The following is a 144179-nucleotide window of genomic DNA, read 5'->3' on the forward strand; positions in this document are numbered from 1 at the left end:
CATGAGTTGTGGCTGAGATGGGCCACCAGACAGAACATCAGCTTCAGAGAAGCCAGGCAGCCCCAAGAAGGTTCTGAGGGAATCCACTGCTCACCTCCTTCCTGGAAGATGGGAAGTGGGGCTGTCAGACCCCAGGGCAATGAGGACAGATTGATCCTATCCTGAAACCAACACCTGCCCACCCGGGTACTTCCTGCTTCAGGCAGCAAGGCTGATTGTGTGGAGGAATTGGAATGCATTATGTGGAGAGTCGGACAGGACTGAGGGACTTCCCTTTCACTTTTCACTTTCATGCATTAGAGAAGGAAATGGCAACCCACTCCAGTGTTCTTGCCTGGAGAATCCCAGGGATGGGGGAGCCTGGTGGGCTGCCGTCGATGGGGTTGCACAGAGTTGGATACAACTGAAGTGACTTAACAGCAGCATGGAAGATGGATGGGACCTTTCCATCTGAGCCTTGGAGAAGGTCTTATCTAAGCTGCTCTTAGACTGGCATATAGACCTGTTTGGGGAGGTCACATGGGCAACACTGGAACCTGATCCTCTGATGATCACAACGCCCTTGTGTCTGCCTTGAGGTCTGAAAATAACTTGAAACAGATCATGAAGACTGCCCACCCAGAATGTGCTGGACCTAATGGGGGCTTGCTGAGCCTCAGAAAAACAGCTTCCATCTAGGGGGTCAACCAACACATCTATGCCCCTGGTGCTAGTTCTGCCGGATGTATGCCATGTCATGATGCAGCAAGACCTGAGAGCAGTGGGCTGATTTCTATCAGCCACCGAGTTCCTCCACTATCTGACATACCGAAGTCAATTGATCTTTCATTGACAGCGCTTTTCTGTGGCGTAACTCAGTGTGAAAGCAATGTTTTCTAGACGGCCTGGGGGATTTTTTTATTTTCTGTAGATCTGCAGCATGATTGGAAACAAAGATTGTTTGATGCCAGCATCCAGGGCCAGCCCTAGGGGCAGCCGGAAAGAAATGTGCTGCCCAGCAGGCTGGCAGTTGAATCAAAGCCTTATGGGGACTTTCTCTGGGCAAAGAACCAGGCCCCTGCTAGGGGACACAAGTAGGAGAAGGTTCCAGCCCCCCCCCCCCCCCCCGGACCAATCCAGTCCCTGCTGAAAGGAAGTATATCCCATTTTGGAATTGTTAGGAGTTTCTTTGTTTTAATGTATGACTTTCTGTTTCCCCAAATACTTTTTTGACCAAGACTAACTTTTTGCCTGGGAGCTAGATTTTTAAATGTTGATTTAATCTCAAGTGCACAAGAAAGTGATCATTGCAGTAACAGGGTTTCAAAACTTCGCTTTGAGCCAGAGATGAGGATGCAAAGTGGCTGCACACAGAGCACTTTTGTCCCAGATCTCACACGCCCCTGTTGTGACTTTTGTTTGGCTTCCCCCAAACAAAAGGGAGGGCAGGCAGGTGGCAGTGTCAGGAGGAGGGGACATCGCGCAATCATGGGTCCCGGTGAAGAAGCGATGGGAAATCTGCTTTGTCTCACTCCGAAGTCAAAATGAGAGACGATGGGGGGAAAGGATAGTTAGGGAATTTGGGACAGACATGTGCACACTGCTATATTTTAAATGGATAACTGGGGCTTTCCTGGAGGTCCAGTGGTAAAGAATCCACCTGTCTATGCAAGAGACATGGGTTTGACCCCTGATTTGGGAAGATAGCCCGTGCCGTGGAGCAACTAAGTTCATGTGCCACAACCACTGTGCTGGTGCTCCCAGAGTCCGGGAGCTGCAGCCGCGGAAGCCCGCACGCCCAGGAGCCTGCGCTCTGCAAGAGAAGCCGCCGCAGAGAGGCCCACACACTGCAACACTCACCGTGACTAGAGAACAGCCCTCCCAGCAGTGAAGACCCAGAGCAGCCAACAGTAAATGAATACAATGGAAAACCAACAAGGATCTACTGTATAGCACAGGGAACTCTGCTTCTCGTTACATGGCCGCCTGGATGGGAGGGGAGTTTGGGGGAGAACAGATACATGTACATGTTTGGCTGAGTCCCTTTGCTGTCCGCCTGAAACTACCACAACATTGTTAATCAGCTACACTCCTATAAAAAAAAAATTGAAAACAAAACAAAGTGAGATCACATATGAGGACAGAGCATGTCCTTCACTTATGATCAGTGCTGGGCTAAGTTCTAAGCACTTCACCTTCAGACATCTGTTTCATCAGAAACTGCAGAGATGGAAGTGATAAAGGCGAGCTTATCTGGGTGTCCAGAGCACTAAAGCTGATTTCATGAGATCCTGTTAATTCTGGTGACTGTACAAGTGAAGTGAACTGGAAATACAAACAGCAAGGAATCAGCTGGAGGGCAGAATATACTCATTACAGCCCTCTGTCCACGCAGAGGTGCCCTGAGTTGTCTTGGTAATCGTATTATCCTTGGAATAACTCTGAAAATCAGAAGAGCTGGGCAATTGCTCTACAAATGCTATCATTCTTATGTCCTTTAATAAACTCATGCTAAATTTCCTCTCTATGAAGCTTAGAGTACTTCAGGTCTCTTTTTCCTACATGGATGTAGAACTCCAGGAATAGGAATCGTTTTGCATTTCATCGGAACATGTCTCCTTAGTGGTCCAACTAAGCTCCAGCTGACTTGGTTCTTCTGAGCCTAACATTCTTGCAAGGCATCCAAGGAATGAAAAGGAAGAAGAACAATCTCAGGAACAAGATAGCAGTGCACCCAAGGGGTGGGGCTGATTTCTAGGTCAACGTAGCTTCTCATGAAAGCACGTGGGTGGACTCCGGGGACCACGAACCCACAGGCAGTAAGAATAAAGGAGAGGTTATAGAATGACAAGGGCTGGTGTCAACTTTGGGCCTCAGCAGAGCCTCCCCACTCTCTGCCTGGGTATTTCTTCTGCTTGGAAATTCAGGTCTTGCCAAAGCTTTGCTTCCAAAATATGAGAAGGCTGGGTGGGGCCTCAAGGGCCCAGGCAACGCCCTGGATCTCTCACAACTTCCCTGTGTGGACTTATCTGTGAGTCCTCTCCAGAGCCCATGAGCAAGAAAGCCCCAATTGTTTCTATCTTAATTAAACTACACAGGAAAGAGAGAGTGCAAACAGGGTAATTAATTCAGATTTTGTTTCTGAAACCCCAAGTTCCTTTTGTCCCCTGGCCAGCAGACAAGAATGAACCGAAAAATTTTAGCAAATAACCTTCCTCATTCTCCTCTGTGGCCCTCCCCTGGCCCCAGCCAGCTCTCCAGAAACAGCTGCTGCTCCTAGAGATATTCTGAGCGCACGCACACACCTACGCTTAGCTAGCACCCTTCCTTGGAAAACAACAACAACGAAATACATAATGTGTACATAATTTTACATCTTGGTTTTTGACAGAATTATTTCCCAGCAGTGACAGAAGGAAGAATTTAAATAAGAGCAATCATATTTAACAAGTGTCTTGCATTTGTCTTAGACAAAACTTTCCCCAGCTGTTTCTGCCCGGTGGAGGGAGACTTCAACCTGCCCCACCCCAGTGCCCTTCCCGATGCTTTTCTTTCATTTGGAAATAGAGGGGTGGAGCCAGAGGGCTGGGACCAGAGGGCCTCTCTTCACTCCCAGCTTTTCTATCTTTTAAATTCCCTGAATATTCATTGAAGGGACTATTGCTGATACTTCAATACTTTGGCCGCCTGATGCAAAGAGCTGACTCATGGGAAAAACCTGATGTTGGGAAAGACTGAAGCAAAAGGAAAAGGGGGCAACAGAGGATGAAATTGTTAGATAGCATTACCCACTCAATGGACATGAATTTGAGACAATCTGGGAGAGAGAGGAGGACAGGGAAGCCTGGAGTGCTGCAGTCCATGCATGGGTGGGAAAGAGTCTGACGTGACTTCACGACTCTATGTAACAACAATAACAACAAAGATTCATTGAACAGGAAAGGAAATTGAACAGGCCACGTTTACGGAGCTGCCAAAGGTCTGAATTGAATTGTTCACAGGGCAAGATGGGAACCAAGGCTGCTGACTTCTAACATAAGATTCTTGCCTTCAGACCACATGGCTGTCTTGAGGGCCTGGGGAATCCCAGAGCAGAAGTGAGACAGCACTTTACACACCCATTAGCTCTGGGCTGTGCTGAATGGACAGGGCTAGACTGGACCCATCAATCAAGTTCTTTTCTACAGTTACAAAGAGGCTGGATCTTGTCTCCAGCTGAGGTCATGAGATGCCACTCATGAGAACAGGCTCTGGGGTAAAGGACACAGAAAGGAGGGACTCTAGACATGGAGACAAATATCAAGGTGATGTTAAAGGGGAAGAATTGCTGGTGTTTGATGCAGAAATAAGGTCATGAGCTTCTCATTGATGTTAGCAATGACAAAGTACGTTGCTATGTGCCCTCTGTTCCCCAGAGCCGTGGGATGTAGTGGAGCAGACAGTCCTATTCCAAGGAATGAACTTCATGGTATTCAAACTCCTTTTGATGCAAACGGTATTGTAGTTTTGACCTTGAACAAATTTCTAGTCCCCAGTTCTGACGCAGGGGATGCTTTTCCCCACAAGACCCCCTAATTCTCAGGCACCAGCTAGTAGTCCTACAATTCAACACGATTCTGACACTATTTTCCTAGAGATAGCATCAGGTCCCAAGGTAAGGAGCTCAGTCCTATAAGACTGCCTCCTACCCCAACTCCAGATGCTAATCACCTGTCTGGGTTGTCATCTGGGTTCCTGGGATTCCCACAACCCCCTCCTGGGGTTTGATTTATTTGCTAGAGTGGCTTACAGAACTCAGAGAATCATTTTCCTTACTAGATCACCTGTTTATTACAAGGCATACTGAAGAAATTACCAGCCAGAGGAAGCAATCCTTAGGGTGAGGTCCCAAACAAAGGGACTTTGTGGAGGTCCTTCTGTCCTTGGGACATGAAGTTTGGGACATGGCACGGTGGCAAGGGGAAGGGTCTGGCTAGAAACTTGGAAGCTCTCTGAGCCCCTCCTTTGAGTTTTTTTTCTTTTTTTGTTGCACTATGCAGCATGTGGGGTCTTAGCTCTCTGCATGCGTGCTAAGTCACTTCAGTCATATCTGACTCTTTTGCAACCATACTGACTGTAGCCAGCCAGGCTCCTCTGTCCATGGGATTCTCCAGGCAAGAATACTGGAGTGGGTTGTCTTTTCCTACTGCGCTTAGTTCTCTGACCAGGCATCAAATTCAAGCCCTCTGCATTGGAAGTGTAGAGTCTTAACACTGGACTGCCAGGGAGGCTCTTCTGTGTTTTAGTGGAGGTCTTGTTTCACAGATGTATTCATTGAGTCATTGACCGTTGATGACTGACTCAACCTCCGGCCCTTCTCCTCTGCTAAGAGGCCAAGGGGTGGTATAATTCCAGGGCAGTGAGAGTGAGGGAAGAGGGAGTAAGACAGAAAATGATGAGAAGCAAATCAATGTATTACTGAACTGGCTACAATTTCAGGAAAAGACACAGGTGTCCTGTCTTGCTGGTCAAGGTTTGCCTGTGAGTGCTGGCCTTTCTGCAGCGCTGGGTTGTGTCTCCAGGTAACTTTAGGCAGTTTCTGATTAATCAAGTTCCATCTACCTCTGTTTAGCACTTCACTCAAATCCATAAGTGAGGGTTGGGACTGAGAAAACCCACCACTTGACCATCTCTTCTTATGCTGACATGTGCAACCCAGGATATTACCTTTGAAAGAATAGACCAAGGATGTGATACTGAAAACTAGGCCTCTATGCACTGGTGCTGAATTAAAGCTTAGAGACAGAGTTCAGGTGAAGTAGAATAGCATTATTGCTTTGCAAAGCAAAGGGGGACACGGTGGGCTTGAGCCCTCCAAAAACTGTGTGTGTCAACCCAGGAGGATTTGGCAGAGGATTTATAGCAGCCATTCAAGGGTGGGTTTGCTGATAAGATCAGTGCGTGTGCAGGGCCTACATTCCTTTAATCTGGCCTCAAGTGGTCTCTTGACAAGCTTCTCTGGTTCTTAGGGCTATCAAACCATGATCTTCTCTCTGGAATGAAGAATGCTATTATCTTCCATTTGGTGGCAGCTTTATTGCTCTAGAAGAAATCAAAGATGCTATTATGTATATCCCTTCAGGTGGAACCAGGACCTGCCCCAAATCTGCACTATTGTTTTTTGACAGCTCCTCTCTGTCTCCACATCCTCTCCCTTCTTTGATTAGCAACTGTTGAATACACCCTCTGGGTCTTCCCTGATAGTTCAGTTGGTAAAGAATCCACCTGCTATGCAGGAGACCCTGGTTCGATTCCTCGGTCAGGAAGATTCCCTGGATAGGCTACCCACTCCAGTATTATGGCCTGGAGAATTCCATGGGATTACAAAGAGTTGGACACAACTGAGCGCCTTTCACTTTTACTTTGGGATTCAGGGAAGGTCATGGAGGCTGATGTCTATTCCCTATAAACAAGAAATGGGGGACAGAAAGGCTTCTGTTCCCAGAAGCCCCACAGTGTCTTGCTCAGTTTCCAATGGGATAGTGGGAGCTATCCTCCAGCATGCAGGGGATGGCGGGGCATTGTCTATAGAGAACTCACAAACCATGAAGAAATCAATACAAGCAGCTGTGCTTTGAGTACTACTATACCCTGGTCCATGATAAAATGATCCTTCCTAAAAAAATCTTTTGTTGGTCTAAATTCTAAACAATTGCTGTGGTGATTGCTGACTTCCTATAATATATGTAAGCTGAAAGTTATCATATTTGAATTACTTATCTTTTTTTTTTAATTGTTTTTAAAACTTGTGGTAAAATATACTACATAAAATATGCAATTTCCCATTTTCACCGTTTTGAAGTATACAGTTTAGTGTCATTACACCCATTCATGTTGTTGTACAGCCATCACTACCATCCGTGCACAGAACCCTTTTTCGTCTTGCAAAATTGAAACTCCATCCCCATTAAACACTAACTTCCTGTTCCCCTCCCCCCAGCCCCTGAAGACAACCCTTCTACTTTCTGTCTCTGTGAATTGACTGCTCTCCATACCCCACAGTAGGACAGTCATTACTTATCTGATAAACATATGGTGCTAACTTACGGAGCTAATTGCAAAGTTATCCCCACAGAGAACTCAGTTACCTATGTTAGTTTCAAGAGTACGTTTCCAGCATGACATAATTGTTGACCATTACTCACTCACAGTTGGTGTCTGCAGCCTCTGTGGTCTTAGGCATATCCACGTTTAAACCAATTCAAAATCAACAATGACTTTTAGAGAATAGTTTTAGAGAAGAAGAAATAGGTCTGAGTCACTTCAATTCTATCACTCTATGTGACCACTTGGAGTTCCTATTCGTGTTTAAAATTTGAAATAGTAAAATAGAATGAGAACTAGGAGGTAAAATATTTTTGTCTGGTAGGTGTAAAACTTGGTTCACACATGAAATATTTTAAATTTGAAAAAAATCTTTTAAAATTATTTTTTCTTTTTAAAATACTGATTGTTATAATTAAAAGTTACTTTTTCTCTTTTAATTACTGTTTGTTGTAAAACAAAAAATGGACCAAGAAATTGGTGAGCCACATTCCATGGGGTTGCAAAGAGTTGGACACGACTGAGCATTTTTCACTTTCACTTTTCACTTCTGTTTAAGGGAAATGAAAAAATAGAATAAAACAGGCAGTTCATAAAATATTATGATTTCATAAATGTCTACTAAGTACCAAAATTACAGAGAACATAGGTGGTTTATTAAAACTATTTTCTTCTGATTTTATTGAGATGTAATTGACCTATTATGTCAAGGCTGTATATTGTCACCCTGTTTATTTATCTTATATGCAGAGTATATCATGAGAAATGCTGGACTGGATGAAGCACAAGCTGAAATCAAGATTGGTGGGAGAAATATCAATAACCTCAGATATGCAGATGACACCATCCTTATGGCAAAAAGCAAAGAAGAACGAAAGAGCCTGTTGATGAAAGTGAAAGAGGAGAGTGAAAAAGTTGGCTTAAAACTCAACATTCAGAAAACGAAGATCATGGCATCTGGTCCCATCACTTCATGGGAAATAAATGGGGAAACAGGGAAAACAATGTCAGACTTTATTTTCTGGGGCTCCAAAATCACTGCAGATGGTGACTGCAGCCATGAAATTAAAAGATGCTTGTTCCTTGGAAGAAAAGTTTTGACCAACCTAGACAGCATATTAAAAAGCAGAGACATTCCTTTGCCAACCAAGGTCTGTCTAGTCAAAACTATGGTTTTTCCAGTAGTCATTTATGGATGTGAGAGTTGGACTATAAAGAAAGCTGAGCACCCAAGAATTGATGCTTTTGAACTGTGGTGTTGGAAAAGACTCTTGAGAAGACTCCAAGGAGACCCAACCAGTCCATCCTAAAGGAAATCAGTCCTGAATATTCATTGGAAGGACTGATGCTGAAGCTGAAACCTCAGCTTTGGCCATCTGATGCAAAGAACTGACTCATTTGAAAAGATCCTGATGCTGGGAAAGATCGAAGGCAGGAGGAGAAGGGGACAACAGAGGATGAGATGGTTGGATGGCATCACCGACTCAAAGGACATAAGTTTGAGTAAACTCTAGGAGTTGGTGATGGACAGGGAGGCCTGGAGTGCTGCAGTCCATGGGGTCACAAAGAGTCAGACATGACTGAATGAACTGAACTGAACTGAATTGACATATACCATTATATAAGTTTAAGCTGCCATTCTGGGGCCCAGATTGCTGCTGGATGCATCAAAGAGAGCTTGGAATAATTGGATATGGATGGACTGAGCATAAACCTCTGCCATGGTCAAGGTAATGTCCCCACTATCGCTCTGATCAGTGTACACAGTGGTGTCCAGCACAGTTCTAAGGAATCCTTTTCGCAACTTTGCAGAGTTTACTCTTTTGGTTGTGTTTCTTCAGGTGGGATATTTTTGGAATTATGGAAAATTTTATGAATTCTTAGAAGTCTCACCCCATCAATGAAAAGTGGTGCAGACTGTAGGTATCAAATAAAAAGCCTTTCCCAAAGAAGATAGGGTCAGTATGAAGCTGTCCATGCCACGGGTTATTTTGAAAAATTAATACTGATTTTGAAGTTAGGAAGATCTGCTTAGATTTCATGAAAATGGCCTTTAACTCTGCAACAACAGAAGATGAACAAGTAATGTTGACATAGAAAAGAGAATTAAATATTGAAGAAGAATATATAGCAATGACAAAAGATGGGGCCTACATTGCCATAAGAAACCCAACGTGTAATGTGTGAATATCCCAGGCATTTTCCCCAAGAACTCAACATTTATTCTAAAGGAACAGAACAGGTAATGTCAAGGTTTACTCTCTGATTTTTGGAGAGGTAGAAAAACTTTGAAAGATTTTAGCAAATATTGAGGCAATGTATAGTAAATCTTCTGGAGAAGATATTTGGAAGACAATGGAAATTTTTCTTAGTAGGAAGACTTTTGAAAGCCACTGGGATCAATTCCCAAGAACAAAAATATTGGCAGTGTTGCTATTTCTGGAGTTAATTGTGAAATGGGATTCATGGATATGTCTGCTAAACTGTATTCTTTTCCTAACTGTTCGTATATCTGTTGTCTCATGTGGAAGGAGCTTTCTGCAATTAAAATTAATAAACATTGTTCTCAAATCAGCTATAAGAAAGAAAAATGGAAAATCTGACCATAGCATAGAATGTATTGCACATATCCATGAAGAAGATCAATCAAAGCTAAGTCTGTTATTGACAGATTTGCAGGAGTTATGACTGGAAGGCAGAAACTATAACTTATTATTGTCTACTGCAACAGAGAAAAGTAGAGATTCTATCTCTTTAAAAAAATAAATTAATGCATTTTAAAATATTAATCATTCCCTTTTTAAAAAATAAATTTTTATTTTAAATTGGAGGATTATTTCTTTATAATGTGTTGATTTCCTTGGTTCAACAATGTAAATCAGCTATAAATATACATATATTGCCTCCCTCCCACCTTCCATCCACTCCCAGGGAGCTCAGCCTGGTGCTCTGTGATGACCTAGAGGGCTGACATTTTTTTTGAACTGTAATACCTATTTCATTCTTAATTTTTTTACTGGCATGGCTATTATACAGCCATGTATATATTATACAGCCATGTCTATATTATGAAATTTAATGAAAGAACATTTTCATTGTGCTTCTATTCTGGTCATAACTATACATGATTTCATTTCATAATTATGACTGAAAATAATTTTGTCATATAGAGGAAGGGAGTGTTAAAACATGATTTGCTCTAGGCATTATGTTAGGAGTGCGGTTGTGATAGAGTCGTCTTTGCACACTGCACAAAGAAGTCTTTTTTAATTGAGGTATTCAGAATATTGTATCTTCTTAACTCTTGATCAAAGTTTGAGGTTGGAGCTGGGACCTGGGTCATACTTGACATCATCCAGGTCCTGAGACAGTAGAGTGTATCACAAACTTCACTCATGATGGGTTCTTCAATAAACAATTTTTTTTAAAAAAAGTAAATGAATGAATAAGTGAATGAAAGATTCTTCTCTCTGGCAATCTCCTTCCTGCACAAAGAAGCTTGTGGAATTTTAATAGGACTTAGAAGAAGAGATTTAAAAATACAGAGACAAACAAATGCACCAAGGATGAAATTGTTTATTAGTGTAAGGTTTGTGAGCTCTGTAAACTTTGGTGTGGTTTTTAATACCGCGGTTGTACACAGCTTAATTAGCAAGAAAGTATGAACCGTGAAAATGGTGTTCCTTTAATGAATAAAATTTAATTTGAGAGGAAGTTAAGTTGTTAGGAAAGATGACACAATAACAAGAACTGCAATCAGCAGAAAACAACATGAAAAAGCAGGGACACACGTTATCTGAATAGTTGTAGAAACCCTTATGCGTGTTATGACACTGGTGTGAAACTTAACAGAACTTTTGGTTCAAAGCTTCAGTTGTGGATCCATCACATTGAATCTAAAATAGCCCAGCAACTCAAGAAGGGTGGTAGTTGCTTCCTTCCTCTTCTGCACTCACTGATGGTAATTAAGAAGTAAGCTGGGAAAGCTAAAAAAAGGTACAGTGAAACAGAGGAAGTGTGTGAAAATGGCTGATGTGAGATTTCAGTCCATTTTCAGTCTGTGTGTGTGTGCTGTCCATACACTGCTGTGGTCTCTCACACTAGGACTCCCAGCTCCTTTCAGAAACACAGGAGACCTGTCTGCTCTTCCGACTCTTTGCGACCCCATGGCCCATCAGGTTCCTTTGTCCGTTGAATTTTCTAGGCAAGAATACTGGAGTGGGTTATCATTTCCTTCTCCAGGGGATCTTCCCAACCCAGGAATCGAACCCTTGTCTCTTCTGTCTCTGGCACTGGCAGGTGGATTCTTTACCAACTGTGCCAGCTGGGAAGGCCCTTGTGTGCATGCTAAGTCACTTCAGTCATGTCTGACTCTTTGCCACCCTATGGAATGTAGCCCTCCAGGCTCCTCTGTCCATGGGATTCTGCAGGCAAGGATACTGGAATGGGTTGCTGGGCCCTCCTCTAGGGGATCATCCTGACCCAGGGATTAAGCCTGCATCTCTTACCTCTCTTGCACTGGCAGGCAGGTTCTTTGCCACTAGCGCCACCTGGGAAGCCTGGCTGCCCCGTAGTTCCTACCAAGTATGTAGGCTAGTTAAGGGCTTGGATTGGAAGCATGAAATGTGAGTAGAGTTGGAACAAAGAGCACATAGGGTGAATTACGTAGAAGAGGCTGTTGAGTTAGCATCTGCAAAGGGTTTCTGTTAATGCAGAGGAGAGACCAGGAGAAATGTGTTGACTGCAACATTATTTATAACTGTGAAATATCAGGAACAGCAGGGAAAGGATTAAATAAGTGATGGTACCTCCACTTGTGAATCTCCATTATCAAGAAAAGGTGTATCATGAAGAGTTAATAATTAGACAGAAGAGTTGATCCCTGCTTCACTACTGTAATTACAGCTGTCTTATGGGAAAATCTAATTAGACTCAAAAGGAAGTGTCTGGCTCTCTTGAGATAAAATACACATTCAATAACCTGGCTCATACCATCTGTTATTGCCTCTCTAGAATCAGCACTTACACTTCTCTTGTGCCCTTCTCCTCCTTGCTGCATGCATGTTATTCCCTGTACCCAGAAGAATCTTCCCAGGTAACCCCTGCTAATTCTTTCTGTCTTAGCTGGGATCTCATTTCACGAGGTGAGAGGTGGGGAGAAGACCTTCCCTGACCACCCCTTCCAAGACAAGGTTTTGTGTTATCTCTACAGTATCATAACTTTGACATTAGACCTCTCACATTAAACCACACTGTCAAGGAGGATGGGCAGCATCGTATCCCCAGGGTCTGAAACAATCCTTCACATACAAAACACTCAATGAATATCTGGAAAATCTTAATATTAAGTGAAAATGGGAGGATATATAATTGTATATATAATATAATTACAACTATTCCTTTAAAAAAAACTATCTTTCAAACAACATAAATGATACATTGTACAACAAAAAGTTGTTTCAATTGCCAATTTTCTATTGCTGCCATGTATTATTGTCACACCCCCCAAAGGATACTCTTGTTATTTTAAAAACACAAGAGAAAAGAGGAAACTCTGAATTCAATGGTGCTGTTGAGAATGGTGTTTCAAGCATAGTACCTATATCTATGATTTGACTTTAAAAAAAGGCTGTGGTAATCTCTGGGTGGAGGGAAGTTACATTTATATAAACGACTCATATGTAGGCCACAGTGGAGATGGGCCCAGAGTGAGAGGGGAAATGAAACACAGGGCTGGTGGCATCTGCTGGGAGGCAGGCAGGAGACTGCTCCTTGGAAGACAGAGGACAAAGCTTGCAAGACAATTTTGCACAGGAACAGGGGTGGATCAGTGGATGCTGAGGAAATTTAAGGGATGCTGAAGAAGCAGCTGGGGGAAAGCATGAGAAGAAGAAAGGACAAGAAGGAGCAGATAATCTCCAGGCGGGCAAGGACGAGCTTTCATGGTTTAGATCCATGGAGGGAAAGAGGGAGAGAGAAGCCCAGAGGGAAAATCAGTCAAGTGGAGATGATGGAGGTGGTCATGGTTGGGGGTGTGTGGGTCTGTGGATCTAGGGCACATGGGCAAACAAGGTCCTCAGAAAAGATCCCATGAGAAAGTCAAAGAAGGAGACACTCAACTTGATCAAAGTCATCATCATAATTTATCTGAAAAGAAGTTCAAGGTGCACAAAAGAATGGTGTCAAAGGTGAAGGAAACTTGGGAGTTCAACTCAGATGAATCAATCTCCCATGTGATGAAACTCAGCTGAAAGTCAGCAGGCATGTGACTAGACCAGCGGGGGACCCAGAGGGAGGAACTGGGGAGAGGGACGCGGGGGCGGAGATGAGAAGCTGTTTGTTGTACTAGAACCACTGGGTGGAGATGAGCATCCCTAACAATTTCTGACTTGTTGGGTGGCAGCTGGGGCAGTTATGTAATGACCACTCCCAAGACCTTCCTAAAATAACATAACCTCAGCAGCAGCTGATAATCGCAAAGAAAACAATAGCACATAAAGAAACCAGGGCAAGTTTTACTGACAGTGTTGCACCTTCGGCAAGAGAAAGCATGTCCCCCAGGGCTCGGGAGAAGAAACATGGAAGATGGTGGATGGGCCCTGCAGGGTCCAGGAGACTCGGGTGGAGGACTCTGAGGAGCTGCCCGCCAGCCACTCCGGTCTCCTGGAAACAGCCCCTGCTCTTCTCGCTCCGGCTCTGGCCGGATCCTCTTTAGGGCTGGAGAGTCAGATCCAAGCTGGTTCCTGCCTGGGTTTTGGGACTGGAGACCCAAAGCCACGCGGTTAATCATCTCAGTGTCAAAAGCACTGAGGTGTGTGAGATGCTCACCAAGCCTATCAGTTAAGTAAAATGAACACTTCCTCTCCCAGGCCTCAACAAAAGCTGGCAGAAGAACCTGAGAATGCACCAGAAACCACCTGTGTACGTACACTACCACTGAACCTGTGCTCTGTCTCAGGAACCAAGCTGTCGCGAGATCTCGCCCCTGCATCTGAGCAGTGATGTCATCACTACTCCAGGCAGGAGACCCGCTGTGCCCACTCCCTCTCCCTGGCCAAGCGTGACCTCCGGGGCTCCTAGCGGTCAAGTCCCAAGTTCACACCTAGGAACTGATGGAAATATGGCTTTGGCTGCACTCACATACACACACACACCTCTAAAGTGTAAAACCTAGGAGCACAGAAATCACATTTCCTGGCACGGGGTGATGCTGGTCGTCAAGCAGAGAGACTCAAACTGATGACCTAAGTAGGACAAGAGATGCAGACAGTCTGGGGGCCACTCAGACCTTTTGTTCCAGTTTATTCTCAGGCTCAGCTGAATCTCATCATCAAAATTTCTCTTAGATTCTTGAGTCTATGAATTCCCCTTTGGAACTAAACTAGCTTGAGCTGGGGTTCTGTCTCTTACCAGCCCAACAATACACAGAGGCTAGTGAAATCAGCTCGGGCACTCACCAAAAAGCATCTAGCTGCCGAGGAAGAGGAGCACAAACCTCACAGTGGAAACAGGCTAGTAAGGGTCTGGTGGGAGTTGAGGACCCAGAGGTTCTTGCCTTTTTAAAAATGATTTTTCTTTTATTTTTAATTGTAGGATAATTGCTTTATAATGTCGTGTTAGTTTCTGCTGTACAACTTGAATCAGCTATATGTATACAAAAATCCCTTCCCTCTTGACCCTCTCTCCTACCCCTCTACCCTACCCCTCTAGGTCATCACAGAGCACCAAGCTGAGCTCCCTGTGGCATACAACAACTTCCCACTAGCTCTCCATTTCACACGTGCTAGTATATAGGTTTCAATGCCACTCTCTCAGTTCGTCCCACCCTCTCCTTCCCCAGCTGTGTCCACAAGTCTGCTCTCTACATCTGAGTCTCTCTTCCTGCCCTGCAAGAAGTTCTTGACTTTGGGATTATCCCAGTGAATGCTGCTATAAGTGATTAGATCAAGCTAGAAAGCTGGGACAGGGTGAATAAAGGAGGTACCTAAAAGAGCTGGGAAGCTGGTGGGGGTACAGGCAAGGATGCAGATGCTGCTGTTACCCGTGACCATGACTATGAACAGGATAGACTATGACCACCAAACTAGGGAGCTCATCATTCGGAGGAGGAATTTGGCTGATGTAGGGGATGGTCAGACACATGCAATATGTGTAACTCAAGCACTATATTCCAGGTGTAGTGCTTCCAATCTGCAAGATTAGGACACAAACGCAACTCATAAAAGAAAATTATGTAAAATGTCAGCCACAGAGCAAATCATATGTCTGCACACAATGGGGTGACCACAGAACCCCACCAGCAACGTGGAAAGGAGGGTTGGATTTCAGGGTCCTAACATGAAAGGGCAATGGCAACTTTTGCCCTGAAAGCTACAGGGAAGCCACAGAGAGCAGTGAGAGGATGAGAAGAAGGAAAGTGGCCATTTGGGGAAGAAAGAGAAAAGAGCAAAACTACTGGCCAGTGTTGGTAGGAAAAAAGAGGAAGATAAAAGAAACAAATCAAATGATTTGGAAATAAAAAAATCAGCATCCAAAAGAAAACTGCCTAGGACATAATGGGTGGAGCTGCCGGTAAGGTCTGGTGAGCTGTAAACACAGGACACGTGACCCCAGGCACGGTGGGATGACTTTGGGGAACACTCAAGTGTCACAGATGGAGATGAGTGAATCACAGAGGTAGAACCAGACCGGGCAGAATCTGGGGCTGGGTGAGCTTGCCGCAGGCACTCAGGTCAGCGTGTATCACTGCCAGGGACCAGAGCTGAGCAGCGATGATGAATAATGAGTTCAGGACTAAGGTCTGGTCAAGGGGAGAAAGCACCAGACAGCCCTCTGAGGGGTCTGTTGTCCTGAGGTTGTGCTTTTTGCCCTGAGAAATTCAAGGTTTCTGGTCAACCCTGACTCTGGGATAGACACTGAATCCTAAAGATATGAACACCTTAGACCGACTCCTTAACTCAACAGGACAAGGAAGATGAGATCCAAGGAGGTTAAGCGGCTTGTGGTGTCCCCGCACAGCCAGACAGTGATTCTAACCTGCAGTTAGAATCATGGTGGCCTGATTTTCATGCTGGTGCATGTGTGGATCATAAAGAACACACTGGTCCTTGAGATTTTTCCAAGAAACCCTTCCATTAGGAAATCAACCTTGAGTCCTAAAACAGTAAAGGGCCTCAGAAACCTTGATATAAAAATCAGTTAAACTCAGGACCTTCTGAACTTATATGATTATTCTGTCTTCCCCGCCCCGTGGAACATGGAGTTTCATTTTGAGAGGCATATCACAGAACACACGTTGGAAATGCAATCCGTGTGGTCCTAGGCGCCTTAGAACACACCCAGTTTTCCTGGGCTGGAGGTGCTGCCTTGTCTCCTAGGATCCTTTGTGATTCAGGTCTGAACATACAGTCATGCTTTTCTTGTCACCACCACCACCATCTCAACCCTCTGGACTTTCTTAGTTTCCACCTCTTATGAAACTATAAGCTGGATCTAGCCAAAAGGTACGAGATCCCCTGATACCCATGGATGTCATTTCCCCCCTAAGATCGATGTTTATGAACTTTACTTGCTATTTCCCATCATTCCAGACATGAAACCTACACTTCTGAGGAATGCAACCCCATGCAGAAAAATTAATACACTAGAGATACTGCAACTCTAGGAAAGGAAGGAAGGAAACATTTATTTATTGAACATCTATTAAGTGATATGTGCCATGTGAGATGTTTTACATTGTTTTGCTCACTTGGTGTCTTTCCTTTGCCACAGTGTTTTCCAATCTAGACTGTCTTGGAAAGATGGTTTAATAATTCACGAAAACATACCCACAGGCTCAGAATTTTCCTTGCATTGGGGGTGAAGTGCATGTTAAAAGGATGGGGTTGGACCCAGCAAATCTTTGATGTAGGAAAAGGTTTTGTGCAGTTGAGATACCATCTCCCCCTCCTACCTGGTCTCCATCCTCCCCGGCTTGTCCTGCTTTTTGGTTCCACTTAGTAGACTTATGCATAGGAAAGTACCAGGGAGTGAGTGTGGCACATTTATAATTTGAATAAAAACTAGAGGGAGGGACTTCCCTGATGGTCCAGGGGCTAAGACTCTGCACTCCAAATGCAGGGGGTCCGGATTGCATCCCTGGTCAGGGAACTTGATCCCACGTGCTGCAACTAAGAGTTTGCATGCCACCATTAAGATCGGTACACAAACAAACACACAAACAAACAAAGCTAGAAAGAGGGCAGTGCTTGAGTAAAAGGAGTGAGTGATGGATGGTGACACTTCAGGCCTTGCAGGGAAGGCTGTTCTGCAGCAAGGACACAGGAACGGTGGTCCCTCCCAAGCCCCTCGGAGCACCCTGTGCAGGCCACTGTGTGCTCAGTCACCTGTCCGGTGGAAGCAGGGTGAGGATGCTGGTGTGGTGCTTTTGCATCTCGCACCTTTACTGGCTCTAGTACAGGCCGGTTTAAAGCAGCTTTCAGGGGCGTGCAGGACCTCTGCACACCCAGACGCCCTTGCTGGAGACTGGTCCCTGGATGGCTCGTGCCACTGTCCATGGTTTCCTTTTTCTTCACCTGCCTCACTGGTCTATATTCTCAGATTTTCCCAAAGTATAGAATGTAAACCTTGGGTGTAGCTGGAGAATAGTTTTTCTTGATTTTGCTCTGCTCTTCTCAGTTGCTGCAGCCATGTCTGACTCTTTGCGACCCCATGGACTGTAGCCCCCCAGGCTCCTCTGTCCATGGATTTCTCCAGGCAAGAACGCTGAGTGGGTTACCATGTCCTTCCCTAGGGGAATCTTCCCGACCCAGGGACTGAACCTGCATCTCCTGCATTTTCTGCACTGCAGGCAGACTCTTTATGCACTGGGCTACCAGGGAAGCCTGGGGATTAGAGAAGGTGTATGGAAAGGCCCCTGGAACAGTTAAACTGTGAGCAGCCCTGCTGGGTCAGGGAATGCAAGCAGATGGATGCACTGTTGCTCTGGAAATCTGATTTGCCTGCATTAAGAAAAAAAAAAAATCTTGAAAGTTTGTATATGGATGAGATTTGGGATTTGCACCAAGGTTTGTTCACAGTTTTCCTGCTTGAAAACCTGGATTCCTGCTTGGAAAGTTGAAATTTCATTTCAAAAGGAGAGAGAGAGAAAGGGGGAGAGAGATTGAATCTTCCTGGCTATGTGATGCAAACAATCTGGTCAGTCAAGGTCAGGACTGGTCCCAGTGGAGGCCCCCAGGGCATTTTTGGAAGGGGTACTGGGGAATCACTCTAGCGTGCAGCTCTGTTCACAGGGCCTGAGAGAGAAATTTCCCCAGACCGGTGCTGACCGCTGTTTACTTCTCAGAGGGACTCTGGGCACCTTGCCCTCACCACTTCCTTCCCACGCTCTCCCTTGCTTTCTCTGCCAATCTATAAACACTACAGTATTAACACCTAAGTCTTTGGAGAAATGAATTCTCCTCATCTAAAAAAGTGTTATTCTAAACCACTGCCTATAGAACTGGCTGTGCATGAGCGCTAAGTCATTCAGTCGTGTCCAACTCTTTGCAACCCCATGGACCATACATAGCCCGCCAGTCTCTCCTGTCCATGGAATTCTCTAGGCAAGAATACTGGAGTGGGTTGCCATGCTATCCTCCAGGGGATCTTCCTGACCCAGGGATCAAACCCACATCTCTTAGGTCTCCTGCATTGGCAGGTGGGTTCTTTACCACCAGCAACGCCTGGGAAGCCCATAGGACTGGCTGGTTAGAACTTATCAGTTCAGTTCAGATGCTTAGCTGTGTTCAACTCTGCGACCCCATTGACGGCAGAAAGCCAGGCTTCCCTGTCCATCACCAGCTCCCGGAGCCTGCTCAAACTCATGTCCATCGAGTTTGTGATGGCATCCAACCATCTCATCCTCTGCCTTCCCCTTCTCCTCCTGCCCTCAATATTTCCCAGCATCACGGTCTTTTCCAATGAGTCAGTTCTTCGCATCAGGTGGCCAAAATATTGGAGTTTCAGCTTCAGCATCAGTCCTCCCAATGAATATGCAGGCCTAATTTCCTTTAGGACTGACTGGTTTGATCTCCTTAGAGTCCAATAGCTGTTCAGAACTAAATGGAAGAGTTTAGCATCATCTTATGTATTTTTTTTTTTTTAGTTTAATGGCCACAAATGCCTGAACCACGAATTGAAAATATGCTATAAGGTGAAAGGATCGATTGAGTATCACAGCAGAGAGAGGTCTGGGGAAGATTTAGCAGGATTCTGTTAATTCAGAGCTGGAGAGGTGATCTTCCAAGAAAGTAAGATGATGGTCCAAAAACCCCACAGCTGCCAAGGGCCAAAAACCAGAAAAGCCTAGGCGTTTCTGACAGCTGGCTCCATCCTGTTTCTAGAACAACATGGTTCAAAAGACTCTGAAGGAAAGTCTGTTATATCATAGTTTAGAATGGGAGGCTGAGGATGCATGCATTCAAATTATAGATATTTCTGAAAGAAAGGTATAAAAAGTTTAATGTGATAGTAATAGGGAACCTATGAAGATTTCAGCCTGGTGGATTTATCTTCAGAATTCAACAGAGTGCTCCAATGGAAGCCCATTTCTCCAGGGATTACACATTCTCAGGGGCAGACCCTGCCAATCAGGGGGACTTGTGTGCAGAGCAGGCCCTCAAAGTGAAGCCACCATAGCACTTGCTTGTCTGGGATACTCCAATGTCCAAATAAAAAAGTAAAGAAATGGGGACTTCCCTGGTGGTCCAGCGGCTGCGACTGTACTCCCAATGCAAAGGGCCCCGGTTTGATCCCTGGTTAGGGAACTGGATTCTTCCTGCAGCAACTAAGATTTTGCATGCTGCAATGAAGATCATAGATCTTGTGAAGCTAAATAAACAACAAAAAATGCAAAATGATAAAAAAGAGAGGTAAAAAATTGGCATAAGAAAAACAAACTACTATGGATAAAATACACCAGCTGTAAAATTATGCAGTACACCCTGGGAATAGAGCCAGTATTTTATAATAACTTTAAATGGAATATAATCTAGAAAAACATTGCATCACTTCGCTATACACCTGAAACTAATGTAATATTTTAAATCAACTATACTTCAGTAAAAAATTTTCTAAAAGGAATAGATGAAAAGAGAAATATATATGTTATTCTTTTAAGGTACTTTTTTCTAAAGTAGTCTTTGATAAGCTTTGTTTCAGGACAGGAAATAAAAGAAGTTTGCATTTCCTTTCTCTACAGCAGTGACCATACCAACCACAGTTTCTGTGGTCAAAACCACCGTTCTCTGATTTTTTTGATGCCCTATTTTCACTGCTATGAGTTAGCATCTATTAGCACTAACTATCGGAGAAGGCAATGGCACCCCACTCCAGTACTCTTGCCTGGAAAATCCCACGGATGGAGGAGCCTGGTAGGCTGCAGTCCATGGGGTCACTAAGAGTCGGACACAACTGAGCTACTTCACTTTCACTTTTCACTTTCCTGCATTAGAGAAGGAAATGGCAACCCACTCCAGTGTTCTCGCCTGGAAAATCCCAGGGATGGCAGAGCCTGGTGGGCTGCTGTCTATGGGGTCACACAGAGTTGGGCAGGACTGAAGCAACTTAGCAGCAGCAGCAGCAGCATTAACTATTTTTCTCCTAAGGCGTTTACTATTTATTTAACACCCACAGCAATAAAGACAAAACTCAAAATACATGCAGACAATACCCAGAGTATACTGGGACACAAAGACCAGAATCTTCATTTATTTATTTTTTGCTGAAGTAAAAGAATGATAACCCCTTCCCATCAGGTTTTTGATGTTCCTTTATGAAGACAACATGCCAAGCAAACGTAGCAACTGATAAGACCATTTCAACAAAGGGGTGATTATCTTCAGGCTTTTAAAGTAAATGTTCCAGTTTGGCATAATTTTATTCAGGTACCCTTTCAAGAGAGCCTGTGTTTATATTTTGTATTTTACCTGAGTAGAAAAACATCTCCTTTCTCGTACTTAGGAAGTGGTTTTAGCACTTGGAAAGACCTCAGTCACAGGGTGTGATAAGCAGGCCTGGCGCAGCTGGAGGTTCTGACAATACCTGCCTGGGGCAACCCACTGTGAGGAGAAACCATCCAGAAATCACACACGTCAGTGGCTAGGGTTAAGCCGTTTGGGGATTTGCATCAGTCTGCCCAAATGAATGACGAAAAACCAAAGAAATCACTCAATCTAGTGTTTATACATCAAACGGTTTCTTATAAACCTTTGGTTGCAACTGTTTTTCACCTATTAAGACAAGTCTCAAAACTCCTGGAAGTTTAGCTAATTTCCAGTTTGTCACAATAGCATTTTTTTAAGGTTTTTTTTTTTGTTTGTTTGTTTGATGTGGCCCATTCTTTAAAGTTTTTTTAAATTAAAATTTTTTTTTATTTCTGACTGTGCTGGGTCTGTTGCTGCACACGGGCTTTTGCTAGCTGCAGAGAGTGGGGGCTACTCTTGTTGCAGAACACGGACATCGCACTGTGGTGGCTGCTCTTGCTGCAGAGCTCGCGCTCTGGGCCTGTGGGCTCCATTAGTTGTGGTGGACAGGCTCAGTTGCTTCGTGGCATGTGGAATCTTCCTGGACCAGGGATCGAACCCCCTGTCCCTTGCATTGGCAGGTGGATTCTTGACCCCTGGACCACCAGGGAAGTCTCATCTTTTAAAGTCTTTATTGAATTTGTTGCAATGCTGCTTCTGTTGTTTATGTTCTGATTTTTTGGCCCTGAGGCGTGTGGGATCCTAGCTCCCTAACCAAGGATTGAACCTACTCCCCCTGCATTAAAAGGTGAAGTCCCAAACTCTAGACCACCATGGAAGTCCCATGATAGCATTTTTTTTCCTGTTCTCTTTTACTATTCTGCTTCCTTTGAGCCGTTTTCTGCATCTCAGCCTTTGGCAGCAGCATCAGGCTTCTTTGGCACAAAGCTGCTGGGGACTTTGCATCCTCTTTTCCTTCTGCCTCTACTAAATCCCATGGATGGAAGAGCCTGGTGGGCTACAGTCCATGGGGTCGCAAAGAGTCAGACATGACTGAGCACAGCACAGCAGCACTACCTTTAGTAGCTCTGGGGTCAGCCTGCAGCCCCTCTATGTGGCCAAATTTCAGTCATCATGAGATAGTTCCATTTGAATATCTGAATGATGTATCAAAGTGAATTTTCCAGTGAGAGACTGTTACACACACACACACACACACACACACACACACACACTACTCTCTTGACTGTTCCCTCCCTTGTTTCCTTGGCTGCTCCATACTCAGCGCTTGTGGGGTTCCATAGGGCTCTGCCCAAGGTTGGTTCTCTCTTCCCGACACACCTCATTTATTCCCAAGGATTTGAATTACCACGTGTCTATGTGTTAATGACTCAGATTTGCCAGATTTTTTAAATTAAGTCTGTGAATCTAACTGCTTCCTTGACATCTTGACCCAGAAAACTTTCAGACAACATAACCATCATCACAAAAAAGGAACACATTCACATCTTTTGTTTAGGTATGTGCTTTATCCAAGATGCACAGCCATCCTCCAAGATGCTGGCCAACATCCAGGACACCTGTTTTCTTCTCCCTCCTTTTCCCTGTCTCCCTCCAAGTTCTCAGCATCCTAGACATGAATCGTAGGCATTCATCTGAGACATCTTTGCAAAGGGAACAATTCAGTCTTCCTGTGGCTCCTAAGAAAATGCCCTGAGATGATGTGGTTCACAAGGTCATCTGTGTCCCCACTTCTCTGCCTGCCTCCTCTGCATCCTTGTCCTTCCTGCTCGCCACACTCCAACCACCCTCACCTTGCCCAACCCCGTGTCAAACACACATGAGATGCTCAGTCCAGCTCACTGGGTTCACTCTCACCTCATATCTACCTAACTCTTCTCTCCTCCGAGGTCGCCTAGGGTCCTTCCTGTTTCTTTTTACTTGTGTGTGTGTTAAGTTGCTTCAGTCATGTCTGACTCTTGGTGAACCCATGGACTGCAGCCTGCCAGGCTCCTCTGTCCATGGGTTTCTCCAGGCAAGAACACTGGAGTGGGTTGCTATGCCCTCCTCCAGGGGATCTTCCTGACACAGGTATCAAACCTGTGTCCCTTGCATCTACTGTATTGCCAGGTGGGTTCTTTATCATGAGCATGGCCTGGGAAGTCCCTTTCTTTTTACTTGGTTCTTTTTATTGTATATTTTTGTTTGGCAATATATTTTTAAAGTTAATTATTTGTTACATGTTTGTTTATTTGGCTGCATTGGGTCTTAGTTGTGTTGTGTGAGGTATTTCACTGTGGCTCACAGATTGTCTTTGGTGTTGTGTACAGGGTAGTTGCCCCTTGGCATGTGGGGTCTTTGTTCCTGGATCAGGGATTGAACCCATGTCCTCTGCATTGCAAGGCAGATTCTTAACCACTGGACCCCCAGGGAAGTCCCTTGGCAATGTATTTTTAAATAAAATTATAGTTGTGCATGGTTTAAGGGCTGAATTGTTTTCATGGTTTTTAACTCCCAAATCCCAGTTCCCTGAACTCCCCCCTCCATTTTCTGCTCCCTAAGGGCATATATTTTCAGCAGTTTTAATTGATTATTTTGGTAACATTCTCTTCATCACTAAATAACATCAGTTCAGTTCAGTTCAGTCGCTCAGTCATGTCTGACTGACTCTTTGCGACCCCATGGACTGCAGCATGCCAGGCCTCCCTGTCCATTACCTGGAGTTTACTCAGACTCATGGCCATGGAGTTGGTGCGGCCATCCTACCATCTCCTCCTGTGTTGTCCCCTTCTTGCCCCGCCTTTAATCTTTCCCAACCTCAGGGTCTTTGTAAATGAGTCAGTTCTTCTCATCAGGTGGCCAAAATATTGGAGTTTCAGCTTCAGCATCAGTCCTTCCAATGAATATTCAGGACTGATTTCCTTTAGGACTAACTGGTTGGATCTCCTTGTAGTCCAAGGGGCTCGAAAGAATCTTCTCCAACATTACAGTTCAAAAGCATCAATTCTTGGGCACTCAGCTTTCTTTATAGTCCGACTCTCACATCCATACATGACTACTGGAAAAACCATAGCCTTGACTAGATGGAGCTTTGTTGACAAAGTAATGTCCCTGCTTTTAAATATGCTGTCTAGGTTGGTCATAACTTTTCTTCCAAGGAGGAAGTGTCTTTTAATTTCATGGCTGCAATCACCATCTGCAGTGATTTTGGAGCCCCCAAAATAAAGTCTGTCACTGTTTCCACTGTTTCCTCATCTATTTGCCATAAAGTGATGGGACCGGATGCCATGATCTTACTTTTCTGAATGTTGAGTTTTAGACCAACTTTTCACTCTCCTCTAACATACTTACTTACTAAATAACATATGAAATACTTAATTTTCCTGCTTAGGTGTCATCTATTGATTTCTCCATATGAAAGATGAGGATTTAATTCTCCTTCCGAACAAACCTTTGTAATATCCTTGGACACGTTCTGATTCCCTGTTCTTCCAGCATGAGTTATAATTTCAGTTAGGTTACACTGCGTGGTGTTTGCATTATTATCATGACACTATTTAGAGCTGAGCCAAATGGTTGTGGATGAACAATGTTGCCTGCTGTATCAGTGAAAAAGGATGTTGCTGCATCAAGCCAGCAGCCACTGTAGCTGCCGGACTGTGTGTACCCTGAGGGGATTCAGGATGGAGAAAGTAGGAAACTTGCCTTAGACAGCTAAGGTTCGTGTCAAAAGAATGAATTCAGTGAGCCCAGACTCTTGTATTTTCCCATACATGGAAAGTGTTAAATTCATTAACTTAAGATATCTGGTTTTCTTTAACTGTCATCTTTGGATATTCTGACCAACTGGTTTTTGTTACAATCCCCCCTATAGGTCCTGGCTCCTCCCTGAAATCTTCAGAGCAGTCCCTCAGAGATACCTGAGAGGCTGCCTTCTGGGCTTAAGTCCTCAGTGTGTCTGCTGAATAAAACATAGTTCTCAACTTCTGTTGTGCATTTTTTGGTCAACATAGTAAACTAGGTTTTTCCTCACTAGGGTTAACTATTGCCCTTATAGAGGGCAGGCAGGAGGCTAACTGCCTATGTATTTATCACTAATTATCCACCTCTCACTTCCACTTGTGTTAATATTGCTCAATAAAATCAATATGAGGTTGTCTCACAGCAGGAGGTCCTGATAAGGAAGATGGTGCAAGCCATCTTTATTCTAATATTTTTTTTCTTCTTGAAAAAGCTTTTCCAGGAAACTTCTGACCTGAATTTGTTTTGGATTTGTGCCAATTTGGGTTCTCCAGCAAGGAGACACCAAGATGGTATTTGAAGGGCAAAGAGATTTATTAGGACAAATGCCTGGGGGGGGGGAACAGAAAGGGGCAGGAGGAGGCAGGGAGAGCCTTCAGACAGGGGTGCAGGTCTGACAGCTGGGAAGGGAGAGGAGGAAGGAAGGAAGGTGCCGTAGGAAGAGTCTCAGACTGCACTGTGGCTCCTGGAAACCTCAGGGTGGCAGCCGGAGTCTCCTTAGAAGAATGCTACGTCAGGCAGAAGAGACTGGCTGTAGGAACCCTGCAGGTGCAGGAAGGGGGACATCTTCCAGGGCCTGACAGTGGGCTCTTGTCCGACACTTGGAAGTGAATTCATCGAGGAGACACATGAGCTGACAAAACAAAGATTTTGTTGTGAAGGGGCACCCAGGTGGAGAGCAGCAGGTTAAGGGAAACCAGGAGGGCTGCTCTGTCACGTGGCTCACAGTCTCAGGGTTTATGGTGATGGGGTTCGTTTCTGGGTTGTCTCTGGCCAGTCATCTTGTTTGGCCCAATTCAGTCTGACTCAGGGTTCTTCTTGGTGGCACTGGCATCTCCCAGCCAAGATGGGTGGGAGGAGGATTCTGGGAGATTGGTAGGACATATTATGTGTTGGTGGCTCCTCCCTCCTTTTGGCCCCTCCCAAATTCTCCCAGTTAGTTTTCAGCAGCAGCATCATCTTCCTTATCAGGACCTCCTGCTGTGAGACAGCTCATACACGTGGTTATCATCATGTCTGGCCAAGGCGGGCCGTTTCGCTCAGTGGTCCCCTAACACTGCCATGCTGAGGCATTGTCTGGGTGCTGCCAGCAGGAAGCCATCACTGACTTGCATCCCTTCTGCAAGTTATCGCCTGAAGGAAGGGCTGAACAGGCTGGAATGGCTCCTGGTTTTCTGCTCCAAAGGGCCACCAAATGAGGCTGAGACCTTGAGAATCTTCACCATCACATGGTTTCCATCTTATTTCTTAGCTGTTTGCTTCTTCATCTGAGTTCTTTCTCTGTAGCTTCCTGAGGAGGAGTGTACAAGAAGCAGTTTTTGAAAGCTTGCATCTCTGAAAACGGCTTTATTCTACAGGGAAGGAAAATTTGCCGCCCCCAAATGTCTCCTTGGCATGCAAATTATTTTGAGCTGAAAGCAATTGAGGCCCCAAAGACACAGTCACTTTTCCCCTTTCCCCCTTAACCTGCCTAAAGAATTTAGATAAAGGGCCTTTTTCAAGAATAGACCCGAGATGTTTGCAAAGATTACAGGCCAGGTGTGGTGGGGAAAACTTGGCAGGGCCCAGAAATCGGAGTCCACTCTGTCCCATTGTCTCTGCTGACCCGGCAAACATTTGTCTGCCAAACATTTGTTTTCTCACCCTCATGTCAGTTGCTCCCTCCCCTTTAAAGCCCCAAACCATTACCCCAACATCCTCTTTTGGTTTCAGCTGAAGATGCTTTTAAGATGAGAGCTTTGGCCATTTTGGTGAATTACTCAGTTTTCCTGAGTCTCTCCTATATATGCTGTTGTTGTTTAATAGTTAAGTCATGTCCGACTCTTTTGTGACCCCATGAACCTCCAGGCTTCTCTGTTCATAGGATTTCACAGGCAAGAATACTAGAGTGGTTTGCCATTTCCTTCTCCAGGGGATCTTCCAACCCAGGGATTGAATCTGTGTCTGCTGCATTGGCGGGCAGATTCTTTACCACTGAGCCACCAGGGAAGCCCCTCTCCTGTTTATGCATGTTATTAAACTTTTGTTTGATTTTGCTTATCTGTCTCACGTGAATTTAATTCTTAGACCAGACAGAAGAACGTAGAAGGACAGAGGAAATTTCTCCCTCCAGAAGAACTCTCATACTTAATCAACAGCTGTGATAGATATCGAGACAAGAAATAACTTCCCTTCAAAACTCTGTAGGCATTTTGCTCTGTTCTCTCCTACCTTCTAGCATTGCTCTTAACAACTTTAAAGTCATTCCAGTTCTTGACCCTTAACTCCAGTGTCCTGAAACACTGTGGTAATGTGTCTCAGCACATTTTTCAGGCATCCTGGGGTTCTTAATTTGGAAACTCATTTTGAGACTTGGGGAAATTTATATGCATAATTTCCTTAGTGTTTTATTCTCATTTATTTTCTCAGCTTTTTTCCTCAACTCTTAATCAGTACCTATAAATTTCTTATGATTTTTTTCCTCCTATTTTTCCTTTTTAATTTCTGGGACATTTTCTCAATTTTGACTTCAAAACCTTTCAGAAATTAAATTTTTTTCTCCTATTATATATTAAGTTTAAACGCAACATTTGTCTCGGTGAAACTTCTTTTAAAACATTGTTCTTATTTTATGGATAGAATATCTTGTCTTATTTTGTTCTGAAGAAATTCACAAAGTTTTTTTTAAGCTTTCTTTTCTTACTTTTTTTACATTTTTATTATTGCTTAGTTTGCTTTGACTTCTGTTTTTCTTCCTACAAGGCTTCTTCTGACGTCTGCTGATCCTCGGCTGTTCACTCGTATTTAATGGTTGGATGCTCGAAGCTGACTGACAGTGGTGGGTATGGTTTTTAACTGAGATTCCTCAGAATCTCACATGGAAAATGGGGATACTTATGGTGTTATCTCATAGGGCTACTGTTAGATAACCCAGGTCAAGAGTGCATCATGGCCCCAGCATGGAGAAAGTACCAGATAACACTAACTGAAGAAAAAGAGCAGGTAACCTCCTGGACGTAAATGGGCCCCCCTCAAGGGAAAGCAGATGGAGATTCATTCCTTCTGGACTGATACTCCAAGATGAGAACAGCAGGACAATCTAGAGAGGAGGATGGGCCCTGCCCAGATAGAAGAGACCACATTTTTCTCATTCTTGAAGTCAGGAGACCTAGCCGACTGCACATGCACAGAAAGTATCCTTGGAGGTCAAAAGGGGAGTGATGTCAACCTACCCATAGGCCTCTTCGCCTGAATCCTTCTTGGCTGAGAGATGAACACGTAGCTATAGGAGGATCCTGAGTTATACAAAATACGGTCTCTGAAACAGGCAAATCAAAATCATTGGTCAAGGAACTTTGGAAGAAATACCTCTTAAAAGTGATTCAAATGCCCATGAGGGCGTGACTCTCCCTCTGAGTCTGCGCATGTGTCTACCAACAGGTACTGTATTCTTTTCCTCCTAATAAATACTTTACTTGTTTCACTGCTTACTGTCTTGTGGGAATTCTTTTCTGCAAAGCTGAAGGGCCAGGGCCTTGCTGCTGACCTCTGGTCTAGGGGCTAGGATTCAGCACTCTCACTGTCATGACCTGACCTCAATCTCTGGCCAAGAACAAAACCTCTGCTTGCTTCACGTCGCTGCAGGCCAACGCCACCGGAGATCGATTTGAGTCTCGGCTGGACACTCTTGAATCTCTCTGTGACTTGGGAAGTTACTTAACTTCTCCATGTATTGGTTTTATTTATCTGTACAATGGGATTATAATTTTGCTGCCTCAAAAGGAGTTATGAGGGTTCAATGAGTTAATGCATACAAAATGTTGGGAACATGGCTCGATCTAGCTTACAGTTAGTGATCAATATCCCAGATGGTATCCCCTCACCGGATCACTTCTTCATATCCTCGTTTGGGAATTTAAGGAGATGTGGTTGGAAAACTGATTCTGGTTCCTTCAGAGCAGAGACACATCTGGAATAACTGTTTTCATTTAGTCAGTAGAGCTCTGCTCTTCCAAACAGACATGAGCTAGACTGTTGCTGAAGGATGTATTTTAAAAAATAATAAATTCATGGTCAGCATCTCTAAACTTCAGGATAGAATCTAAACTCCAAACCCACATTAACTGCTTATTGGCCCTTAAGAAACCCACCAGACAAGAGATCCCAACCTGGTTCACAGCTCAGGAGCATCGGAGGAGGGTGGTTATTGAGTGTTTACAAAGCTCCTGTGAGAAAAAAGTGTCTGGTTAGATTCTTTAGAACAACAACGACAGAACTGAATCTAGGTTGTTAATTTTTTGAGGGCAAAGGGGTTGAGGTTGGGGTGGCTTTGACCTTCCATTTTAAGGAAATCAGTGGGGAAAGACCCTCTGAAGACTGGAAGCTAAGATTAGTGACGCAAACAATGTTGTGACTCTCATTAACAAGGGTCTTTAGCATTTAAAGACTTTCCCATAATGCCTTCTCCTCCCACACCATTTCCTCTTGGGCCCCTGGAATAGAAGACACACATCTTAGCCCCTTCGCAGAGGAGAAACTGCCTCCTTGGAATTGGTCATTTTACTTGGAATTGGGATCTGCTGCCTCAGAATTGGTGATTTTACTACAGTTTAAAAAGTTTCTCCAAGTAAGCAGTGGCTTCTATCTGAGAAAAAGCGAAGTTGAAGAAGTATTAAAAATCGTGATTTGACAAAGATACTCAGAAAGTTGACTGAATATTTAGCTCTTGTGTTTAAAAATAACCATGGCTGCTGCTTCTTTTTTTCCTTTTGCCTGTGTCACATGACATGTAGGATTTTAATTCCCAGACCAGGGATCGAACCCTCACCCCTAGCATTGGCAGCACGGAGTCTTAATGACTCCATCACGAAAGTCCAAGCATGGCTTCTTAAAGGTCTCTTTGGTTAAATCTGTGATAAAAGGCATCATTCACTAGAACAGACTAAACACTAAATTGCTTGAAAATGTGCTTGTCATGGATTGTTTAGAAGTAGATTTTAAATACTTCATGGAAAAGTATTTCAAGGAATTATGCCTTAATAAGTCAAGTAAGCACTTTTTCCTTTTGGTACACTGAAATAATTAATACATGCCTTGTTATTCAGTGTATAGGAAGAGTGCTTTATTAAATGAGTGATAAATATTTTGGTTGAGAGGTTTCAAGACATGAGATGCAGAGGACTGGGCCAGAAGTTTGCGGTTAGCTGATGCAAACTATTACATATAGAATGGGTGGACAATAAGGTCCTGCAGTATAGCACAGGGAACTATATTCAATATCCTGTGATAAACCATAATGAAAGAGAATATGTAAAAGGATATATATGTATAACTGAATCACTTTGCAGTACAGCTGAAATTAACACTAAATCAACTCTACTGCCATAAAAAAGAAAAAAAAAAAAAAAACTGGACGGGTGGTTTTGTAAGAGTTCCCAGAAGGAGTGAAGACGGCAGGAAACATGCCAGCCTCCCCTCCTTCCCTGCATACGAGCAGAATTGTGGATGCGATTCACCGAATGATGACAGTGAATGTTTTCCCTGAAATTACAGGAAATGTGATTTCAGAGCTTGTAGTTTTTTTTTTTCCTATGACTTCTTGAAATTCCTTTATCTATTGCATTTTCCACCCCTCCCCCCTCCCCCCCCCCCCTTGGAGCTGAACTTCTGATGGACTTTCTCTGTGTGGCTCTGGGTTGTGTCTGACATTCAAAAATACTCTTTCCTTCTAGTTATCATAGGTAATTTGTAGTTCAGGAGCTGACACTCTATTTACTTTCCTTCAGTAAAAATGGCTCACTCTTTGTGTGCTTGCTCGTTTTTTGGTAGACAGGGAGACTTATAGTTGTTTAAAGCTTCTTGCTTTTTTTTGGCATTTTTGCTGATAGCAACATCTCAGCTGCATATTGGAAGAACTGGCCTCTTACTAGTGAATGTCTGGGCGATTTGGTTGGCTGTTCAGAGCTTTCGCTTGTTCCTTCCTAGAGCATGCACAATGGTAACTCTAGGAGGACTACCAGGATGTTCAAAGGACTTTGCACATAGCAAAACACTCCTTATGGAGAAGTGTTTATTCTCAACATAGCAGGGTGCTTGAAAAATTACTGATTAAACCTATTATGCAAGCCTGCAGTAACCTACCCCATTCAGTATTTCTTATTAGAGAGTCACTTGCAGTTTGACCAGGGCTCCAAGTTTCAGTCGTTTATCTTCTGCTGAGCTGGACAGCCTGTGTTTATCCCTGGCTCTGTGACTTACCAACCCCATTACCTAGGACAAGTCGCTGTCTGTAAGTGGTGAGTAGTAGCAGATGGGTTCTTACTGCTGACAGAGTCCACTTGCTTGGTCATAGCTTGTTTAACTTCTGAAACAAGAGTTTAAAAAACCCCATTGAATTTACTGATGAGATGATATCACATATGGGATTTACTTTGAAATAACCCGGGGGATGGGGTGGGGGAAGTAAGGGAAGGTAGAGTTGAAGTGAGATAGTCCATGAATTCAGAGCTGCTAAAGCTGAGTGATCAGTACCTGGCAATTTGTACTAAATAATTTTGAAATATCTCAGAATAAAAAGTGAAAACAAGCAAACAAAGAAGTTTCCTTCAAAGGATTCAGGATTTAACAGTTTGGAGACCAGCTTCTGAAATACCAGTTGGTATGTTAGCTTTTTTTTTTTTTTTTTTTCATTTTTAAACAAAGGAAAAGCCCTTCAGGTACTTGAGCCAAGTGGGAGAAAATATTAGGCTGGAGATTCTCAAGAGCAGCTGTGGGCTGACTCAGCCCAGCCCCTGGGCCACAGTGAGGTTTTGTCTAGTGGACAGGGTATTCCCCTGTCCCAGGCCGGCTTCAGCTGACTCATACAGCAAATCAGAGTTTCACATCTAACTGTTCTGGGCATTGGTTATCAAGGTTGGAACCCAAAGGCCTGGCTGAAATGGGGAGAGGCTATTTCACACCTTCTTTAAAGGTCAAAACTTTCCTCCAGAGAAGCCTATTCTCCATCTGGAAGCTTCTATCTGATGTCACCCAAGCTAGGAACTTAAAAGGGGACGTTTCCTAAAAGTACACTAAGCTTTTTGGTGACATTCATTACAGGGTAAAAAATAAGCTGAAACCATAAGCTGACTTGCTTACTTACAGGAGAGAAATGCCTGGTGAACAAGCAGTTCATGGTAACCTCAGCTGTTTAGACTGTCCTGACGGTGGACCAGCTATGTCACTGGGCCTCTGACTTCACAGGGCCATAGACCAGGACAGGCCACTGCCCTTGATCTTGACCCATTGATCAGACATGAATGGGTCTGGACCTCCTTTTCCATGGAGGCCAAAAACAGGGTCAGAAATTTTCTTTGCTCACTGTGCAGGCAGCTGCTGCCCTGGAGGACAACTGAGAAGATCCCCAAGTCAGTTTTCCTCTCACTTTTCAATGTGGAGCCTGAACCTCAGGATGGGGTGAGGGTGGGACCACCTTACTCAAGCTTTCCATGTGATGGCCAGTCTGGTCTTGAGTCCGCTTCTCTCGGAGCCCAAGGAAGCAATGTCCACTCTACATAGAATTTAGATACAAATCAAGCCAAAGATAAAAATCAAGCCATTGACATAACTGTGTCCTGAGAATAGACAAGCCAATATTTGCCCACATTTAGAAAATAATTTTTTTAATTGAAGTGTAGTTGATTCACAGTATTGTTTCAAGTGTATAGCACAGTCATCCCATTACACATACATAAGTGTGTGTAAAACTGAACATATATAACATATATATACATATACACATATATACATATGAACATGTATATTCCTTTTCAAACACTTTTTTCCTTATAGGTTATTACATAATATAGAGTATAGTTTTCTCTGTACTATACAGTAGGGTTTTGGTTATTTATCTGTTTTATGCATGGTAGTGTGCATATGATACTCTCAGTCTCCTGATTTATCCCTCCCTCCACCCCCCCTTCACTTTCACTTTTCACTTTCATGCATTGGAGAAGGAAATGGCAACCCACTCCAGTGTTCTTGTCTGGAGAATCCCAGGGACGGGGGAGCCTGGTGGGCTGCTGTCTCTTGGGTCACACAGAGTCAGACACGACTGAAATGCCTTAGCAACAGCAGTGGCCACCCCTCTTTCCCCTTTGGTAACCACAAGTTTGTTTTCTGTGTCTGTGAGTCTATGTTTTCCACAACATATAGATTCATTTGTGCCATGTATTTGATTCCACATGTGTGATATCACATGGTATTTGTCTTTCTCTTTCTGACTCACTTCATTTAGTATGAGAATCTCTAGGTCCTTCCATGTGGTTGCAGATGGCATGATTTCATTCTTTTGTACGCTTGAGTAGTTTTCCAGGGTATAGATATATACACTGCATCTTCTTTATCCATTCATCTGTTGATGGACACCCAGTCTGCTTCCCTGTCCTGGCTATTGTAAACAGTGGCTGCAATGAATACTGGGGTGCATGTATCTTTTTGAGTTATGCTTTTCATGTTTCCCGGATAGATGCCCAGGAGTGGGATTGCCTGATCAGATGGTAGCTCTTTTTTTTTTTTTTTTTTTTTTGAGGAAACTGCATACCATTCTCCACCGTTGACTCACATTTTTCATACCTTAAATAACTATGTGGTAACTGTGGCATCTCCATTTTACACAGAAGGAGAAGGGGCCATCCTAGGTCATAGAGTGGGACCACGGCAAAGCTACAGCTCAAAGCTTTCTTTAGCTGAGCTCTTTCTATTTCACTGGAGCAAATGAGTAGCCCCCGGTTACAGTGGAGATTGTTCTAAAGGTGCGGAATGGTAGGAATCCCTAGAGGGTGGGATCACGAAGCATGGCCCTCATTTCCCAGCATCCTCTGCAAATTCTTCTAATCTGCCCTGGATGGTAACTTTCTTCTCCTTCTCTCATCTCCTTAAAAATCTTCACAAGGGCTCATCTCAAATGTCACCAACCTTCCCTGATCTTCCCAGTTATGATTAGTTCTATTCCTTTCCCCCCTAGACCCCCAGATGCAGTTTTCTTAACCATTTTGTCTCAGTTCACTTAAAAAAAAAAAATCTCACTTCCCTCCCTAGATTGCAAACAGCTTGAGGCAAAGGATACAGTCAAATAAATTTTAGTTTTTTTTAATTAAAAATTATGACCTGTTAAGTATGTAGAGTTGGACTGTGAAGAAGGCTGAGTGCTGAAGAATTGATGCTTTTGAACTGTGGTGTTGGAGAAGACTCTTGAGAGTCCCTTGGACTGCAAGGAGATCCAACCAGTCCATTCTGTAGGAGATCAACCCTGGGATTTCTTTGGAGGGAATGATGCTGAAGCTGAAACTCCAGTACTTTGGCCACCTCATGCGAAGAGCTGACTCATTGGAAAAGACTCTGATGCTGGAAGGGATTGGGGGCAGGAGGAGAAGGGGATGACCCAGGATGAGATGGCTGGATGGCATCACGGACTCGATGGACATGAGTCTGAGTGAACTCCAGGAGATGGTGATGGACAAGGAGGCCTGGCGTGCTGCAATTCATGGGGTCGCAAAGAGTCGGACACAACTGAGTGACTGAACTGAACTGAAATATGTAGAAAAGAATCAAATATACATGTTCTAATGAGGTTGAGATTATTACCCATCCTGGGGGTTGCTCTCTGATCACACATCCTTCCTTCCACTAGAGCCAATTAGAAACAATGTTGCTCTGTTTGTATTCAGCAGCAACTTGCTTTCAGAATGTTGAGGATTCATTCATATTGGTGTTTCTGGCTGTAGGTCATTGATTTCATTATGAATCTGGTGATGTATAATATTCCGTTGTAAGAAAACACCGTGATTGATCCATTCTCCCATCAAGAAACAACTGGGCTGTTTCTCACTTTCTTGCTTTTTCAGCAATAATACCAGGAACATTCCTTTCATGTCCTTTGGTGCACATGGGAAAGAGATTCTCTAGGCTTCAATTGCATGTGTGTGTATGTAGCTTAAAAATCCTCCTGTGCTCTGAGGTTGTAAGAATATTTTTTAAAGCTCCCTGCTTTTCCTCTGACATTTAGGTTTATAACCTAACCTGTAATTCGTTTTGGGTATGGTGTATGGTAGGCATCCATTTTCTCATTGTTTCCTCCGCATAATACATAACTGCCCTTTTTAATGAGTAGCTCTTTTTAATGAATTTCATACACATTTCTCTGCAGTGTCCCTGGTGGAAGATGCAGTATTTCTGATCCCTGGTGTGCACCAGTGCAGCTGCACGGATTTTTACCTCTCTTACCCTGGGTTGAAATGTAAGTGGAAATAGATGCATTGGCTTATATACAGTATCTCATCTGTTTGAAAGTTATACCTTAGTCATTGAAGAGCTACGGAATCAGGGGCTTGCATTGATGCTCTGAAGGAAGAAAATGTTAGGCTTGGGGTTATCAGTCATCAATTCAAAGCAAAGTGTGGAAGACAGGGTTTCCTCAGCAGCATTAAACAAATCCTGCATGCGTGTTAAGTTGTTTTGGTCATGTCTGACTGTCACCCTATGGACTGTGGTCTGCCTGGCTCCTCTGTCCATGGGATTCTCCAGACAAGAATACTAGAGTGGGTTGTCATTCCCTTCTCCAGGGAATCTTGCCAACCCAGGGACTGAACCCACGTCTCTAATGTCTCCTGCATTGGCAGGCCAGTTCTTTACCACTGGCGCCACCTGGGAAGCCCCTAAACAAATCCTAGTTTCTCCTTAAGTTCCTCCTTAAGTTTACAGCTAAGTATTTTATTCTTTTCTTTTAATTTTGTTTGTTTGTTTTAATTTTTTTGATGTGGACCAAGTCTTTATTGAATTTTTATTTTTATTGAATTTTCTACAGGTGAGCAGAAGGCTGAGGTCAGTCACCACAATGGCAAGGCAGGGACCTTGCTCTTTTTCTGAACAGCTTTTAGATCTGAAACTCATAGATTGAAAGAGAGGCTGGCTTGCCATAAAGGACCCCCAAGCATCATGGCAGTTGAGGAAAGCGGTGATTTTCTTGGTCTTTCTCCCAGAGGTGTACTTGGGTACCATATACTGAAGAAAGTCGTGGAGCCACACCTTTTGAGGACTATTGGATGCAGGGCAAGCTGATCTGATACCTGCCCTCCTGAGTAGGGGCAGGTGGAGATTAGATGGTAAATGTAGTCTTAGCAGGTCCATCTCATAGTGGGTCTACTAAGGCACAGACTCACCTGGCGGCAATTTCCTGAATTCCTGGATGTACGATGAGAATTAACAAGCCTAGTAAAATTAACGCTGACACCCTAGGCTTCCTAAAGACAGGACCAACTCTGGTACAACAGATGCTCCAGAGCTTTCTATGGGATTAGACTCCAGGTAGCCTTCATAGCACCCCACTCTAGTACTCTTGCCTGGAAAATCCCATGGACAGAGGAGCCTGGTAGGCTGCAGTCCATGGGGTCGTGAAGAGTCAGACACGACTGAGCGACTTCACTTTCAGTTTTCACTTTCCTGCATTGGAGAAGGAAATGGCAACCCACTCCAGTGTTCTTGCCTGGAGAATCCCAGGGACGGCGGAGCCTGGTGGGCTGCTGTCTATGGGGTCGCACACGACTGAAGAGACTTAGCAGCAGCAGCAGCAGCAGCAGCAGACTTCAGGTAGAACACATTCTTGCTAGTTTCTTTTCCTGCAGCATCCTGCTTTCCTCACTTCTCTTCCCCCTACCCGCCCCAAACACTCTCAATACTTGCATCTGAATTCAGTTTTAGGTCTTGCTGTTAAGGGAATTCAGTCTAAGACACATGTACTATCTCAACTGTTTTCCCTTCATTTTATGCCTTTGCTGTTGTAAATCATTAAATGCTTTTCAAATTATCCCGTTAGAGTGTGCTTGGATCTTGACAAATATAATGAGTTTTTAAAAACGAATTGTTGGTGAATTTTATCATATGCTTTTACCATCCCTTCTATGAGATAGACATAAAATTTTCTCCTTTAATGTATTTGATGATAAATATGTGACTTTCTATGTTAAGCCATCTGGTTGCATTCCTGGCATAAATTCAGTGATGATCTTTTTTTTTTTTTTTTTTTAAGTATGTTCTTAGATTCATTTTGCACATATTTTGTATAAAATTTCTGTGACTGGGCTCAGGATTAATATTTTCTTTCTCATACTCTGATTGGATGATGAGGAGGTTATAATAATCTCATTGGATTTCTTGGGGACTTTTCCTGATTTTATTTTCTCTTAAAGAATTAGTATACTCAAATGTTTGAATCCTTGAATAATTGGTAAAACTTGCTTGTAAACCTTTGGGGCCTGAATTTTCTTTGTGAGATGATACTCAGTTATTGGTTAGTTTTATTTAGGCGTTCTATGACTATCCAATATATCTATTTTTGGCATTAATCTTTTTGTACTCAAGAAATAATTGATAAATGAATGAGTTACTTACCTTGGCATATGTTGAAGTCACTATGCTTAAAAAAGGAAGTTAATCTATCACCTAACAATAACAAACTGATGGGAATTCCCTAGCATTCTAGTGGTTAAGACCTCTCCTTCCAGTGTAGGGGACACGGGTTTGATCCCTGGTTGAGGAGCTAAGATCCCACATGCCTCGTGGCTCAAAAAAACCGAAAACATAAAATAGAAGCAATATTGTAGAAAATTCAATGAAGACTTTAAAAATGGTCCCCATCAAAAAAATTAAAACAAACAAACAAAATGAAAAGAAAAGAATAAAATACTTAGCTACAAACTTAAGGAGGAAAACTATTCACATACTGAAAACTACAAAACATTGCTGAAAGAAATTAAAGATGTCAGTAAATAGAAACACAATCCATATTCATGAGTCAGAAGATTAAAGACTGTTAAGATGTTAGTGGTACCCAAATTAACCTACCTACTCAGTGTAATCCCTATCAAAACCCCAATGATGCTTTTTTAAGAAATAGAAAAATCTATCCTGAAGTTTAAATGAAATTTCAAGAGAGAGTTTGGTGAATCTCCAAGGAGCTGAAGCAATCTTAAAAAAGAAGAGTAGGCTTGGAGGCCTCACACTTCCTGATTTCAAAACTTACTGCAAAGCTACAGTAAGCAGAACTATGGTCCTGGCTTACAGACCTATAGACCAATGGGATGAAATAGAGAGCCCAGAAATAAACCTTTATATTCGTGGTCAAATTATTGTTGACATAGATGTCAAGATCATGGGGAAAGGAGAGTCTTTTCAACAAATATTGGGAAACTGAGTATGTACATGCAAAGAATGAAGTTAGACCTTTACCTTATGAAAGTGAAGTGAAAGTGTTAGTTGCTCAGCTGTGTCCAACTCTTTGTAACCTCATGTACTGTAGCCCACCAGTCTCCTCTGTCTGTGGAATTCCCCAGACAAGAATACTGGGGTAGGTAGCCATTCCCTTCTCCAGGGGATCTTTCAGACCCTGGGACTGAACCTGGGTTTCTAGCATTGCAGGCAGATTCTTTACCATCTGAACCACCAAGGAAGCCCCTTATCTTATATCACAGACAAAAATTAGATACAGTGTAAGAGCTCAAACTACCAAATTCTTTAAGGGTTCTATGACTATACATCTATTTTTGACATTAATTTTACCAAATTCTTAGACAAAACTATAGTGAAAAATCTTGATGGTATTGGACTTGGCAATAATTTTTTGACATGACATCGAAAGCACAGGCAGCAAAGAAAAAAGAAAAGATAAATTGACTACTTCACAATTAAAACTTCTGTGCTTCAAGAGACACAATCAATGCAGGGAAAACATAACCCACAAAATAGAAGATAATATTTGTAAATAATTTATATGATAAGAGATGAATATCCAGAATATATAAAGAACTCCTACAACTCAACAATAACAAAACAAATAACCCGATTTAAAAATGAGCAAAAGACTACTTATGATAGCCAGGAAACAGAAGTAACTTAGATATTCATCGACAGATGAATGCATAAAGAAGTTGTGGCATATCTACACAATGGAATATCACTCAGCTATAAAAAAAGAACACATGTGAGTCCAAATGAGGTGGATGAACCTAGAGCCTAGTATACAGAGTAAAGTAACTCAGAAAGAAGGACAAATATCATATATTAATGCATATATAGGGCCTCTCTGGTGGTTCAGAGGTTAAAGCATCTGCCTGCAATGCTTATATAAGGAATATGCATATATAAGGAATCTAGAAAGATGGTATTGATGATCCTATTCACAGGGCAGCAAAAGAGATGCAGAGATAAAGGACACACTTTAGGACACAGTGGGGGAAGGAGAGGGTGGGATGATTTGAGAGAGTGGCATATACATTGAAATGTATACATTACCATATGTAAGAAGGATGGCTGGTGGGAATTTACTCGATAACACAGGGAATCCAAAGCTGTGCTCTGTGACCACCTGTGGGTAGAATGGGGAGGGAGGTTCAAGAAGGAGGGGACATATGTATGCTTATGGCTGATTCATGTTGATGTATGGCAGAGGTCATCACAATATTGGGAAGTAATTATCCTCCAATTAAAATAAAATAAAAAACTTTTTAAATGAGCAAAGAACTTGGAGGCATTTCTGCAAAGAAGATATACTAATGGCCAATAAGTGCCTGAAAATACCCTCATGACTCATCATTGCCTAAATGAAAATTAAAATCACAAAGAGAGAACCCCTCACACTCATTAGAATGGTAAATATATATATATATATATAAACACAGAAAACACTGTGTTGGTGGGTATGCAAAGAAACTGGAATCTTTGTGCACTATTGGAAGGAATGTAAAATGCTGCAGCTGCGATGAAAAACGGAATAGTGGTTCCTCTAAAATTAAAAATAGAATCAATTCTGGGTATATACCCCAAAGATTTGAAAGCAGAAACTTGAAGAAATATTTGTACTCCCTTGTACATAGCGGCATTGTTCACAATAGCTGAAAGGTAGAAGCAGCACAAACATCCATCGACATATGAATGGCTGAACAAAATTTGGCATTTACACACAATGAAATACTATTCAGTCTTGAAAAGGAAGCGCTCTCTGAAACATGCTACAGCATGGATGAAACTTGAGGGCATTGCACTAAGTGAAACACGCCAATTACAAAAAGAAAAAAATGCCATGTGATTCCACATATGGAATCATAAAATTCATCGAAACAGAAAAGTGGAATGGTGGTCTCCAGGGATGGAGGAATGGAAGAGTGAAGGAATTACTGCCTAACTGGTAAAGAGTTTCAATTTTTTCAAGATGAAAGGAGCCCTAGAGATGGATGGTGGTAATAGTGCACAATAATATAAATATACTTAATAACACAGCTATGCACTTAAAAATGGGTAAGATGGTACATTTTGGGTTATGTGTATTTTACCATAATCAAAAAAGAAATGTGTTGAGTTATTGAACTAATCCCCCAAGAGCTTGATATGATGTATTATTGACCTCAAGTTTTCACTTCTCTCTTTATTCATAACTTTTGCCATCTGACTACCACTCCTCCCAAGCAACAGAGCATACTTCTGTATCCTTTGTCAAACCAGCCAAGCCCCAGAGAATCTGCAGATGCATGAGCAGTTATAAATGATTCCTGTTTAAAACCCACTGAGTTTTGGTGTGTTTCTCAGCAATTTAAGTATAAACACACTTCAGATTTTAGAACAGTATCTATAATGCCTATGAGCATTTCACACTTGCATCGAAACTAATAGAAGAGCATACATGCGTTACCCCAAATTAAGGAAATAAACATCGCCATGTATATTTTCCACGTTCCTTTCCCAGAGCTAATTGTAATCCCGATCATTTCTTTGCTCTTTTAAACAATAATTTTATCATCTTTTTCATCCCTTCTTGCCTTTTTCAAGAATAATTTTAGCAACATTTTATGAATCCCTAAACAAGTGTATTGCTTAGTTTTGCTCATTCTATAAACTTTATATAAGTGCAGTTTTACTGTGTGAAGTTGATTTGATATAAAATCACTTCTGAGACTCAACCACATTAAGTGGGGCATGTTTTTCATTCATTTTTTCCCCTCCATTGGCAAATTACTTGTTCTTTCTTTGGTTGCCCTTGATGATTTAATGGGAAAACTTTACAAAACACAAAGTTAAGTAATGCATTCCCCACCCCACCCCCCGCCCCCGCACCCCCCCCCCCCCCGCACCCCCCCCTCCTCCCCGGGAATCAGAGAATCTTGATGATTTAACACCAGTTTCTTCACTCCCAGTTCCCAAGCTGATGCTGCCCAGTCACTTTGAACTTCACATATTAAACACTGTATCAGTTTGTATAGACTATGCTTATTTGCTTGTTTAGATTTCCTGCAGGGCTTGCCTACCCTGTCTACTCATCAGGTATCTTGTATTTCAGACCTTTGCTCTGTCTTCCAAGAGCACCCCCAAAGGATATTTGTTCTTAAAGTCAGTTTTTTAAGAATTCCTTTTTGAGGATCTGTTATGTTAATCATTCTCAGTTTAAAAAAAGTTTCCATTTTCTTCTTTTATAAAAAAAATTTTTTTATTTAGTTTAGTTACTATTTTGACCGCACTGGGTCTTCATTGCTGTGTGCAGGTTTTCTCTAGTTGCGGCAATCATGAGCTACTCTCTAGTTGCCACACATGGGCTTCTCACCGTGGCGGCTTCTCTTGCAGCAGAGCATAGGCCCTAGGGTGGGCTTCCATAGTTGCAGCTCATAGGCTCTAGAGCGCAGACCCGGTAGTTGTGGCTCATGGGCTTCGTTGCTCTGTGGCTTGAGCAATCTTCCCGCACCAAGGATTGAAACTGTGTTCCTTGCATCATAACATGGACTCTTAACCACTGGACCACCAGGGAAGCCAAATTTTCCTCTTTTTCTTAAAAAGAGGAAATTCTAGGTTGATATTCATTTTCTTCTGTAATAGCATTAATATTGCTATTAATACCGTTTTCTGTCTTAATAACACTTTTGCTGTTGAGAAATAGCTCATTTTCATTCTTCTGTAGAAAATACGTCTTTTCTCTCTGACTTCCTAAAAGACCTTTTTGCTATGTAACTTTGAAGTTCACCATAAAGCTTCTGCAGGTATCCATTTAAAATTACTCTGGATTTGTTGGACTTACTGAATGTGTCACTTCAGTTCTGGAAGTTCTCAGGCTCACCTTTTCCAATATTCCTCCACCCCTGCTTCCTTTATTTTTGCCTTTAAACCCCGATTGAATGTATGTTGGTCTTTCTCACTCTGCCAGTTGGCCTTTAATATTTTCTTTTCATTTTCTGTCCTTCTAGGGTATCCTGTGGTAGTTGATCCAGAACTGTCTTCCGGTGTACTAACTTATTCTCTGATTGGGTCTAATCTAAGATTTACTCTTCAAATTTTGCTTATGTTAATTATACCTTTTGTTGCTTACAATGTCGCAGTCCTTTTGAAGATTCCTCTATTTCTTCTTTTTGCTCTTTCTTGCTTATGGTGTCTCGTTTCCATGCCTGTTCATAATTTTTGAATGTGAGCCCTTGATCTCTGTCATTTTGCTATGGGGATTATTTAAAGTGTAGTTGATTTGAGGAGAAGGCAATGGCACCCCACTCCAGTACTCTTGCCTGGAAAGTCCCATGGAAGGAGGAGCCTGGGAGGCTGCAGTCCATGGGGTCGCTAAGAGTCGGACACGACTGAGCGACTTCACTTTCACTTTTCACTTTCCTGCATTAGAGAAGGAAATGGCAACCCACTCCAGTGTGCTTGCCTGGAGAATCCCAGGGACGGGGGAGCCTGGTGGGCTGCCATCTATGGGGTCGCTCAGAGTCAGACACGAATGAAGCGACTTAGCAGCAGCAGCAGTTGGTTTGAATATACATATTTTCAGGGAGGATTTGTATTTACTTTTTTCTGGCACTGAAGACATTGCCAACCACAGCTATTTTAAATCAAAAGTCTCTGCTCATGCATTTCCAGGCTGAACCTGAGTGCTGGTCAGGGACTGGGAATATTTGGGAAAGATTTAAAAACCTTCTTCCAGACACAAAACAGAAATAGGCCTATCCTTTGTTCTAGGCTTCTGTGAGGTAGATTTTTTTTTTTTTCCTTACTTCACCCATTCCTCATGAGAGGATCTAGTCTTTTCCTGGGTCTGGGCTGTGTCTGCGTGTGTGTTAGGTTATCGGGGGTGTTCATTGTTTTGACTCCCTTCTTTTTCTTTATTTTTTCAACCTTTTAATTTTGTTTTGAGGTATAGCCAATTAACAATGCTGTGATCCTTTCAGGTGAACAGCAAAGAAATTCAATCATACGTATACATGTATCCATTCTCCCCTAAACTGCCTTTCCATCCAGTCTGCCACATAACATTGGGCAGAGTTCCGTATGCTATACAGTAAGACCTTCTTGGGTATCCATTTTAACTGCAGCAGTGTGTACATACCCATCATGTACTAGTGGCAAAGAACTGTCTGCCAGTGCAGGAGATGTGAGTACAATCCTTGGGTGGGGAAAATCCCCTGGAGGAGGGCATGGCAACCCACTCCAGTACTCTTGCCTGGAGAATCCCATGGACAGAGGGGCCTGGTGGGCTACAGTTCATAGGATCACAAAGAGTCAGACATGACTGAAGCAACTTGGCATGCACACACATACATACCCATCCCAGACTCCCTAACTATCCCATCCCCTCATCCTTTCCCTCTTCATCCCCCTCACAACCATAAGTTCATTCTCTATGTCTGAGAGTTTTTCAAATGATGCAGAACCCTGTTCCCTGTGTCCCTAAGTGAGGCTGTTTAAACAGAGGCTAAATCAGCCTGAATGATAGATCCCTCTGGATCTATCCCTGGCTTGCCTCCCTAAACTTGTGCTTCTACTTGGTTCTTATGGGAGCTTCGTTCGTTTCTTGCAAGCTTATCCACTCCCTTAAAATATTGAATTTTATCTAAATTTTTAGATTTTGTAGCAGAAGGGTTTCAGGATTTCTGGTCCATCTTCTTCCTAAAAGCAGCACTTAATTTTATAACCTGCCCTTGACTCTCGAATCTATTTCTTTCACTTGGAAGGCACTTACATGTATGCTGAAGTTATGTGAGATTGCTGTGCCATGTGTGAATCCCACCTCTCCCATTAGTCCTGTTTTGCATTTCTTTTATGTCTATCCTAGCACCTAACTTAGTGTGTTGTACTTGTTTGGGGTTTATCATAACACTTGTTGAATGAATATACAATACCTTCTCTTATCTCTCTAGTGAGAGAGGTTTTACAAGTGTTTTTGAGAGCTTGTGTTATATATTGGGTCACCTTCACATTCAAAAGGTCCCATTCCATCTACTCAAAATTTCTTCTCAAAAATGTGAATCTATTTCCTTCTGTTTTGACCTCTGTGAATATGGAGAATAGGCAACTGGCAATTTTCTCATTTTGAAAACAACTAAGCTTTTAAACATTGTAAACCTAACACTTCAATAAAAAGTTTAAAACATGAGAAAAAGCAAGTTTTAAAATGACATTAACATGGCTCTTTAGCACCTCTTTTCTAGAGTAAACAGCATCATTGCTGTAGTCATAAAGAAATATACTTCATGGAGTTGGGTGTGGCATGGTTAAGGTTTTATTCCGACAGTTCCATGTATCTGACTGTGCTCCAGTAGAAACAGCACACTTAGTAAGGACTTGGAAAGGTGACTTGCCCACCAGGCATTCTTACTGAAACTCTCTGTGCGTCACGGACCCCTTGGCATGATGTTTCGGGTAACCGGGGCAGAGAATACAAGCCTCCGAGGCTCTGTGGTCAGCCCTTTACGAGAGCTGCATCCGCGTTCTGTGAAAACTGTGAGATGCTGCTGGCTGGAGGTACCGCGGCTCACCACGGCAGCTTCCTGCCTCCCTGACTGGGATGCTCTTCTCTGAGGCCTCATGTAACTGGGCCCCCTACACCCCCACCAGTCTTTCACCCAAATACAACTTGGCCTGCCAGAGGCTGAGGAAAGACCAGATCTTCATTTTTCTTCCTGGGAAGGGTGCGCCTTAGCCGCTTACTTTGTGGTCATTCATCAGTGAACTTTAGGGCATGGTCATGGTGTTATTTGGGGCCCCTGGTGACTGTTGGGGGGGCAGAGACATGTAAAGATGTTCCTGGATGAAAAGACGGTCTTGATTTTTTGCCTTTTCAGTCAGATAACCACTGATCCTCTAGCAAGAATGAACTTGGTTTCCCTCTAGTACTCAGCCTTGTCCTTTGTTCAGAGAGGAGAAGAAGGCAAAACACAGGCCCTGCCTCTGCAGAACACCTCCCTAGAGATGGATTTCTGCAGTCTTTCATTCATTTATTCAACAAATATTTTTTGAGCATCAACCATGTGCAAGGTCTTGATGTGGGCATTTGGGATACAAGCCAAAACAAGGATCCCTGCCCTGAAGGACAGCCATCCTAGGTCCGTACACATGCATTTTTATTCTCAGAATCGTTACCGAGTCCAAGCTGACTCTGCTTGCTACACAACAGGACAATAAATCGGAGACGAGGTACCGAGGCAAGGAATACGAATGTGTTGGAAAGCTGGTTGACCAAGAAAATGGCAGAGTAATGTCTCAAAATAACCATTTTATCTGGATCTGGATCAGAGACAGGGAGGTGAGGAAAAGTAAAAAGGTCATTAATGTTGCAAGCATTTCCTAGAATGGCAAGCCTCAGGCAGAGGATGTGTTAATTTCTTCCTTCTTGGCCTCTATATGTGGACAGGGTCCTGAACAAAAACACTTTAATAGACAGAGGGGCAGGATTTTCTGAGGCAGACCATTATGTATGATTATAATGACAAAAGCAATGAAAAATAAGTTAAAAAAACAGTTCCAACATGGAATCAGAATTGGATGTTCCTCCACACACACACACCCCACCCCCGCCCCTGCCAACAGAAAGTTTCCCTGGTGGCTCAGATGGTAAGGAGTCTGCCTGCAATGTAGGACCCCTGGATTTGATCCCTGGATTGGATTTCATTCCCTGGAATAGGAAATGGCTACCCATTCCAGCATTCTTCCCTGGAAAAATCCATGGATAGAGAAGTCTGGTGGGCTACAGCACATGGGCTCACAAAGAGTCGGACACTACTGAGTGACTAACGCTTCATGACTTCCCCCAAGAGAATCTGGCTTTGAAATGCCCCCAAAGGAGACTACTCCTTGAGGAAACCTACTGAATTCTTTTGTAAGACATTGGCTACTTTCTAGCCTAATGCAGTGGAAAGCATTGTAGGAGACTCTCGTATGTCTACACTGATTTTGGAATCTTGAGCAATTCACAGAACCAGGGCTGGCTACATGACTTGTAGGGCCCAGTGCAAAATGAAAAAGTGGGACTTCTTGTCCTGAAAGCAGAGGAAAAGCTATTTTCTTTCCCTGGGAGCCTCCCTCTCCACCTGCTGTGGTGCTTTGTAGTTTCAGTTTAAGGTCTCACTCCCTTAAACACAAGGACACTTGGAAGATGAGTTCAGACTCACAGACCCCCAGACCCCACCGTGTGACAGGGTGAACTATGTATGCCTTGCAGCTTGGCCCTTTGCAGGCCTGTGTCCAGGCTGGGGGTGGCAGACTGTAGGGTTGGTGGGGGGTGGCAGCCAGGGAGCGGGTAGCCAAGAGCTCGGTGGAGGCAGAGAGGCAGCAGGGGTGGACAGAAGGTGACTCCAGCCCCCCAGACATCTTTCTCATCCTCCTGGACTTCCCTGATGAAACACAAATCCAAGACCAAACTGCTAACAATATTAATTGGTAATAAATTAGTCCTCAAGTTCTGAGACCTCAGAGTGCTAAGCCTTGTGTGACTACAAGGCTAGCCACAAGGATGGTCCTGCACAGAGCCATTAACTAGTGTATATAAGAAAGGGATAATAATACCTCTCTTGTAGCTCCCAGCTCAGTTCTGAGACCCAAAAGAGGAATCAGAGGAAGTATTTTGAAAAAGTTCTGTATTTTATATATATATATATGTATATATATATATGTATATATATATATATATATGTGTGTGTGTGTGTGTGTGTGGTGTGTGTGTTGATTAATATAATAAGGCACTTCTTTACTTGAGCCCAGTTTCCCACATCCAAGATATCATGTTGGCTTAACGTGATCCATACGTGTAAAGGGTTTCACACCCAATGGTAAATATTCCATTTCCCGACTCTGTCGAAACAGCTTATCTACAGTGCCATAACAGCCTGCTATAAAGAGGCCACGTGATTTGGCCTCTTGGAGGTCTCATAGCAAGCAGATAGCAGAAAAGCTCCAAGATCAGCTTTGCCCACGAGCCCCTGAAAACCTCCTTGTTGTGTTACAGGAAAATTCCATGAAGTGTTAAAAAAAAAATGTTTTTCATGGCAGTTTATTGGTCTTGAGGGGCTGGTATCATGTAGAGGTTAATTAGGCCTGGACTTGAACCCAAATCTACGGATACTGGGAGCATGATCTAAATAACCCTCTCCATTTACCATGAAATGGATGTGATATACGACTATTTTTTTAAACAGTTATTTATTTGGCTGCATCAGGTCTTAATTGCAGCACTCAGGCTTAGTTGCCTAGCAGCATCAAACCTGTGTCTCCCGTCTCCTGCATTCAAGGCAGGTTTTTATCACCAGCAGGGAAGTCCTGGATGTGATGTTAACAGCACCTTAAAGACTTCTTGTAGCATTAAATATGCATGCAGAGGACTTAGCACAGGACCAGGCATGCAGTAGGTGCTCAGCAAATGTTAACCATGATTACTTTCAGCTTGGGGATTGTTTAGGCTCATGCCAGAGACTTGAAGAGTAGTAGAGAGTTTTGGCTGGACACATATTCGATGAGTATCATTCCTAGCACCCCAAATAAATGAGAGAGACTAAGTCTGATGGGTCACTAGAGACTCATAACTTGTCTTCATGAACTTAAAATTCTCCCTTCAGCAAAGGTCTATTGGGAGGAAAAGGAGAAATCACAACAGAAGCAGTATCTCAACCATCCTACTGTGACCCAGTGAAAACCTTGACTTTTCCCTGTTGTCAGAAAAAGGCACAGATAATACTGAAGAAAGTGAAAGTGTTAGTTGCTTAGTTGTGTCTGACTCTTTGCAACCCCAAGAACTATAGCCCACAGCCTCCTCTGTCCATGGGATTCTCCAGGGAAGAATACTGGAGTGGGTTGCCATTTCCTTCTCCAGAGGATCTTCCTGACCCAGGAATCAAACCTGGGTCTTCTGCATTGCAGGCAGATTCTTAACTGTCTGAGCCACACAACGTCACAAATTCCGAACCCTGCACGGTGTTACTCTGAGCTGAATTTTGTTTACTCTTTGGTTTGCATACACTTTTTTGGTCTCGTTCTTTGAGGTCTGCCCATGAAAGTGGACTGTGTAGAGGACTCATAACTGTGGTTTATGGAGAGCCATCTTAGCCAGGTCACACATGGGGATCATATTCAGCACCTGGGATTCTCACAAGACTCTCATACATCTGCGTCAGGATTAAAGGTTGCTGATTACAAAACTACCCTCAAAGAAATGGCCACAACAGGTTACCCACCACTAAGGAAAATACTGCACCAGAAACATCCAATTGCATCTCCTACATTAGAGCTGTTGTTCAGTTGCTCAGTCGTGTCCGACTCTTTGCGACCCCATGCACTGCAGCAGGCCAGGCTTTCTTGTCCTTCACTGTTTCTCGGAGTTTGCTCAGACTCATGTTCATCAAATTGGTGATGCCATCCAACCATCTCATCCTCTGTCGTCCCCTTCTCCTCCCGCCTTCAATCTTTCCCAGCATCAGGGTCTTTTCTAATGAGTCAGCTCTTCACATCAGGTGGCCAAAGTACTGGAGTTTCAACTTAACTCCTTAGAGTTAAGAACAGAGAAGCCAGTTCCTTCTGTGACCTGACAAATATGTGACGCCATCTAGTGATGAGTTTTCAAAAATTCAGGCTCTTTCTCGCATTTCCCAGGTCTCTCCAAGGCTGACACACACCATCCTGGGACTAGGAACAGAAGGAACCATTTCAGTCAAAGCCATGCAGAGCCTGGGCAGAAGCACAGCACAGGCCCAGGAGTCCCTGAAAGGTCATGTGCGTTCTCTGCTCATCTGTTTACGGCCTGACTACATTGTAACCAACCCAGTGGACGAGTGTCTGTGATAGCTCTACTCAAATCCATACTTCCTTTTGTGTTTTGTATGATATCCCCCTCGAAAGGTGGGCACTGATTGATCTATTTCTGTTATTGAGTTCAGTTCAGTTCAGTCACTCAGTCGTGTCTGACTCTTTGCAACCCCATGGACTGCAGCACTCCAGGCCTCCCTGTCCATCACTGACTCCCGGAGCTTACTCAAACTCATACCCTTTGAGTTGGTGATGCCATCCAACCATCTCATCCTCTGTCGTCCCCTTCTCTTTCTGCCTTCAATCTTTCCCAGCATCAGGGTCTTTTCAAATGAGTCAGTTCTTGCATCAGCTGGCCAAAGTATTGGAGTTTCAGCTTCAGCATCAGTCTTTCCAATGAATATTCAGGACTGATTTTCTTTAGGATGGACTGGTTGGATCTCCTTGCAGTCCAAGGGACTCTCAAGAGTCTTCTCCAACACCACAGTTCAAAAGCATCAATTCGTGGACGCTCAGCTTTATAGTCCAACTCTCACATACATACATGACTACTGGAAAAACCAAAGCTTTGACCAGACGGACTTTTGTTGATCTGAACATCCTAATTCTCCACCAAGAACTCTATTTGGTGAGTGATGAGTGGGAAACCGGCATCCACCTTTATTCCTTTCTTTTTTTAAAAAAAGATTAAAAACTATTTATCTGGCTGGGTCAAGTCTTATTCACAGCCCGTTGTCCTCTCTAGGTGTGGTACTTGGGCTCCAGTGTGTGCGGGGTTCAATAGTTGTGGCATGCATGCTTAGTTGCCCCTCAGCACGTGGGATCTTAGTTCCCTGACTAGGGATCAAACCCAGGTCCACTGCATTAGAAGGCAGGTTATTAAACACTGGACCACCAAGAAAAGAAGTTCCTCTTCCTTCTTTATTAATGCAACAAATGAAGAAAAAGAATTAGTCCCAAAGTCCAATTCTGCTCCACATGGTGGTGAAACCTGACTTCTTGGTTTTCTAATGTTTAAGAAGACCCATGTAGCTTTGGCTGATTTGATTATCCATTCATATGTTCAACACACTCATAGCCCCCAGCTCTGGGCATGTGAGGGTGATTGAGATGGACATAATCCTTGCTTTTCTATGATAAACTTGTTTTTTTAAAGAGTGGATGAAGAAATAATGTAGGAGGTTGTGGCGGGCATTGGAAAAAAATGAAGTTGCACAGATTGGAAAAGCATGCCTTGCCCATGTAGGGGCTTCCCAGGTGGCTCAGATAGTAGAGTCTGCCTGCAATGTGGGAGAACTGGGTTTGATCCCTGGGTCGAGGAGATCCCTGGAGAAGGTTATGGGTACCTACTCCAGTATTCCTGAGCTTCCCTGGTGGTTCAGACAGTAAAGACTCTGCCTGCAATGTAGGAGACTAGGGTTCAATCCCTGGGTTGGGATGATCCCTGGATGGGGGCATGGCAACCCGCTTGTATTCTTGCCTGGAGAATCACCATGGATGGAGGAGCATGGTGGGCTACAGACTATCGGGTCGCAAAGAGTCAGACACGACTGAGCAAATCTCTGTCTGCACAGGTATATGAGGAAAACAGCGACAGCATAATGGTTAATCCTAGGAAAGTGAAGCCGGGAGAAAGTACCAATAGAGTAGATTTCCAAGACTTCCCTGGCAGTTCAGTGATTAAGACTCTGTGCTGCCAATGCAGTGGGTATGGATTTGATCCCTAGTCGGGGAATTTAAACCCCACATGCCTCTTGGTTTGACTAAAAACTAAATCAAAATGACATAGTTCCTTGGGGCATTGGGAAATGGGCTGATTCACATGAGAAGGTGAGAATTCAGATGGGTGAGCAGAGACTCGGGGTTTCAAGTAGAGGAGTTCTTTATTCTTGGTCCTGTTGGTAAAAAATCAGTGATTTGGAGCACTTACGGAGTCAGGTAGATGTGGAGGTAGCTGAACTTAGTAACTTCTCATATTTTGGTGGGGGGAGGGCACACTTTGAGGCTTGTGGGATCTTTAGTTCAGTGATCAGGGATTGAACCCTGGACATGGCAGTGAGAGTGTCGAGTCCTAACCACTGGACCACCAGGGAATTCCCAATAGCTTGTATTCTTCATAAGCCCTTGAAAATCTGATCCTCCAAAACCTTTGATTTTTATGTTCTCTATGAAATCTGCCCATGTTTGTTCTTTTTTTTCGGTGCTTATTTCTCAAAGCAAAATCTTGGGCCTTCTTTGCTCTTGCTGACCCTTGGCCTATGGAACTCTCCCTCTCCCCCGTGAAGTCCGCTCCTCATCCCGAACCATGGAACCTTGGGGAATTCAACCCGGCAGGTGGGACATTTCAGGCATGACATCAGCTAATGAGGCAACAAATCCTTGGGGTCCCAAGGATGAGAAACTCTGTCCCTTGCCTCACTCGGGGACTGTGACGAAGGAAAAGTCGATGATGTCCTATGAGATGGGCCTTCTCTGGATCCTGGCCTGTGTGTGTCAGGGCACCTTCGTGGCACAGGTGCCTCCCGGAGTGTCCCAGGAAGCACGCGTTCTCTGCAGGTTGTGGACCGGGTCCTGGACAGGCCAGAGGAGCTGACCGCAGGGGGCGGGGCTCCGAGTGGGCTGCCCTGCATCAGCTGTTTCTGGCTGGCCGGCCTTTGGCAGGCAATTCATCCTTCTGCACTCAGTGGCCTTCTCTGTGAGATGAATAATAATCTTCGAGTAGGGCTGGAGAGATTGGAGATAATAAAGTGAGCACCCAGAACACACAGGATATCCCAGCACATGGTATTAGTTGCGCTGTAAGGTTTGCAGATTGACATTATCTTTGTCTTATTATTAGTTGGTAGCAACTGTGAAGACGCATGTCACATGGTAAATGAAGCTTTCACGGAGGTGTGGGTGTTAAACTGGAGGGTGGTATTGGGGGGTGGGGGCGGGGCTCCGACCACATATCTCTGTGCTTTGAGCTTCAAAACACACAACTAAGAAGAAGGGAGTGAGTGAATGAAAGACGCCCAGTTGTGTCCGACTCTTTGTGACACCATCGACTGTAACTGGCCAGGCCCCTCTGTCCATGGAATTCTCCAGGCAAGAATACTAGAGTGGGTAGCTATTCCTTTCTCCGTGAATCTTCCAGATCCAGGGATTGAACCTGGATCTCTCGTATTGCAGGCAGATTCTTTATTGTCAGAGCCACTAGGGAAGCCCAAGAAGAAGTTACTATTAATTCACAGGACAAGACACCTGAGGCAGGAAGACACTGGACCCCTGTCCCTCCACCCATAAGCACAGTTGGTGGCCCAGCTACAGGCCCACAGTGCATTCAGTTGAAATGAGTTGAAAAAATGTATTTCTTTGATTAAAAATTACGGCCCTTCAATGTAAGAAATGTTCCTTAAAAGTTAAATTACAGTTCACGAGTGTTTTGAAGATCCTCAAAGAAAGCATGACTCTGGAAGAAATGTGATGGTTGAAAAGATCATGTCTGCTTAAGAGCTGTTTGCGTTGTCACCAGTTTTGGGGTCTGTGGGCCTCAGCATGTATAAAGGTCTATTATATTTTTAGTGCGGAAGATTCCATTTACATTTAGTGGTGTCTCCCAAGGGGCTTCCTCTCCTTACCAAAGGCTTAAGCTCTTCCACTGCTGCATTTTAAAAAGCAAATCAACAACTTGATTGACCAGGCTCAGAGGCAGGGCTCCAAAAAGGCTGCTGAAATGACAACCAGCTTACTCTTCCACGCAAAAAAGAACACAGGAAACTCTGGAGTTCAGCCCTTCCGTTCTGGCAGCAACCTCTTCTCAGCAAGTTCCTCTAAATGCTTGTATCATCGAGACCCTTCTGTTTCTAAACAGGACATCTGCATTTCCCGATCAGTTTCAGTTTCGGGTTTGGGGAAAAATTCTGCTCAGCTCCCAGACTTGCCCTTTTAATAATACTAGTTATCGGTGTTATTTGTATAACAACTGTTTAGGGCTAAGTGGCAGGCAATCTCCCATTTTCCTGTAGGAGGCTGGTTTTCTGCTCCATTTCATGGGCAGGAAACTAAAGCAGAGAGAATTATGAATGTGCCAGGGTCACCAATTAGACACGGTGGAGTGGAGATTTGAACCCAGGTGGCGTGACTCCAGAGTCCACCCTCTGAGCATTCTGCTCTGAGTGGGCACTGGGCTTCGATTTAGGGTACAAATTGTCCTTAGCAAACAAGAGCTGATGACACAGCATGCCTGATGCTCTGGAGAACAAGTAAGTTGTGATTCCTGCCTGTGTCAGCACAGTGACAAATCGTTGGACACTCTTTACTTACAGCCTTCAAGGGGAGGTAGGTATTCTTATCCCCATTTTTCAGATGAGTAATTGAAACTCAGAGAGGTTAAGTCACTTGCCACAGTCACACAGCTGGTTAATGACAAATTCTGGCTGCAAACCCAGCTGTTACTGACTCCCCATCTGAGGTTTTTTCCATTATGGTGTGCTACCAGTTTATAGGAGATGATCAAGGTGGACAAGCCCAGGCTTTGGTGGAAAGTTTCTCCTTCCAACCTTCAAGGACTGTCAGAATTATCACTAAAAGTTCATTTGAAATTTGCATTACATCTGTCATAAAAACAAACAATTTTGTCCGGTATTTTTAACTTCCGTACCCCTGGTATTGGTGATGGCTCTCGGCATTTTCAAGTCTGTTTGAGAAGAGTATTCGAACTGATCTGAAGCATGTCTCAGCCTATGTTGAGTGGCAGGTTTTCACCAGTGGATCTTCTGTGTCAGGGATTTTTCACATTAGATATTCTTGAAATTACCTGCTGCTGGGCATGGTAGATAATGCTGAGCAGGTTGCTGGGGCAAGAAGCATCTTCATCATAAAAGCCAAATTATAGAAAAAGTCAAAAAGAAAAGGTCAAATTTCTTTGTTCTGAGATGAACTCAGAACAGAGAAACAAAGCGAGGTGCTCTTTCCTCTTCTGATCAGAGTTATTCCTCCCAGAAAAAATTGTTATTGCTAGTTTCTTGGGTACGCTTCCAGAAATTTAAGTAAAATTTAAAAGGTGAATATTGGATTGACCATCCCTATGTATTTGGTTTAGGAAAAAGTTCATTTGTCCCTTCTGGCAAAGCATTTTATCCATATGCTTCCGAAATCCTTTAGAATGAGTTTTTCATTTGGTATGTATAATTCTTCCCTCCCCACTTCTTACTTTGGTATCTGCACAAATTTGCTTCTGAGTCTTACTGTGGGCATGGAGAGAGTGTTCAAACATCCACTATGGATTGAGTGGAAAGTGGAAAAAACTCAGAAAACTCTTCCAAAGGCTAATCATACTTAAACAGATGGAGAGGAAAGATGTATAGCAATTCTGGACGTTACAGGACCACAGACCGGATATGCTTTTCTTTTTCATTCCCACCTTTGGGTGTGTTTGTGTCGTTGGTTCTTTCTTGTGCTACATCACGACTATTTGAATGTTCTTGTTTGCTTGCTACTTAACCATCCAGGGTGGCAGTCACTGAAGGTACCTGCTGCCAATGGAGCAAATAGCCCAGGATAGAGAGCAGCGTTCTCTATCCTATCAACTATCTCTATCGACTCGCGATGCCATTTCTCCATCGCTTCAGTGTCACTTTGGACACCTCGCCTTTGACTTCCAGGTTCAGTCTGATGAGTAAAACAGAAGTGTCCTGGCTTAAGAAGCGTCTGTGCTCATTAGAAACTGGTGAGTCACTGCCTTCTAGGCTAGCGTCAGTGCTCACTCAGTGCAGCCTTGGCTCCAGCCGTAGCCTCTGCCCCAGATTGTGGTTAAAATGCTGACACTTTCCCCACTGCTGTCTTTTCACAATCTCCAGACTATTTCATGTCCCAGAGGTCAGGACATTGAGAGTCATTACTCACCCCCAGCACATTCCCATTTCTGGCCCAAAGAGCTACGGGAACTTCCCATTTTAAGTTCTCCTGAATGTTTTTGAAATTGCAAACTAAAGAGAACTCAAGGACAGTTTCAGGTACCAAGTCTTCTCCGACATTGAAAAATTCCAGGAGTTTCGCTGGGGATGCTGCTGCCTTTTCACTCTTCCGGCTGGAACTCAGAATGAGACTCTTTGCCGTCCCAGCTGGCAACTGCATTTTCTGGCTACTTTGGGGGTCTTTTGAGGACTCTTTGGGGGAAAAAAACCCATTACATTCTCAAGCCCCTGTTTGGGGATTTTGCAAAGCTTCACGAGCCTGTACTCTTTGCTGAGTTTGTTGCCAGCTCTGGGGCAGGGCTTTCCGGGTGACGCTAGGGTTAAAGAGCTTGCCTGCCAGTGCCAGAGACGTAAGAGACACAGGTTTGATCCCTGGGTTGGGAAGATGTCCTGGAGAAGGAAATGGCAACCCACTCCAGTATTCCTACCTGGAAAAACCCACAGAGAGAGGAGCCTCGCAGGCTATATAGTCCAAAGGGTCGAAAAGAGTCAGACACCACTGAAGCAATTTAGCACTGCCTGGGCAGGAAGCAGAGTGTCCCCGCTCCTAAACTGGAGAATTTGACTAGCCAGAATTTAATGATTTGGCCTGGAGCAAGCCTGCTTTTGCCAGTACGGATGTTTGGGAAACTCACCAGTCTTGTCTGTATTCCTTCTGTGGGAAAGAATCCTCACTGCCTCTTTCTGCCTGCAGGAGAGAGGCCACCCACCTGCAATATTCTTCCATCCAGACCTGCGGCTGGAGGAGCAGTAGGCTGAGTATGGTCAGACTTCTGGGACAGAGAGACAGACCCACTTGATCCCTTGAAAGGGACCAGGAACCCGCTTGAGAGGTTCATAGGCTTTGATGTTTGGGAGCTTGGGAGGGACCACAAGGATGCTGCCAGCTGGAAGACCTACCTTGAGCCACCCAGCCTCAGATGCCCCTAGACCACAAATGGGACTGAGCCCTCTCCATTGTGAACAATGAGGCCCCTCACCATGGTGTCAGCCTGGGGACCTGACCTGGTGCTGGACAGGTCTCGCCTTTGTAGGTGCCCGGATTGGAGGCTAGGATTCTTTCGAAACATTCCCACTGCTTTCATTTAAAATATATATTTCATTTAATTATATGCATTTGTTTCTCTTACTACAAAATAATACATATTTACACTAAATTTTAAAAAAATTACTGGAAAGCAAAAAGAAAGCAAATGGTATCCTAGTTCAGGCAGAATGACTACTATTCATTCAATAGCTCTTTCTAGATATCTAGATCTTGATATAAAGCCATTATTTTATTTATTCATATATTTATAGGGCATAAAATATTAAGAGAAGCATAGTTTTCTCTGTCAAGAAGTGAAGGGACTAACAGAGGAGTCAGGTAATGAATAAATGGACAGACAAATACCTGATTACAAAATGCTGAACTTGATGAAGGAACATGGCATTTGATAGGAAATAACAGCAGGTGCTTCCCAGGGCTTCGCAGTAGCACTAGTGGTAAAGAACTTGCCTGCCAATGCAGGAGGTATGCCAATGCATAATAGGTACTGATTTGATCCCTGGGTTGTGAAGATCTCCTGGAGAAGGAAATGGCAACCTACTCCAGTATTCTTGCCTGGAAAATCCCATGGAGAGAGGAGCCTGGTGGGCTACAGTCCATGGGGTCTCAAAGAGTTGGACACAACTGAGGTGACTTAGCGACTTAGCCCTGCACAACAACAGTGATATGATAGGGCTGATGTCACGGAGGAAGGATATTTAGGCATAACTGGGAAGGACTAGAACAGAAGGAGCTGGCAGTCTCCAGGAATGCAGGCTGAGATAGGCCCAAAGGCTCTAAGACATGCAGACCTTGGTGGTATCTTACAGAACATTCATCTGATGGGATTTGTCTGATAATTTTTTCTCACGATTGCCTGGGGTCATGGGTTTTGGGAAGCAGACCAGAGAAGTAAATATCATCCTCCTCACATCATATCAAGGGAAAATGGTGTCAACATAATGACTGCTGTTATGCTCACTTTGGTCACTGGGTTGATCCCCTGTAAAGTTATCAAGCCCCCTTTCCACACTGTCAACTTTGGAAGGTAGCCACTGTCACTACCCACACCTCAGGAGTAGGAGTTAGGCTTACCCTCTTGAAAATGAAGAATCTACATATACTACTTGGAATTCTTCTCCATGAGAGATTTGAGTCTTCTCTCCCTATATATTCAATTGTTTATATCAGCCGGGACTTGTATTATTTACACTTTGTATGCATTTTTAAAATCTTTCAAAAACTTACATGTTTTAAACCTATACATTTAGATTGCTCCTTTTTGTTGTATGGTAAAGAATATTATAATGAACACCTGTGCGTTCAAGTTTTCGCTGATCTCTTCGCTCATTTATTGAGTGTATATTTCTAGACATAGAAGCTTGCAGGAGAACATATGAACACTGTAACGTCTCTTGCTATGTTCTGCCAAGTTGCTTTCTAGGTATATTACTCAGCATCTATTTCTATCTGAAGATGATGACAGTCCCTGTCTCAACACGTCTTGGTGAGTGTTAAGCATTAAAATTTGTTGAAGGCTTTGTTAAGTTGATAGGAAATGTATCACTCTTTTCAGTAAATTTAAAAAAATTTTAAATATTTTCTAAGATAGTAGGAAGAAAAGTGTCTCTATCTTAACTTGTGTTTCATTTCCAGTGAGGGTATATGTTTTTGCTGCTTTTTGATGGGGGAACAAGCCCAGCTGACGTGGTGCTCTGGCCTCTAGCTCACTGCTGAGCTGTGGTTTGGCTATTACAGAGCATCTCTTTCCTGCTAGAGCCCTAGGATCTCCCAGATAAGAAAGAACATGAAGAAAAAGTGTTTGCTAGGCCCACTTTTGCCATGATGCTCAGAAATGGTAGTTGCGACCCTTCTCTGATCACTCCACAGTGTGATGGAACATTCTGGAATACCACTAGATGGGAATACGGAAGGTAGAGTGGCTTTTAGGACTTGCCTGATGACCTGAATTAGAAACCACCTTCCTTCACTCAAATCTTCTGTGCTGTATCTAGACGGTGAGCACACCATGGTGAATATTGCATCTTCCCACCCAGGAGACCTTGAAGCCTAGCGAAGTCTAGTTAATCAGTACTTTGAATAATAAGTCTAGTTAATCAGTACTTTTGGTGCTTTACTGGGGGTAAGTACAAAGCCTAACTAACTTTCTGGAGCTGGGGATGGTTTCACAGAGGAAGTGACAAAATAGAGCTAGGTCTTCAGAACAAATATGAGTTTGTCAGTTGGAGAAAAGAAAGAAGAGCGTTTGACACCAAGATGTGGTGAAGCGATGGAAGATTTGGAATGCGGGTACCAAGGATGTATTCTGGTAACCACAAAACTGGGATCTAACAGAACTAAGCAGAATGGTGTCCACAGCTCCAAGCCTGGGATTTGGGCTTCAGCCTCCCGTATAGGTCTCCCCTGCCCTAGTTCCCTTCCAGATGGTTGGAATGGGGACACTGCCCACATGGTTATGAGAGGCATGCTTGACGATGACAGAGACTCTCACCCTGGTGACCGTAACAAATTTGTAAAAGAGGATTGCCCCACCAGTATGTCACCTCTGATATTTTTAAGTGAGCAAGAAATAGCTTCTATCGTCATTGATTCATTATGTATCAAACACAGTAGTTTACTATGTATTTGTTAAATACACATCAGCCAGCTTACTGTAACAAACAAACCACAGGCAGAGAGGGCAAAATAGTGAAGGGCTTGGAACGCCACACCAAGAAGCTTGGGCCCGTTACTGCAGAAACAGGATGCTTTCTAAAGAGAGCATGACATGCTGAGTGCCCGTGCGGAGAGAAAGGGACACGCCTTCCAGGCCATGGACAGCATCCTGGTCTCTGAGATCGTTGCTCAGTTTGGTTTCCTTTGTCAGCCTCCACTAGACTGAACCAACTTTTGGATGTGCCAGATACAAATTCTACTGGCCTCTTGAGCATCTGCAGATATCTCAGAAATAAATTAGAAGAGACATTTGAGGTAGGTTGTTTAACACTCATAAATTCCTCCTCTTCCTCTGTGTGTGCCCTGTGCGATGTGGCTTTTCTGCTCCTTCCTTCAAGAGACAGAGCATGTCTGGGACTTCTCTGGTGGTCCAGTGGCTAAGACTTGGCACTCCCAATGCAGGGAGCCCAGATTCCTCTGATCCCTGGTCAGGGTACTAGATCCCACATGCTGCAACTAAGAACTCACGTACCGCAACTAAAGATCCTACATGCTGCAACTAAGACCCAGTGCAGCCAAATATCTACAAATAAGAAAATACAGACCTTAAAATAAAAGAGAGAGAGTATGTTTGCTCCCGAAATAGAGATATGGCCATATGACTTGCTTAAGCTCGTGGGACATTAGCACACGGGACACAGGTTGGCTCAAAGTGCACTTGTGCATCGGAGTTCAGTCTTTCCTGCTCCCCTAGACCTCCATGTAAAGAAATCCGGACTGGTCTCCTTAAGAATGAACGCGCACATGGAGAACTGCAGACAGACATGTGAAGCTACGACGGAGGAATCATGCCAAGCAATCCATTAGATGATTGGGACCTCATGAGCGACTCTAGGTGAGACCAGCAGAAGACCTAGCTGGGCCCAACTCAAGTTGCCAACCAGAGAATCATGAATAACCCACCAAGTTCTGATATTTTGTTACACAGCAATAGACAACTGATACAATAATGGGAATCTCACTGTTAAGAAGATCACAGTTGATGCCAGTACAGAAGAAATCATCAATAGAAACATAACAACCCTGCCTCCATTCACTCAGAACTCCCAGTGATGCCACAGAGCAGCTGCTAATATTCTGTTTGAATATATGGATTTATTTTTCTACAAAGCTGAATGGAAATAATTTCCTTTAGTCACTCCAGTTTTGTTTCTGTTATTTTTTGTCCTTCTATTTTTGTCCCTTCTCTTCTTTTTAGTTTTTCTTGTGAGAATAATCTTGTTAGATATTTTAACTCCGCATAAATTCTTCTCTCTACTTGGGGTAATGCCAGAATGTTGAAATTTCCTTTGCTTTGTGGATGCTCATGGTTCTTCCACATGTAGCTTCAATTACTTCTTCTTTTCAATTTCTTGAAGTTTGCACTTAATTAAGAAAGAAGAATCTTCTTTAGATTTCTTAAAGTTGTCCTTGATTTCTCCCCCAAATTAAATATGTAATCTTTGCATTACAATTATCTGAAATTATCAATATTATTCATATAAATCTCTGTATAGAATGCTGCTCCTATATGACAGCAATTGGTAATATGAAAAAAATTCAGAATCGCATGATAGGGAAAGTTGTTAGCTATAAAACACTTGCTCACCAATGGTTCTTTAAATTTCATGAATAGAATGCATTTCTTATTAAAGATTCATCTTTGCTATCTGAAAAGTCATATCTTTCAGTCAAAACTTTAACATCATTGTGGTTTCTTCTGTGACATTCATGCATTTAGTCACTAAATATTCAATAAGTTTTCTGTATACTTGGCTGAGGCTTGGAGATATAAAGATGAATACAGAACTCTGCCTTCAAGATAGAAAGCATGTTGATAGAAAATAATACTACTTCAACAAGCTAAGTGTCATAATAAACACACACAGAGCATTCCAGGAGTTCAGAGGTCTGTGTGTGTGTTTGGGGCCAGTTGTGAATAAGAAAAGATCCGAAACAGGAGATACTGGATTAGGTTGTAGGTTACAAATAGGAGTAAGTCATGAGATGCGTACGGGATGTGAATGGGTTGCTGAAGTCAGGGCACACACGCTGAGACGCAGTTCTGGGAGGGACACACAGTGTGAAGCAAGGCATGATGAGAAGGCAAGTGGACAGAGTCTGGCCCCTGGTCAGAGACTCTAGAGAACCAGGCTGAGGAAGGGACTTCATTGTGCAAAGCAGAGAGGGCTGCTGGAGGAGTTCAAGTAAGATATGATGGTGGGTTTGGAAGGACAAGGAGAGCATCAGAACCCATTATCCTTGCATATCTGATAGAGAACAAAGAACTGAAATAGGATAGTGCCCGCTTTGCTGTTGTTATGAGGCAAAGACTTTACTAACTTTGTTGCAAACTTTTTCCCAGGCTTCTTCAGCCTAGTTGGCTGTAAAGAATAAATTTTATAAACGAAAGGTGAAAAGAAATGCAATGTCCAAGGGGCAGGAATGAAAAGAAGAGATAAGTGAAGAAATGGTTAGAAAGTTGAGCTGGGAGAACTCGCAGTCGACTGGCTGTGGAGGTAAGAGAGGAGTGAAGGGTGACTTCCGGACTCTCGTTTGGTGAGGGAGTGGGTGGCAGAGCCCTGACATGGGGACACAGGAAGGGGTGCAGGTCACCACCACCAGCCTTGGAGGAGACTGCTCCAGCCTCAGCAGAACCCTCTTAGCGTGACACCAGTCATTAGTCATTGGCTTGGTTTGCTAGACAGATGACCAGTCAAGTTCATCTTGTTGGAATTGGTCTTTCCCTTCTTGATTTTTGTGCAAGGTGAGGATTTTGGCTGAAGGATGAAGAAGACAATCAAGCCTTGCTCAGAAATGTGACACCATCAATTGCAAAGTTGTCGGTTTATAGCAAGTGATAGATACACAGCCCAGAGGAGATTTCCCAGAAGTCGTTATTGCTGTGTGTGGAGACTAAGTCTCACTTCACCATCAGACTGGCCTGGTGGGCTTCTCTCTCTACTTCAGAGGAAGGGAACCCGTCTGCTTCTCTTTGAGGGTGGTCATTGACACAATGGAATATGTAGTTGGCATTGACATGATGAAATACATAGTTGGTGTAACAATTTTGCTTAATGGGCTGTACACTTTTTAACACAGGCAGCTCTTCGTGTAAATACTAGTCAGGAAAGAGGTTTTTTTTTTTTTTTTTTAATGTCCAAGAGAAGCTGTTTTAGTTAAACAAAGGGCAGGGAGTTCCTTCCTGAATGGTTAAAGTCCTCCTGATTGTATTAGCAATGTGCTGGATACAAACTGCTCCTTGGCTACTTTCACGACATTTATCAGAATTCTCGTTAAATAGCATTTTCCCAAAAATGATGTGAGGAAAATCAAACAATGGAGCATACAGGTGATTAACCAGGAAAAACACAATGAATAGAAAGTTTTTATGCTTCTTCACTTTGACATAAAGGAAAAAAAATACACTTTTCTCTTTAAAGATATAATTTGTAGGTTAAAACTCAGTTTCATTGTCACTATTAAGTATGCTAACTTTTCATGCTCAATGCAATCTTTTAAAAAGTAACATATTTTAAATAGATTTTAAATAACATATTTAAATATAAGCATTTTTAAATAGCTTATATTATAGAACATTCAGACAATACAGGTAAGCACAAAAGAAGAAAATACTCATCTCTCACAGTTTCTCCATCAGTTTTCTTTCCTTATATGAAGACAGCAGCTTTCACCAGTTTGTTGCGGGGAGAACACGGTCTGTGATTGGAAGGAACATACGGATGGTTTGATCACTGGAGGCCATGAAGGATAAACTCAATTACAGATACCCAGTCTGCTGGGGGCCCCTAAGCAGAGACATGCTGGAGGATGGAGGTGTGTCATTTTGCGCTTCAAGTTGCAATGAATGGAATCTGTACTTCTGGATTCACGGGATCAAAAGCGAACTCTTCTATGTAAGAGAGGGGAGAGGATTCTGAGCTCTCTTTTGGGAAGGAGCAAGATGCCACGCTAGGAGGAGGAAAATAGGATCAAGAGAGGTGGCTACGGCAGGAGGGACAGGGAGATGAGAAAAGTTCTCAAAACTGTAGTGTCTGGAAAGGACTTCTGGTTTAGTGTGAGATACATGGTGCATCCCGTGTCTTCTGAGATTCTTCCCCAAAAGTCAGGAAATTCTTCATCAGTCACTAATGCTTTTAAGGGAGTAGGTTTTTTCTTCTTTAAATATAGGATCCTTAAAAAATATATATATATATATATAGGATCCTTGCTACCTGGCTATTTATTATCTGAGTTCCCCCCCAGTTACCAGTTCTTTTCTTTTCCATTATGGTTTATTACAGGATATTGAATATAATTCTCTATGCTATACAGTAGGGCCTTGTTGTTTATCCGTATTATATGTAATAGTTTGCATCTGCTAACCCCAAACTCTTAACCATCCCCCTCTTCCCTCCCTCTTGGTGACCATAAGTCTGTTCTTTATGTTTGTGAGTCTGTTTCATAGACAAGTTCATTTGTGTCATATTTTAGATTCCGCATGTAAGTGATATCATATATTTGTCTTTCTGTCTGGCTTACTTCATTTGGTATGATAATCTCTAGGTCCATCCATGTTGCTACAAATGGCATTATTCCATTCTTTCTTGAGGCTGAGTAGTATTTTATTGTGTGTGTACACACACACACACATACATACACACACATACATACATATGTATGCATATAAAATCATCTCTTTTTTATCCATTCATCTGTTGTTGGATATTTAGGCTGTTTCCATGTCTTGGTTATTGTGCATAGTACTGCTATGAATTTAGGGCTGCATGTATCTTTTTGAATCATAGTTTTATCTGAATATATGCCCAGGAATGGGACTGAAGGAGTAGATGGCACCCAGTTGCCTTAAGAGAGGTGGGTTGAAGGAAGTCCAAGCTAACTAGCGTTAACGTTCCCTAATGCAGTGGCCAGAGAGAATCAATCAATGCTAAACCACCTCTCCCCATTTTTCACTCCAGAATTATGTTTTGTATTTTGTCTTAAGTAAGCATTTTCTTTCTACCTAAAATGAAGAAGTAGCGTTGATCCCCACCCATTTTTCTCTCTTTCTACGTGATTGATGTGGTCAGCTTCCGGAGAGCGTGACTTCAACAGAATGCACATCACTGCAAAGTGGATTTCAACTCTTGCAAAAGAAGTTGGGATTTCATGAACGTTTGAAAGTGGTATTGGAAGAACTAGTCAAAATATCTGCCGAGTCACTGACACGTGAGGACCTGGCTGCATTAGAGCAGTTGGTAATAGAAACCAACAAAGAAGACCTCAGATGCTGCTTCAGTGAGTGTGACTTTACTATCAAAGAATTAGGGAAGGCTCCTGGGGAAAGGGATGAAACACTTGTACTGGGCAAAAGCACCCAACTAGCTTTTATGGATTCACTGTGAAACTCAAGAGTGCAGCAAGGCACATCATAGATCTGCTGAGGATTAACTCTGTTCTTTCTGAAAATTGGTGCGTGGATGGTTTTAAACTATACCACACAGGGCTTCCCTGGTGGCTCAGGTAGTAAAGAATCCGCCTGCAAAGCAGGAGATCTAGGTTTGATCCCTGGGTCAGGAAGATCCCCTGGAGAAGGGAATGGCAACTGACTCCAGTATTCTTGCCTGGAGGATTCCACAGACAGAGAAGCCTGGCTGGCTACTGTCCATGGGGGCTGCAGAGCTGGACATGACTGAGCGACTAGCACTTTTGCTTTCATTAAGTGTCAAATAATTTGTTTTTTCCTTTGTTAGTTTAGTTTTCCCAGATAAAGTTTGAGTCAAACCTCATTTTCAGATTCTTGACTATAAAAATTTTAGCTCATAATAGAAAATCTAAAACATGAATGAATATAGAGGTAATTGTGTAATAAACTCCCTTGTATCCATTATCCAGCTTGAACAGTTAAGTCCCCCACATACAAACCTTCAAGTTGCAAACGTTCAAATGTGTGTTCCATCAATGTCAGGAGTGAGTGAAACTGCATCTTGCCTTCCGTCTCCTATTGCTGACGACTCTTCAGCTCAACCATCTCCCACCTCCTCTCCCTCCTCCAGTCAGTAACTCTCCTTGCCTGTTCCCTCGACACCAGCCCCTGTGTGCCAGCTATGGTACTCTACTGCTATACTTCAAGGTACTGTACTGGAAGATTAAAAATGTTTTCCTTGTTTGTTTTTTATGTATTATTTGTGTGAAAAGTATTGTAAACCTATTACTGTACAGTACTGTATAGCTGAACATGTTAGTTGGGTACCTAGGTTAACTTTGTTGGATTTATGAACAGATTAGACTTATGAACATGTTCTTGGAATGGAACTGGCTCGCTTGTAGAGGGCTTAACTATATACATATAATACACTCACTCTACTCTCCTCGTCCCCGATTCTGTATCCTCTTGCTAACAAAAAATTAATCAGTTGATCTAGGAAAGAAACAGGAAATTTTACTTGAGCCAAACACATGTATTTATTTGTATGAGCATATGTGTGTGTGTGTGTGTGTGTGTGTATGCGCTTGTGTGCTCAGTTGTGTCCAACTCTTCGTGACCCCATGGACTGTAGCCCACCAGGCTCCTCTGTCCAAGGGATTCTCCAGGCAGGAATAGTGGAATGGGTTGCCATTTCCTTCTCCAGGAGATCTTGACCCAGAGATCAAATCCGCATCTCCTGTGTCTCCTGTATTGGCAGGCGGATTTTTTTTTTTTTTTAACCACTGCACCACCAGGGAGTATAGAACATGTAAATCATATCTGTACAGCTTGCATATTTCCATCAATTTAAAATTCTATTTATTAATCATACAAACCAAGAGATGCAATATCACCAGCCCCCCAGAGGCATGCTTAGGCTTACTTCCAATCACTTTCCTCCCAAAGGAATGACCATCCTGACTTTTAATACTGTACACGAGGGCTGCACAGCCAATCTTGTCCCCTCCCAGCTCACTCCACCCTCCTCTGCCCATCTCTGTATCTTCTTGCCAACAAAAAATTAATCAGTTGCCCTACGAAAGAAATGGAAATTTTTACCTGAGCCAAACTGAGGATTCTAACCCAGGAAGAGCCTCTCAGAAAGCTTTGAGAACTGTTCCACCCATTAGAGGTCAAAGCACAGTTGTATGAGTTTTTGGAGACAGAGGGATGCACATTGGATGACATATGATTGCCAGTTTACACAGTCCAGATGTGTAAGTACAAAGTGATGGGTCATTGTGGCCCCTACAGTATGGAGGAGGAACGTTTTCTTTAAGGAGTTGTCTTGGTGGTGCTGGGAGAAGGTTGCTCTTTGCGGTTAAACAGGTATTTCTGCTGATGGGGGAGTCTGGCCTGATGCATAACGCAGATAGAACATGCACAACGTGGGGAGAGAGTGGGCCAAAGGGCAGAGAAAATTCTTTCATGTTTCAATTTTTCTTATCTTGCCATAAAAATGAATTTTATTTCATGCTACCATTTCATCTGAAAATATTTCAGTATGTAAGTTTAAAACACAGAGACCTAACATATACCCATGACGCCGTAATAACATTCTAAAGCTTAACCACAATAACCGAATGTCAGCACATATCCTGAACTTGTACATTTCCCCGTTTGTCTCATATGTGTGTGTGCTCAGTCGTGTCTGACTTTTGCAGTCCCATGGACTGTAACCCGCCAGGCTCCTCTGTCCATAGAATTTTCAGGCAGGAATACTGGAGTGGGTTGCCATTACCTCCTCCAGGGGATCTTTCTGACCCAGGGATCAAACCCAAGTCTCTGGTGTCTCCTGCTTTGGCAGGAGAATTCTTTACCACTGCACAACCAAGGAAGGTTTGTCTCAGAGATTTCAGATATTGGAAGCTGCTTGAATTATGATCCATAGGGGTTCTGAAATGTTTTCTAATCTGTAGGTTCCCCTTCTCCCTTTCCTAGTTCCTACCACTTTCCCCTCCTCTTTTCTCTCTTCCTCACTGAAATATTATTTTATTCTTTTGGTTGTTGAACTGGATATTTATTCTGCAGAACTGCCCATGGTCTGATCTTCATCACTGCATGCTGTGGTGGTGTTTATTACATCTTTCTGTCTCATTTTTATTCTGTAACTTGGTAGTTATTGGGTTTGATCTGATTCAATTTTGATATTTTGGCAAGAATCCTTCATAGGAGGAGTAGAGTTCTTCTAGACACATAAGGCTGGTTGTCTCTTGGTTGTGATGTTTGCAGCCATAGGTCATCATTTTTAGACCCACTGTCATTATGGATTTGTAAAATGGTAATATTCTATTATTTCTTTTTCATTTATTAGACATGATACTTCTAAAAAGAGAAAATTACCCTCATCAATAATTTGATTACCCTGAGGGTTAGTTCATATAGGAAATGAAGAATGAATGCTCAATTTTTACCTTTTTATTTACAGCAAAATAAAAATGAGTTGGTGGCCCAGTATCTTTGACAGGTGACTTTCGATTCCTGGGTTGGGAAGATCTCCTGGAGAAGGGAGCGGCTACCCATTCCAGTATTATTGTCTAGAGAATTCCATAGACAGAGGAGCCTGGTGGGCTACAGTCCATGGGATCTCAAAGCCTTGGCTACAACTGAGTGACTAACATTTGCGCTTTCCCTTTTTATGAACTCTTGTCATGCTCTGAAACATTAAAAAAAAATGTAAACCTACTTAAAAATAAATTTTTTTTTTCTGATGTTGGGAGTCAAAAAGTGAGGGGGCGCCAACCTACAGTACGTCTTGCCAAGCTCTTAGAGACCCTGGCCCTGGAATCCATCCTGGCTAAAAGATGTGCACATACATCAGGAAGGACTTTGAGTCAGATCAGAAGTGCGCAACGAGCAAGATGATTGGCCAGAGGGAACCTAGAGAGCTGCCCCTGTAGGCAATTCAAGCCATCCTAAAAGCGCGACGCCCTCCAAGCCCACTCATCTGCATGTACTTTCTGCTAATAAACAACCTGTTACACTACTCAGTCTTTTAGCTGAATTTTTAAAACCTTTTTATTTTAGATTGGAGTAGAGGTGATTAACCATGCTTTAGGTGTATAGCAAAGTGATTCAGTTATACATAGACATGCATCTATTCTTTTTCAAATTATTTTTCCATTTACGTTCTTACATAATATTGAGCAGAGTTCCCGGTGCTACACAGTAAGTCCTTATTTTAAATATAGCAGTGTGTACGTGTCCATCCCCAAATCCTGATCTATCTCTTCTCCCCCACCCTTCCCTCAGGTAATTGTAAGTTTGTTCTCTAAGTCTGTGAGTCTATTTCTGTTTGTAAATAAGCCAAGGGATCTTTGTTGAATTTTTGTTCTCCAAAGAAGACAAGGACCAGGGAGGGACTTACATCACACCCAGAGGCCCTCATCGTCTTGTGGCTAGGATTTGGCACTCTAAGTGCCACAGTCTGGGCTTGATTCCAGGATAGGGAACTGAGATCCGGATTTGAGCTGCTGTACCCCAAGCCCCACCCATCAATCAGAACTAGCTTGCAAGCCAGAGCAGCTGGAAGGCTTTGAATGGGTGTTTCCAATTCTCTGTCAATCTGAAGATTTGAATCTCAAAAGTGGGCTTCATGTGCCTTCCCTGGAAGGAGACCACCCCCTGCCAGAGAAAGTGATGGGGAAATGTTTGTAGAAGAGAGACTTCATTTTCAAAAAGACTATGATTTACTGAGCTTGGACAATGCACTTTTATCTCATTACCCACTTATCTCTGGATATCACCTGGGTTTGATCTCTGGTCGAGAAGATCCTCTGGAGAAGGGAATGGCAATCCATTCCCAGTATTCTTGACTGGAAAATCCCATGGATCAAGGAGCCTTTGTGGGCTACAGTCCAGGGGGTCACAAAGAGTCAGATGCGACTGAGTAACTAACACACACCCACTTATTTCAGAAACGTTGTGATGATATGAACTCAGATCCCTTTTTATAGAAGAAGAAAATGAGGTTAGCAAAGCTAGAAACTCGTCGGGACCACTTGACTTGTCAGAAGCCTACAGGGCCTCTCATCTGTCTGCGTGGCTTCTAGGCAAAGTGGTTTCATGTCCCCCTGTTTACAGCCCTTTGTGCTGGGCTTTCTGGGGCACAGAGCCCTGCCTGCTCCACAAGACACCTGTGACACCCTTGGAGGACCGACTCCCACATTTCAGGCTTCCTCTTGACATGATATCCCCTCCCACCTCCCCCCCGCCCGCCAAGAAAGGAGGCCTTCTCGGACCCTCTACGTAAAATGGCAGCCCCTACTTCCTTGTCTTGCCCTCTTTCCTGGTTTTGCATTAATGCTTTCTTCTATATAAATAATTTGCATATTTATTGAGTTTGTTGCATGCCTGTCTCCCCACTAGAATTTATGCTCCACGGGAGCAGGGATTTCGGTCTGTTTTGTCCACTGCTGTGTCTCTGTGTAGAATAGTCTCTCAGAGTGCACGCAGAGCTGTGTACTCAGGACTCCGGGTTGTCTGCTACCCGTGTGGGGTGGAGATGTGTCTGACCTTCAGGCGGACTCCCTATCAGCATCTTATCAAGGTGATGCCTTCGGGGCCCGAATGATCTGCATTTCCCCATTCCTACCAGGAGGTGGCAGTGTGCTCACTCGGCCGGAACTGGCTCTGCTGAGGTTTCCCCGATGCAGCAGCGGCTTGGTGCCTCTGGCCCAGGACTGCCCCCACTGCGGCTGCTGCTGCTGCTAAGTCGCTTCAGTCGTGTCCGACTCTGTGCGACGCCATAGACGGTACCCACCAGGCTCCGCCGTCCCTGGGATTTTCCAGGCAAGAACACTGGAGTGGGTTGCCATTTCCCTCTCCAGTGCATGAAAGTGAAAAGTGAAAGTAAAGTCAATCAGGCGTGTCTGACCCTCAGAGACCCCATGGACTGCAGCCTTCCAGGCTCCTCCGTCCATGGGATTTTCCAGGCAAGAGTACTGGAGAGAGAATTCTCTGTCGATCTAGGCCTGAAAGACCTGTCATAAAACCAGATGAAAAGCCCTTCTCTATTTATCCTGCTGAAGTCAGAACAAATCGTTAATAACACTTAAACATAGATCATGGGGCCTGGGCAAGTATACATTGAAATTACCTGCAAGAAATTCTTGGGGGGTACTTTCATTTATCTTGGGATTTTTCCTTCGTTGTGATTGTTTAAATATCTCCCCTCCCCCACCTTCCCAAACACCCCTATGCCAGTTGTTTACTGAGCTAAATTGAACAACTATTTCTTATGTGCCAGACAATTTGGGGAAAAATAGAAATTTTCTTTTGGGAAAATGTTCTTTGTTAAAAATTAAAAAGCAGAAAAAATAAGAGCACAGTTCATGTAGCTTTCAACATGAGTAGATATTCTGATGCTCAGTTCAGTTCAGTTCAGTCACTCCGTCGTGCCCGACTCTTTGCGACCCCATGAATCGCAGCACGCCAGGCCTCCCTGTCCATCACCAACTCAGACTCAGGCATGTTTAATAATCATGCAAGAAGTATTACAGATTAAAGAGCAAGACTATTTAATAAACATTTCTTGGGCACCTCCTGTGTGTCTGGCACTAAGTTCAGTTCAGGGAAATAAAATATGAATCAAAAAAGGTCATTGCTTCCAAGGAACCTAATCCCTAGTGAGAGTCAAAGATATTTGTACAATAAATTATGATACAAACAGAATAAAATATATGATAAAAAATAAACTGAAAGTGTTCATAGAATATTCACCAAGATTTTTTCTTTTTTTTCCATGCAGTCATGTCTGATTCTTTGTGACCCCATGGACAGTCCATGGAATTCTCCAGGCCAGAATACTGGAGTAGGTAGGGAATCTTCCCAACCCAGGGATCAAACCCAGGTCTTCCACTTTGCAAGCAGATTCTTTATCAGCTGAGCCACATGGGAAGCCCAAGAATACTGGAGTGGGTAGCCTATCCCTTCTCTAGGGGATCTTCCAGACCAAGGAATTGAAAGTCATCTCTCAAAGATACTATGGGACCAACTCATTTTTATTTCGCTGTAAATAACAAGGTAAAAATTGAGCATTTATTCTGTATTTTCTGTATAAAGCAGAGTCTCCTGCATTACAGGAGGTCAATTCCTTACCAACTGAGCAATGAGGGAAGCTCTATCACCAGGATAGACTATACATATTCTGAGTCATACAAACACTTCACTTCAGGTGAAAGAATAAACTTGGATCTGTTACAACAACTGATTGCTATAAGAAAAACTAGTTCCTCACTGACATCAAAAGGTGTTATGTCATTAAAAACTTTGGTATGAATACAGTGATAAAATTAAAAACAGAAAAATTAAGATCTAAAAGAAAGTACTTAAGGATTCCAAGGCTAAAGTGTATGTGTGTTTTGTGAGTCAATCAACTTCCAAAGAAGTCTATCAATAATAGATAAAAACATCATCTGATGTTTTTGCTGATGTTTTGATGATGACATTTATGTAAATCTACAGTTATATATGTGAAGTTAATAAATTTTTTTTAACAAATATTGATTAAAAATAAAGTTGATACCAGCAATGTTGCACAGGAATGTAGAAGCTGGAAGAAATAATTTTGGTCAGGGAAATCAGAGAAGACTTCCTGGAAGAGGTGGCTTTTATACCATCCCTTGAAAGATGAGCAGGACTTTGGTAGACTGAGGATGGGAAAGAAGTGTATTCCAAGCTAAGACACAGGCAAAACTAGAAGCCCAGAAGTGTGATCATTTTGTAATCTTGTGTATTTGGAGTGTGGGGCTGGGGTTGAATGTGGATGGTGTGGATCTAGGAATGTAAAATTCTACTTTGCAGAAAAAGTGCCTAGTGGCAGGGGCTCAATAATTGCTTATTGAGGGAAAACAGGCAGGAAGGCTGGAAAGGAAGAAAGAATAAAGGGGGAAAAAGGGGTCAAGGTCTGGCAAATAGATGTTTACTGTGGCTTATGAGAACCAAGAAGTAAATCAGGACATGCCACAGCAGCGGCCCTCTTTCCACCTCCCCAGTTCTTCCCATTTAAACACAAATGCTTTCTTGCTTTTCGCTGTGCTGGGTCTTTGTGGCCACACAGGCTTCTCTCTAGCTGCGGCAAGTGGGGCTCCTCTCTAGCTGCTGTGGTGGGCTCCTCACTGCGGCGGTCTCTCTTGCTTTGGAGCATGGGCTGTAGGGCACGTGGGCTTCAGTAGCTGTGGCGCATGAGACTAGTTGCCTGGCAGCATGTGAAATCTTCCTGGGAGAGGAGTCAAACCTGTGTCCCCTGCATGGGCAGGCAGAGTCTTAACCACTGGACCACCAGGGAAGTCCTCCCTTCTTATTCCAGTTGTATTGGAAGCATAAAATGGAAATAGCAAAATATTATCCCTTCTTCTTCCCCCCCTTGACTGTCTGGAAAGAGTCTTTAATAACTAAAACTATAGTAAATGTTCTGTTGTTTGGATGTACAGTTTATCTCTCCATTCCCCTACTAGAGGGCATCTTGATTTCTTTCAAGTTTTGAAAATTATGAGTAAAAGTAGTATAACCATTCATGTTCAGGTTTTTGTGTGGACATAAAAGTTCAGCCCCTCTGGGTAAATACCAAGGAGTTGGATTGTATTGTAAGAGGATGTTAAGCTTTGTAAGAAACTTCCAACTGACTTCTGAAGTGTCTATACTATTTTGCATTTTCACCAGCAATGAATGATAGCTACTGTTGCTCTGCATCCTCACCAACATGTCAGCGTTTTGAATTTTGGCCATTCTAATAGGTGTGTAGTGGTATTTCACTATTGTTTTAATTTACAGTTTCCTGATGACATAGGGTGCTGAACAATTTTTCATGTATTTATTTACTGTGTATCTGTCTTTGGTAAGCTATATGTTCAAGTCTTTTATCCTTTTTAAAGTTGAGGTTTTTGTAATTGTCGACTTTTAAGAATTCTTTATATATTTTGGATAATAGTCATTCATCAGAGATGTCTTTTACAAATACATTATCCCAGTCTATAGATAGTCTTCTTTTTCTTTTGACAGTGTTTTTCTCAGAGCAGTTTTTAATTTTAATGAGGTCCTGCTAACCAATTATTTATTTCATGGATTGGGCTTTTGGTGTTATATCTAAAAAATCATCAGCTTATCCAGAGTTATTTAGATTTTCTCCTACTTTTATGATTTTGCATTTTAAGTATAGATTTGTGCATAGAAAACAGACTTATGGTTGCCCAAGGGGGAGAGGGGTGATGGATTGGAAGTTTGGGGGTAGCAGATGCAAATTATTATATGTAGAATGGATAAGCAAGAAGTTTCTACTGTAGAGCATAGGGAATTATATTCAATACCACATGATAAACCATACTAGAGGATAATATGAAAATGAATGTATATTTATGTATAATTGAGTCACTTTGCTATACAATAGAAATTAACACAAAGTTGTAAATCAACTGTACTTCAATGAAAAACAAACAGAGGTGTATGATCCATTTGAATTAATTTTTGTGAAGAGTGTCAGGGTGTGACAGAGATCTAGAGTCACATTTTTGCACTTGAATGTCCAATTTTTCTAGCAACATTTGTTGAAAAGATTATGTTTGTCTGATTGTACTGCTCATTACATGAATGTGGGTCTACTTCTGGGCTCTCAGTTCTGTCCCAGTGATCTATTTGTCTGTTCTTTCACCAAACTACTCTGCCTTGATTATTGTAGCTTTATACTATGTCTTGAATTCAAGTGGCTACCATCCTTCAACTTTGTTCTCCTTCAGTATTTGGTTGGCTATTCTGAATCCTTTGCTTCTCCATACAAAGTTTAGAATCAAGTTGTCAATATCCATAAGATAACTCTCTGAGATTTTTATTGGGATTGCATTCAGTCTTTAGACCAAGTTGGGAAGAATAGACATCTTGACAGCATTGAGTCTTTTTGTTCATGAACATGGAATATTTCTCCAGTTATTTAGTTATTCTTTGGCCTGTTTAATCAGAGTTTTGTAGTTTTTTCAAATAGATTTTGTATGTATTGCTCTATTTATACCTAAATATTTCATTTTTAGATGCTAATATAAATGGTATTGTGTTTTACAATTCAAATTTGATTTGTTCATTACTGGTACGTAGAAACTGACTTTTATATATCAATCTTTCACCTTTCGGCTTTGCTGTAACTATTTGTTAGTCTCGGGAATTTGTTGTTGTTGACTCCTTTGGAATCTATCGACAATCCTGTCATCTACAAAGACTGTTGTTTTCCTTTCCTGTCCAGTCCGTACACCTTTTGTTTCTCTTTCTTGTCTTATTGCACTGGCCAGAATTCTAGTATGATGTTGGAAAGGAGTGATGAGGGGGGATACCCTTTTCTTGTCTCTGGTGGAGCCATTTTTAAGATTTCATTTTTATACTGTTCATTGCAAATGTATAGAAATACTCTTGATTTTTGTATACTGGTCTTGTATCCTGACCACTCCATATGCAGTCTTCACATTTATCATTTTAATGGTTGCACACAATTTCATCAAGTAATATCCTATAATTTCCTTAATCTTCTCAACCAGTTAGATTTATATGCTGTTTAGCAGGTCTTCGTGTTCATAAACACTCCTGCTGGAAATAATTTTGCACATTCAACTATGTTCTTTGAAATTATTTCAGTAGACTAAGGGGTTAAAGGGAATGATATTTTGTATGGTTCAATATTTTTATTGCCAAATTGGCCTTCAGTGGAGTGTTAAAGCCTGAAGCTGATGCATACGTGTACTTATTACCTACAGCTCCTCTAGCGTCTCATGACAGCTTATCCAGTCTACCGCAGTACAGTTGTTTTGTGAGGTCACCAAAATACGAAGAAGTTAGAAGGAACAGATGGCCATTTGGCATGTTGGTGTCCTGTTCTGTGTTGGGTCGCTTTGACTTCCTTTAACTGTTGCCATTAATTCTCTTGTAGACGTGCACAAGGCTACTGACTTGGTGAGAAAGGTGGGTATAAGTCTTTGGGAATCACCATCACTCCCATCAGAGCTAGAAACACATCTTGGAGCACCCGCCCCATTGATGGTAGATCGGTATCATCCTCTGCGTTGCACAAAGCAAATGACTGTCATGAAAATCACCAACATGGATGGTGCTTATCCCTTGCTCGCTGTGTACAGGGAACTGTGTTATGCCCCTAACATCTCCTTTAGTCTTCACAACCCTGTGAAGTAGGTAATGTTAGTATTCCCATTTCATAGATGAGTTAACTAAGTCTTTGAGAGAGTAAATAACCATTCAAGGTCTCTCCAGTAATAAGTATTGAACCAAGGGTTGAAAGTAGGTTTGTGTGGTCAGCGTCCATGCACTAAAGCATCATGACGTATCTGAGGAACTGAAAGACTGTGCTTTGCAGAGATAATAGCAATAGTTTTATAAAGATACTAACATGGCAAATCATTTGCTCCACCTCAAAACTAGCTATGAGACATCACAGCACTGCAATGAAATGTTTAACCACCAAGTAAACAGCTTCAGACCAGCAGACGAAATCATTTGATTGTCCAATTAACTTTCAGGGAAACTGGCCAGGTCTGCCTATGCTCCACTCTGGCCATACGAGCTGGCCTTTCTGTTCACAAGTCCTGCACCTGTTTGGTATAATTCTACTTTCAAACCCTTCCTTTGCTTGTGCCAGCTTCCTCACAGATGTGGAAATAGCAGCTTTCTGGTAGGCTCCAAAACCTCCTGTTTTTCATATAAGATGTGGAAATGATAAGACCATGCAAAAAAGTTAGTGAAACTAGTGCTGAAATTTAGTAATGTTTCTAAAAACAGAGCTCCAAAAGATTTAATATTATAAGTCACTGTGATCCCCAGAGAAACAGCAATGGGGGTGGAGGTGTCTTCCAGTAAATGTGAAAGTGTTTTTTTCTTATCCGCTCAAGAGCATTTTTCTTCGTCATGTGGGGTCACCTGGCATTTTTTCAAAGGACACAGTTAGTGCTAGTGAATTCAGATGACAGTGAAGTTGTGGTGGGGGGGGGACCCTGGGGCAGTGTCGGCAGGAACTTAGGGTCAGGTCCTGACTCTGTTGGGCGACCTTGGACAGATCATGAGCCTCTGGGTTTAGTTTGCTTGTATGTGAAATAGGAGGTCACAATACCTTGCATCACAGAACTGCTGTGAAAAATAGCTCTAAGTGAGATACTATTTGGAAAAGAACTTTGGAAATAACAGAATTACCCAAATGCCAAGTTGCGGTTGCACCACCCACTTTTAGCTTGTTTGAGTTGAGAGTGATTCAGTCAGCTGAAGTGCCAGGGCCAAAGATGCTGTGTTTAATTTGATTTTCTGATATTTTCCAAGATTCAGTTAAAAGTCCTCACTGACACAAACCTTCTTAGAGGTTTTTCCAAGCTTCACGTGGCCTCTTGCTTGTTTTATCCCTCTCCAGCACGCTGAACGAACTTCCTCTTCCGTTAACGTGGCGTCTACCAGGCTTCTCTTTCATAAAGTTTCAAATTTCTCCTTTCTGATTAAAAAGTAATTTGAGGGGAGACACTTTGAGATTGCATAAGCATCCTGTTCCTATCAGGCCTTAACCGTTTGTTTTAATGGATTCTGATTGCCTTGTTCTTTCTACATCCCTTGGTGACTCTACTGTAAGAAAGGGCTTTCTCTTTCCACATTTATTATTATTATTTTTTTAATTGTGTGTGTATGCTCAGTTGTGTCTAACTCTTTGCGGCCCCATGGACTGCAGCCTGCCAGGCTCCTCTGCCTGTCAGGCTTTTCTGTCCTTGGAACTTCCCAGACAAGAATACTGGAGTGGGTTGCCGCTTCCTACTCTAGGGGATCTTCCCAACCCAGAGATGGAACCCACGTCTCTGGCGTCTCCTGCATTGTCAGGCGGATTCTTTACCAGGAGTGCTACTTGGCAAGCCCTATTTTCTTTATGAACCCATGGATTCTCATTCAGTGCAATGAGGCATAATCTATTATTATCATTACTTTGGTGGTCAGTTGTCACCACTTTGACCAGAGGCAGGGGGTTAAGGGTAGCCAGGATTGTTCTAATCAGGTATGGTGGGATGTTCAGATATGAAAATGACCATCATGAAAGGAGACCTGTGTCTTCCTCATGGATGCTCACGAGCCCATGTGGGGAAGCACCGTACAGGGCCAGTCAGGAGACAGAGGAAGTGGGGGGAGAGTGTGGGAGCCTTTATTATCATTTCCACAGGAAGGAATGGGTGAGGTGCGGTGCATAGGCTCAGGATGGGCTGGTTTCACCCTTTCAGCAGGCTCTGAGCCCCAGATACTGCCCCTCCTTGTCGAGAGCCTGGCCTCGGGGTGATTCAGGCAGGAAAATAGGGACTCTGACTCTGAGAGCCCAATAGAGGATGTGGTTGGGGTAAGGGCTCCAGAATGGTTGATCTGCATGAAAAACAGGCTCTGGAGGAGTTATTGACTATCTCTAGGAATTAGCTAACCCTGGGAGGGGCAGTCCCTCCAGATTCAGCAAGGCCACAGATGTCAGAGCACCAACTACAGAAACAAGGAGACAGGGCTCTTACAGGGAATCCCAAGCTAGCGTCTATATCCTTTCAACATATCCCTGCCGTTCTCTTGAGTTGTCCTTATTTTCTGGCACAAGAAGTCTGCCCTTCTTGTTTTGATATGAAGGTCCATTTTGTCTGGCTTGTGAGCTTAGAATTGTTTTAACTTTCAAAAATCCGAAAGGAGAAAAAACAACAACCTTAATTTCAAGTTCCTGTTGTTGTGTCTCTCAGTTGTGCCCAACTCTTCGCAACACCATGGACTGCAGCACACCAGGCTTCCCTGTCCTCCACGATCTCCTGGAGTTTGCTCAGACTCATTGAGTCGGTGATGCCATCCAACCATCTCAAGCTCCTTAAGGATTTCTAAATCCTGGCAACTGTGGGTTGGAAGCAGGCGGTCTTGTCTCCTCTGAGGATGTGAGTCTCAGACGCCAGAGAAAAGATCTAGGAAAAACTGTGGGAGCATTAAGTCTCTATGATCCTGCGTTCTCCTCATGGGTCGCCTCCTCATTTCATCTGTAGGGCATCTTAGGGAGCAAAGCGATTCTACTCCACTGGGTCTGGACCTAGTCTTTTCTTGGGAGTTTGGGCAAAGTCCTATTTAGGTCTGGAGATGTTGACCTACTGGATAGGACACTGGTTCATTAGACTGTGTTTGTGGGGAGCCCTCAAAGCGGGGAAGCAAATATAATATATTAACACATGTATATGGAATCTAGAAAGATGGTACTGATGAACCTGGCTGCAAGGGCTGCCATGGAGACACAGACATAGAGACCAGACTTGTGGAACATGGCAGGGGTAGCGGGGAGGAAGGAGCGGGCGGGATGTGTGGAGAGAGTAACGTGGAAACATTCATTACCATATGTAAAATAGATAGCCAGTGGGAATTTGCTGTGTGACTCAAGGAACTCAAACCTGGGCTCTGTAACAATCTAGAGGGGTGGGATGGGGAGGGAGGTGGGAGGGAGGTTCAAGAGGGAGGGGACATATGTATACCTATGGCTGATTCATGCTGATGCTTGGCAGAAACCACCACAATATTGTAGGACAATTATCCTTCAATTAAAAATGAATAAATTAAATTATATATTTTAAAAAGGAGAGAGGGGGGAACCAGTACTGAGATCTAATGTGAAAACGACAGCCATCGAGCTAGACCCGAGATCACATCAATTATGGGCGAACAGCCTGACTTCTTGTTCCTCCGAGTGTGGAGCACAGACCAGCAACCTTGGCACCATCCGGAAACTTGGTAGAAATGCAGACTTTTGGGCTCTGCCCCAGACTTGCTGAATCAGAATCCTCATTTGAACATGATCCTGAAGGTTCCTGGGTGACTTACAGTTTGAGGAACACTGCTCCAACAGCCCAACTACTGATCTGGAGCTTTGGGAGTGACAGGAGAGTGAGTCTGTTCTGAAAACCGGGTGAAGAAACCCAGCAGAACCTTTGAATCTTTCCACCTGACTTCAGAAGGGTCACCAGCACCAAGAGCAGAGGAAGAATGGAGGGGAAATGAATCATCATTCTATGTTGTGTGGAGTCTGTTCAAGGTGCTGGGCACTTTGTTTTCTTAAAATAGATTCCTATAAAACCACATACAATCCTGTTCATAAAAGCATGTGGGGATAAGATTAGTGCTCTTAGATAACAGACCCCAGAGAGCTCCCTGCCCCTGCCACCACTTGAAGACACAGCAGAAGATGCCGTCTAGGAACCAGGAAGCTGGTCCTTGCTAGACCCTCAATCTGCTGATGCATTGACCTCGGACTTCCCACCCCTGAGGACCGTGAGAAACAGATGCTTGTTTAAGGCTCCAGTTTGCCGTTCTTTTGTTATAACAGCCCAAGGTAGATTGCACATCTCACCTACAACACAGTCGTGTTTCTGGAAGCCAGTGGTGGTGGCCATTGAGGCAGGAACTCCTCCCTGGGCCTCACCCATGTACAGTGGGGAAGATGTCTGTAAAATCAAACCACCTCTCTCTTCTTCCAGATGAAAGTTTCTCAGTCATGTCTGACTCTTTGCCACCCCATGGACTGTAGCCCACCAGGCTCCTCTGTCCATGGAATTCTCCAGCGAGAATACTAGAGTGGGCTGCCATGCCCTTCTCCAGGGCATCTTCCCAACCCATGGACGAAACCTAGATCTCCCACATTGCAGGCAGATTCTTTACTGTTTGAGCCACCAGGGAAGCCCTTCTCCCAGAGCCTTAGGACAAATCGTGCCTTTGGGGCCAGACGATGGACATCCTCACCAGGCGATCTGGCCCTAAGGAAGCTTGGTGAGGGATTAACTTTTGCAATCTTCTTCTCATTTGTCTAGACTGAGATCCCTTTTAACAATTGGCTTACCCAACCCAAGTATAATTTATATGAGTCAGAAAAACCCTCTGTGTCCCCCCAACTCATCAAGTACACCTGCTTTGCAAAAACAGCTTCGCCATTCTTAGGTTGTGGAGATTCCATCTTTCCTGCTAAACCCACGTTTGTCTCACTCTCCCCAACAGGGCCTGCCTCCCCGTGCTATGCCATCTGCTCCCACCTGCCAGCCTCACAGGATGCTGCCCCCTCTGCAGCACACATGGCCCAGTTCCGCCAGCCTGTGGTTTCCCATCCCTACCCAAGAGAAAAAGGAACAGGTCCGGCAGACGACACTTCACCCCACATCCACTTGGTCTGTTCTGTCCAGTGGGCTTTCCACAAAACTTCAGCTTGTTTTTCTTTCAGTTTCCCTGTCTGCCAGCCAGGGCTCCTTCATGACCTTGTAGCATGGATTCCTGCTCGTCTCAATGGGTCTTTGTGAAACACAATACAGAACAAGAATTCTTTCATTTATCCTGCATTCTTTCTCTGGTTTTAGCACTCGTGAACTTTCTGAAGCCAGATGGATTTCTTTACCTGATTGTCAGAAATGGAAACGTCTGGGTGGACCCGGGTGCTCTTGTTAGTTTTTGAAACTCGAGTGAATTCCAGTGTGCTGCCGCCTTCCTGGCTCTGATGGCAGCAAGGACTCTTATCTGGATTCCAGGGGCCATGAAAGCAGAGATGGATCTAGAAGGTAGAAGGATGGTCTAGGGAGTTACGAAAAGCAGACATCCTGGAGCAGGGATACAGGTGGGGCATGGAGCCCGTGGAGCCTGGGCCTTGAGCTCTGGGTAGGCGGTGGAGGGGGAAACATCTGCCCTGGCTGCCCCAGGGGTCTTTCTCAGCTGGGGAGGGAGCAGGTGGTTCCCTGGGGCCTGAGCTGGAGGGAAGGTAAGTTCAGGTTTGTGGGGAGTGCTAGGGGACTCCCCTGGGGACCGCACTCAAAGCTGGCTGCTGCTTTGTTATTTTCACTCATTGGTTTTGTTTTAGATTCCACCGAATAGAAACAGACTCACAGATGCAGAGAACAAACTATTGGTTTTTCCAGGGGAGGCGGGGAAAGGGGCTGATCAGGGAGGGGGATTTAGAGGTACAAGCTGCTGTGCTGTGCTTTGCTTAGTCACTCAGTCGTGTCTGACTCTTTGTGACCCCATGGACTGTAGCCCACCAGGCTCCTCTGTTTGAGGGAATTCTCCAGGCAAGAATACTGGAGTGGGTTGTCATGCCCTCCTACAAACTACTAGGTATAAAATAAATAAGTAACAAACATGTAGTGTACAACACAGAGAATATAGCCAATATTGTATAATTTTGTAAAATGTAATAAAATTTTATTTGAGGCATATAATCTATAAAAATATCAAATCGCTATGTTGTATGCTTGAAGCTATGTAACATTATAAATCAACTAGGCTTCAATTAAAAAATAGGAAAAACTGGTTGTTGCTGGGAACCAGGCCTGATGCCAAGGGTGCCTTGAGAGGGGTCCCTGCAGCCTGTGGGACCCTTGCAGAGAAGGGGCTCCTCCTGGGAGTACATGTGGCAGGGGACACAGCCCAGAAGACCCCTGAGGGCTGAGGGCTGGGAATACCAGTTGTGACAGGAGCTAATCAGACCCAGAGCCCCTGTTTGATAATAGGGCATTTGTTAAAAACTCTTTTTCTATCTCAAAATGAATGGTTAATAGAACCTCCTTCACTCGAAGCTCATTTTTACATCTACATGATGGATGATACCATGGATGGGTGATTCCAATGCCCCTCTGCTCAAAGCCACCAGGAATTCACCTGCTTCAGTGTGGATGGACAGAGGTATGTAGTGTGGGTGACCCATTGACTGTAGTGTAGACTCAACGTGATGAATGAGATTTTACAAAATTGTCAACAACTCTTAGCAAAGTAACAAATAGCACAGAAAACTATCTTCCTTTGATTAGCAACAAAATGTACTAGAACATCCAGTGCATTTGTAATCATGTGGAAAATGCTCGCATTTGTGTGTGAAATGGAATTATGTTCCGGGCTGGGCAATGCTGGGTTTGTCAGCTTCGTGAATGTTCAGTTATTTGACAACCATACAGGGCCATGGGGTGATTTTCATGTTGAGGGGCTGAACAGAGCAAAATAGTGTCTGGTACCCAAGACCATCATACTTCATCACTGCTTCCCCTGTTGTTATGACAACCCCACCATCCCACCGCAGGGAGTAGGGGAGAGAGGGGCCATACTTTGTTGATCAGCTCCAGGAACCAAGCTATAGGTGTAGTGGTTTACATACATCTTTTAATAGAGATAAATTTGATGAATAATGTTATGTAAGTTACAGGTGTACACTATAACAATTCACAAAATTTAAAGGTTATACTTTTTATTATTGTTGTTGTTTAGTTGCTAAGTTATATCTCTTTTATGACTCCATGGGCTGTAGCCCGCCAGGCTCCTCTGTCCATGGAATTTTCCAGGCAAGAATACTGGAGTAGATTGTCATTTCTTTCTTCAGGGGTTCTTCCCGACCCAAGGATTGAATCTGCATCTCTTGCATTTGCAGGCAGGTTCTTTACCACTGAGTCACCAGAGAAATTCCTTTTACATTTATTAAGAAATATTGACTATATTCCCTGTGCTGTACAATAGAGCCTCGTAACTTATCTGTTTTAAACTGTAGTAGTTGGTCCTTCGTAATCCTTCCCCTATTGTGCCCCTCCCGCTTCCCCTCTTTCCGATTGTAATCTCTTTTTGTTCTCTGTATTTTTAAGTCTGTTTCTTTTTTGTTATATTCATTAGTGTTTCTTTATTCAAGCCTTGAAACACCTTTAATTGGGGTGTATTCTAACAGTGGTTTTACAAATGGAGAAAGCGAGGTTCAGAGGGGGCAGGTAACTTGCTTAAACTCACACAGCCAGAGAGTAGAGGAGCCTGAATGTGAGTTAAGTCTGTTTCAATTCACAGCTGAACATGAACAAAAAGGTGCAAACAGTGAAGACAAAGAGGCAGAAGACCTATCTGGTCAGATCTCCCATGGAAGCTCAATGAAAAGGAAAGGGTGTTTGTTCCTTTACAGTTTTGGGCGTGGCTTAGGAGTTGCTTTGCCCGGAGATGTGGAATTAACCAGGTGAGTTCTTGGGATTCATCCCAACTCTATGAATTCTTTTGTTATGAAAGCTCCTTTGTTTTTTAAAAAAGAAATTTCAACAGTGAACACTTTGGATTGTCAAGTACACTTTTTTTTTCTGAATTGCATATTCAGTTTAGTTCAGTCGCTCAGTCGTGTCCGACTCTTTGTGACCCCATGAATTGCAGCACACCAGGCCCCCCTGTCCATCACCATGTCCTGGAGTTCACCCAAACCCACGTCCATTGAGTCAGTGATGCCATCCAGCCATCTCATCCTCTGTCGTCCCCTTTTCCTCCTGCCCCCAATCCCTCCCAGCATCAGAGTATTTTCCAATGAGTCAACTCTTTGCATGAGGTGGCCAAAGTACTGGAGTTTCAGCTTTAGCATCATTCCTTCCAAAAGAACACCCAGGGCTGATCTCCTTTAGAATGGACTGGTTGGATCTCCTTGCAGTCCAAAGGACTCGCAAGAGTCTTCTCCAACACCACAGTTCAAAAGCATCAATTCTTCGGCACTCAGCTTTCTTCACAGTCCAACTTTCACATCCATACATGACTACTGGAAAACCATAGCCTTGACTAGACAGACCTTTGTAGGCAAAGTAATGTCTTCGCTTTTGAATGTGCTATCTAGGTTGGTCATAACTTTCCTTCCAAGGAGTAAGCATCTTTTAATTTCATGGCTGCAATCACCATCTGCAGTCATTTTGGAGCTTCCCCAAAATAAAGTCTGACACTGTTTCCACTGTTTCCCCATCTATGTCCCATGAAGTGATGGGACCAGATGCCATGATCTTCGTTTTCTGAATGTTGAGCTTTAAGCCAACTTTTTCACTCTCCTCTTTCACTTTCATGAAGAGGCTTTTAGTTCCTCTTCACTTAGTAAGGTTTTAAGTGGGCAAACCATCAGGAGGACATTCATCCCTGAAACCGGAAGTTTGTCCTTTGTATCTTTGGCCCTGGTTTTACCAGGTTCCATCACTGCGGCTGAGGAGCTGGCTGGCCTCAGGGGTGGCTGACCTTGAATGTGAGGACTGCTTCTTTCTTTGGGATATTGGTTCCAAGAGGCTTCTGGCCTCGGTGCTTTGTTCAGCACTCAGGTCTCTCTGGGGAAGTGGACCCAGGTGGTTCCAACCTAAGCTACTACACTACAAGCCTGCACTGGCGCAGAAACCCTTGGGGTCCAGCAATCCACACCCATCACAGCAGAGATGTGGCCTCATTTAAGGACCCGTGATGCCCATGGTGGCTCCGCTGCAGTCAGCGCAGTTCACCCAATACCTCCAACACCTTCTCTTCGTCAGGCCCCAGACCCTGACAGTGCCCAGAGGAGCAGCCAGGCCAGGGGAGGAGACACCCACGCAAGGCTCCCCCACAAGCGTGCGGCTCCAGGAAGTGTCACTGACTTACAGATAGTAGGTCCAAAGGGCTAGGAGCTGCTAGGCAAGTGCGGAACAGTCAAAATGAACACTGCATTGAAATCTATCAGCAAACACCATTCGGGTTACAAAACTGAATTTGCCCCGCTTTTCTGGAGTATATATATTCAAGGAATTTTAGAACTTAAGAGACTTAAGAAATCACCTATTGCATCGGCATGTATTGCTTAAAATGAGGCATCCATATTGGTGCTGTGACTGTGAACTAGCAAAAATGTATCCCAGGTAAGCTGTAGATCTGGTGTGGTTTCAGAATTCTAGGTAGAATTTGAATGGGATTTTTGTTGAGTGGTTGGTCATATATTACACGCAAGAATTCCTTGTCTTAGTTTTTTTCTTCACATTTTACCTGTATGCTCTTATGATGCTGTATTTTAACACATTGACTAGAGATGTATCAATACATTTTTAGAGAGTGATACAGTTAACATCACTGTCTGAAGGTGTTAGAGATTAAAACTGATCTAAGATTCATTATATAACTTAATGATTGTCGTTACCATTCACATTTTGCTCTGTTGGGTTTTTGTTCCAACCTTGTGTATATTATAAACACAAGCTTATTGCCATAAAAGTTTCAAAAATGATACATCACAAAATTTTGAGTGAAGAAGAATTTTTTGGTGAATTTTAAGCAGATACTTTCTCTAATTGTCTGAGCGACCTATATACTAGTGTCTCAAAAGATGATAGCTCTTCAGAATATAGTTCTGATTCAGACAATGTGAATATTAGACCAACAAAAAGACAAAAACCTTAGTGACTGATTCTGATACAGACAGTGAAAATGAAACAGTGATGGAGATGACTTTACAGATGTGGCAGTAACTATTTAATATAATAACCTACAAGTGTTGGTGAAATATCTAATTTTTGGCCAGCCAAAATAAAAACCGCCTGCCACAGGCCTTATTTTCTGCCAAACACCCTTTGTCAATAATGAGTTAAAAAGTGATGTTTACTTTGAAATCTTGAATCTGGTCCTTTTGAGTTTCTAATGGGCTCAACTTACTAATCATGCATTGGAGAAGGAAATGGCAACCCACTCCAGTGTTCTTGCCTGGAGAATCCCAGGTACAGGAGAGCCTGGTGGGCTGCCGTCTATGGGGTCGCACAGAGTGGCAAGACTGAAGCGACTTAGCAGCAGCAGCAACAACAGCAGCAGCAGCAGCAACTTACTAAAGCGGATCACTTTGCTTTCCTAGGCTGCCATCTACAGGCCAGTTAGGGTAATAACACACATACCTCAGCGGAGAAGCTGGAGAGGAGGAAGCGGTTGCAGGGAGAGCAAAAATAATTGATTCTTCTTTTTCTAAGGGATGCATACACATATCGTGTTTGTGTCTCTACACATATTTCGATTCTGGTGTTGAAAGTCTAAATGGTCTTTCTATGCTCTTCTCTGGCTTCCTCACTTTAACATAACAGGAAGTCCCATTTGTCTCCAGTCCTGGAACCTTATTTAATTCATTAACTAAAATAATATAAAGACAATCAGCTTCTGGGGACACAGCCTGGCCTCAGGAACCCAGAATGCAATATTGTAGGCGGCTTCATCTCTGGCCGCCTGCCCCTACGGCCCTCCGCTGAAGGGGAGAAGGGGTCCCTTTGCATAATCTCAAACACTTAAAGTTGGAGGGGGCTTTAGTGATTGTCTAGCAGTGATTCTGGTCTTCCCAGATGACTCCGATAAAGAAGCTGCCTGCCAAGGCAGAAGACATGGGTTCAATCCCTGGGTTGGAAAGAGCCTCTGAAGAAGGAAATGGCTACTCTCTCCAGTAATCTTGCTTGGAAAATCCCATGGACAGAGGAGCCTGGCAGGCTACACACAGTCCATGGACACAACTTAGTGACTGAACAATAAACCAGTGATTCTAGCCTAGAAAACTAGCTTACTGTGGCCAGAATTGCTCCAGAACTGTAATTCTTGATGGTTGATCTTTTCCCCAAGTCCTGGGGGAAAAAAAAATAATGAGTAGAATGTTCTCAACTTACAGTCTTCTCCCATGCAGTCTTCTTAAATCTTTTTATCTACTGCCCGTGTCTAACTGAACAGGCAACAAGACCTGAGATGGAGACTCTGCGGGTGGAAGAACAGGGGTCAGCAGCTGCTCTCTTCCTCCTCCCCCCAAAACTCAAATAAAACACAGAGATTTCAACCAGTCTAATAAGACTACGGAGATAAGATCTACTTTTCCTTTTTTTTTTTTTTTGCTTGAATTTTAAAACAACTTCTTATGATAAAATGAAATCTATCAGAACTCCTTGAGGAACTCACATGGCTGGCTGCACTTCAGGACTCAGGAGAATCTGTCAGCCCAAACCCCTCATTTCACAGAGGAAGCAGCCCAGGCCCAGAAAGGTGAGGTGAGAGTGCAGAGCAACAGGGCTGGTGACTGGAAGAGCTGGGCCCTTCTCCCATCAGCTCCCGTCACATCCAGTTAAGGTTTGTCTTTGCTATTTTTAAATTGAAGTATAGTTGATTTACAATGTCATGTTAGTTTCAGTTACATAAAATTATACACACACATAAATGGGCTTCCCTGGTGGCTCAGATGGTAAAGAATCTGCCTGCAATGCAGGAGACCTGGGTTTGATCGCTGGGTTGGGAAGGTCCCCTGGAGGAGAGCATGGCAACCCACTCCAGTATTCTTGCTTGGAGAATCCCCATGGACAGAGGAGCCTGGTGGGCTATAGTTTTTGGGGTCGCAAAGAGTCAGATGTGACTGGGGGACTAAGCACACCCTAGCATATATTCAGATTCTTTTCCTTGCAGGTTATTATAAAATATTGAGTAGAGTTCCCTGTGGTCTATAGTAGGTTCTTGTTGGTTTTCTATTTTATATGTAGTAAGGTTTGTATGTTAATCTGATCCTCCTAATTTATCCCTCCCCTACTTTCCCTTTGGTAACCATAAATTTGTTTTCTATGTCTGTGGGTCCATTTGTGCTTTGTAAATGAGTTCATTTGTGTAACTTTTTTTCAGACTCCACATGTAAGTGGTATCATATGATTATTTGTCTTTTTCTGTCTGATTTATTCCCTTAGTATGATAATCTCTGGATCCATTCATGTTGCTGCAAATGGCAATATTTCATTCTTTTTAATAGCACCCCACTCCAGTACTCTCGCCTGGAAAATCCCATCGATGGAGGAGCCTGGTGGGCTGTAGTCCACGGGGTCGCTAAGAGTCGGACACGACTGAGCGACTTCACTTTCACTTTTCACTTTCATGCATTGGAGAAGGAAATGGCAACCCACTCCAGTGTGCTTGCCTGGAGAATCCTAGGGACGGGGAAGCCTGGTGGGCTGCCGTCTGTGGGGTCGCACAGAGTCGAACACGCCTAAAGTGACTTAGCAGCAGTAGCAGCATTCCATTGTACATATGCACCACACCTTCTTTATCTGTTGATGGACGTGAAGGTTGCTTTCATGTCTTGGCTATTGTAAATAGTGCTGCTATGAACATAAGGGTGCGTGTATCTTTTCCAGTTATAGTTTTCTCTGGATATATGCCCAGGAGTGAGGTCTTACGGTAATCTAGTTTTTTTAAGGAACGTGCATGCTGTTCTCTGCAGTGTCTGCACCCATCTGCTTTCTTATCAACAGTGTAGGAGGTTCCCTTTTCTCCTCACCCTCTCCAGCATTTATTACTTGTAGACTTTTTTGGGCAGACTTTTTGATGCACTTAGTTTCTTGTCAGCTCCTCCCTTGTCTCTGTATCCCCTCCCTTCCCTGATTAGCAACTGTGTGAACCTTCCCTTTGGAACTCAGGGAAGGTCAAAGGGTCTCAATGAACTCTTATTTCCTCCAAGCAAGAAGTGGTGGTGCGGGGCAGGGGGAGGGTGGGGGTGCGGGAGACACGGAGAGGATTTCTGCTGGGACGCTCAGAGTCCCGCCTTGTTTCACCCCAGCCCCCACTAGCCTCAGGCTGCCTGGATCACCGCAGGGCTTCCACTTGGCCTCATTTCCATTCTTATTTCCCCCAGGGGTTTGTCTCCTGAGATGCTGACACCAAGGTGGCACTGAATGAGGGAAGATTCTGTGAGGGGATCTGCCCATGAGGAAACATCGGGAAAGGGAAGAGGAGGCAGGGAAAGCCATGAAGCTGCCAAGTACGTCAGCCCCCAGGTGAAGAGGAGAGGCAGGTGGACAGATGCCAGGAGGACACTGGCTCTGAAGGTGCTCATATCTCTGGCAACCCCCTCCCCGTTCCTGTCCTGCAGAGGGGTTCGTGTTTCCCAGACCAGTGTGTGCCTCGGAGCCCTTCTCTGCTTTGTCATTGGTCAGGAGCAGCCTCCAGAATCACAGCGTCAGCACAGACCTGGGTCTCACATTCTGGCAGTGATTCAGATATATAAAAGAACATATATGCCCACTCACGCACAATGGGTATATATATATATATATATATATATATTCTTTTATATAGCTGAAAATGCCCTTGTGGGTTATTATAAAAGATTGAGTTCCTTGTGCCCTACAGTTGGTCAGTTTCACCCTCATGGAATGGGAGTCTGGGAGGCCCCCACTAAGCCACCACCCACATGATCTTGTCCCACCCCGGGACTTTTCTCTGACTTCCATGCCCAAGTCTTCTTCCTATCACAGGTGAGAGGTGATCTCCCTGTGAGGCCTGCACCTGCCGCTTGCTTCACCTGGGTTGATTTCCCTGAAGACTGGCTTGGCTTCTGTCCCCCAGCAAATCCCTTCTCCACCTCCTGTTTCAGGGAGGCTGATCCCGACTCCATGTTTTTAATATGTTTACCTGCATCTCCCATACGTGCACCACTGGGGCCCTTCATCTGCGTGTCCTCCCTTGTTTGTGACAGGCTGCATAACTACTGACTTACTATGTCTGTTTTAATGGCCCCTGTCCCTCCCTGGAATGTCAGCTGCATGAACACAGTGGTCTTGGTTTTGTGTATTAATATAATCCAAGTTCCCCGAACAGTGTCAGCCACATGGGAGACCATAAATTTTGGCTGAATGAGTGTTGCCTCTCACTTGCCCCTTTCTGGATATGTTTCTCTATCAGTTTCCTGTCTCTGCTGTTGGTTGAGCAACACTCACTTCCAAGGCCCCATTATGGGGGCAGGGCTGGTGGCCTCTACCACGCCCCCATGACCCCAGTCCCCTGGGCTTCATGACTTGTTGCCTCCCCATCCCTTATCTTCTCCAGGTGGGTCTGTGTGGCCAGGAGGTCACAGCAGAAGTGATTTCTGAGGGCATTTCCAAGCTTTCAGCATAGAGACATGGCGGCTTCTCTGTGCTGTCCCTCAGATCACCTACCCTGGGGGGTGCCAGTTGCCATGTCATGAAGACACCTAGATGGCTCGGGAGAGGCCCACAGGGAAGGAACTGAGATTTGGGGGTACATGGCCCCAGGAGGGACCCCCCATGTGGGAAAGCAGAGCCCCGGCGGAACTCAAGCCTTCAGAAGATGCGGCTCCAGCCCACACCTGCCCTGTGGGAAGTCCTGAACCTGTGCATCCCTGCTGAACTGCTCTCGGTGCCTGACTTCCAGAAAATGTGGGATGTTATCCATGTCTGGGGTTCTAAGCTGCCAAGTTTTGGTAACTCGCTTGGGCGTCAATAGATAACGAGTATGGTGGTGGTTTAGTCGCTAAGTTGTGTCCAACTCTTGTGACCCCGTGGACTCTAGCCCGCCAGGCTTCTCTGTCCATGGGATTTTCCAGGCAAGGATACTGGAGTGGACTGCCATTTCCTTCTGCAGGGGATCTTCCTGACCCAGGAAGATAAGGAGTATACTGGGTATTAATATCACTCACTCGATTTCAGAGATAATGAACCTGAAACTCATAGAAACTGACCTGCCTAAGTTCCTGCACCACAGATGGAGCAGGCAGGGCTTCACTCTCTGGAAGGGCCAGAGTCCACTTGTCCCCACAAATCACTTTCAGCTCTGCATTTGGTATGTTGGAGGTGAAAGGTCATGGCAGAGGGAGACTAGCGTGGGCTTGTTAATTAGATCAGGAAGATGAGTCGTTGTTCAGTTGCTAAGTCATGTCTACTCTTTGCAACCCTGTGAACTGCAGCACACCAGGCTTCCCTGTCCTTCACTGAACTCATGTCCATTGAGTTGGTGATGCTATCTAACCATCTCATCCTCTGTCTCCCCCTTCTGCTCCTGCCCTCAGTCTTTCCCAGCATCAGGGCCTTTTCTTCGCATCATGTTGCCAAAGTATTGGAGCTTCAGCTTCAACATCAGTCCTTCCAGTGAATATTCAGACGAGGCTCAGCTACAAAAAACCAGAGAGTGGGTCACTAGGTAATGAGACCTCCAGAAGAGCTGAAAAACAGAACCACATGCCTGGTCCATCTGCATCCGTATCCTTTGGCTCAGAATGTCCAGCCCAACGTCTGTCTGAAAAGCGACATCAGGCCAGAGGAATGCGAAAGCTGTCTGCCCCACGAGTTGTACCTCTTTACCCGTCTGTAATAAAGCCAACCTCGCATCCATTTCAACTTGGCCAGGCTTTCAGTCAGGTTTGCGGCTATGTTTGCTTGCAGTAACCAAGGCTTTAAAATCTCGGTGATGCAATCTTGCCCGCTGAACCTCTCATTTTAAAAATGCGTGGATGTGGCAAAGCAATTAAGTCATTTTGTTTCAGCTCCTGATTTGACTTCTCTGCTCCCCCACTGTTTCGCAACATCATTCCACTGAGTTAAAAAGAAACCTGGTCAGAACCGCCTTTTTATTATAACGGCCAGCAGCTCCCCTTTGTTGTGCTTTATCTGTAGGATGGGGGCCAGGGTTTACCGGTTGATCACTGAGAGCTGGCATGCATCACCCCCTCCTCCCCCCAGAGTCTGGGCTCAGCGGGAGGCCACTGGGCCATGGCAACTCCCCAATGACATTATTTCTATTAAATGACAGCCGAGGGTTTATGGGGTGTTTCTGGCCCCAGCTCAGTGGAACCAGCAGGGGTGGGGGCGGGGCTGCTTCCTGTCTCCTCTACCTAGTGGTTCCTGCCTCACCAGGAAAGATCACAAGACTATTTGATGTCGGTTCTTGGAACAGCAGTCAGTTAATTAAAACTGCTGAGTGTTTGAACACATGGAAGGTGAGGGGCACATCACTGCCAGCGCACGCTGGTGTCAGACAGACAGAGGCGCTCAGGGGAGCAGGGGGGTGGAGGAGACAGACACACAGCAACATCTTCTGGACAAATGCCCCTGACTCTCCTCCTGCCAACGAGTCTGTCAACCTGAGAACTAATTGTGGAAACAAAGTGACCAGTTTGATTTCAGCTCTTCATCTTTCCCATCTGAAGGCAGCCCCACGGTGGGGGGAGAGGGGCAAACAGGACATCAGGGGTTCTGAGTGACCTCTGAACTTGGCCATTGTCATGACTAATGCTGTCCCCAAATGCACGTGTGTTAAGGATGTTGGAAATGGAGACACATGGTCACCAAATTGTGTCTTTTTTGAGAGACTCCTCTGTTTGGAGGCCTGCCTTCCTGTGCCAGGCTGACCCCTGCATGTTGTCAGGCCTTGAAGGAGCCAGAAGGGACCAGTATCCTGGTGCTTTCTTAGGTCTTGGGAGGTAATAGGGTTTGTTCTCTGCTTGTTTATGTCACTCAATTCAAAGCTGTTTATTAAGTGGCTCTGGGACCTGCTATCAACTAATCTAGGTGCAGGACCCTGGGGCTCCTGAAAATGTAGATAAAGACATTAATATGCCTCTGCATTGAGACAACAAAGATCCCACTTCCCTCCATGGCAGGGGCCGAACCCACCCCTGCCAAGGGCTTCATGGCCTGAGGTTTATGATATTAGCAAACTAGAAAACTGTGGGTTTCTATAGAGTGCTATATGGTAAATTGTGAGGATGTAGTCAAAACTTCTTGTATTAAAATTGGCCTATTAAACATGGTCTGGGCCTTAATGAAAGTCATCTAAATATATTTTCTACAATTATTAAGATTGTAGAATCTTATATATAGGGTTTCCCTGGTGGCTCAGTTGGTAAAAAGTCTACCTGCAATACAGGAGACCTGAGTTTAATCACTGCGTCGGGAAAATCTCCTGGAGAAGGCAATGGCAACCCACTCCAATATTCTTGCCTGGAGACTCCCATGGACAGAGGAGCCTGGCAGGCTACAGTCCATGGAATTGCAAGACTCAGACATGACTTAGCAAATAAACCTACCTACCTACCTACCTACCTACACACACACACACACACACACACACACACACACACATATACATAGAGAGAGACTGTTTATGCCTGAATATCTTCACATGCATACAAATTCTCTGTTATAATTAGGCAGGAAGTCAAATTAGAAATGATTTCTAAATCTAAGCATTAACCTCATGTTTGAACAGGGCTATACTAGAATCACACTACCCAGTGTTCAAGCATGGAAATATGAACAGTCTCCATCAGAAGACTTAACTGGGGAGTAATGGGTAGATGGTGAATCCCTGCCACTACTTCAGGTGCAGAAGGAAGACAGTCTTCACTTACATATCAGCCACACTAGTGAGTGACTGTTTTGAACCGGCTGCATTTTATCAGATGCATTCATCTGCTGATGTCCGCTTGCAAGGCTGGTTACTATTTCAAAGAAAGTTACATAAACACGCTTAACCTGTGTAACTCCTTCCTTTGCGGTCTGGAGATCTGAGAGGCTCAAGCTGGGGAATGGAGAAACCTTCTGTATAGTTCTCCCTTTTACTCAGTAGGCTTTATAGGTGAGAAGTGTGAGAATGAGCAAAGGCAGGAAGGGGCCCAGGGGACATGGCTTGTCTGGGATGGAGGGCATGAGAAAGTGTTTTCCCTCCTAGGCTTACAGCTAGCCTATCTCTCTCTACTGGCTGTTTCCCTCCACCTATAAACACCATCAGATCATTTTCTCCCCATGGAAACAAACAAACAAAAACTAAACCCAAAATAAAAATTACCGGAAACAAAGCCTCCAGCCCTTCTTCCCCAGGGACGCTCAGTGCCCTCTTAGGACCACCCACCTCACCTCTCTTCTCTTCTCACACGTGCACCTTAAAGGACACCTGTGCTGGGCCGTCTTTCTTACTGCCACCCCAATCATCCCAGAGCAACTGTCAAGGGGCTTCTTCCTGTTGCAAATCCAAGGGCCATTTTTCCATATTCTTGGTGACTGTCTTGCTTTGTCCTTTCATGTTTCCGGACACTCCCCTGTCCTGCTTCTGACCACGGTCCCCTGAGCTGCCCTCCTGACTCCGAGACCCTCTGCTCTTTCTGGACACCCACATCCCAGAGCTCGTCTGCTGCTCATAGCGCTTCTCACTTTACACCCAGTCCTGGGCCATGTGTTCACCGCTCACAATCAACTACAACCTGGGATGTCTCCCAGGTTACAATCTACAGTCTGAACGTCACTTCAAAGCTTCGATCTGAATATCCAGCTCCACCTGGAAGCACCTTAGAAACCTCACATTAGCAAGTTCAAGGTGATTTCATGATCAGGATAGGGGCTGTATCCCGGTTATCTTTGTATCTCCAGCACCGAGCATACAGGAGGCACTCAATAGTGAAGTAAGTCAGACAGAGAAGGAGAAATATCGTATCAGTCAGTCAGTCAGTCAGTTCAGTTGCTCAGTTGTGTCCGACTCTTTGTGACCCCATGAATCGCAGTACACCAGGCCGCCCTGTCCATTACCAACTCCCGGAGTCTACTCAAACTCATGTGCGTCGAGTTGGTGATGCCATCCAGCCATCTCATCCTCTGTCGTCCCTTTCTCCTCCTGCCCCCAATCCCTCCCAGCATCAGGGTCTTTTCCAATGAGTCAGCTCTTTGCATGAGGTGGCCAAAGGACTGGAGTTTCAACTTTAGCGTCAGTTCTTCCAATGAACACCCAGGACTGATCTCCTTTAGAATGGACTGGTTGGATCTCCTTGCAGTCCATGGGACTCTCAAGAGTCTTCTCCAACACCACAGTTCAAAAGCATCAATTTTTCAGCACTCAGCTTTCTTCACAGTCCAACTCTCACATCCATACATGACTGGAAAAACCTTAGCCTGACTAGACGGACCTTTGTAGGCAAAGTAATGTCTCTGCTTTTTAATATGCTATCTAGGTTGGTCATAACTTTCCTTCCAAGGAGTAAGCGTCTTTTAATTTCATGGCTGCAATCACCATCTGCAGTGATTTTGGAGCCCAGAAAAATAAAGTTAGTGGAAACTGTTTCCACTGTTTCCCCATCTATTTACCATGAAGTGATGGGACCAGATGCCATGATCTTCGTTTTCTGAATGTTGAGCTTTAAGCCAACTTTTTCACTCTCCTCTTTCACTTTTATCAAGAGGCTCTTTAGTTCCTCTTCACTTTCTGCCGTAAGGGTGGTATCATCTGCATATCTGAGGTTACTGATATTTCTCCCAGCAGTCTTGATTCCAGCTTGTGCTTCTTCCAGCCCAGTGTTTCTCATGATGTACTTTGCATATAAGTTAAATATACAAAATATCCTATAACTTCCCTTATATATGGAATCTAAAAAGAAATGATACAAATGAACTTCCTTACAAAACAGAAAGAGACTCACAGACTTAGAGAATGAACTTATAGTTGCCAGGAGGAAGGATGGGGTAAAGGGATAGTTAGGGAGTTTGGGACAGACAGGAACACACTGCTACTGCTACTGCTAAGTCTCTTCAGTCGTGTCCGACTCTGTGCGATCCCATAGACGGCAGCCCACCAGGCTCCCCCATCCCTGGGATTCTCCAGGCAAGAACACTGGAGTGGGTTGCCATTTCCTTCTCCAATGCATGAAAGTGAAAAGTGAAAGTGAAGTCACTCAGTCGTGTCCGACTCTTAGCGACCCCATGGACTGTAGCCCACCAGGCTCCTCTGTCCGTGGGATTTCCCAGGCAAGAGTACTGGAGTGGGGTGCCACTGCCTTCTCCAATGAACACACTGCTATAATTTAAATGATTAACCCACAAGGTCCTACTGAATAGCACAGGGAACTCTGCTCAATGTTATGTGACAGCCTGGAGGGGAGGGAAGTTTGGGGGAGAATGGACACATGTATATGTATGGCTGAGTCCCTTTGTCGACGCTATCACAACATTGTTAATTGGCTATATTCCAATACAAAACTAAAAGTTAAAAAAAAAAAAAAGAAGCACTCAGTACTCGTTTGTTGGGTAAGTGAGGATCTTACTCAGAAAGCAGGGTCAAGCAGAAATGTTTGAGAACCTAAGGAGCAGATGACAGTTCCAAAGGGATGTGGAATGTGTCTAGCCCATTAGGCAGTGCTTCCTAGCACCAGCCAGTGGGTATCCCAGGTCAGCCAGCATCCTTGTCTTTTAATTCAAAATGATGACACACTTGAAGATATGCACTGTCATAGCACTTGCCAAACATTTTGCATAAATTGCCTCATTTAATCACTACAACAAGGTAAGTATTAACTTCCCCATTTCACGGGTTCGCAAACTAAACCTTAGAAAGTTTAAGGAGCTTGAATGTGGTCACACAGCTGTCCCCAACACTAACCTTCACCACTCAGCTTTGGACGTCTTCATGCAGTCATTGTTATTTCAGATCATGTTAAAGAACATGAGCCAGCAATGTATGGGTCTCTTAGACTCTGTCAGAGGCGCTCTAGTAGTAAAAATAATGCCAACAGGACAAACAACCACAAACACAGGGCACATGCTGGATACACAGGCTGTTGTGGTGTTTCCTGTCTATCAGGTTATTAATCGATGCAGCCGCCCTTCGAGCAAGCACTCTTATCAGGCCTATTTCACTTTCCCAAGGACAGCAGCTGGTATTGATGGAGCCTGAATTCAACCAGGTGGTTGCGCTCCAGAGTCAGGCTCTTAATCCCATCAGAACGAACAACATCCGGAAGAAGCTCCAAGGTTCCAGAGTACATGGATGTAGGTTCTGTCGTTCAAGTTCTGTGATCCTAGAGCCATCCCATCCATTCCCTCAGTGGCCAGTGTGGACTTTCTAAAAATGGAATTTTAGACACTGCTTATTGAATGAATGACCCTGTGTGAAGGTGATATTGGGTAATGATGGCTTCATGCATCATGAAGGTACTTCACGCAAGTACTTTCTTTTCCCTTTATTAAGAACTTTCAGGAGACAAGCTGCCTTAATCCAAAGAAAGTATTCCCAGTTGTCGGGGGCTGGGGGAAAGTGCTTTTCAGTACATGGCGCTGTCCTCACCCCAGCCCATGGTGACTCACTTCTGAAAAATTTATTTATTTGGCTGCATCGGATCTTAGCTGTGGCATGCAGGATCTTTCACTGCAGCGTACAGACTCGTGGCACACATGCTCCGAGGCATGTGAGATCTTAATTCCTCCCACCCCCATCCCCCAACCAGGGATCCAACTCTCCATTCATACATGACTACTGGAAAAACCACAGCTTTGACTAGATGGGCCTTTGTTGGCAAAGTATCATAAAGAAAGCTGAGCGCCAAAGAATTGATGCTTTTGAACTATGGTGTTGGAGAAGACTGTTGAGAGTCCCTTGGACTGCAAGGAGATCAAACCAGTCAATCCTAAAGGAAATCAGGCCTGAATATTCATTGGAAGGACTAATGCTGAAGCTCCAATACTTTTGCCACCTGATGCTTCAAAGAACTTACTCCTTGGAAAAGACCCTGATGCTGGGAAAGATTGAAGGCAGGAGGAGAAGGGGACAACAGAGGATGAGATGGTTGGATAGCATCACTGGCTTAATGGACACGAGTTTGAGTAAGCTCCAGAAGTTGGCAATGGACAGGGAAGCCCGGTGTGCTGCAGCCCATGGGGTGGCAAAAAGTTGGACATGACTGAATGACTGAACTGAACTGACTACCAGGGATCAAACCCATGTCTCCTGCACTGCAAGGTGGATTCTTAACAACTGGACCACATTGAAGTCCCACCCACTTTTGAAATTTATGTTGAATGTGGGTACAGGACTATATCCCCATGTACTTTCTGTTTCAGCCTTTGTACTTAGTTCTGGGTGGCCCACGGGCCCAGTCCTTCTGTTGAATTATTTGGTACATGATTGAACAGCCCTGATTTGACAGCCATGCCATTTGTACCATAAGGTTTGGGTTTTATGTGGGCAACTTGCTCCCCTCCTGAGAGCTCACAGCTACAAGCTGGGAGATGCTTTCCAAGCGACCTCTAACATTCTTAGACTTGCTTTTATGTTATACATAGCAAGCAAAGCAGTTTCAGATGGCATGTCTACTTTTGAAGAATTTATAAAGAAGGAAAACCTAAAAAAGGAGTATTTTTAGTGGAAATTGTCCTTCATAATAGGGTCAATTGTGAGAGATCTTAAGTGAAAAAGACTCCCTGAGATATTTGGCCAATGTGTGAGGTAATGAAACAAAACTGTGGATGTAAATTTTAACTTTTGAACTGAAAAATTGAAAACAGCATATGCTACTGAAGATCAATGCCTCCATTCACGTATCGGCTAGCTTAGCATTTTTCAAGATCTTTCCTCCTCACCCTCAACGAGTCAAGGTTTATACTATACATCTTTTGTATTTTTTCCTATTAGTCATCCCTGGGCCCTCACCCTGAGATGTAATTTCCAGGGACCAAATATTTCTATGTAATTTAAATTTGTCTGCTCTGATTAATTTACATTTTATAAACGGAATCATTTTACTTCCTTCCATCCATCTCACTTTCTGTCAGTGGCGGGATTCCTCAAGCTTCCAAAAGGCAACATTACCTGAGCTTAACATGAACTTCTGGTTCCCTGAGGTATAGCTCAGGGACATGCATTCCCGCTTGACTTTTAACTGGAAAGAGCACCTGGGGAAACACAGAAATGGTTTCAGATTTGACTTGCTTTACTAGGTGAAGATCTGGTTAGGAGGGGTAATTATCTTAAAAAGAGTTTGCTTCCTGGCTCAGTAATAAAGAATCCCCCTGCCGGTGCAGGAGATGCGGAAGATACAGGTTGGATCCCTGGGTCAGAAAGATTGCTTGGAGGAGGAAACGGGAACCCACTTCAGTATTCTTGCCTGGAAGATTCCAGGAACAGAGGAGCCTGACGGGCTACAGTCCATCGTGTCACAAAGAGACAAACACGACTTAGCAGTGAGCACCTTAAAAGGCCAGGTCTGAATGGTGAGGACAGAAATACTGAGAGGGAGATGAGTTTAAAAGGGGTTTGGTTTCTCAAATAGCTTTTATCATAAGGATTAGATAAGAGAAGAATATTGCGGTGACCTAAACTGTCCCCCCACCCACTAAACTCATATGCTGAAACCTTAAGCCCTGATGTGACTGTACTTGGAGATGGGCCCTTTGGCAGGTAATTAGAGGCTTTATGAGAAGATGAGGCTCAGACTGCTCTCTTCTTGCTGTGTGAGAACTAGCAAGGAAGTGACTCCCTGAAAGCCAGGAAGAGGGTCCTTACCAGGTACCACATTGTCTAGCACTTTAATCTTGGACTTCCAGCATCCAGACCTGTGAGAAACAAATGTTGAAACTCCCCAGTCTATTGTATACTGGCACAGCAACCCAAGCAGACTAAGACAAATATGATTTAGAAAAGAGTTACTAATTGCTTTTTCCAGTGATTTTAACACATGGGATGTGTTTGCGACCCCCATGGACTGTAGCCCACCAGGCTCCTCTGTCCATGGGATTCTTCAGGCAAGAGTACTGGAGTGGATAGCAATTTCCTCTTCCTCTTCCTGGGGATCTTCCCAACCTCAAGATTGAACCCACGTCTCTTACGTCTCCTGCATTTGCAGGCGGATTCTTTACCACTAGCACCACTTGGGAAGCCCAAACACATGAGATAAACATGACATTTTGGCTTTTTACAAAATAGTGTGTTTTTCCCCTTGTGGTCTCATGGTCAGGCATGACATCTTGCATTTCTCTTGAGTCTTAGTTTGGTTCAGCAGAAACTCTTTATCACACCTCTGCAGATTGCACCTATCAGTAGGGCTGGGCATATTACAAGGAAGGAAACAAGTAAGTATCACAAGGTCAAGAGAATTGTTTTGCCCACCCCTGAATCTCTAGACCCAGAATAATGCATGGAAATGTAGCTGATACTCAAAACTCTTCTGCTGAATGAGTAGGTGGAATGAGGACACGAAGCCTGGAGTTGGACATGGAAAGAACTGGCTTGGAATGCACTTGGGTCAGGATCTGTGTCTTCCAGGGACTAAAGAGATGCAAAGTGATGAGTTCCATTTAGCCTCATTTTCCTCTTCAAAATGGGCATCCTAACACCAGGATTGCAACGTGCTGGTGAAGATTCAGGACGAAAAGTACACAGGGTGAGGCAAGGGCCCAGAGGTGGACATGGCCCTCTGTGCTATTGCAGCTCATTTCCAAAAAAAAAAAAAAACACCCAAGGGTTGGGGGTGGCAGAAAAGAGCTCATGGAAGAGCCAGAGTTTGATCAGCATTCTACAGGAATAAGGATAAAGAGAGATGGAAAGATTTCTCATACCATTAAGGGAAATGATGACAAATATGTACAAAACATGAAAATCCAATCCAATTCAATCTGCTCCAATTCAGTCAAGAGAAGGCAAACCTAAGCCAGCTCAATCCAATCCAATCTAATCTAGTTCAGTCCAGACTAGTCCAGCCCAGTTTGGGACAGTCCAGTAAATTTCAGGCCATGCCAATCCAATCACGGCCAGGCCAATACAGTTCAATACAGGCCATTTGAATCCAATCCAATCCAGGTCAGGACAGGCCAGTCTAATCCAGGCTAGTGAAATGCATGCCAATCCAATCCAATCCAATCCAATCCAATCCAATCCAGCCTAGGCCAGTGCAATCCAGTCTAGTCCAATGGAATCCAATCCAGCACAATCCAAGGAAATCACAATCAAATCCAGGCCAGGATAGACCATTCAAAATAGGCCAGACCAGGCCAGTCTAGGCCAGGCGAGGCCACTTCAGTTCAGTTCACTCAGTCATGTCCGACTCTTTGGAACTCCAGGCCTCCCTGCCCATCACCAACTCCTGGAGTTTACTCAAACAACTCATGTCCATTGAGTCGGTGATGCCATCCAACCGTCTCATCCTCTGTCATCGCCTTCTCCTTCCACCTTCAATCTTTCCCAGCATCAGGGTCTTTTCCAATGAGTCAATTCTTGCTTCAGGGGGCCAAAGTATTGGAGTTTCAGCTTTAGCATCAGTCCCTCCAATGAATATTCAGGACTGATTTCCTTTAGGATGGACTGGTTGGATTTCCTTGCAGTCCAAGAGACTCTCAAGAGTCTTCTCCAACACCACAGTTCAAAAGCATCAATTCTTTGGTGCTCAGCTTTCTTTATGGTCCAATTCTCACATCCATACATGACTACTGGGAAAACCACAACCTTGACTAGATGGACGTTTGTTGGCAAAGTAATGTCTCTGCTTTTGAATATGTTATCTATGTTGATCATAACTTTCCTTCCAAGGAACAAGCATCTTCTAATATCATGGCTGCAATCACCATCTGCAGTGATTTTGGAGCCCCCCAAAATAAAGTCTGACACTGTTTCCACAGTTTCCCGATCTATTTGCCATGAAGTGATGGGACCAGATGCCATGAGCTTAGATTTCTGAATGTTGAGCTTTAAGCCAACTTTTTCACTCTCCTCTTTCACTTTCATCAAGAGGCTTTTTAGTTCTTCTTCACTTTCTGCCATAAGGGTGGTGTCATCTGCATATCTGAGGTGATTGATATTTCTCCCGGCAATCTTGATTCCAGCTTGTGCTTCATCCGGCCCAGCGTTTCTCATGGTGTACTCTGCATATAAGTTAAATAAGCAGGGTGACAATATACAGCCTTGACGTATTCCTTTCCCGATTTGGAACCAGTCTGTTGTTCATGTCTGGTTCTAACTGTTGCTTCCTGACCTGCATACAAATTTCTCAAGAGGCAGGTCAGGTGGTCTGTATTCCCATCTCTTGAAGAATTTTCCAGAGTTTGTTGTGGTCTACACAAAAGCTTTGGTATAGTCAATAAAGCAGAAATAGATGTTTTTCTGGAACTCTCTTGCTTTTTCCATGATCCAGAGGATTTTGACAATTTGATTTCTGGTTCCTCTGCCTTTTATAAATCCAGCTTGAACATCTGGAAGCTCACAATTCACGTACTGTTGAAGCCTGGCTTGGAGAATGTTGAAGCCTGGCTTGGAGAATTTTGAGCATTACTTTACTAGTATGTGAGATGAGTGCAACTGTGCAGTTGTTTGAACATTCTTTGTCATTGCCTTTCTTTGGGACTGGAATGAAAACTGACTGGCCACGGCTGAGTTTTCCACATTTGCTGGCATATTGAATGCAGCACTTTCACAGCATCATCTTTTAGGATTTGAAATAGCTCAACTGGAATTCCATCACTTCCACTAGCTTTATTCATAGTGATGCTTCCTAAGGCCCACTTGACTTTGCATTCCAGGATGTCTGGCAGTAGGTGAGTGATCATACCATTGTGATTATCTGGGTCATGAAAATCTTTTTTGTATAGTTTTTCTGTGTATTCTTGCTACCTCTTCTTAATATCTTCTGCTTCTGTTAGGTCCATACCATTTCTGTCCTTTATTGTACCTATCTTTGCATGAAATATTCCCTTGGTATCTCTAATTTTCTTGAAGAGATCTCTAGTCTTTCCCACTCTATTGTTTTCCTTTCTTTCTTTGCATGGATCACTAGTAAGGCTTTCTCACCTCTCCTTGCTATTCTTTGGAACTCTGCATTCAAACAGATATATCTTTCCTTTTCTCCTTTGCCTTTCACTTCTCTTCTTTTCCCAGCTATTTGTAAGGCCTCCTCAGACAACCATTTGGCCTTTTTGCATTTCTTTTCCTTGGGAATGGCCTTGATCCTTGTCTCTTGTACAATGTCACGAACCTCTGTCCATAGTTCTTTAGTTCAGTTCAGTCCAGTCAATACAATGCAATCCAAAGCAGTCCAATACAGTCCAATACAATTCAATCCAAGCTAGACCAGTCTAATTAAACTCAGCGCAATACAATGCAATACAATCAAATCCGGTCCAGTCCAGGCCAGTCCAATCCAGTCAATCTCATCCAGTTCAATATAGGGCAGTCCAATCCATTCCAATTCATATAATTCAGTCCAGTCAAATACAATTCAATCCAACCCCAAACCGACAGTATGAGCTCAATAATAGTTTTGTTGTTGTTGTTGTTTTTTAAACTTGACCCTAAGGGCATGCACATTTCTGATTGTACAGATATGCTGTGGCAGTAAGTAAATTACCTTTGGCTAAAAGAGGGGTAAATTTGGAAGGGCGACCTTAGGTCTTCAATTGTGTTTTTTCTATCATATTGTTTATACTTCTAAAAATAAAAGAATGCAAAAGAACAAGAGGTGGCATTCTACTAGATTGAAAGGGGAGGGGATTCCAAGGCAGAGGCATACGTTACAGATCTATCGCCTAATTTTTTTTTTTTTACATTAGCAAGAGTGCTTTTAAAAAACACATCAATCAGAAATGTTTTCCTGACTCCCCCTCCTCCATCTTTCCTCCCAACATCAGTTAAAGGGTGTTTCCCAGATCTCCCTTTTCTGAACCTGTTGTGGTTTAAGTAGGTACAAATCTTATATCCTGAGCTATCTCGCTGGATTTTGACTCTCATATCCAATACTTGTGTACGAAACGGAAGAGGGTGAAGTTTCTGGAATATGTGATTACCTGCCTTCCTCGTCCCCTTACTCCCTCTTGGCTATTTAATCATGGGGGTGGGGGAAAGAAAAGAGCAGGCTGACTTTTGCGCTGAGTATCACAGGCAGGACACAGAATACAAGATATACTCCACCCTGTCAAAGACAATTTTTGCAGTTTTTCAACATTGACAACCCTTCCTTCAGAAACCCGGAGATGGCCCTTTAATTCCACGCCCTTCACCTCCAAATAGCACCATCATTGGCTCCTTGACCCTTAAAGCTTGTAGGAAATCTGAGGACAGGCAAAGATCCCTGGGCCACAGAATGAATTGGCATCAAAAAGGGGTGGAACCCAGATCCCCTAACAGCAAGTAAAAAACTCGCCCATCCCTGACCTTGCCATCTGCTCCTGTTCTGAGAAAGGTCAATGTCGCGATCTGCTGTCTGAGCCTAAGGCTTTTTGCAGCATTGGATAAGTTTGTTTCCCTTTGTGTTTTCGAGGCTGCACATTCTCTGCAAACAGTGCCCTGGTAACGATCTGTCACCATTAGTAATAATAACAGGCAGTATCACGTGGAGCAGGCGAGCTTGACATCAATCAGAGCTGCCCTCTGGCCGTGATGGGAGAGCAGAGCTGGGGTAGTTCTGAACCAAGAATATGATGTGACTGCAATGCTATTTCTGGTATATACGCCTCTCCAGGGACCCAAGAGTGTACAGAGGGTAGGAGAGCTGATTTTATTGGAATGTCAATCTGTTTCACTTTTTATCACACATGGCGTTTCTCTGAGCTCATTTCCTCTACCAAGTGTGGAGCTGTTGTGATTTATGTGGACAGAGGGCTCCCAATCATGGGATCACACAACCCATGCGGCCAGACTGGAGCCTGACCTGTTGCCTGCACGAGTGTGTTGGGTTTGGCAGCAAACCCACCAACTTTTGGATGATGTGCGAGGCAAATGTGTTCAGGCTTTCAGAAGAGGTGTAAATCCTCACTCCGACCTGGCTTCCCCGGGAAATGTTCATTTGGATGCGTTTTCTGGTAGCTCCTTCTCCCTAACCCAGCTGTGAGGCTCAGGGAGAGTGGTTTTGCTCACGTCTTAGAAGACAATTTCTGAAAAACTGAATCATGGGTTTCAGAGATTGCTCAGGGAAACTGAAATTGATGGGACTTTCCAGGGTCCTCTCCAGGCCTCCATCTGCAAACCCTTCTCCCTTTCAGACAGCCTCCTCCAGGGCCTTGTCCATGTCAAATATCCACCCCCATCTTAAAATAAAAAAGAACTGTCCAATTTGCCCCCAAAGCATCCCTCTCTGTGTCACTGTCTTCCCCAGGATGTGTCTGTACTGAGTGCCACTAGCTCCTCTGTGACAGTGCTTGGCACCTGCAGTCTTAGTGAATCCTTGCCCCCAGCCCAAAAGGTCTGCCACCTTTTCCTTCATGAAAGATGGGGAAACCAAGCCTTGTGGAGGCGAAACACCCTGCCCAAGGCCATAGGCTAAGAGCCCACATCCTGGCTCCAAAGAGAATTCTCTCAGTGGTGAGCTCAGATCCCCCCAGAGCTGGCGTGGACATGCTTCATTTGGTGAGTCACTAGGGAGAGAAAAGGCCATGATTTGGAACAACTTTGCAGGACATTGGGTCCTGGGCACATCATAGGATTGGCTGAGGTCTTCATTGTGTTGATGGCAAGCCCCCTTCCCCCTCTGCTCAGTTCTGCTCTCTACATCCTCTCAGGTGTTGATCTGAGAGTCCTTCTCTGTGAACTGCCAACATGCCGGCCTGCATTCCAGAGCTGACTTGGGGTTCATTGGGGATTGTTTGCTACAGTGCCTCTGCACAGGAGACCCTGACCCACAGAAAGGCCAAGCTGATTTCCTCATCTTCAAGGTAAAACCCTCTTCCGAAACTACAATTCCTGTGCCAGGATTGGCTCTCAGGCTGATGGACAGTGGGATCATCTTCTCTCTGGTCTCTGAAGGCAATTTCTCAAAAAATGCAGAGCCCCATCAGGAGTTTTTTTCTGGGATGTTAGGTCTTAAATACAAATTCACAAGGGCATCAGCAGCCCCACTTTCACCCCATTTAGGACATATTGTAGCCTATCTTCCAAGGAAGGGGCAGTAGTGAGATGGTTCCTGTAAGCCTTACCCTGAATTCAACTACTTTGTGTGTCTCTTGAGAGCAATTAATTAAAATTTGACAAAAACAATCAATACCTTAATTTTAGGCACAACCAATACTTTCTTCCTTCCCAGATCAAGAAATTCTTAAGAGGTCACAAAACTAAGGGTAACCCTCAGAACACCAGAACAAAGACATTTCATTGGGTCCAGAATGTGAGCTCAGGTCATCTCTTGCTAATTTGAAAAACACACATGTGGCTTTTGATTTATGAATATTTTGGGATTTAACAAGCTTTAGAAAAGAAAGATTTGGGGTCCAGTCTCAAAAAGTTCATCTAGTTATGCTGCAGAGACATTGATGAATGACCTCATTACAGAGGGATGTGGACAGACCTCATTGGAAACTTCCTGCTTACATCTTATTACTGTGAACAGCTTTGAGTTCTTGGAATAGCTGCTCATGGACTTGCCAAATTGCAGAGCTCGAGGAGATGGCATCAGAGCACAGGTCCAGGGATAAGATTGGTTTTGGAAAGAAGAGACAGGATCATGGATGTGCTAAGTCACTTCAGTCATGTCCAACTCTTTGTGACCCCATGGACTAGCCCAGCAGGCTCCTCTGTCCATGGGATTCTCCAGGCAAGAACCCTGGAGTTGGTTACCATTTCCTTCTCCAAGGACCAAGGATCCTGAAGGTTAATTTGGATTCCAAGCAAGTTGGATGTCTGGGGCAGCCCCACCTGTGTGGCCCCAAGCATGTGTGGGAGGAAGTTTGTGTTGATTTAAAAAACAGTCAAAACCTAAAAGTTGAGGGTTATGGGAGAACTTTGTTCCCAGGAAGAGTCAGGTTATACAGAAGTTTGCAACAAAAAGGCAAGTAGTCTGAACATGAACAGTGTTTTTGTTAATTAAAGAAAAACAGATATCCCAAGACAACGAATTTAGCGCTTTCCTGTGTAAGGAAAGATGCAAGAGTCTGGGCTCACTGAAATCATTCCTTTCCTATGCATCTCAGCTGTGTGGGGCTAGCATCCTGAGTGTTTCACATCCTTAGTTGCTCAGGGCTCCCCACAGGGAGTGGCTGCAGCCTGATGTCTGCTGATCTCAGGGATCCTTCTCCTTCTTGAGTGTTATGGAGGGCTGGAATCACTGATGACTGTGACATCCTTGTATATTGCTATGGCAGGAAACATTCTATGTCACAGCTGGCAGCTGGATTCCCTCCACTGGACAGGAAAGGCCCTGAGGGAGAGAGAGCCTTGTCCTTCCAGGAGGGAAGGTCCCCTCGGGAAGATGAGGATTCCAATCTTGAGGATGTTCTGGACCAGATCAGTGTGGATGAAGGTGAAGGCAGCACACAGAACCCAGTGGCCTTGGAGGGAATTGTTCAGGACAGTGGGTCTTACAACTCTCAGTTCAGTTCAGTATAGTCACTCAGTCGTGTCCGACTCTTTGCGACCCCATGAACCTCAGCATGCCAGGCCTCCCTGTCCATCACCAACTCCTGGAGTTCACCCAAACTCATGTCTATTCAGTCAGTGATGCCATCCAACCATCTCATCCTCTGTCATCCCCTTCTCCTCCTGCCCTCAATCTTTCCCAAGATCAGGGTCTTTTCTAATAAATCAGCTCTTTGTACCAGGTGGCCAAAGTATTGGAGTTTCAGCTTCAACATCAGTCCTTCCAATGAACACCCAGGACTGATCTCCTTTAGGATGGACTGGTTGGATCTTCTTATAGTCCAAGGGACTCTCAAGAGTCTTCTCCAACACCACAGTTCATAAGCATAAATTCTTTGGTGCTCAGCTTTCTTTATAGTCCAGCTCTCACATCCATACATGACTACTGGGAAAACCATAGCCTTGACTAGATGGATCATTGTTGACAAAGTAATGTCTCTGCTTTTATGCTATCTAGGTTGGTCATAACTTTCCTTCCAAGGAGTAAGTGTCTTTTAATTTCATGGCTGCAATCACCATCTGCAGTGATTTTGGAACCCCCCAAAATAAAATCTGTCCCTGTTTCCACTGTTTCCCCATCTATTTGCCACGAAGTGATGGGGCCAAATGCCATGATCTCAGTTTTCTTAATGTTGAACTTTAAGCCAACTTTTTCCCTCTCCTCTTTCACTTTCATCAAGAGGCTTTTTACTTCCTCTTCATGTTCTGCCATAAGGGTGGTGTCATCTGCACATCTGAGGTGGTTGATATTTCTCCCGGCAATCTTGATTCCAGCTTGTGCTTTTTCCAGCCCAGTGTTTCTCATGATGTACTCTGCATATAAGTTAAATAAGCAGGGTGACAATATGCAGCCTTGACGTACTCCTTTTCCTATTTGGAACCAGTCTGTTGTTCCATGTCCAGTAATAACTGTGGCTTCCTCACCTGCATACAGGTTTCTCAAGGGGCAACCCTCACATTCTGCTTTTATTTATTCATTTAATCGTCTAAGAATGAAGTCATTACCTTCTCCTGTCCGCTTTGCTCTGTTCCTGCTGATCCTTGCTTATAGCCTCCCATCTTGGTACCCTGGCCTCTCTTGAGAGCTGGGTGCTGATGGGGGACATACGACTTTTATGGCAACTGTGACCTTCTCAGGTAACTCCTACTCATCTTTTCTTTCTTTTTTAAGAAAGCTTGAGGACTTTTAAAATTGACAGTTCTTCATACATACAGACGTCCTTGTAGTTTCTCCTCTCAAGTGTAAATGAAGCACCAGCACTTAATTCTCATATCTCGACAGGACACAGGACCCCAAGGAAGGGGGTCTACCATGTCCAGCCTGATTCTCCAGGGACTTGCCCCGCTGGGCCTGGAGCAGGCCCCTGGCTCCTAGACTGGTTGGTCTGGAGAAACCTGGGATGACCCAGGATGACCTAGGATGACCCCTAGGATGGACCTAGGATGACCCCTGTCTCCCAACCTGCCTTCTTGGGTCCCTGCTTAGAGTATAGATGCATTTTCACCTCCCAGAGTTCTGAGTCCCAGGCAGCCCATGAGTCCAGGGAATTGTCCCAGGACAGGAGAAGCTTCCCATCCTCCTTATCCTGTTCCCTGTGCCCCAGGTTTCCAGGAACCATGCAATAAATAAACAAATGCTTCAAGAAAGCAAGGAAGCTCCTGGGCAAGGAAGGGGTGACTGAGCTTGCTCATGGCTTAGGGAGAGACACTGTGCCCCTAAGAAACTGTGGACTTGGAACTGTCAGAGACGGGATGGGGACCCCAGGTGGCCTTATGCCATAACTGAGACTGTCCTGCTGAAGAGCAGGCCTGGAATATGAGACCCAGCCCAGCAAGATCCCACACTTCCCAGGCCCCCAAAGGTCACTCCCACTCATCTTACAGTCACAAGGTGGTGGACTTTGAGAGTATAACCCCTCACTCTCCTCGCTTGCTCTTGGAGAGGAAATTTACATCTGCTGCGTATTTATGTCTGCTAACCCCCACCTCCCACTCCATCCCTCTGCCTCCCCCTCCCCATCAGCAACCACAAGTCTCTTCTCTCTGTGTGTTTCTGTTTCACAGATAAGTTCACTTGTGTCATATTTTAGATTCCACATGTTATTGATATCACATGGCTATAATTACATTTTTAAAGTGAATCTGTCTGCTGAATGAATTTTAGTGTAAAGATCACATATTTTCTTCTTAATCCAAATTAGGGAAGAAGAAAACGAAGTTGTAGTCATAATTTTTTTCTAATCAGTGGCTTTCAATACACTTGTGAAACTGCCTATTGTGAAAACAGTATATCCTTTTTCAGACAGGGGCAATTAACTAGAAGTATTGAAAACTAGGCTATGAATATTCTCACCAGCCTGAGGTTTTTATTTTAGCTCTTAAGAGGAAGGCCATAAACATGAGAGTTGAGATCAAGCTTCCATAATTGAAAGAACCTCTGCATAAATTTTTATGTGTGTGAATAACCACCCCATTTGTTGGTTTCTACCCTGGATTTTACTGCGGGGTTTTAAATCCACTTTCTGTTTTTTGTCCTAAATGGAAGGGAATGTGTTACATTCAAGAAACTCAGCTACACGGACTATTACTTCTGGGTGATCATTGATGACACATATCTTGATGTGCTTTTCTCCTCAATTTCAAGTCATAGTAACCTGCCCCTGCTTCATTCCTGCTTCTTTATTAAGAGCATCTCACTCTTACAACCTTGTCCCCTCCTGTTACTCTTTGGGGCCTCAAGTTAACCACTCAGCTCAACATCTGATATAACCTTCTTTTGTCTCGTCTTTCCCTCTGCCCTGTCCACTAACCTTCTTGAACAGTAGTCCTCTGGCATTTTGTTCAATTCCCCTAAAATGATTTAGAAAAATTATATATCTGCTGGCCCACCTTTAGGTTGACACCTAAAATTTAAGTGATTACAAAAGATGTAAATCTCTAGTCTAAACACTGACATTGAAAAATAAACCTGTTATAGTTCTCTTTAAATATATCTAGTAGAATCTGAATAGTACAGTTATCTGATACCTGTTCATTAAAAAAATGCATGGGCAAGCATGAGTGGGAAATTTCATTTGAAATCATATTTTTATCCCATTTTCTTCCCCAAATATCACCTTACAGGCATGCTAAGTTACTTCAGTTATTTCCAACTCTTTGTGACCTTATGGACAGCAGCCTGCCAGGCTCCTCTGTCCATGGGATTCTCCATGCAAGAATACTGGGTTTCTATACCCTCCTTCCTCCAAGGGATCTTCCCAACCCAGGGATCAAATTTGAGCCTCCTGTGGCTCCTGCATTGCAGGTGGATTCTTTACCTCTGAGCCAGTAGAGAAGCCCAAATACTTGGAGAAGCCCCTTGGAATACTTTCATTAGAAAATTTTATATTGGTAACCCTTCTGCTTCTCTGAAGCAAAAATATGATTACAAAATCAAAGCTTAAAAATGCTTTCATTTCTTTTCTTCCAAGCAACTGTCATCAGTGAGATGTCTATGAAAGTATCATAACTATCTTACATATTTTATAAGTAATTATTAAACTTAATAATAAAAATGTATTGGAACCATGCCTCTTAATGGGTTGGCTGCAAAGGGAGTGAATTTGGGGTCTTGATTAACAAGAAGCCTCACCTACCCCACAGATTTTATTTTAATTTTTTAAATTGAAGCATAGTTGACTTCCAACGTTGTGTTAATTTCTGCTGTACAGCAAAGTGACTCAGTTATACACATATATACACTGTCTTTCATATCCTCTACCCCTATATTGTAAATGATGCTGTGTTTGATATACATTGTTATACCTTAGGGCAATGCATACCTACAAAGACGTGAAATGAGAAAAGAGCGACTGTGAAAGAGGAGACAGAAAAGGAGAATCAGAAAATGCAAAACGCTCATGAATGGTTTTAGGGAAGAATAGATCATGGAAGCTGAGCATCTGAGAATGGATCCCCTTTAACTCTCTTCCCTGCCCCCAGAGCTGCACAAACCCAGTTCTGAGATGATCGCCCTAAAGTACTATCACACCACGACCAGTAGGTGGAGTCTCTTCTGCCTTTCTTCTTTCAAGGAAAACTCTTCTGAAAGAATTAGTTACAAATATTTTGAATGTATTGAACATCAAGGTTTGATGGGCAGGGAGACTTTATTTCCTGAAAATATTAATGTATTTACAAATACATTTTCTATTGAACTATCGTATTTCCACTATGATTCTCTGTGACTTTGTCGAATGAATGTATATTTTGTGTCTATTACCCCAACTGAGCTCTGCATTCAGACCCAGGGCAGGTGCTGGCTTGGGCCAGGACCCAGTGATGAAGGCGGGTCCCTGGGGATTTCATTCCTTCACTCTGGTCTCAGTGCCTGGATAAGTTAACATGGGCTTGTCAGCTGAACCCAGCATATTTCAAATACATGTTAATTAGTGCCAATTTACCGCCGTTTCATTTCAGGGGAAAAGAAAAAGACAGGCAAAATAATAAATGTAAAATTATTAACAAAATATCACCATGAGATTTTATCTAAGGCTACTGGCTCATAGATAAAAATATCATTTTGGATATAACTTATGATGAATCATGAAAATATTATATAGATGCTGTATAGCTTGGATATATTAACAGCTTTTAAAAGCTATCTTAGTTCTCTTCCAGTCTATTATGCTTTTTGAAACTGCCCTTATTTCCTTTGGTAATTAGGGCAGTTTTGTTTTTTTTTTTCCCTGAGAATCCCATTGGTCTTTAGACTGATGGTTGTTAACTATTTGTCTGCCAAATAATAAGTAATGAACCATTTGAATTTGCCATCACAGTGCTAAAAAGTTAAGGTCTATTATCCAAAAATGCATTTTTTTCCTAGATTAAGAGTTATATCAAGGTTGAGTAGACTGAAAAAATAAACCTTACTCTCATTCCTGCTTTTCTGCCCTTTTTTTTAGTACAAAAAGCTTTTTTTCCAGCAGCTGTCTGTACTATTCAGGTTCACAGAGTCACAGTCATGAATTAACTGAACTTGATTTCAAGGTCAATTGGTCTATCATCGAGGTTTTGGCATGAAAGTCTCCTTTCTTCTTCTGGTGGAATCAAAGAGCTGGAGGGGGTTGTGAGAGAGTTGGGAAGAGAGGGGGACATGCACAGATGACAGTGGCATTAGACCTAGGTTAGGAATGGGGGTGTTTTCAGCTCAGGAACACCCTTTGCCTGCTGCTGTATTACATTTTCTCCCACTGGGGAAAGTTATCTTGAGGTGGAGTTATGTGGTTTGGCACATCTGATTTGTTCTAAGTCTGAAATTAAATGTGCCCTATGTGTTTAATTCCATATGGGAATACCAGAACATGCTGAAATAGGAATGCCAAGTACTCTGTAGGACTGAGCAAAAACATAATTCAATTTCGGCCTCATCTGTGTTTCTCTGGTCTATGTTGTAATGGGAATATGGAAGCATTTTGCTCCTTTTGTTTTTTAATCTTGACAATGAAAAGTAAGTTTCTTTAGGGCCTTGAGTGGGATTCTTGCCAGTTTTCTCAAGCTACACCTCACAGAAGGAACGTGCATTTCTGCTGTCTGTCTGCATAAACTTTCCACTGATCAGTGTACAATTAGTGGGAAGATCTCAAATTGGGAATTGGAAGTCACGACCCTTAAGTCTGCTTCCAAAAAGTCAGCTGACCTTGGGTAGGTTGCTTCTCACCTCTGGTCTTCAACATCATCTTTAAAATAAGTGTTTTTTCTTTTTTTTTTTTAAACTGGAGTATAATTAGTTTAGAGTGTGTTAGTTCTGCTGTACAATGAAGTGAATCAGTTATATGTATACATATTTCCCCTCCCTCTTGAGTCTCCTGCCCCACCCAATGCCTAATCCCACCCCTGTAGGTAGTTCATCACTGAGCACCAGGCTAAGCTCCCTGTTCAGTTCAGTTCAGTTCAGTCGCTCACTTGTGTCCAACTCTTTGCCACCCCATGGACTGCAGCATGCCAGGCTTACCTGGCCATCACCAACTCCTGGAGCCTGCTCGAACTCATGTCCATCAAGTTGGGGGTGCCATCCAACCATCTCATCCTCTGTTGTCCCCTTCTCCACCCGCCTTCAATATTTCCCAGCATCAAGGTCTTTTCCAATGAGTCAACTCTTTGCATCAGGTTGCCAAAGTATAGGAGTTTCAGCTTCAGCATCAGTCCTTCCAATGAATATTCAGGACTGATTCCCTTTAGGATGGACTGGTTGGATCTCCTTGCAGTCCAAGGGACTCTCAAGAGTCTTCTCCAACACCACAGTTCAAAAGCATCAGTTCTTCAGTGCTCAGCCTTCTTTATGGTCCAACTCTCAAATCCATACATAACTACTGGAAAAACTGTAGCCTTGACTAGATGGACCTTTGTTGGCAAAGTAACGTCTCTGCTTTTTAATATGCTGTCTAGGTTGGTCATAGCGTTCTTCCAAGGAGTAAGTGTCTTTTAATTTCATGGCTGCAGTCACCATCTGCAGTCATTTGGGAGCCCCCAAAATAAAGTCTGTCACTGTTTCAACTCATTCTCCATCTATCTGCCATGAAGTGATGGGGCCAAATGCCATGATCTTAGTTTTCTGAATGTTGAGTTTTAAGCCAGCTTTTTCACTCTCCTCTTTTTTTTTTTTTTTTTTTAATCAACAGGCCCTTTAGTTCCTCTTCACTTTCTCCCATAAGGGTGGTGGCATCTGCGTATCTGAGGTTAGTGGTATTTCTCCTGGCAACCTTGATTCCAGCTTGTGCTTCATCCAGCCGGCATTTTACCTGATGTACTCTGCATATAAGTTAAATAAGCAGGGTGACAATATATAGCCTTGATGTACTCCTTTCCCAATTTGGAACCAGTCTGTTGTTCCATGTCCCGTTCTAACAGTTGCTTCCTGACCTGCATACAAATTTCTCAAGGGGCAGGTCTGGTGGCCTGGTATTCCCATCTCTTGAAGAATTTTCCACAGTTTGTTGTGATCTACACAGCAAAGGCTTTGGTATAGTCAATAAAGCAGAAGTAGATGTTTTTCTGGAACTCTCTTGCTTTTTTGATGATCCAACGGATGTTGGCAATTTGATTTCTGGTTCCTCTGGCTTTCTAAATCCAGCTTGAACATCTGGAAGTTCTTGGTTCATGTACTGTTGAAGCCTGGCTTGGAGAATTTTGAGCATTACTTTACTAGCGTGTGAGATGAGTGCAATTGTGCAGTAGTTTGAACATTCTTTGGCATTGCCTTTCTTTGGGACTAGAATGAAAACTGATCTGCTGGGGTCCAGCCCCGGTGGATCCAGGGTGATTCGAAGGTGGGGGGATGGAGCCGGTGTCTTTGGAAAAATACATATTTAATCACAGATATAGAGAGATTAGAAATGGATAGTGTAGTAGGAAGATTAGTGGAGAAAAGGAGGCTGAATAACTTGGATTACGTGGAATAGCATCCATGCTCCAGATGGGAATTCATCCAGAAAAACGGGAGCAAGAAAGAAGCGACATGGGGGAATCAGTCTTTCTGGAAACTGATCTGATATCTTTATTTTTGGGTTTGCTTATATACCTTTTGTTACACATAGGGATGAATACAGAGTCACGCGGGAGTCAGCAGTCCTGACCTTTGTCAAAATCAGGTGCTTCACATAAATGTATTAAAAAAAAAGGTCTTAGGAATATTACATCATCTTCTGGCCATGAGTGAGACCTGCTGACATTTTATGATCCTTTCTTTCTGATAACCAAAAACCTTATTTCTTCCAAGGGTGTTTTTTCTTAAACCAGGCACCACCCTCCAAATAAAGTTACATTCCTATAGGGTGAGGCTGTAGTGAGTTACAATCAAGAAAGGAATTTATTTAACCCAAGGTTAACGGGATTAATCTTAAAGGTTAATACTTATTTCTCCTATATGTTAGTTATATTCATTAGAAGGGTAGGGAACATGGAGATTTAGCAGCAAACATCAGCCCAACAACTGAAAATCCTTTCACCAATGCTCCCCTTAAGATCTATTTAGTCGTCAGATATGATAAAGTTACATTTTCACATAGCAAGGACACAGTGATTTATAACAAAGTACAGTGATCTATTACAAAAGAGAAAATCCATTAACTCAAAAAGTCTAGTATTGCTAACATCAAACTACTATATTTCCTTTGCTATATTCCAAATACATTGATTAATATATTCCCAGGTGCCTAAGGATATGGAGGCCTGGCGGCAATCATTGACTCAACAAGAAGAAAAAGTCCTATGCTAATTAAGACTCTCAAAATACTCCAAAATTCTCTGTGCTGTTTATAGTTGAGAGGTAGTAAACAATCATGTGGTAGGAGTATGGATAATCCTGTCACACAAGCTAGTCTGTCAGCAGAGAGGTTTGACCTGAGACATCCTTGTCCCACCCAGAGCAGGGAATTAGCAGCAATTATTGATACAACAAATGAAAAAACCCTTCACCAATATAATTCCTAACCAAACCATTATACTAATAATTTCTAACTCCCCAAAATAATTTGCCTTTAGTAAGTCTAAAACATCTCGTGCCTCTCAGATTGGGAGGATGTAAATCACATGTGGCCGGACTAACCTATACAGGTGGGCTAGATAACCTTCAGAGCAGTCCATAAGCTGAAACAGTCTTGTCACGCCCAAGAATTTTTATTGCCCTGGAGCTGCACGTTTACTCCTTCTCTGAGAGAAACGGTTATGGGGAGAGCCCCCCGTAAAGTCAGAGGTGTAGGTGAGAGCATAAACCAGACTTTGGTTTTGGGGTTAGATGCTTGGGAACAGGGGGTTTCCTGAGGCTTGATCACACCTTTGCGTATGCCAAGCCTCCTTCCTCATGACCTTTGCCATGGGTGGAATTCCTCACGCTGGCCCCCGGCACTGATCTTTTCCAGTCCTGTGGCCACAGCTGTGTTTTCCACATTTGCTGGCATATTGAATGCACCACTTTCACAGCATCATCTTTTAGGATTTGAAATAGCTCAACTGGAATTCCATCACCTCCACTAGCTTTGTTTGTAGTGATGCTTCCTAAGGCCCACTTGACTTTGCATTCCAGGATGTCTGGCTCTAGGTAAGTGATCACACCATCGTGGTTATCTGGATCATGGAAATTTTTTTTGTATAGTTTTTCTGTGTATTCTTGCTACCTCTTCTTAATATCTTCTGCTTCTGTTAGGTCCATACCATTTCTGTCCTTTATTGTGCCTATCTTTGCATGAAATATTCCCTTGGTATCTCTAATTTTCTTGAAGAGATCTCTAGTCTTTCCCATTCTATTGTTTTCCTCTATTTCTTTGCATGGATCACTAGGAAGGCTTTCTTATCTCTCCTTGCTATTTTTTGGACCCTGCATTCAGATGAGTAAATCTTTCCTTTTCTCCTTTGCCTTTAACTTCTCTTCTTTTCCCAGCTATTTGTAAGGCCTCCTCAGACAACCATTTGGTCTTTTTTCATTTCTTTTTCTTGGGGATGGTCTTGATCACCACCTCCTATACAATGTCACGAACTTCCATCCATAGTTCTTCAGGCACTCTATCAGATCTAATCCTTGAATCTATTTGTCACTTCCACTATATAATCATAGGGGATTTGATATAGGTCATATCTGAATGGTCTAGTGGTTTTCCCTACTTTCTTTAAGTCTGAATTTTGCAATAAGGAATTCATGATCTGAGCCTCAAGAGGGAGGGGATACATGTATGTGTACATACACTTTCCATGGGTTGGAGTGCAATTAGTGGGAAGATCTCAAACTGGGAATTGGAAGTCAGGACCCTCAGATCTGTCTCCAACAAGCCAGGTGACCTTGGGCAGGTCGCTTCCCACCTCTGGTCTTCAACAACCGTCTTTAAAATGAGTTTTTTTTTTTTTTTTTTAATTAAATTGGAGTATAATTACCTTACAATGTTGTGTTAGTTTCTGCTGTACAATGAAGTGAATCAACTATATGTATGCATGTATCTCCTCCCTCTTGAGTTTCCTGCCCACCCCTCCCCCAGCCCCACCCCTCTAGGTCATCACAGAGCACCAGGATGAGTTCCCTGTGCTCTACAGCAGCTTCCCCCCAGCATCTGTTTACACATAGCAGTGTATGTATGTCAGTGTGTGTGCATGCATGCTCAGTTGTTCAGTCTTATCCAGCTCTGTGACCCATGGACTGAGGCCTGCCAGGCTCCTCTGTCCACGGGATTTTCCCAGCAAGAACACTAGAATGGGTTGTCATTTCATCCTCATCCTCCATGGGATCTTCTTGACCAGAGATCGAACTCATGTCTCAAACCTGAGTCTTCTGCATTTCAGATGGATTCTTATCTGCTGAGCCACAAGGGAAGCCCCATATTTTGCCCTGGGGTCCATTAAATGGCTTTCTCTTCACGCTGTAGTAAACCTCCAAAATTTCCTTTTAACTGGTTTTTGTTTTATTGTTTGGCTGCTGACGGCATGTAAGTTCCATGACACCAGGGATCCTGTGTCACAATTACTATGTCACTATTTCATAATGACTGTTATGGAATGGATGAATGAACTATGTTAGGACTAATGAGCAGATAAGGAGAAGCATGGCTGTGCAATGCAACACAGAATTGTTGCATGCAACAAAGAATGAAAAAGGACATTGAAGCTATTATGGAAAATTTTCTGTAACTAAAGAATTCAAAGAGCTGGTCTCAGCTGAGAAACGCCTATAAGGAAATGACACATGTGAGCAAAAGTTCTGTGAAAAACAGGGCTCAGGGAGTCAACTCCTTTACCTGTCTCAATATTCTCATACTTCAGGGACTCTTGGGATGCTGCGAGCATGGAGAAGACATTTGGAGAAGCTGGATGGCATATCTTTTTTCCCTTTGTTTTAATCTGTCTGTGTACCTCAGTTATCCTCCTAGAACCCTCCCAGAGTCCTTCTAGATTGTAGCATTCCTGAGGGGAAATGCAAAAGTCTTTTGAAAAGTAAAGCGAATATGTTAGTTGCTCAGCTGTGTCTGACTTTTGCATCCCCATGGACTGTGGCCCACCAGGCTGCTCCTCTGTCCAGGGGATTCTCCAAGCAAGAATACTGGAGTGGGCTGCCATTTCCTTCTCCAGGGGATGTTCTGGACCTGGAGATCGAACCCAGGTTTCTGCCTTGCAGGCAGATTCTTTACAGTCTGAGCCACCAGAGAAGTTCTAAGAAGCAGAACATTAAATGAGGGACAAAACTTTATATCCTGAGATGACTGAAATTCAGGGAAAATGTTTATTTTTAGTTCTTCTCCCAAAAATGGACCAAAAAAATCTCTCTTAGTATGTTAGCGACTAGATAAAAAGTCAATTATTAAAATGAAGATTTTTTGTTTTATGGCTCAGCTTCCCATTTGGAAAGAAAACATCTTTGAAATTCAATTTCCTGTGGAAAATTCTTCTAAAAAAAAGAAAATGGCTTTTCACAGGCCAAATCTTGAAGTTAAAAATGTATTTTATACATACACAAATAGATGTATAAGTGTACATCTGAATGTATATAAATATTTAGTATATACATTTACATTATAAATCATTTTAGGGGGAACTGAACAAAAAGCTAACACAGCATATTAGCTTAGGAGAGTTGCCCTGGCCAATATTCCAGTCCCAACAATAAAGATTTCTGGGGGGGGAGGATGTCCCCAGCCCACAACCTTAGTCATCTTATTGAATTCCCTTTTAACTGGGTGAAAGAGGTTGCCAGCAAATATAATTCCAAGCTCTACCTCTGAGAAAGTGGATCTTTGCCCATCCTAAGTGAAGATGGAGTTTGTATTTGAAAAGGTCTTTGAGGAGATCATAGGAACACTCTAGGGTCCTACCTCCTCTGTCTGCCAAGCCTTTCCCCCAGAAATCTTGCCTTCACATTGATCTTAATTTGAATCACTTTCTGCGGACTTACAAGGGTGGGCATGATGCACACCTTCCTTTTAACCATCTTTTGAGTTAAATCCAGGGCTTCCCTGATGCTCTGATGGTGATGAGTCTGCCTGCAATGCAGATTCTTGGGTTGGTAAGATCCCCTGGAGGAGGACATGGCAATCCACTCCAGTATCCTTGCCTGGAGAAGTCCATGGACAGAGAAAGCTAGTAAGCTATATAGTCCATGGGGTTGCATAGAGTTGGACACAATTGAGCGACTAACACCTCCAACTTTCAAGTAAAATCTACTCCAACTTCTTTCCTATAATACCTGCTCATTCAGGAGCACTTGCCACATTCAACAATGTCCCAGGCATGAGTAAGACACGGGGAACCCAAATGCCGAGGACATGGCTTCAGTCCCTGGCAGCCTCGCCCTGCTCAGGAATGGCCGTGTAAACACCCACCATTGTGGCTCATGGGGACATAGCCTGTCATCCGGGATCCTGCCCTTATCTTCTCCATATTTTGCAAACAAAGTTGTTTTCACTCCCGTCTCCCCACATTCCTCGGTTTCATTTTTTTTTTCTGTTTGATTTCACCGTTAGGAGAATTTACCAAGGGGCAATTCACCAACCAGCTGCAGTAACGGAAGCAGAGGCCTGAGCATCTCTCCGGCACAGGCTGTCAGAGGAGCAGAGGAGACAGCCTGCAGGAGGCATTTCCTTCCCAAAGCACCTGTGGACTCCTGTGTTCAGAGTCAGCCCCAGGTTGACCCCTGAAACTCCATCTCAGTGAGTGCATCTGCTCCTGGCAGGAGGCTTTGGAAAATCCCACCAAAGTCATGGGCATCTGCCTCCTGAGAACGTAGGCGTGTGGGCCTGGGGAGGCTGAAGGTCTTGGGAGATGTCCTCCCAGACTCATTTCCCTATTTTTTTTTAAGTATATAACAAGGGTCCCCAACCTCCGGGATCTAAGGCCGGAAGATCTGAGGTGGAGCTGATGTAATAATAACAGAAATAAAGTGCACAATAAAGGTAATGTGCTTGAGTCATCCGGAAACCATCCCCCTGCCCAGGTCCATGGGAAAACTGTCTTCCATGAAATGGGTCCCTAGTGGGGACTGCTGATAAATAGGTTCACAGGATCATATTTGTTTATTTATTTATTTGCTCATTTATTTTTGGCTGCATTGTGAGGCATGTGGGATCTTAGTTCCCTGACCAGTGATTGAATCCTCACCCCCTGCAGTGGGAGGGTGGAGTCTCAACCACTGGGCCACCAGGGAAGTCTCTCATTTCCTTCTTTTGTTTTGGAAATTTCTTTTTAAATTTAAGAGACTCTCTGCAGTGGCCCGGGGGCGGGGACAACTCTGACATCTCGGTGTGTGGCTACTTTTTGTAATGTCCACCCCTGAATCCCTCTTGTTCAGTTCCATGACCCTCTGTGTCATTCTTGCCATGAAATCCTATTGCTCTCTGCTCTCGCTCCCAGTATTATTTCTAAGACGTGAGCTGGCACTATGGAATGCCACCAAATAACCAGGGTGTCCTAGTCAGCCCAGCCTGGCCAGATGGAGTCCCCAAATGGGAACCTGATGGCTGATGAATTAAAATGTCACCCCAGTTGAATTCTGCCTTCATCTCTTTCTCTAAAAATGATGATGAAGTGCAATGATTCCTATACAACCTGCCCAAGGCTTAGTGCGCATCTTTTTTTGATCAGATGTTAAGCATTTAAAATATTCATGGAGTTTTCATACAAACTAGTCTCAGTGGTGGTAAACTTTCTGGGCACTTCATTTTGCCCAAGTAGTTTCTCCCTTTGAGCACTGGTAACAGTTGCTATGCCGCAGGTCACTAGAATTCCTCCACAGTGCTAGTTTAGGACTTAGCATTGGTTTTTCTCAGAAAGAGTTCAAACCCTGATTCTCAGATCCTGGGATCTTCTGAAAATTGAAGTTAATCCACAGCTTGATATGACAGGAGGTCGTTTCAGTCTTTTGTAGCCATACTTAGAAAGCACTGTGCTATGACATTATTAATTCCCAAGAACATTTCTATACCTGACAGATTAAAGTTTATTTCCCAGTATTGAAAGCAAAATCTTGTCCTCCCCCCCCCCCCCCCCCCCCCCGTGATTCCTGAAACTCTGCCTGGTGGGCGTGTAAGTCCCTTCATATTAAAATTAAGCTTATTTTCACATTCTTTAGGTGGGAAGGAACATGGGATAAATCAGTTGTGCCCATAGCTTGAGGTTTGCATTTCTGGAACTTGCCTGATTTTTTTTTTAAACCAATTAAGTGATATATTTCTGCTTGGGAACCCTGGGCTTGGTGGAGGACCTGATTCAGCTATCAAGTTTTAAGGGAAGAATGGATTTCTAATTTCTCTTGGTGACTTTTGACCAGAGATGCCAATGATTTTTGAGCATATGGTCCCTTTTAAAAGTAAAAATACAAATGTGCACACATGCCATATTATAAAGCTGTGTTCTTAACAGCCTTTGATGGGAAAATTCACAAGTTACCAGGGATTCTAGGACCCTGGTCATAAATCTCTTGCGCTCTTGGTCTCAGTCTTCCGATAGGGAGTCAGGGCTGGAAGAGAAGGAAACCAAGTTCCTGCTGGTTTAACTCACTCCCCGTAGGTCATTAGGAAGGATTTCAAAGGAAGTCTGACCTGATTCCTCCATGGCGTGAAGGATACACACCCCTCAGTGAGCAGAGAGAACTTGGACCTGAATCCGGCTCCTTTCCCTGCTTGAAACTTCCCTTGAAAGCCCCTGGGTCCCCCAACCTGTGGGTGGCATTGTTGGAAGATGTACGTGATGCACAGGCCAGTGATTCACGTCCGTGTGGGTGGCCCCTGAAGGCCGTTTGCAGAGGACGTGAGATTGTTTTAAAGCTTCATAAATGAGCAGCCCAGGGCTCTCTGGGGGCCTATCAGGGGTTTACTCTTTCAAAGTGATGCAAGCCAAGTCCAGCTACCCAAGGTGAAGCCAAGGTTAGGTTGCTCTGGCCGCTTCTCTGAGGCGGGGAAATGATGGGTTTCTCAAATGTGGACCTCCCAGTGGCCTTCTGGAAGGTTCTTTGTAGTCGTGGGAGCCACGGGTACAAAGGGAAGCCCTAGCCTCTTCTGGGGAGGGTGACCGCGGAGGCGCGGGAAGATGGTGAGCACGGCTTCCTCTACGCATCCTGATGGTTCACATCTGGACCCTTTGGATGCTCCCCTTTCCTTTGGTGGTTTTGGAGGTCAGCGGGGCTCCCCCTCTGTGGTTGGGCCCACCTACACAGGGTCCGGAGGCAAACTCACCCCAGAGGCCTGGCGGAGAGTGGATAAGTGGGGAGGGTGTTTGGCAATTTCCCCGCAGTGCTGTGGACTCCTGTGACAGACGTGGGGGCCGCCCTCCTCCAGGGCAAGGAGCCTGGGCATCTGGGTCCGAGGGGGCAGCTGCCCAAGCTGAACAGAGACACCGGGGTGGGAAGGAGCAGACCCCCAAAGGGCCCCATTTTCCCAAACTCCAGCCCCCAGCCTCCCTCATTATGTAAAACCAGCCCTCCACCATCACTCACCCCAGCTTCCTGTTTTGAAGCGGCAACATAATGGAGCCTCTGTAGTTCGTTTGTTTGACTAAGGAATCTAATTCTGCCATGTGGCTGGCTCCCAGAGTGGAAAGATAAAATTCAAACTGTCAGGAACTGTCAGGTTTTTTCTTTAGGCCACAGGAAGTGGGAATGAAAAAAAAACACATCTCTTTCAAGTTAGGTTTGAGCATAATTCTAAGTCTATGATCAGAAAGGTTTTATAAGCCCACCTGGACACAGGAAGGAAGGATTCCCATCCTGCTCTGTCAGGTCAGGGGCGTCCTCACAGGAAATGTGCTTGGCTAACTCTGTACTTAAGAGCGGATTTCTGGGAGGCATCAACTTTTGCAAGTCAGCGTGCAGTCAGTTTGTGCTAAGTGGGAAATGGAGCATTTGGAGAGAAAAAATAGATTAGCCTTGGCACCACACCTTGACTTTTTCTTCCCCGGGCTGTAGAAAAAAGTCCCAGCGAACGGGCCAAAGATTATAGAGGAGAATGGAATTGAGGGAAATAAAAGCTTTGGAAATACAAAGATGAGAGTTTGGCCTGAGACTCTCAACAAACACAGTCACAACATCCCTATCAATATGATAACAAAGTCATTATGCCATTTATTCTGGGGGCTTGCTCTTCATATGATTTGGGTACGAACTGGCTGAAAAGGAGACTTGGGAAGGCTTAGGGACACCTGTGGTTGATAGTAGAAGCTGAGATGCCTCAGCCCTGGACTAGTTTCCCTGAAGACAGAGGCAAGGGAAAGGTGACTACAAAATCTTTATTAACCTGCAGTTCTTTATGCTCAGAGATGCAGAGCATTTTGGCATGAGAGATGCCAAAAGTCTTTACAATCCCGAGTTTCTGGGGAATGGCATGAGCTGAACCACAAGGCACTGTGGAAGGTCTCATCTATGAGCCTTGTTCTCAGCGGGTCTTCCAGGAGAAGACGTGTTTGTGGAGCATGTGTGGGTGAAACGGTTGGATCACTTCTGTTCCTCTCCCTCCCTCCACTTCTCTCCTGGTTTTTGTTATCAGGACTTAGAGTCTAAAACTACAAAGAAGTTACATCCAGTCTTCTCATTCCTATTTCCTCAATTCCCTTAATTTACCTGGACCTTGATGTCAAAGAATGACATCTCCCTTTGTTAAGGGTTAACCCTCCTCCCAGCATCTCAACAGATCCAGCACTTTTGGAAGATGATGACCTATACTTCATCTATAATTCCTCAGCCTCCAAGATCTCAGCGATATCTTATATATTTCTTCCACAGTTGCAGCAAGGAACCCAATGGCTCCTCATTTTCCTGCCTTAAACACTATAAACTCCCACGAAAAGATGTGTACATCTGTCAGTGATGTGAGCCCTAAGATCCCACCCCTCACTGAGCCACACTGGCACATGGCAAAGTCAGTAAACCTGCCCTCTACCCCTGTAGCCCCACCTTGACATGATGGGCAGCAGGATGCTGTGGGAAATGAGCAAGTCTGGAATTCCAAGCTCAGGTTTTTGTTTTTTTTTTTTTTTTTCAAGCTCAGGTTTGGACCATGGCCTTGACACTGACTACTTGTGTGATTTGGGGCAAGTCACTGAAGACTTACAAACTCTCCGAGTCTCGGATTCCTCCTCTGGGACAGGGTCATATCTACCCCACTGGGTTTCCCGAGGATGGAATGCTCTATGAAGACTTGTTCAGATGTAAGTTGTTTCCACGCTCATAAGCTGAATGATGAAGATCCTTATTGCCTTGATCTTCTAGTAAATGTCATCATCTTTATCAATATTTACAGAATGTTCACAAAACACTGGTCTCTGTACTGGTTTATAGGAAAACAAGATTTAATATGTCTAACACTACAACATTATCATCCTTCCCATCTTTCTCTTCTCGAACCTGTTCCCCTCTGCTGGACCTTGATTAATTGCATCTCTATCCACCTACTTCCCTGGTGGCTCAGACGGTAAAGTGTCTGTCTACAATGCGGGAAACCTGGGTTCAAGCCCTGGGTTGGGAAGATCCCCTGGAGAAGGGAATGGCAACGCACTCCAGTATTCTTGCCTGGAAAATCCCATGGACAGAGGGGCCTGGTAGGCCACAGTCTATGGCATCGCAAATAGTCGGTCACGACTGAGTGACTTCGCTTTTCCACCTACTAGTTCAACCAGAAACTTGAATGGCACGTGACTCATTTCCCTCACTCATCATGTTCAATGGGTTCCAAAGCTGATTAAGCAATTTTCTTTGTTTTTTTTTCTCCAAAACACAGATTTCTATATAGAAGCCTAGATGGCTTTTTGTTTTGACAAACTTAAGTCCATACTCACTTGTGCTGATGCTTTGTCCATCACTATCTGATTCTAATGTAAAAATTTACTGCACCCTCTCCCAGACTTCACTCAGCTCCTCTTTGCTGGTAACGCATGACCAGCTGCTTTCCACAAAGAATAGGCTCTTTCCAGCCTCCACATCCCTCCAGCTGTAGCCTCACCCAGGCATCTCACAAGCCAGCCTCCCTTCTTTGACACTCTCATCATTTATCTTTCAGTGTCGCAGGTTAAATGTGTCATCTGAGAAGCCTCTCCTTCCATTAGAAGTCATCACTCTGCCTCTGTTCTCCTGCATCATTTTTTTTTTTAATATTACTATAGGGCAAGAAATGGGACAGCATTACAGCAACGGTGTACACACCAGCCCCTTCCAACTTGGAAGCACTTCAAAGCCCAGATGCTCCAAGTCTAGCGGTTGAATTCCACTTAAGTCCTTTTATTAAAAAAGCTTACAGGCTATGTGGGAGTCAGGCATTAACCATAGAGAGATCAATGACAATACCACAGACATCAGTTCCACTGGCTCCCAAATGAGTGCTGTCCTGCTGGATCGTGGTGTCTGAGAGCAGGGGTGCAAACCCAGGACTCCCTAGACACACATGTGTAACAAATGCTGCTGAGCAGCGTGGCTTTCTCATCCTGAGAGTGCAGACTCATCAAGGGCAGCTTCTAGAAGGCAGTGCTAGCTTTACACTCAGGCTTTCACTTGTTCATGGGACTTGACTGAGTGTCTGCTACATGCCGAACTCTAGAGAGTGAAACAAACCCAATCCCTACCTTCAAGGAGCTTCCATCCTCCAAGCAAGGTTGGTGATGTCATTGCCAAGGGAACCAGTGATTGGAGAGGCCTGAGGCTGATAGTGAAACTGACCACTCAGAGCTGACAGTCCCAGATTGAAGGGGTACCTTCTACCTCTGCCTTGATGATCAGAACTCCCAGGGCACCACTGAGAAACAGAAAGAGGCAGAATCACATTAACCAACGCCATGGAAATGTCACTTCTGATGACATTTTCAACTGTGTCTGACAGATGTTAAGGCTGATCTGTAGCTGGAGAACTCTTGGGAACCATTAAAGAGATCCTGGGGACAGCCCAGCCCATACGGGCTGCAGTGCTAATGACAGCGACCCTCACGACACAGATGACATCTCATTGGTGTGGTCAGATGCACAGGCAGGAGCAACAGGGGAGAATACTTCAATAGAAGGCCATTTGAAAACCAAAAACGTTATTGCTGAAATCTCAGAGGACAACAAAGGAAATTTTAATGTTTTTGAAGTAGAGAGCTGACTTTGCTTTTTGATTTTCTTGTAAGGACCTGAGGATCATTTTAATTTAGAAGATTTGGCACAAATAAAAAAAAAATTTTTTAAGCACAAAACTATAAAACCATAGAGATGGCTGAGTCAAATTCGGTAGCTTTATAGAAATTTGGGTTATGAGAAATTTTGCCTTGTCCAAAGTCACGTGACGAATTAGTGGCTAAACCAGGATGCATTACTTGGTTTTCCCACATCAGAGGCTTCTCTTGTCGCAGAGCATGGGTTCTAGAGCACCAGGCTCGACTGTTGTGGCACTCGGGCTTCGTTTCTCTGCTGCGTGTGGAATCTTCCCATGGGATCAAACCCATGTCCCCTGCATTGGCAGGTGGATTCTTTACCACTGGCCACCAGGGAAGCCTGAAGTGTGTTATTTTAAAATACTTGCTCTGTGTGGAACCCTGGGGTGAGCATTGCAGGGGCTACAGTGATAAACACAATGCTGCTTTTAAGGAATTTACAACCTGTGGGAAATCTGACTCATTTAGGGAAAAAAAGACTTCTCCAAAGCAGATTGTGTTTTGTGTCATCACAGAGGTAGAAACTAAATGAAACCATGAGAGGTTCAAAGAGATCACAATTATAATTGTGAAGATGGGGCTGGAGATGGAATCAAAAGAGGCTTCACAAAGGAGCTGCATTTGACCTGACCTTGAAGGATGGATAGGATTTCAGTAGTTGGCGCTGAAGGGAGGGGGTTGTTATGTGAGGGGACCTGAGCCAGATGACCCCTGTCATTACAGACGTTCAAGGCTGAGGTCTGTCACAGACACTCCTCACACAGCAGGGAGTCAGTAGCATATGTTGATTGATTGCTGCTCTGTACTAGGGTTCCTGTCACTCATCTCTGCCTTTGGCAGGTGAGGTTCACAAGCACTATGAACTCTCTAAAGACCTTCATCATGTTCACGAAGCTCTTTGCTTCTCTGCTTTGCCTCTGCAATGTACCTAAGTGCCTGACTCAAATATTTGTCCCTTTCCTGCTCTCAGAACACACCTGACTTCCAGTTCACAGTTGTCAGTTTAGATGCTGATGGTGTCTCATTTATCTGGGCAAAATCTAAACCCAGGTTCTGGGGATTTAGCTCCATCCTCTCCATGACTGGAGCTTCCTACTGCCTGGCTCCTGGACATGGCTGCAGACCCTGTGGGTGTAATGAAAGCGCTCATGGGAGTGGGCTGAGGTTCTGCCTGCCTTCCTTGCAATGGAACAGCCAGGTCAGCTTTGTTAACCTGGATGTATTGTGCCTGCTGGATTTTCCTCTCCTGGTCTTTCCCCAGGAATCTGCCCCAGGAACCCATTAATTAAGCCAGAGTCTCCTCAGTGGATGTGTCCAACCCTTTCTAGAATTGGCAGCTGATGTTCTTTTGCTGAAATGGTCAGACGCCCCGATCTCAGAAGCTGAGAGCAAAGCCATTGTCTAGAACAGTGTGGAAATTCATTGGGGAGTTCTGTCAGTTGGACTGTGTTGCAAAAATAAAAAATAAATGAAAGTTAATTTAAAAAATAGCTACAAGCAAAAGAAACTTTAAGCTCAAAAATCACTTAGCAAGAAAAATTAGAACGGATCCAGTATTTTCCCCATGACGATGTCACACTCATTTCATGGCCTGGGGTAGGAGAGAGTGGACTTACAGGGCAGCAGGCGGGGGTAATCCCAACACCTCCACCCTGGCCCAGGTGGTCCTGATGGGTCAGGTGCAGGGTGGGGCCCATCTGTGTGGCTATTCCATGACTCAGCCAGTGACCTTCCAGCAGATGACTCTTCAAATATGACCAACTGTGAGCTGGCATCCCACGTTTAGACAAGGTGGCCTTACTCACTCAACCATTATATCGTAAACCCTGTGCCATAGTCGCTCAGTTGTGTCCGATTCTTTGCAACCCCATGGACTATATCCCTCCAGGCTCCTCTGTCCTTGGGGATTCTTCAGGCAAGAATACTGGACTGGGTTGCCATGACCCCCAGGAATTGAACCCAAGTCTCCTGCACTGTAGGCAGACCCTTTACTGTCACTCAGAGCCACCAGGGAAGCCCAAGAATGCTGGAGTGGGTAGCCAATCACTTCTCCAGGGGATATTCCTGACCCAGAAATTGAACCAGAGTCTCTTGCATTGCAGGTGGATTATTTACCAGCTGAGCTACGAGGAAAGCCCTGCCTTTTGGAGCTCACAGTGGATTAAGGTCCCTGTGCAGTCATCAGTAGCCATAATCTTGGGCCACATGGGGATACAGGCATGGGAGAGGGCACGTCAATTCACAGATGACTTACAACCCACCCAGACATGATATGAGCAGATCCTTGAAGACTTTGCTCACTGGGTTTTGTACTTGATTGTGTCTTTGCCACAGTAACTCTGTGGCCTTAAACACTTTCAGGTTCTCTCTCTATGTAGGCTGTGCCCTCTCCTGGGGTGGGATCAGGAGATACACCTGGTCACTGACTTACCAACCAACCAGAGTTTCCATCTACTCTGTCACTTTTGTTGGGTCCTGCCCCAAGCCCACAGGTGTGAGCCCTTGCACTAAGGACACAAAAGTGGAGTCCAGAACCCAGGTTACCTCCTAAGCTGACTGAGCCCCTTTGTAACTGTTGCCAAAAGCCCTCTTGATCATCACTAACAAACTTTTTGACCACAGATTAGGCAAAAGTGCCCACTCTTGTACTTACCCTGTAGCACCCTAACTAATCATCTAATGCCAACCTTCTGGCAGGACTTTTCTATCTCAAGGCTATAAAAATTGGCTGCTGCTGCTGCTGCTACTGCTGCTAAGTTGCTTCAGTCGTGTCCGACTCTGTGTAACCCCATAGATGGCAGTCCACCAGGCTCCCCCGTCTCTGGGATTCTCCAGGCAAGAACACTGGAGTGGGTTGCCATTTCCTTCTCCAATGCATGAAAGTGAAAAGTGAAAATGAAGTTACTCAGTCGTGTCCGACCCTTAGTGACCCCATGGCCTGCAGCCCACCAGGCTCCTCCATCCATGGGATTTTCCAGGCAAGAGTACTGGAGTGGGGTGCCATTGCCTTCTCCTAAAAATTGGCTACTAATCCACAAAAACTGTCAACTCTCCCTGGTCTGTCAGGAGGTCGTCCCCCTGCACTTGCAACACCTTCATTATCTCTGCTCCTTGCTCTTTATAAACTCCATTCTGAATACTCTGTGTCTGGAAATTCTTCTCCAACCTGTACTTTGACTGCTTCCAGAGCTTTATCTGTAAGGAGAGATCATGACATTTTGTCCCTTGGGTCAGCATGGAGGCTCTATGATAAGTAAGTTAATACAGGATTTCTCAGGAGGGCAAGTCATACAGTTTCTTGGGGCTGCTGTAACAAATGACCAAGAGCTTGGCAGCTGAAAACAACCGCAATTCATTCTTTTCACAGTCCTGGGAGGCAAGAGTCAGAAATCAAGATGTTGGCAAGATTGACTTCCCCTGGAGTTTCTGAGAGACAATTCACTCCAGGCCACTGTCTCGCCTCTGGTGGCTGCTGGCAGCCTCTGGTGCCCCTTGGCCTCTGCCTCTGTCTCCATACAGGCTTCTTCTCTGGGTCTCTGTGCCTGCTCCTCTTCTGTCTTTATAGAGACAGCTGCCATCAGATTTAGGGGTTGCTCTAATCCAATATGATGACCTCATCTCCAGATCCTTACCTTAATTACATCTGCAAAGACCTTTATTCAAAATAAAGTCAAATTCTGCCATCCTAGGTAGACATATCTTTCGGGACCAGAACTCAACTCAGTACAGTAATTTATAGTTTTGGGTGATCGTCAAGCATTTGCATGGCAGGTAATCCTATCTGGAGCACCCATACTATCTATTTTGAAAATGCAAAAATAGTTACTATGATCTGAGGTCAAGTCTTAGGCTCAGAAGAGTCAGGACCTGCCCTCCCCTTCCCTATTTTGTTAGCACCTTGAGGAGTTGGTTAATGGTGACGCTCTTTTTTTTCTTTCCTCCCTCTTAAAATCTCCTGCCCGGTAACATAAAAGAGGAATATATTTGGTTCATATCCATCTTGGCACTGACCTTCTCTCCCTGCAGAAGAGATTGGTGGCCCTTAGCCAGCAGCTTTACATTCCTTCTTGCCTTTCCCTGCATACATAGGTAATGACAACATTTCTAAGGTTCACAGTGTACAGGAAGGAGGCTGCCCACAGCCAGAGCTGCCGAGGCCAGGAGCAGGATCTCAGCACATGTGGGGTGCGCTTGCCATGGCCCTTGGTGGATGCCCTGTCACGGGCAGCCATACAGATCGGACCAGAGTGATTGTCCAGTTTGCCCCCAGCTTATCTGGACCACATTTGCAATGTTTTACCTAGTGGTGTAACCTCAAGAAACAGAAATTGCCCCACTGTTTACTTATAAAACTGCATCCCCAAGATGTACGTCCTTTCAAGATTTTTCCAGTTCTCAAATGCTGGAGAGAGTGTGGAGAAAAGGGAACTGTCCTACACACTTGGTGGGAATATAAAATGGTGCAGTCATTACAGAGAACAGTGTAGAGGTTCCTCAAAATGTGAAATGATCCAGCAATCCCTCTCCTGGGCATATATTCAGGCAATACTATAATTCAAAAAGATGCATGCACCCTATGTTCATAGCAGCACTATTCACAATAGGCAAGACATGGAAGCAACCTAAATGTCCATTGAAAGATGAATGGATAAAGGTGTGAGATATATGTATGTATATATATGTATATGAATATTACTCAGCCATGAAGAAGAATGAAATAATGCCATTCACAGTTATAGGGATGGATCTAGAGATTATCATACTAAGTGAAGTAAGTCTGAAAAAGAAAAATACCATATGATAACACTTATACATGGAATCTGAAAAATATGATGCAAGTGAACTTATCTATGAAACAGAAAATAGACTCAGAGACAGAGAGAACAGACTTGTGGTTGCTACGGTGAAGGGGGAGGTTGGAGGAGGAAAGGGCTGGGAGTTTGGGATTAGCAGATGCAAACTAGTATATATAGAGAATAAATAAACAAGGTCCTACTGTATAGCACAGGGAAGTATACTCAATATCCTGTGATAAACCATAATGGAAAAGAATATGAAAGAAATATATGTATGTCATACTTCACTTAGTATGATAATCTCTAGATTCATCCCTATAGCTTGAATGACATTATTTCATATGTGTGTGTGTATGTGTGTGGGTGTATGTATAACTGAATTACTTTGCTATACAGCAGAAACGAACACAACATTGTAAATCAACCATACTTCAATAAAAATTTTTTTTCTAGTTCTTAATCTTATATAATAGGTCAGAAATCAGTCAAATAGGTTGGACTAGTCCAGATAAGCACAAATCACTCAACTGGTCAGTTAAGAAGGAGAGGTGCTGCCACTAGCTGAAGGGTAGGAAGAGTTAGATTTTGAGATTAGGTCAGGTCTGAACTTTTTTGAATAATTTACACTCCCTGAGACTCAATTTTTCTGGTTATCAGATCAGAACCTTAATATCTGCCCTGATTGTCTAATATGGTTTCTTTCTTGAGAGTTAAAAAATGTGGAAGTTATTTGCATAAAAGCTAGAATTATATTGTTGTTGCTAGTGCACAAAGTTTAAGGAGATGTTCTCAGGCCTCTCTTGTGTCATCCTAGTTACTAGAAATAATTTGATTCAATAAATAGTTAATAATTAATGACAGCAGGCTCTTGACACTCCATCAGTGTTCTGGGCATCATACAGAATTGATGATTCTGCTTAGTGTGGAGATGGGCAGATGGAGGGTCAAACTCATGATTCTAGAACCATAAAGAGTCTTTCCTTTCCAGTGTTCTATACAAGTTTTGCATTTCTTTCTTTACCTGAATTGTAGACTTTACTGATGGACATGCTGGGGTTTGGGGATGTTATCTTTTCTGTCAAAAGGACACCAGAAAGGTAGGAAATATACATTGAGTACTTACTGAGTGTCAAGTACTATGAGCTAGATACCTTACATGCATTTGCTCATTTAATCCTAAGAAGATCACCATAAGGCAGGTCTTATTATCTTCATTTACAGATGAATCAACTGAAGAGATTAAATACATTTCCAACACACAACCAATAAATGAAGGTATCTGTCTCTGATGTTAAAGTTCAGTGTTCATTCTGTTAACCCTTGTAGTTAAGGTGGAGGAAGTGGAGGACTTCCTGTAAGTGTTATTGGATGATTTTATACAAATGTGTAGGTACCTAACATTGGAGTAACTGTCGGCCTACAAAACCTAGATGGTATATTAATAGGTGAGAAGGAAAGAGTGAGAATGAGACAGAGAAATAAAGTAGAAAAATCCAGAGAGACACAGACACACATACATGGTCCACGTTTCTCTGACCTCAGCCAGTCAATGGGAGGATTGATTAGAAGCGGGTCCCTTGAAAGACATTGACTTTAGAAAGGTTGTCAGCGAATTCTTCTAACAGCTGTTTGCTGATGATTGCATCCAGAGGCAAAAAATATAAGTGTAAATTATGTCTGAATGTTGCTGCTGCTGCTAAGTCGCTTCAGTCGTGTCCGACTCTGTGCGACCCCATGGATGGCAGCCCACCAGGCTCCCCCGTCCCTGGGATTCTCCAGGCAAGAAAACTGGAGTGGGTTGCCATTTCCTTCTCCAATGCATGAAAGTGAAAAGTGAAAGTGAAGTCGCTCAATTGTATCTGACTGTTTGCGACCTCATGGACTGCAGCCTACTAGGCTCCTCCGTCCATGGGAGTTTCCAGGCAAGAGTACTGGAGCGGGGTGCCGTTGCCTTCTCCGATGTTATTTGCTTGCCAACATTATAGGTAATTTCCGCCCAAGAATCAAGAAAGAGAAAGGAAGAAAGGAAGGATGAATGAATGAGTGAGTGAATGAATGAAGGAAAGAGACAATTTGGAATGCCCAGGGCCATTCTCCATTCCCTTGTGGCCGTATTTTCCCTTGGTCATGAAGAGTAAAGAACACCGATTATAGAAATGAGCTAATTCTTTGTGCTCCTCCTCTTGTTGCTTTCCATCAGTGCTGAATCCTTTTTCTTTTCACACAAACACATGCATAAGCACACAGCCCAGTTCATCAACAGACCACGTTAACTACTTAATGCCAAGTGCTGTGAAAGGCACAGTGTGAGGGACTCAGTCCATGTTATTGAAGGTTCAAATATGTGCCTATGGATTCGAACTAAGAGGAGACATGGTGCCTTTTAGGGAAGCAATTGTGTAAGCGCTTTGTTCTGTTTGAGAATTTATAGAGTGCCCTTAACACCTATTTCAGATGTGAATGCGTTGAGTATAGAATTAAACTCTCCAGTGGTGGTTGTGCAGCTAAGCAAGATTGGCTCAGAATAAGTGTGACCCACGGGACTTGGTGAAAATCAGAGAGGTAGGGAGACCAAAATGTGGGTCGCATTTGCTCTAGTGGGTAGAAGGTGCTGGAGTGTTTTCGCAGAGCCAGTCTCAGGATAATTGGTAGATCATCCACATGGCAGTGAACTTGGGAATGTTGAAGCCCTTCCCAGGCATTTCCTCTGCTCCTGGCATTAGTCTTCGTATTTGGAAAGCATACGCAGTGGAATGGTGGTTTCCTAAGTTTTAGGTCCTGACTGCTTTCCTGACAAACATTAGAATAATCTTTGTTCCAAACTGTCCTTCCATCCTGCCGCTAAAAATCCAACTAACTAACCACCTCACCAAGATGTCATATAGGTTCCATATCTGCTAAGCTACTTTAAAGAAAAATTTCAGGGAGGGTCTCTCTTGATATCACATCAGATCTATGAGATAAAAGAATAAAGAAAAGGAAAACTATGGGAGGGAAGATGAGGATAGATGATGGACATCTTATCTCAAGTTGGCCAGGTGCAGAAGAGCCTTGTCTGAAGAGGCAGAAAACTGCACAGGGATGAACACAGGCTTTGGAGTCAAATGGATACTTGGTGCTCAACTTCTGGTTCTGCCCTGATTACTTGTGAGAATTTCCCAGTCCCACCCCAGTGTCTGCATTTGGAGTGTTCCTTGTTCCTCATGTAATTAAAAAATATGTCATTATTATTGGGCTTCCCTGGTGGCCCAGTGGCAAAGAATTCATCTGCCAATGCAGAAGATGTGGGTTCCATTGCTAGGTTGGGAAGATCCCTGGAGAAGGAAAGGGCAACCCACTCCAGTATTCTTGCCTGGGAAATCCCATGGACAGAGGAGCCTGGCAGGCTACAGCCCATAGCGTATCAAAAGAGTTAGACACGACTTAGTGACTAAAACAACAACATTATTGCTATTATTTTATATATTTCCCCAATAATGATTTGTTGGTTGCTGCAGAAATCTCTCACTGCCCTAGGACCCTCAGAAATTCTTGCAGCTTAGACATTCTGACCTCCAGCTACAGAAATGGGGCTGTGGAACTTGCCAGTGGGTAGATACCTTGATTTTCCCAGTTGCCTTTCTGCAAGGTCTGAGTCTATTTATGGTCAATAAACTACATAATCTATTACTAACCCAAAGAAGAAAACCATTTACATGGCAGTAGTGGTTTGAGGTTACGAAACTGGAATTTGAGAAAGTGAAAGGAAATTTCCAATGCCCTCGGATTTAGCCTGGAGCATCTCAGCCACTGTTCCACGGATGGCCCTGCCAACATTGCAGGGCAGAATGACAAGATGCCTTCATCTTCAAGGCATCTCAGGGATGACTGGGCAAAATCAACAGTCGGAGAAATATTGATGTGTAAATCAGGGAGAAACCACTTATCTGTGAGCCTCGTGTTTGGTTTAGGGTTCTTTGGAGTTTGAAACAAGAAAGCTGACACTGTCTGGGGCACTCCCTGGAAGCGTGGGAAACCACAGGCTTTGGAGAACCCAGGACCTACAACCATGTGGGTTTATTTTTTCCACACACTGATAAGTTCTAGCTTTAATTCCTTCACATACTTACTTTTTATTATTGCCCCTGCTCTGGGTGCCCATTAAACATAATACACCCAACATCAGCAATAGCAACACAAACCAATGCTTGTACAGTTAATGGAAACCAAATGTCCCAGTAGCTTGCAAGTAACTCTGCATATCATGTTTTTCTTTTCCCTACTGATTTAGGAATCTCTCTGCCTGAGCTAATTTTCTTCCCTGTTCACTCCATTCTTGGCCCCATACATCCAGAGTCGAAAGGTCTTTTGTCAGCTGCAGTTAGATAGACGTCCATCTCCTCCAGGGTGAACTGGCCTGCCTTGTTTCATTACTTAACATGGCCTTCCTCACAGATGGGGATATTGACCTTCTGAAATTCCTGCTGGAGATGAAATACCAACCCCAGCAGTCCACAGGAGAGTTAACAGACAGCTACGGCACAGATAGCCAGACCTCTCAGAGGGGTCAGATTATGAGCTCGGGAAATTTTTAGGGGGATGGCTGCTGCTGCTGCTGCTAAGTCACTTCAGTCGTGTCTGACTCTGTGCGACCCCATAGACGACAGCCCACCAGGCTCCCCTGCCCCTAGGATTCTCCAGGCAAGAACACTGGAGTGGGTTGCCAGTTCCTTCTCCAATTCATGAAAGTGAAAAGTGAAAGTGAAGTCGCTCAGTCGTGCACGACTCTTGGTGACGCTAAATGCAGAATATAACCCACATTATGACTGGCTCTTAGCACGGGGGCGGGGGGGGGGGGTTGGGGGAAGAGTCCAAGGTAGGGAATATCTCTGCCCTTGGTGAGCAGGAATTAGAAACGTCGAGCTTTTTCTGCAAAGCACATTAATGCTGTTGATTCCTCCTTGATGGAACTTTTTAGATGCTTTGTTCCCACTTTAACCAGCCTTGCACCTGGCCCTCATTTCAGTGGTCTTGGCAGTGAATGAGTTGGAACCACCATCTTTTTTTTAACCTCTTGTTCTCTTTTGCCCAGTTTCAGGCTTTTCTAGTAGGTTAAAATATTACATGGATGATCAGTAAGACAGAAATTAGTAAGAAGTTTCCTGAGACATGAGGTATATGTCTCATTGTTATCAAAGGTGGGGTCTGGCTGCTCACCACTCAACAGCCTATAAAGAGGCAAGGGTGGTGGAAAGGAAAGTTTGCTTTATTGCAGAGTCTGGCAATGGCAGGCAGGAGGGCAGACTCCTGTCCAAACACTGACTCCCTTCCCTGCCACTGACAATCAGTGGGCAAGAGCTTTAATAGGTGGGGGGAGGGGGCTACATGTAGAAACAGCACAGTCAGCTCTGACAGTCATTTTGAAATTGGGCATTGGTGGTCTGACCAGCCCTATCTTGATTGTTTTAAGTACAGTTAGTCTTTAGTTTCAGGGTCACTTTATTCTCACTTCTTTGAAGCCAGTTCTCAGAATTATGGCAGCTTATGTCACTGCTTCTTGGCCTTTGGCTAAGATCAGATGTAGTATGGGGGCTTCCCAGTTGGCACAGTGATAAAGAATCTGCCTGCCAATGCAGGAGACCCAAGAGACAGGTTCAATCCCTGGAAAAGGAAGATCTCCTGGAATAGGAAATGGCAATTCACTGCAGTATTCTTGCCTGGAAAATTCCATCGACAGAGGAGCCTAGTGGGCTACAGTCCATGAGATCACAAAGAATCGGACATGCCTGAGCGACTAAGCAAGTGTCATGGCCTCAGTCTTGTCCTTACGTAGCTAACTTCTTCCACCTGGTGGGAGCTTCAGTATCTATAAGGCAGTTCACATGACATGGCCTAGAATATTATCTATAGACCCTGAGGAGGAACTAAAGATCCTTGATTATAAAGAATAAACTATTATTTAGTCTTGTTGGACTGCTTGCCTTTGTTTCTGCATTTTCTCCTGTCTCTGATTAAATTTATTCTTAAGCTAAAATTTTTCTATATGAAAGGGCAGGCTGAAGACCTTGGGGGAGGACCCTGCTCTACTTCACCATGACTTTACTGGGTCTTGAAGTTACCAAGTCAAGTCACTGGTGGGGGAGCCAGGAATGTAGTTGAGAAATGTAGGTCCTCCATTCAATGAGAAAATATGCTCACATATTTATTGTTTTGTAACTAAACAAAGATTTTTAAGTTTCTAAACATTCTGAAAAATCTGTAAATTTCATTGAAGATGTTGGCCCAATGGTCTCTTGATCAATTCAGTTTTTTCCCTTGGTCCTATCTTTCAGTTGCCTGGCCTTTGGTTATCTTTGTTACTTACTCCCTGATACAAAGTAGAGAAGGGTCCCAGAGGGAAGGGGAGGTAAAAATATGGCTCTATATTCTTTCCATTTGGGGATCTGTTAACATTTCTTGTGTATAGGAGACTGAAATTCTGGATAAAATGTGTTTGGGGATGTGTATTTAGGTAGTACAGTGTAGTGGTTAAGAGTAGTCTAGAAAAAATCTAGACTTGAATTACTTTAATTGTAATTATTAATTACTTTAAGTATGACTAGACTGTTTAACCTTTCTCATTTGTAAAATGGGAGTAATATTAATTTCATAGGATTATTAAGGGAATTTAGTTATGAAAAATCCTTAGCTCTGTTACCAACAAATAGGAATGTCTATTGAATATTATTATTACTATTATTATTTTTATTATTGTAATAGAGAAGAACAAATCTGACTCTGTATTAAATCTGTTTCTTTTACTTTAACCTTGGTATTATATTGCTTTTACTACAAGTTGAGAATGGTTTCCCAGGTAGCTCAGTTGATAAAGAATCCACCTGCAATGCAGGAGACCCCGGCTGGGATTCCTGGGTTGGGAAGACCCACTGGAGATGGAGTAGGCTACCTACTCCAGTATTCTTGGGCTTCCCCTGTGGCTCAGCCGGTAAAGAATCCTCCCAAAATGCAGGACACCTGGATTTGATCCCTGGGTTGGGAAGATCCCCTGAAGAAGAGAACAGCTACCCTCTCCATTATTCTGACTTGGAGAATTCCATGGACTGTATAGTCCATGGGGTCGCAAAGAGTCGGACATGACTGAGAGACTTAAAAAAAAGAATGTTGCCTATAGCCTGAAATATACTGGAAAGCCCATTCTTAAGGTTCTGAACTTTAAAAGTATAACATTTTCTATTCATATAGGTACAGAAAGTTGAAGAACAGAGAATAATATTTGTCTTGCTGGAGATTTATAGGAACAGTGTGGCCTGACCTATATGGACAGCTGCAAGAAAAAAGGATTCAAGCACCAAGAAGTTTGCAACAATCAGCCATACCTACTCCCCTTTTAGTATAAAAGAAGCCTGAATTCTAACTTGGGTAAAAACGGTTCTTTGGGACACTAGTCCACCATCTTCTCAGTCTGCTGGCTTTCCAAAGAAAGTTGCTAATCCTTGCCCCAACAACTTGTTTCTTGATTTATTGGCCTGTGGAGTGGTGAGCAGTATAAGCTTGGACTTGGTAACATTATTATTACTATTCTCTGCAATACCCCATTAATCTATCACGTATGGAACACTGATGGATCAGCTAGCAAATCATGACTCCACATGCCAAACATTTTATATGCAGTGTGGCAGGATATTTTGAGAACTTAGTTGATGGTTTTCTTCCCTCCTCCTTCCCTTTTTTTGTTCTAGCAGGTAGCAGTTACCCATGTTGGTGGGTGCACACCATATGCCATTAGACACAGCAAAAGTTCTCTAAGTGGATATAAGGAATGTCAGATCAAATGGACAGATGCCTTAATAAATAATTCTGGTGCTGCATGCATGCTCGGTCGCTTAAGTCATGTCCAACTCTTTGCTACCCTATGGACTGTAGCCTGCCAGGCTCCTCTATCCAAGGGGTTCTCCAGGCAAGAATACTAGAGTGGGTTACCATGCCCTCCACCAGGGCATCTTCCCGACCCAGAGATCAAACCCGAGTCTCCTGCATTGCAGGCGGATTCTTTACCCACAGAGCCACCTGCGAAGCCCAAACTGGTGCTACATGCTGTCGATTATTCTATTTACCCAAGTCCAGAAAGTTAGGAAACTCAGTAGCTTGGAGGGGGCAGGGGCGGTACATTTGGCAGCACTCATAGTAAAAACACAAAAGAGAAAGTTCAGAAAATTTCTGCAGTTTCTGAGCTATGCTGCATAAACATTTCAGATGCCTAAACTTTGCTAGGATCTACAGTAGGAGCATTTACAATATCCACTGTAAATCAACTATACTTCAATAAAAAAAATAACTTAAAATGTCCAGAATTCAGTAGTGCTCACCTGATTTTTTTTTTTTCCCCTGAATTTGGCCACCTTGGTCCAATCCTTGTGGTTGCTTTGTCTGCAGGCTTCTTCCAGGCCCCAAGAGCTTGGTTTTCACTCAGCTTCACATGAGAAAATAACTATAAGCCATTACAAGGCTGCTTGGTCAACCTGACTGTGGTTGATTAGGATGGGGCTGTTCAGAACCCACTAAATTTTAGAGTCAAAAGCCATTCTGGAAGTATTGAGGAGTGTGAGTAAGAAACCCTTGTGTTCAGCTCCCAGAAACCTTGGAATTGGCCCAATTTGTGTCCTGGCTTCAGCCTAACTAAAGCCAGGAGGTCAGTGATGGTAATGCTCCCTGATGATACTTTGCAGTTCACTGAAGAGTACGCAGGCCTTTCTGCTCTGGGAGGTCTGCTGGGCTAACCCATAATAAAAATGATAATTAAAAAGTATGGAGCACTTGCTGTGAGCTAGAGATCTTGTGAGGCACTTGAGTGCCCATCACAGTCCCATGGATAACACTATTAACGGATTTGAAGACGTGACAGATAGGCTAGGGGGGTCCAAGTCACTCACTAGGCTGCAGAGATGGGGCTGGAGCTGAGGTCTGCCCACCACCTCCAAGAAGGGAGCAGCCTCTGGGGAGTGGGAGAGTTGACACAACCAGGATCAAAACCTGGATCCCTCCTTCCCCAGCTGGTCCTCTTCCTGTTACATGGTGCTAAAGCCACTCTATATTTTGGATTATTAAACTTTAAGCAGCTTATAAACCCACTCCGTTTCACTCACCCTGCAGCTGGGAGTGATTAGCTTAGTACATGCCCTCCTGTCGGCACAGAGTATAGGAGGCCCAGCTTTGCTCTCTCCAGCTCCGTCTCCTCCTGCAGCATCTCAACTTGGGTGCCCATCAGAGGTACAGGTTTACAAGTAAACGCTGATGCCCTCTGTGGATGAGGTAAATAAGAGTCTGGGGTAGGGTGGGGGCAGACACGAATGTTTTCTGAAAGCTCCAGGTGAGCCCCAGGGCAGTTAGGGTTGGGAACCATGGACTGAGGTGTCAAGGTGCAAGTCCTGAAGGTGGTTGTGGAAATGGCACAGCATCTCAGTCCTATATGAGTCTCAGCCAGCATTGCAGAGGGAGAGATGGGTCCACATCAACTGTTTTATGTAACACTTAGCACAGGGCCACGTACTGGGAATCTATCTGCTTTGGATGCTAATCAGCTCAGTTGCTCAGTTATGTCTGACTCATTGTGAACCCATGGACTGTAGTCTGCCAGGTTCCTCCATCCATGGGAGATTTTCCAGGCAAGAATACTGGATGGGGTTGCTATTTCCTCCTCCAGGGGAGCTTTCCAACCCAGGGATTGAAACTGCATCTCCTGAGTCTCAAATTTCTTTTCACTTCTAAAGTACCCATGTGGTGCAAAAATTCCACCTGCTAATGCAGGAGATACAGGAGACTCGGGTTTGATTCCTGGGTCAGGAAGATCCCCTCAGTCATGACTCCTCAGACAAGTCCCCTCAGACTCTTTGTGACTCCATGGACTGCAGCACGCCAGGCTTCACGGTCCATCACCAACTCCCGGAGCTTGCTCAAGCTCATGTTCATCAAGCTGGTGACGCCATCCAACCATCTCATCCTTTGTCATCTCCTTCTCGTCCTGCCTAATCAAACTAATCAAACTGATCACGTGGGCCACAGCCTTGTCTAACTCAATGAAACTATGAGCCATGCCCTCTAGGGCCACCCAAGACGGCTGGGTCATAGTGGAGAGTTATGACAAAACATGGTCCACTGGAGGAGGGAATCACAAACCACTCCAGTATTGCTGCCTTGAGAATCCCATGGACAGTATGAAAAGAGCTACAGTCTATAGAGTCACAAAGAGTCTGACACGACTGAACACATACATAGTTGATGTTAGTTTCAGGTGTATAACAAACAGATTCAGTTATACATACATATATATATATATGTACATTTATATTCTTTTTCAGATTCTCTTCCATTATAGATTATTACAAGATATTGAGTATAGTTCCCTGTGCTGTATACCATATTGTTATTGTTTATCTATTTCATATATATTAAAAATAATGTGTATATCTTAGTCCCAAGCTCCTAATTTATCCCTCGACCTCTTTCCCCTTTGGTAATCATAAATTGTGGTTGTATGATTTCTACCCCTTTTCTCCCTGTTTTTTTTTTGAACTATTTTTTTTACTTAACTATTTTTTAAACTATTTTTCAAAAGCAGTAACCTTGGTTTATAACATTATATAACTTTCATGGGTATAGCATTATATCTCTACTGTATACACTATGGCGTGCTCAACACCAAAAGTTTAGTTTCCATCTCCCCTGTCTGCTTGGATGACTGGGTTCAGCTCCTCAGGTCCAGGGATTGGTGCTAAGCCTTCTGAGGGAAATGGCTTCTTGAAGACCCAGGATGAGGCCAGGAAGATGGGGGTACTTGATGGTCTTCTCCCAATGAGGAGACTAGGACCCAAGAGGCAGAGGAAGGCCTGTCCCTGGCAGGGTCCCTTTGAATCTCTCTCTGGAAATTTAAGGCCTTGACCTCACATTAGAATTAATGGGGAGTTAAAAAAACCTTCAGGGAGCCTGATTAACACAAATGAGCCAAGCCTGGGCATTAGCATTAGGAAAAAAAAAAAACCTCCCAGGGATGCTCCTGTTCCGTGAGGGTTGAGGACCACTGCTCCGGTGCAGACTCTAAGCCTGTCCGCAGGACCCTAGGCTGTCCTTCCCCTGGGGGCTCCTCCTCCTCCCCCTCCTATGGGTCAATGGAGCTGGGTTCAAAGGGCTACTCAGGACTGCTTTTTTGGCTTAGCATCCTGTGTTAGTCCTCCTGGCAGGGCCTCAAGAAGTTCCAAAGTCCACAGAAAAATCCCAGCTCCTGATTCTCCTCATATCTGTCAGCTCCCTGCTGCCTGCACAGAACATTACTGTGGGAGGTTTTTCTTTCTTTCTTCTTCTTTTTTTAATTCCAAGTTCCTGGCAGCTACTAAAAGTTCTCAAAGGCAGAAGCTGACTTTGATAGACTGTCAGTGGAGTTGAGAATTGCAACTTTTAACAATTTTCAAAAACCTCACTTTTCTGGTCTGTCTTTTGCTTTGGATATGAGTGTTAGTTGCTCAGTCGTGTCTGACTCTTTGCGACCCCATGGACTGTAGCCCAGATCTCTTCAAGAAAATTAGAGAAACCAAGGGAATATTTCATGCAAAGATGGGCTCGATAAAGGACAGAAATGGTATGGACCTAACAGAAGCAGAAGATATTAAGAAGAGGTGGCAAGAATACATAGAAGAACTGTACAAAAAAGATCTTCATGACCAAGATAATCATGATGGTGGGATCAGTCACCTAGAGCCAGATATCCTGGAATGTGAAGTCAAGTGGGCCTTAGGAAGCATCACTACGAACAAAGCTAGTGGAGGTGATGGAATTCCAGTTGAGCTATTTCAAATCCTGAAAGATGATGCTGTGAAACTGCTGCACTCAACATGACAGCAAATTTGGAAAACTCAGCAGTGGCCACAGGACTGGAAAAGGTCAGTTTTCATTCCAATCCCAAAGAAGGGCAATGCCAAAGAATGCTCAAACCACCGCACCATTGCACTCATCTCACACACTAGTAAAGTAATGCTCAAAATTCTCCAAGCCAGGCTTCAGCAATACATGAACTGTGAACTTCCAGATGTTCAAGCTGGTTTTAGAAAAGGCAGAGGAACCAGAGATCAAATTGCCAACATCCGCTGGATCATCGAAAAAGCAAGAGTTCTAGAAAAACATCTATTTCTGCTTTATTGACTGTGTCAAAGCCTTTGACTGTGTGGATCACAATAAACTGGAAATTTCTGAAAGAGATGGGAATACCAGACCACCCGACCTGCCTCTTGAGAAACCTATATGCAGGTCAGGAAGCCACAGTTAGAATTGGACATGGAACAACAGGCTGGTTCCAAATAGGAAAAGGAGTACGTCAAGGCTGTATATTGTCACCCTGCTTATTTAACTTATATGCAGAGTACATCATGAGAAACGCTGGGCTGGAAGAAGCACAAGCTGGAATCAAGATTGCCCGGAGAAATATCAATCACCTCAGATATGCAGATGACACCACCCTTATGGCAGAAAGTGAAGAGGAACTAAAAAGCCTCTTGATGAAAGTGAAAGTGGAGAGTGAAAAAGTTGGCTTAAAGCTCAACATTCAGAAAACTAAAATCATGGCATCTGGTCCCATCACTTTATGGCAAATAGATGGGGAAACAGTGTCAGACTTTATTTTTTGGGGCTCCAAAATCACTGCGGATGGTGACTGCAGCCATGAAACTAAAAAACGCTTACTCCTTGGAAGGAAAGTTATGACCAACCTAGATAGCATATTAAAAAGCAGAGACGTTACTTTGCCAACAAAGGTCTGTCTAGTCAAGGCTATGGTTTTTCCTGTGGTCATGTATGGATGTGAGAGTTGGACTGTGAAGAAGGCTGAGTGCTGAAGAATTGATGCTTTTGAACTGTGGTGTTGGAGAAGACTCTTGAGAGTCCTTTGGACTGCAAGGAGATCCAACCAGTCCATTCTGAAGGAGATCAACCCTGGGATTTCTTTGGAAGGAATGATGCTAAAGCTGAAACTCCAGTACTTGGGCCACCTCATGCGAAGAGTTGACTCATTGGAAAAGACTCTGATGCTGGGAGGGATTGGGGGCAGGAGGAAAAGGGGACGACAGAGGATGAGATGGCTGGATGGCATCACTGACTCAATGGATGTGAATCTGAGTGAACTCTGGGAGTTGGTGATGGACAGAGAGGCCTGGTGTGCTGCAATTCATGGGGTCGCAAAGAGTCGGACACGACTGAGCGACTGAACTGAACTGAGCTGAACTGAAAGAGTTGGACACGACTGAGTGACTGAACTGAATTGGATCGTAGCCCACCAGGTTCCTCTGTCTGTGGGATTGTCTATCAAGAAAACTGGAGTGGGTTGCCATTTCCTTCTTTGGGGGAATCTTCCCGACCCAGGAATTGACCCTGGGACTCCTGCACTGCAGGCAGATTCTTTACCATCTTTGCCTCCCTTTGGACAGCCTGCCAGATACGCACAGTGCACTTCATGGGCCTGCGTGCCACCCGCCCTCCCATCCTCCAGCCCCTAGAAGTTAACGCAGCACCTGACACTGTGTCCCTCTCTACCATCACAGCCTGGCAATTTACAAACTCTCACCATCCTGGTTCTGTCTACTCCCTGCCTCACCCCTTTGGCCTGACTCCACTGCCCGGGTCAAAAGTGTGGCCTCAGTGCCCAGAGGCTGTGCCCACATCGCCTTGTTCTCCCCTTTCCCCTTACTCCATTTCTTCCTCCAAAACCAGCCCTTCCTCTGCAAAGATAAGGCTCTCTTCTCAATTTTTGCATCCCCTTCCCTTGATTCCCATTTCCCTTTCTTCCTA

General features: G+C 43.8%; 1 long non-coding RNA gene across 2 annotated transcripts; it reads left to right on the forward strand.

The window, feature by feature from the left end:
- Positions 1-31225: 31225 nt before the first annotated feature.
- LOC114117499 (uncharacterized) lies at positions 31226-90707 on the forward strand. 2 transcript variants are annotated; one of them, XR_009595909.1, is made up of 10 exons: positions 31226-31360; positions 35254-35343; positions 55791-57630; positions 61204-62755; positions 63929-64136; positions 79816-81483; positions 82621-82783; positions 86281-86670; positions 88214-88406; positions 90386-90707. It is a non-coding gene; the product is annotated as an uncharacterized LOC114117499 (long non-coding RNA). The 2 variants fall into 2 exon arrangements; XR_006055865.2 differs by lacking the exons at positions 31226-31360; positions 35254-35343 and having other exon boundaries at positions 54294-57630; positions 61204-61357; positions 62520-62755.
- Positions 90708-144179: the final 53472 nt, after the last annotated feature.

Source organism: Ovis aries, chromosome 13 (genome assembly GCF_016772045.2).
Source record: "Ovis aries strain OAR_USU_Benz2616 breed Rambouillet chromosome 13, ARS-UI_Ramb_v3.0, whole genome shotgun sequence".
Lineage (NCBI taxonomy): Eukaryota > Metazoa > Chordata > Mammalia > Artiodactyla > Bovidae > Ovis > Ovis aries.